General features: G+C 26.6%; 1 protein-coding gene across 9 annotated transcripts; it reads left to right on the top strand.

Moving 5' to 3' along the window:
• Positions 1-13,942: 13,942 nt before the first annotated feature.
• On the top strand, positions 13,943-119,338 carry how (protein held out wings). Of its 9 annotated transcripts, none has more exons than XM_065498044.1 (8): positions 13,943-14,402; positions 68,562-68,695; positions 93,446-93,562; positions 102,113-102,253; positions 103,893-104,004; positions 104,337-104,651; positions 111,063-111,639; positions 119,275-119,338. In XM_065498044.1, the coding sequence occupies exons 1-7, from the start codon at positions 14,177-14,179 to the stop codon at positions 111,161-111,163; spliced, it is 1,146 nt and encodes a 381-aa protein (XP_065354116.1). In that variant the 5' UTR covers positions 13,943-14,176; the 3' UTR covers positions 111,164-111,639; positions 119,275-119,338. The 9 variants fall into 9 exon arrangements, with proteins under 9 accessions (XP_065354116.1, XP_065354115.1, XP_065354122.1 ...); XM_065498043.1 differs by having other exon boundaries at positions 119,271-119,338; XM_065498045.1 differs by having other exon boundaries at positions 13,952-14,402; positions 111,066-111,639; positions 119,271-119,338.
• The last annotated feature ends 13,722 nt before the right edge of the window (positions 119,339-133,060 follow it).

Raw genomic sequence — 133,060 nt, 5'->3', positions numbered from 1 at the left:
AAAGTAAATAATTAATTTTGAATATCTGTAGAACTATTTATAATTCTAAAAGAATTTAAACTCTTTATCAATCAATTTATTCATTCTACGGAGGTTAGCTTAAAACGAATTTATTCCCTGTTCCCTGTTCGAAGTTTAGCTAAGCTTGATATTTACATAAAAGGTTTAAAAATCGGTGCGATCAGAGCAGTGGAGTGGTATCTCCCATACAAAATTAGTTAGTTAGTGAACTGTAATTGAGAGATTCTTATTTTCGTATTTCCATTCATATTTTTTTTAATTTTACTAGGTTAGGGGTAGCGAAGTGCACCGGGTTATGCTAGTACTTTGAAGTTTGCAATTGTGTCATTATTTTGTTTGTTTGTAGTGTCTGTAACAACAAAAGAATCATGTATGTAAGTAATTCTTAGATATAAAACGAGAAAATAATCATAAAATATCCCACCAAACACATATCATTTATATCTAAAGACCATGTTTTGAAAAAACAAACAGTGAAATTTTTAAAAATTTTTAGCTTTTATTTTGAAATATTTGTTTGTACAATATAAATTTATTCAAAGTATTGGTCATTGATAGCTATGACCATAGGGTAACATAGAGACGAGACATAATTATCAAATCGGAGTGTCTCGTCTCTATGGCTATGACCTTTTCCCATCTCTCTGGAAATATATGGATTCCGAGCCAAAATAACTGCTCATCTTTTAAGGCTCATGTTCCACAGTGAAGCTCATCTTAGAGAGAGCGTTCTGCATCGATCGAAACAAATAATAGTCGGCTATGAAGCGGGTGAGGCAAAACATCCCAACCACTTCATTCTAAATTCTTTTTAACAGGTATTGCATAATGTGGCCGAGCGTTGCCATGATGGAGTAATACGGTTTCATGTATGGCCTCATATTCTGGGTGTTTTTCGGCCAATGCTCGCTTCTAACGGATCGGTTGCGTTTGTTACAGGTTCCCTGTGATGGTCTGGCCAGACTTCAGCAGCTCAAAATAGATATGACCCTTTTGATCCCACCAAATACAGAGCATTACATTAGCTCCATTGATATTTGGCTTTGGTGTTCATTCGGCTGGTTGGCCGGGCTTCACATACGATCTCTTACGCTTTGGGTTATCGTAATTGATCCATTTTTCATCTCAAGTAATTATTCGGTGCAAAAATGATTTTCTTTTATAACGTTCAAACAGCATTTCAGACATACAAAATCGTCTTTTGGATGAATCCTGCTGCTTGCAAACGTTTTGAAATTGCTGCTTGAGTAGCTCCCAATGTTTTGGCAAGCTCTTGTTGAGTTTTACAACAATCTTCATGGAGTAATGCCTCCAATTTTTGGTCTTCAAACTTAGTTGGCTGTCCTGTGCGTTCTTTGTCTTTCGTGTAAAAAATCTCCACATCTGAACCGCACAAACCATATCTCGCATGTTGAAACCGATGGAACACATACCATAAAGGTTGCCAATTTAGCCATTTTCCTGCTAGATCTGTCGATTTTATTTTCATTTAGCAGCCGGAGGATCTAGCCATTTTATTTTGTCCTATTTTAAACTTTTCTTGAACATTTTTGGAATTTTTTAAAAATAAAACAAAATTTTTCATCAAATCAATTTTGAATTTCTGTAATGGATCCGATTCCGATTCCTATTCAGTTATTTTCGCTTTTAGCCATTTCTAGTCAATTTTAATTCTAAATCTAGCCATTTTCTGAGCTGAAGAGTTTTCAACCTTGCATGCCATTAGGAAGTAAAGCAAAACTTCCCGCATATGACGCTTTGTTGGCACAAAATTCGACATTTTCGAAGCAAAGAAAAACTTTGTTTTTTACACTATAATGTTCAATAACTAAGTTAGAATAAATGACAGATGTGTACCCTTCAAAATGACATTTAAGTTATTAAAAACCTAAGCCGCGTTCAAAAAAATGCCATCTATTGTAAATCCCGCATTTTTAAGTCATACATCCAATAGTATCAAAATTTTTGTAGTGTTTTTTTATTATTATTTTTATATTAGCCATTTATGGACTGAATTCCTAAATTATTATTACAAATATTTTAATACTCGAATAATTCGATAAAGCATAATTTTTAAAAACCGGTTTTCAGTTTTAAATTGTTGGACCAAGGATAAGTTCTGACTGGAATAGAGTGTGACTCACCCTTTAGTAAATACCAAATGTCAGAATTTTAGAAAACCTAATTGAAAATAGCTGTCACTTTTTCAATATTTGTGTTTGATGGGTTACAGACGAAATAATCTTACTGTTGTTTTGCGAAAAATGTTTTTTATTCGTACGAGTAGTATGTTTTTAAAATTATGGCCAAAAATAGCAAATCGCAAGTTTTACTACTAACACAGCCAATACATACTTTAATTACAGCCAAAAATAAAAACAAAAACAGACAAAATGACGTTATAAGAAACAATGTATGAATACTTTTGTATGACACATTGTTAGCACCAATTCACATGTGCTGTTTGCTGCTGTCTCATATTCATTCTAACACACAATTAAAAACAATTTCAAATTTGTTTTCAAAATTAAAAGAAAAATAAACGAAAAAAATACAACAGTGTGTTGTTTTCCATCGTTAAGTTGTTTTACAAAAAGTGTGTAACAACTTGTTGAGTGAATTATCCGAATTCTTAACAAATGTTACATATTTTATATGTTTTTAATAGAGAAAGTCTGGTAATGTAACCCACACACTAATTAAAACAACAGACTCCCTAAATAACTTGGGGTACATGTACCAGACTGTCTTGGGTACGGACTTAAATATAAAATCAAGTTCAAAACATTGGTAAGAACTATACACTCACTCACTCAAAATAAATAAATAAATATGTAAAATAAAAAAGTTAAAATAGTCAGTCAACCAGTCTGTCTGTCATTTAGGTAGGTGTTAGATCTCGCATTAGACCACAGACACACACATGTAAATACAACCCACTTGCATTTTTTTCCTTAGAATATCTTTTATACGACATCTATATCTAAATACATTTGTATCTATAAAACTACCCAGACACAGAGAGCAACAGAGATAGACATATTGATGTCATGACATATTTCTAACTATAAATCTTGTACGATTAACGAGAAAACAATACAACAGATGATTATATTTTCAAAATTGTTCATTCACTTCTTCCATTTTTTTTTTAACTTGTCTTTAATTTTCATGCATCTAAACTTTATATTTTTTATAAATTTTTCATGTGGGCTTTCCTTTTGTGTTGTTACAATTATCACAAAACCTTTATAAACAACATATTTTTTTATCAGTTAAAATTGTTTAACTTAGGAAAAAAAATTCAATTTAAACATACTTGTACCCACTTTCACATGCATTGTTGGCTATTTTTTTTTTAATTTTTTAAATTTATTTTTATGTTTGAACATATCTAAGTACTCGTACATATATTTAATAATGTAAGTTGTCTCAGTCTCAGTTTTGTGATTATATCCATTCCTGATTAGATGAACTGTGTGGAGACAACTAACATGACGATATGCCATAATAAATAGGCTTTAATGAAATTCCAATGGGGGTGTTTTATGGTCACAAAACTTCACAATCCAGTTGTGGTATGTTTGCAATATGTTGCCAATCATATCAAATATAAATTACACGGAGAAAAAAATATAGATTTTCAAATATTTCATTACCGGTATATAATTGTTATGCCATGTTTCCACGGCAGTCTGAATTACTTAATTCTCGTTTTGAATTACGATTGCGAATCAACCTGTTTACACGACAACATTCGTAATTCAATTTGACATTTATTTATTTCTTCTTCTTGTTTTTTTCTTCTGTTTATATGTTTTCTTTTTTTGTTTCTTTTGTTTGTTTGGTGCGAATTTGGCAATGGATAAAAAAGGTAAGTAAAAACATAAAATTGTAGCATTATTAATTAAACAAATATAATTTAATTATTATTTTCATTATTAGAAAAAAGAAAAAGTTCAATCAAGTGGGATCAGGGCAGCGAGCGGGCTTTATTAGAGGTGTGGGCTGAAAGAATGGCAGTGCTGCTACTTCTACAAATGAATTTAACTTTAATCAGACTTTTTATTTCTTTTAATTTATTTATTTAATACAAAAATCTTTTTCTTTATTTTGTTTTGTTTTGACAGCTGATTTTGATACATAAATAATCGATAAAAATTAGAGATGACAGTCATTCGTTCGTAATTCATAAGGTAATTCAAACTGAATTACGTACGAACAAGGTAATTCGCACTTGAAATTTTGTATGGCGAATCATGTAATTCAGTTCGTAATTGGGGGTTGAATGACGAATGAGAGCGTGAATGACGAATAATGCCGTCGTGTGTCCAAAAAACCGGTTACCGGTTTAACCGAAAAAGTGTGTTTTTGAAAAACCGGTTTCGATTATTGTCTTTTAAAAAAACCGGTTTGACGGTTTTGGATTTTGTTTTTAAAAAAAACCGGTTTATATTAAATTTGTATTTAATGGAAATGTTGCATTTTTGAAATCTTTATGCAATTATTTTATATCTTTTACGAAATGTTGTCAAATGCTACAATTTTCTATAATATAAATCAATATTTTTAAAAATGGTATCAAAGTTTTTCATAAATATGTTTCAATGAGCTTTAGAAAATATATGTCATTAAAACCGGTTAACCGTCTTACAAAAAGCGGTTTGTCAAAAAACCGAAACCAATGGAGTTTACAAAGATGAAAAAACCGGTTGACTGGTTTTCGGTTTTGGATACTCTAATAATTGTACTTCTGAACTTATAATTAACACAATTGTTTCTCTCGCTCAATAACCTCAAAAAAAAAACAATTCGCGAATGGTTATATGAAATGAATGGCAGACAGTTTAATTCCCAATTAAGATTTTAGTGAATTACGCTTAAATTTAACGAAATAATTCGAAACTCTACATATTGTTACGAAATTGTACTTGAATTCAAATATAACGATTTTAAGGGCTGATTTAAAAGTAGCATAATGCTTTCAAATAACATTGCTGTAATAGCAAACTGTAACATATCTGTGGGCATTATTAAATAAATGCTTTCAGTTGACCATTGCTCGTAGGTTGGCAACGCTGTTTAAATTCGAATATTCAGTTAAAGAACATTGTAGAAAGTACACCACAGATGGCGTATGATCTAGAATATTCAAACTTTGACAGTTAAGGAGCAATCTAGAGTGCAGTTGGCAGTGTTATAAATAGTGACAGAGGTTGCAGTCGTTAGTCAGTTTATCAGAGACGCTTTTCGAATAAACATCAACTGAGTGCCTTAAAGTGTGTTGTGTTTTTCAAGTAAATTCGTGTACATTATAAATTGTGTCTGTATTTCTGAGAATTTATAAACGTGTTTAAAAAACATTGAGTGGCTATTTAATTCTGTGATTGTTGTACATATTGAATAAACAAAGAGTTGTTACAATTTTTAAACTACTAAACGGCTTTTATTTGCAATCAAAAGTATCCGGTTTATTTAAAGGAAATAAACCAGCGTTTTGAAAAGGTTAAAACGTAACAATATTAAGACTCTGCTGCATAATTATACCCTTCACTATGAGTGGCAAGGGTATATATAAGTTTGTAATTCCGTTTGTAATTTCTACTGGATGCAGAATATGCAGCCAGTTTCATGTTTGCTGCATATTCTGCGCGTTTTTTAGCTAATGCTCGCTTCAAACGAATCAGTTACGTTCGATACAGGTTCCCTGTGAGGATCTGGTCACACTTCAGCAGCTAATAATTGATAGTACCCTTTAGCTCCCACCAAATACAGAGAATTACCTTAGCGCCATGGATATTTGGCTTTTGTGTCCAATCGGCTGGTTTGACGGGCTTCACATACGACATCTTACGCTTCAGGTTATCGTAATGGATCCATTTTTCATCGCAAGTAAAAAATGATTTTCTTTTATAGCGTTCAGCTTCATTTCGGACATGCAAAATCGCCAAGGTCTCTCGGGTTCAATTCGTATGGTATCCAATTTCCCTGCTTTTAGATCAATCCTGCTGCTCTTTGTCTTCCGTGTCAAAATCACCATCTCGAAACCGTGCAAACCACTTCTCGCACATTGAAACACATTCATCATAAGCAAAACTTCCCGCATATGACGATTCGTTGGTACAAAATTCCTTTGATGGTCTACGAGGTTCAGAAGTGGCTGGCCAAAAAGTTTGAAGACCAGGAACTGAAGGCATTACTTCATGAAGATTGTTGTAAAATTCAACAAGATCTTGCAAAATCAAAGGGAGCTACTCAAGCAGCAATTTCGAAATGGTTGCGAGCAGCAGGATTCATCCAAAATCAGGGAAATACGAATTGAAGCCAAAAGAGCTTGAAAGACGATTTTGCATGTCCGAAATGATGCTTGAACGCTGTAAAAGATAATAGTTTTAGCACCGAATCAGTACTTGCGATGAAAAATTTATCCATTACGATAACCCGAAGCATAAGAGATCATATGTGAATCGACACCAAATATCCATGGCGCTAAGGTAATTCTATATATTTGGTGGGAGCAAAAGGGTCCTATCTATTATGAGCTTCTGAAATCTTACCAGACCATCACAGCGAACTTGTACCGAACGCAACTGATTTGTTTGAAGCGAGCATTGGTCGAAAATCGCACAGAATATGCGGCCAGACATGAAACCTGTTAAAAAGTATTTAGAATGAAGTGGTTGGGATGTTTTGCTTCACTTCACTTTCGAATATATTATCCAATATTGGCTTGATTCGTTTTTGGCCTCAAAAGATGAGCAGCTTTTGGATCGGAATCCATATGTTTCCAGATAGATGGGAAAAAGGTCATAGATAACAACGGCTAATACTTTGAATAAATTTATATTGTACAAATGTTCCAAAATTAAAGCTAAAAATTTGTCATAAAGTCATTTAAAGTCATACACCCAATAAATGAAAGGCGGTGGATGAAGCTTTCCTTCACCATTCACAGCCTTTCATACGGCAAAAACAGGAGTATATACCAACAATTATTAGAATTCAATGAAGATTTAACTACATACTTAAACGATCAACTGAACTTTGAATCACCTTAATTTCTCTCAGTGCCCTTTACCGCATTACTTGCTTTTTTTTTGTCCACTTTGCCATTTCAAAGAAGAAACACAAATAAATAAAAAGTAAAAGTTGATCGAACATTTTTGGCATAATGAGTGTTGGTAATCATTTGTAAACGAAAACAAAATTATTTGTTGAAAACTTAATGAAACACCAACAACAGTAGCAACTAACAACCTCATCAGTAGCAACATAAAAACAAAATTATTAAATTAAATGGAAATAGACAACAATTTTTCCCACATACATTTCAACAACTTCAGCATAATGGCAAATGTTTTGGAATAAAAAAACAAACAACGAACGAACGAACAAACAAATAATAAATATGTTTGGTATTTTCATTAAATATTGAAAAACAAACCTACAAAAAAATCTAATATTTTACACATGCTGGCGACGCACGCACGCATTGTATGCGAGGGTACAAACAGGAGAGCAACTGGAAAGAAATAACGATGAAAAATATTTGAAAATTTACTCAACATGGTTGCAATTTTCTAACAATGCGTTGACAAACGTTGAGGAAAAATAAACTTTTTTTATATTAAAAATTAAAAAAAAGAAATAGACAGATAAAAATATATAAAATTTCAAGTTAACACCTTATTTTATTCCAGCATAACAAAATATTTGTGCTACAGATATGATCATATTTGTACAATTTATATTTCACTAGTACCTCGTACTTGTGTGTTTTTCGTTCAGTATTTCATTTAAGTTTGAAATAAAACTGAATTTTTTTTTTTCCGAAATATTTCAAATGTTGTGTGTTGGTGGTGGTGGTGGCTCAAGTGCTGACAAACTATCAATTTCCTTTGATGGCATTACAATGACAACCACATTTAATACGAGCACAGCAACAGCACAAACAAATGGAACTCTGATGGGGAGTATAGTATATATTGTATTCTTGACTGGCTTTGGGCCGGTCTGTTGTGGCTGTCTGTTTACAGTTGGGGCTGAGAAAAGAAGGTTGAAAGTTAAGACAGCCAGCAGGATCGTTTTTATACATAACAGGCGTTATTGTTATTTCCACTTAAACATGCGTTTGTATGCAAATTTAGTTTTATTGCAAATTCGTTTATTATTTTATTCATAAATTTCCTTTTTAAAACAATAAACAAACAAATCTCTCTTCATTCGTTTATTGAAATTGATTTATGGCAACAAATTCGCATGCAATTGGGTTAAACAGTATTTATTCACATGATGCTCTCACTTACCACCATTCAGTTTACATATTTCCTGTGTAAGGTGGCGGTATGTTGTTGTTTGTGTCAGGTATGGAACATTTGGAATATGCATTCAAAAACACTTTATAGTACGTTCACACTACATAAAATATGTAATTAGCAGCGTTCACACTACTGTTGCTACATTTAAGTTAAAAAAAATTTCAATATAAATCTAGGTGTTGAAGGAATTCCTAGAATGCTTGCCAGTACCATTTAAATATTCCGTCGCTGTTTTGTACAATATACAGAATTAATATGAGTTCAAATCAAAGTTTCGAAAAAATAATTAATTCAATTTTTTAGAATTTGAATTTTATATCTTAACCAATCCATTACATAATTCATTACGAATTAATTCATAGCTTGAATTCCCTATTACTTTAAACTTATTGAATTAATTCCTTTATAAAATCCGAGACCATCCTCTTTCTGTTGCCAGAAAGATGGGAACATATGGATTGCCAATATTTTAAATAAATTTATATTGTACAAATGTTCAGAAATTTTAAGTCATAAACCCAATAATAGATATGAATTGCATAAAAATTAAAGAAAATGTGAACGCTGCTAATTACATATTTTATGTAGTGTGAACGTACTATAAAGTGCTTTTGATCCCAAAGAACTGCTTTTCTTTTGAGGTCAAGTACGAATCAAGCCAATTTAGGATACTCTGTTCCAAAGTGAAGCGTATCTCAGAGAGAACGTTCTGCATCGATCGAAACAAATAGTAGTCGGACGGGGCACGGTCTGAACTATAACCACTTTTGTTAAATAGTTTTTTACAGGTATTGCTACATGTGGCCATGTAGCGATTTTATGTCTGGCCGCATATTCTGGGCATTTTTCGGCAAATACTCTCTTCAAACAAATCATTTGCGTTCGGTACAGATTACATGTGATGTTCTCCAGATTTGGTATCGATTCGGCTGGTTGACGATCTCTTACGCTTCGGGTTATCTCGTAATGGATCCATTTTTCTTCGCAAGTAATGATTCGGTGCAAAAATTATTTTCTTTTATAGCATTCAAGCTGAATTTCAGACATACAAAATCGTCTTTCAAGATCTCTCAGCTACAATTCGTATGGTACCCAATTCCCCTGCTTTTGGATGAATCCTGCTGCTCGCAAACGTCATGAAACTGCGGCTTGATTAGCTCCCAATGATTTTGTAAGCTCTTTCTTTTTTGGTTATGTCGAATAGCGGCTTCTGTATTGACGGGAATTTATTTTCAGTTTATATCTGCACAGATAAAACAGATTCGTTATCATATCCTGCCAATCGAATGATCAGTTCTCAACGAAGAATTACGATTTAAATAACCGAATTTCTTTCACCGCATCTACAATTTTTTTCAGCCCCATCAGATGTCATTTAAACTAAATCATTTGATTAACGATAAATTCAGTTATCGCAACCAAAACTATTTGCACTGTGTGCCAAAATATACATATATATTTTTTTAATTTAAGTTCTTAATGGCTGATATATAAGGAAAAAAACAGGATAACCTCGATTTTTTTACCTATTTTTGATCTATATCAGGATTACTAATGATATATATTTCAAAGACCTTTGCAACGGCTTATATAAGGCCATAATAAGTCGGACCTACAGTGGATTAAAATCGGGAAAAATATTTTTCAATCCGAATATTTACCGAAAAAAATTGTTTAAAAAATTTTATTTTTTTTTAATTAAAAAAAATTTACAGTGGATTAAAATCGGGAAAAATATTTTTCAATCCGAATATTTACCGAAAAAAATTGTTTAAAAAATTTAAAGAAAAAAAATTAATGAAATTTTAAAACTTTTTTTTTTAATTCTTTTCTTTTTCACTAATACTATAAATTCAAAAATTAAATTTAAAAAAAGTTTTGAAAAAATTAAATTTTTTTTGAAAATATTTAAAATTTGTATTTTAAAGAATAATTTGGTGAAGTGTATATAAGATTCGGCACAGTCGAATATAGCTCTCTTACTTATTTAATAGGAAATGAAAAAAATTCCTCCTGGGAGAAAACCCTGTAGAAAACAATGAAAAATTGTGATATATGAAATATTTACTAAGCGAAGCTGCTTTTCGACATACCCAGAAGAGAAAATTCTTGCGGGCTTTGTACACTTTAAAATATTTGGGATGTGAAACCGCTGTTGACATACATATATGTTATATACTACATATTTTCTTCATTGTATCTCAAATTTCATTCATAATTAAAATATGACAAAATTTCCATAAATAGATGTTTAATTCTCTTTGAAAAAATGAACAACAAATATTTCTAGGAACGCTTTTTTAAAGAGATTGGAATATTTAACATTTAATTTTTCAAATGCGTGAGAAAAACTGCAAATAAAATTTAAAAAAATATTTAAAACAAAAAAATAGTATCCATTGAAGCATTACCTTTTATAACAAAAAAGAAAATACTTATAAATACACGAGTATAAATAACCTCTTAATTTAATTTTATTAAGTTACTTTATTTTTTCTTCGAGAAAGTAGTAAAACTTTACGGTGTGTGACAAATCATTTTCCTTATTGGGTGATTTTGTTTTTGTGCAGCTTTTTGATTTGATTTGTTCATTGTTTTTTGCCTAAGTACAATTAACATAAATTTTAGGTAAAACATCTAATGAATCTCAGTCAATACAGTTCGAAGTATGGCGATTATTTTATGGTCTGGTTTTTTTTGTTCAACAATGTGTAAGTGTCGTTTGGTGATCCAACCATCCTACACATTAATTAAGAAAAAACAACGTTAAATAACAATATAACTTATGTACAATACTAAATATTAAATGAAATTGAAATCATATGTCAGCTGATTTGGATCATTTTTATATCCTTGGCGATTTTTACAGCCTTGATAACCGTTAGGATAATTTTACTGTTAAATTTGATTTTATTAGCACTGCTTTGCCTTTGAAACTATGTTACCATCTGCTGTAGTTTAACATAGCAGTAATGTCAACTATTTAAGAGCAATTATTAAAAATGGCGTTTTTTAATAGAGAAAATAAATCCAGCTAAATTTATTTTAAAAACTTATTCCAATGCGTTTTTTTAATTTTAATACAGTGTTAATAAACTACTTTGTATGACAATTTTGCTTAATTCACTTTAATAAGGAGAAGAAAATTTTGCATTGTGTTTTGTTGTTGGGCAAGAGACTTGCGCAACTAAATTGCCTAGTGTGAAAGGGGTCTAAGTGGATTCATAAGATATCCTATCATGTGTTCTAATACTTCACTATTCGGCAGCTCGGCTCTTAGGCGTTCGACGCATGTTTCTGCTGTTTGGTTATGTTAGCACAATAAATATAGCATACAGAGTAGTATTATTTATTTTAAAGTATTATTTATTATAAACCGCATTATGACCGCCCCCAAAAAGGCTAGCATTTATAACGACAATTCTAAAATTAATATAAAACCCTTTTTTATCTCAATTATACAAATTAATTATTTTGCAGTTTTAGAAAAGTTTTATAAATATTAATTTTTATTTTTTTAATTTTTGACTAAAATAAATTTTTAAAAAAATATAACAATTATTTTTAAATGTGGGAAAAATATGTTTAACTTTTCTTTTACTCAATTTCTAATCTGATAAAATATTTTTATTTCGTTGTTTTTATACTAATAGTCTAAACGCAGAAAAATCAAATAAATTGTTTATGCATTTTCATTATATTTTTCACTTAAAACATGAAAGCAACAATTCAAAAAAATGTTTTCGTTTTTAACTTTAAATCAATCGTAATCAATCATTTATTTACGCTACATTGACACCACTGCTAGTAACACTCTATTAAATTTAGTCGGTTCTTTCTAACCCTTAATTTCAGTCGGAGTGAAAGAGACAACACTACTGCACTTACGAAATACAAGAAGCAAAGCATATGACGAAGAAAAAAAAAACTGATCGTACATGAAAGCGAAATTTTTAGCTCACATCTTTTCAGTTTTATTTTTCAACTCTCTGGGATCGGTTATCATAACGTGAATACAAATAAAAGTAGAAAAATCATATCAAAACTAATTTAACTAAAAAGGAATGAATTAAAGAAATATACAAAAAAACAATTTATGGATTTTAAATACACAATAATTAAAAAAGAATTTTAAATAAATATTGAATGTAAGAAATAATGTGATGGATAAATATAGAGAAAGAAAAGAAGACAAAGTTTTTTATTTTTTTGTTAAATGGAAAAAATACAGCAACAACATTAAAAGTAGTACAACTAAAAATATGAAATTAGAAGAAAGAACAATATAAAAAACACCCACAAAGTGCAAAAATCATAAAAAAAGAAAAGTTTCTACAGCAAACACACCTTTAAGAATTTTAATTTTAAAAATACTTTATGTTTTTGTTGTTGGAGTATTAAAAATATATAAAAAAATAAACTAGTGAAATTCTTTTGACAAATTTTTTTCTCGGTTGCTTTTTGTACCTATTTCACTTTCTTAATCCGTTTTGGGCTTGTTGTTTGTATTCGTAGTAATACGTACCGTATCGTACCGCACAGTGTGTATGTAAAATACTGAAAAATGTACTCATGCCTGATATGCAGCAATGATGAATTTTTAAGATGATTTGAATACAAATTCTATGGAATATTTTGAGAAAATGTCCTTTGTATTATTATTTTTACAAAAATAGATGTCATGTTAATGTAATAAGTTCAACAAATGTTTTTTAATTTGGGAAAAAAATAGCATCCTTTTTTCGGTTTTTTTCATTCCTTTTTTGCTTTCAATTCGTTGTTACAGCAAGAATTTTGTTTTGATTCTTTTTTTTTTTTACATGCACATCTTATTTTCTCTTTCTTTTCACACACTCTCTCTTTCTCATTTATTACTTGTTCTCTTTTTCTCAACCGTTCTGATACATATTCTTGTGGTATTTTCTGTTGTTGCTGCTGCTGGGTGTGTGTGTGTTTATGTAGATTTTTTCATCTTGTTTTTGTTGTTGTTTTCTGTGTGTGTATTTATAAAGTGGATTAATCATTTATTTTACAATTTATTTTCTTCAATATTAAATCAATTTTTATTTTTAGATCGCGTTTCTTTCTTATTTATTTTCTCTTTTAAATTTTCTTCTTGTTTCTGAATATAATTTAAAGAAATCCCTTAGAAAAATTCCAATTTAATTTTAATGTTTTACTTGTTGTTGTTGCGTTAGAAAAAATGATCTTTGTTGTTGTTGGAAATAGTGTGTGCTTAGTAGAAAGGTAGTGTGTTTATGCAGTGGGTGTATTATTACTAGTTTGTTGCTCAGTTGCTGTGTTGGTTTCATTTACAAAATATTAAAACAACTTTGTATTTTATTTTATTACTGATTCTTTCTTCTCTCTCTATACAAGTCTATAATAAATTTAATTATTAAAAACAATTTCTGTAAGAAAACCCTTAGCTACTTACATACTAATTATTAAATTATTTAAAATTCCAGAATTTAAAAATCAAATAACTACAACAAGAAATTATTATATACTTCAAGAAGGAAAAACAAGTGAAATTAATAATAAATTATTTCAAGGAATTCTCATCTTTTATCCTAAAACATAAATTAATAAATAAATAACTATAATTGTGCAATAAATAACTACAAAATCAAAAATAATTTGTTAATCAACAACCTAAGGAAAACGAAACTAAACTTTAGTTTCTTAAATTTTTCTTCATAAATTAAACAAAAAATTCAAAAAGAAATCTCAACTTTTCGCTACTAAATCGTGTAACGATATTTAAAGAATAACAAAAACATATAATTTTCTTTTGCAAAGCGGTTAATAAAAACAAAATCAAAATTTTTGTCACAATGAGTGTGTGTGATAATAACAACTCGGTTGTTCAACAACATCAGCAGCAAATTCCGCCACAGCATCTGCAAGCGGTTCCACAACATCAGCTCCAACAACAGCAGCAAACCCAACAGCAAAGTACACAAAGTATTGCTGATTATTTGGCTCAGCTACTTAAGGATCGTAAACAGTTGGCTGCATTCCCAAATGTTTTCAATCATGTCGAACGTTTACTTGACGAAGGTAAGTTGTTGACTCAAAATATTTAAATTTAATGTTGAAGAAAAAAAAAAAAATAATAAAAATATAAGAAAGAAATCATGGCAAATCGCCAGATCTGTATGAAAATTTGTGCTTGATTTGGAAGCCATTTGGAAGATTATTCCAAATATGTAGGTTGCTAACAGAAAATCACTAAGGTTTAAATAAAGTAAGCTGATTTTATTTGTATATCATCCGAAAGCCAATAGAATCAAAATATATTTCTCGTTCACTCCAGAAATCTATAGTAACTTTTTTAATTTTCTGGGGAACTGTTAAGAGTAGACAATTTATTTTAAATAAACTATTATTTAATTGTTCTTAAAAATTTTAAGAGATCACAAGGTTTGTGAATGTCCTGAAGAAATGAAAAATTGTCCGCCATTGATTTCATAAATCCATTCCCAACATTTAATGCATTAGCTTCATTTAAAGGCTTTTATTTAAATAATTGATAAATGAATTGATTCATAATATAATTAAATCATAATAGAATTCATTAAACCTTTGAAAGATTCAAATTGTGTTAAATCAAATCTAATACAAAATGAATTAAAATATTTTTACTTCCTTCTGTTAAATTTACAAAACTAATTGAAAACAATTATTTAATCCTTTTGGTAATAGATTCGAATTGAAGAAAAATTAAATCATTCAATACATTTTCAAAGCTGTTTTGTAATGGATTTGAATTCAAGAAAATTTTAATGATTCAATAAGCAATTAATGCTATAAAAAACGAATTCTCAGGTGAATGATTTCAGTACATTCCTTTGTACGAATTAAGCCTATGAATTAATTCATAATGGATTCTTCATTAACGGAATGGTTAAGAGATAAAATTTATTTTGATTTCGAAAATGGAATTGAGAATTGATTCTTTCGAACCTTTGATGTATAGGTACAAGTATTTAGTATTATTGAAAAACTTAGCACTAGATTAACACTTTATAGAAAAAATGGGTAAAATTAAAAAAAAAAAATATCTTTCTAACTAAAAGAGATAACGCACTCATGTAGCTTTTTATAAGTTTTTTTATATATTTCTTGACATTAGAATAAGATCTGAATTTAAAAACATTTTGGAAACATAAACATACAGCGTTTAACTTGATGTTTATTTTCTAAAATATAAAGTTGATCATTGAGAATTTTATGCCTTTTAAAAGATCTTAACATTTTATGACTATTTTTTTTTATTCTTTAAAACCTATGTTTATGTTTAACAAAATTATAAAAAGAAGATTTACGATGTAATCATTAAATACAAATAGTACAAGTTTTAACAAAATTAAATTAAACTCAACTATTTTTTATGGGTTTTCAATGAGCTGCAAGCTTTACTTGACAAAGGTCTGTGGCAATATTAAATGTTGTTTATTAATTTTCTAAAGATTGTTAATTTTTAGTTTACAAACAATTCCAGTAGCATTATTACTAAGTTTATCTGGGTATTTAATAAATATAAACATGTTTGCTTATTGTTTAACAACAATTTTTTTTAAATAATATCTGTAAACATAAATGTTTATGACACTTTTGCTCAATATCTGGTTTACGATATACTTCCAATTAATAAAATTTTTGTAGAAAAACTGATAGTATATCGCCACGATAAAATATAACTAGAGTTTGAGAAAATGGGGCTTAAACTTTTAAAGTTTTATGTTGGGAATTTTGACAGTATTTAAAGGAGTCCTTACCAAATTAGAGGCAATAAAGTTATTTGTTATAAAATTTAAAAGAAACCTTAATTTTGTGTATAAAAGTTAAGGAATGTGGCTACTTACCATTTTGTTGAATAACAATTATTTAGCAGTTCATTAGCGGTTTTTTATTGAAATTGTTTTTGTGTCAGAATTTCAAAATTGATTGTAATGCAATTTATAAACTTCGCCACCATATTTATTGTAGGTACCTACGGCTGGCTATATTTCTTTTTGAATAGAAATTTTTGTTTTAATATTGTTTTATTTCAATATCAATTACTTATCAATTACTAATTAGTATGCAAGACCATTGTAGAAAACCATATTGTAGTCGTATGCTACGTTAATAATACTAATAAAAAGAAATATTAAAAAATATAAATAAATAAAAAAAAGAAATAATAAAATAATAACAATAACAATAAAAAAAAGAACATCATTTACCATTTAGTATAAATATTTGTACATCATATATGTAGGTACTTATATAGTCACACACTTATTTGTGGATTCTACTGCCTGCCGCCTCCTAACTACTCATTACACTCAACTATACATTGTCTTGTGTATATATCTGTACATATCCACACATATTGAATATTTATTAAAGGCATAGCATGAGATATATATAAAGAATTTAATACACCCATACACACTTTGTCTAGATGCATCCCAGCAGTTTACAGCAAGTCAATGTATCCATTATAGACAGTAATTTTCACTAATGCCTGATAATTTGGCTGACTCCAATTTATATATTTTGGATCATTTGCAACGTATGTGCTTTTTGTACTGCAGAGAGAATTCAATTGGGTTCTTTATACCCCACAGGTAATCTAGCGCAAAGTCAATTGGCACTTAAGTGTCTCTAATAGTGCATTTATACCGAAGCGAAATCTAGTACATATGAGATTTCGAGCCAAATCTAGTTATTTTGACGAGATTTCCCATACAAAATGAAATCTACTTCGCGACTAGATTTTGGGGAAATCTCCTCAAATCTACTCAGTACCAAGTGATGCAACCGTGAATTTCTTCATAACGGACTAAAAAATACAGCACTGTACAAGTAAAATTTGACAGATACAAATAAAAAAAATAATATAAAAAGTGCGGAACAATTTTAGCGTTTGATAAATATTTTCAATGGATGCAAATATGAATAAAAGTTAAATTTATAAATTATAATACTAAAAATTTACTTATTTACTGCGGGTTTGTTAGTCAGCTGTTTTTGTTATTAAATGAAATCTTGCTAAATGTCAGAAAACAGCGGTGTAAACGATATAGATTTTGAACAAGATTTCAATTAAAATCCACTAGATTTCGCCTCGGTGTAAATGCACTATAAGTAATCTAGAGTGTAGTCTTTTCTGTGAATAATTAGTACAAAAATTGTTTTCATACAAAAGATGTTTATATAATTTCCATCAGTTTATTTTCATTTAGAGTAAGCATACTGACAAGCGTAAAGTCAATTGTCACTTATGTGTCTCTAAGTAATCTAGAGTGTAGACATTTTGAACATTTATTTTGTACTTCACTTTACAAAATAGTTATTTTAACCACCAGAAGTAATCTATTGGATAGTAGTCGTAGGCAAGTTTGTTTACAAGCAATCAGTTATTGGACTGTCTAGGACATTGCTTCTTAACCGGCTATTTGAGGTCAATTAGCTTCCGCTTAGCACACACGTAGTGTGTAGTAGTTAATCAAGTAACCAGTAAGCTAACTGACTCTATGTAAACGGTTTTTGAATTCCATGCGTTGACTACTTTAGACCAGCTATCAGACAGTCTCCTTGTAATCTAAGTAGTGACAATTGAGCCCCCTGCTTAGGACACTCACATGTTAAAATAACCAGTCATGTAGCTATTTATGTAACTCCAGTAACCCAGAACTGCTGGGATATAAATTTCTATAGCCAGAATGCATGGATGTGTGAAATACCTATATTCAAATTAAATATCTTACACGACATCATACGAAAATGAACAACAACAATAAGATACGAATAGTAAGTAATATTATTATTATAAAAAATGCTTAAACAGCTAAAAAAAGAAAAACACGGTTTTTCTTTTTCTGTTATTGTTGTATGTATGTCGGTCGGTCGTTTTGTTTGTCTGTAATTCATGACGATCACAATGAAAACAAAAATTTTCAGTTCATTCCACCTTCTTTTAAGGTAGAGAGAGAGCGAGAGAATTGTAAATATAAGTTAATAAGTTGTGCGTATGTTTTTCAAATTCTTTTCTATATTTATATTCCTTTATAGAACTTTAAGAGAGTTTATTGTTTTAGAAGAAGTTTACATACATTGTATATCTGGTTATATGTCAGCCATTACCAAACTACTTCTAAGTAATGGAAGTAGTTATTGAAAAGTAAGTTTGTTCAGTAATTGCAAGTTTTTACTGGGGCATTCTAACGAAGTCCATTAAAATTTATCGTATTTTTCTTACTTGTAAAGAAATTTAGTACATTTTATTATAATTTCGATACGATAGCTCTTTCGTTAATTCGGCCCCTTCGTACTTTTTTCCATTTGCTATTAATTTTAAAACATAAGATGTAATTCCTTTAAATTCCTATGCTTTGTTGAATATTTGCTTGAAACTAATCGAGTAATCTACTTAGTTCATTATTACTTTATTTTCATCTAAAAACAACTTCTGCTGATGATATTTTTTATACTCTGCTTTATAATATAAGACGAATACACCTTAGGTTCTATTCTGGAATATGAAAACTTTGTTGATTCTTCTTGTTTAACTTTGTTTCAATGAATTCTGTATTTTCTAGCTCTTGTGTAAATATTTTTATATTAGGTTCTGTGTTTTTGTTATAAAAAAATTAAATTTTGTTTATTTTTCTGTACTCCCTCCAAATATTTTAAAAAATATATGATGATGATGATGATAATAATGATTTCCCTAAAATCTCTGAGCATGGGGTAGAATGTGAAATAAAATGTTTTTATTTTTCTTCTACACATTTTTCCGGCTGTTGTAGGTTTTGTTTCGTATTGTAGGTATTTAATTTTTTTTTATCTTAAATTTTTTTTATTTTTTGTTTATTTTACGATAAATAAATGAAAACGTCTTGAAACAATTGAACAGCAGCAACAACATTGTGTGTGTGTAACTGTGCTGTGCTATTTAAAGAGCAGGGTGTGGGGGCCACAAATTAACTGGAGGGATATTTCTTTGGTCTAAGATGTCTACTATTACCAGACTAAAGACTGAAAATAGAATTATTCAATTATACGGCAGCAACAGCCGCTGTATACAGCAACAATCTTATTAAGTACTCGAGAACAGTGCGCGAGTACGTTCTTACGTAGGTAACCAGAGTATTAAGTGGATGATGCTGATCTGATGCTGGCTGGCTGGTTGGCTTTTTGCTGGCAGGCTTTTTTGTATAGACATGAACGGTATCTTCTTTTGTTTTTTGTATAAAAGTATCACATTTTTTATATAAATATTTATATTTTGATAATCTTTTAATGGTATTTAAAGTGCCTCAGAATTTCGTTGTTGTATTAAATGAAACGTGTTTTTCTTGGTTTTTTCTAATTTTATTAGGGTCTATTATATTGAATAAATGTGATCCACATTGAAATAATAATATTTTCATAAGGATTTTTATGATTAATGAATATTATGTTTTAATTAAACTTTATAGTCGACTCATTTTGATCGTTTCAGTATTCTGTTTGTATTCTTGCACTTTTTTTTTTAGAAAACTATAAAAAAAACTTTAAAAGTCATTTAAAGTTAAAAAAAAACTAAATAAATGTATCTAGTAAAGCAAGTTTCTAATATTTGCAAAAAAATAAAAAAAATCACTTTAAAAACTTAAAAGTTAAAAAACTGGATTTGTTTTTTTTTTGTTGTTGTTTCATTTTGGTTTGTTCAAAAACTTATTAATGACATTTATATAACACAAAATTGTGAATAATATAAAAAAAGAGTTTAAATCACGTTTAAATTGGTTTCAAATTAAATTTAATTATTCTAAATCTTTATTTTCTATAACAAAATTAAATAAAATATCAAATAAATTAAGCAACAAAATACATTTTCAATCTGTTTTTTTATAAATTTATTTTTGGCAAAAATAAAACTGCATATGACAAACAGATGTGTTGTTATTTGAATCTTTGAACTACTTACATTTGGTATTTATAAAATATTTAAGTATCTATCGTATTTATGTTTAAAAAAAGACTCAGGTAGTAATTTCCTTTATGGTATTTCAAAGATTTTTGGTGTTTTGAGCCGAGCCTGCCGCCCTATTGTTTGAGTTCTCATATACCTACAAATATTCCGGCGCCTTTGTGTGTCTTTTGTTTTTGTTTCCAATATTTTTTTGTAATTTTTCAAAACAATAAGTGTTTATTTGTGCACGCCTCTTGACAAAATGCTGTGTTTTTTAATGTCGTGTCTAAATGGTCGGTCAGTCAAATGAGATGATACAAAAAACGATGATTTTAGAATGTTAAATGAGTATAAAACTTTATGATTAAAAACAAATATAAAAAAGTATTTCAATTGTCGTTTGGTGTTTTCCAAAGTGACTCGATTTTTTTTTGGAATTTCCACTAACTGCTGGCAATATTTGTTTATATAATTCAGAAAATTTGTTAGTATTTCAGGGATCTGTAACATGTAAACAAAACTGAATATTGCAAATTAATTTTAAATATCATTATCGTGGATTTTATAATATATGGAATCCATAATATGTTTAAGGATTACATACGATCGTAATATGATTCAAACGAAAATGCATTGTTCTTTGTATATTTTTCAATATAATTATTGCTAAATTAGACGATACAAGTATTTCTAGCCATATTAAGAATCAATGGTATTTCTGCAAAAAGTTTATATATTCTGAATCCTTTAAGATATCGGTTGGACATGTCTGTTCGTGTTTATTGGAACAGGATAACGTACTCAAATTCGGCCTAAGATATACGCAAAAACCCACTACCACGAACGCGACATTTGTACACTAAAATCTGTCTTAAATATTTATGAAAATTTCCACGATCCCGAACGCGACATTGGTACTCCTTTGAAGTGAACAAATAAAAAAAATTAGAAAAATGTAAATATTTTTAGATATCCAGGGTCCCGAACGCTACATTCGTACACTACACGGCATTTACAACACTAAAATATGTATTTAAGACTATATTTTTTAACCTATAGAAATTTACACGATCCCGAACGCGACATTATTACGCCTTTGAAGTGAACAAATAAAAAAATGTAAATATTTTTCGATTTCCACGTTCCCGAACGCGACATTAGTACTCCTTTGAAGTGAACAAATAAAAAATCTGAAAAATGTTAATATTTTTCGATTTTCACGGAAAATTCCTCGATCCCGAACGTGACATTAGTACGCTTTTGAAGTGGAAAAATAAAAAATCGGAAAAAATTTAAATATTTATCAATTTCCACGGTCCCGAACGCGACATTCGTACACTACACGATATTTATAACACTAAAATCTGTCATTAAGATTATATTTTTTAACTTATGTAAATTTTCACGATCCCGAACGCGACATTAGTACGCCTTTGAAGTGAACAAATAAAAAAATTTAAAAATCTTTAGATTTCCACGTTCCCTATAGAAATTTCCACGATCCCGAACGCAACATTAGTACACCTTTGAAATGAACAAATAAAAAAATCTGAAAAATGTAAATATTTTTCCATTTCCACGGTCCCGAACGCGACATTCGTACACTACACGATAGTTATAACACTAAAATCTGTCATTAAGACTATATTTTTTAACTTATGGAAATTATCACGATCCCGAACGCGATATTAGTACTCCTTTGAAGTGAACAAATAAAAAAATCCAGGGTCCCGAACGCTACATTCGTACACTACACGATATTTATAACACTAAAATCTGTCATTAAGACTATATTTTTTAACCTATAGAAATTTCCACGATGCCGAACGCGACATTAGTACACCTTTGAAGTGAACAAATAAAAAAATCTGAAAAATATAAATATTTTTTGATTTTCACGGTCCTGAACGCGACATTCGTACACTACACGATATTTATAACACTAAAATCTGTCATTAAGACTATATTTTTTAACTTATGGAAATTATCACGATCCCGAACGCGACATTAGTACTCCTTTGAAGTGAACAAATGAAAAAATCCAGGGTCCCGAACGCTACATTTGTACTCTACACGACATTTATAACACTAAAATCTATCATTAAGACTATATATTTTAACCTATAGAAATTTCCACGATCCCGAACGCGACATTAGTACTCTTTTGACGTGAAAATATAAAGAAATCTGACAATTTGTTTTGCGAATTGGAATATATTTTATTAAAATGGAATGTAATGTACCTATCAATTGCAAGTTGTATTGTTGAAATATTTGTTTTTGTTATACATTCTTAATTATGCCTTCAGAATTTCCACAAACTTTTGGTTACAAATAATCGATTTCAAAAACCATTTAAACCATTTCAAATATATGTTTCTAAAATCTTATTTGTTTTATTTATTTAATGGCGGAACCAACACAAACATACATATTTCAACGACCGGTTCTTAAATTTTTATTTGAAATCTTTGCCATATAATATCTCAATCAATCAGTTTAGTCAGTCAGTTGGTCACTCAGCCATCAATAAAACAACTAAAACAACTGGTTTAGCTTAAAATTTATTACTTTCAGCACAATATTTTTATTTATTGTTTTATTTAAGTTAACAATTGCTTATTTCCTACAATTTCTTTTTGTTGTTTCCCATTTGGAGTTTGTCAAGACTTCATTCAGACATTCTTCATTCCTCGCCAACGATTAAAAGACATAGAAACTTTTGTTTCTTCAACAAAAACTTTCTCTTTTCAATTGTTGGAGTTTCTGGTGGCGGCGGATGATAATGTTGATGGCTGATTGTTGGCAAAACGATTTTGTTACTTGTTTTTTTTTCTTGGTTACATTTTTTTTGGTTTTTGCCGATAGTTGTTTTAGAGATCTAATGGGTTTTTGTGTTTTGTTTTACTTAAGAAAATAGCAAAAAATATAAATAAAATTTTTAACAAAAAATCTTTGTTAAATATTGACCATGATATAATTTGTGTGTGTTTTTTTTTAAATATTTCTTTCTTTTGCTCTCAACAACTCCTTTGTTGTTGTTGGTTGGTTTGTTTTATTATTTATTTATAATTTAGTTATTTTTTGTTTCTTTTGTTGTTTTCTAACTTTAAATACTGACACATAAAACCAATGGCTGGCTTCTTCTTAAGAAGAGAAAAAGAGCGTCGCGACGTCAATGGTGTTGGCGATCACTACTACCTTCACTACTGATCTACATAATTTATCATTAACCCTTAAGGAAACGAAACGTTAGTGGGGAGTAAAATTAAGTAAAATTTCATTATCGATCTAAATTTGAAAGGTTTTTAGAGACGGTTTTCTTAAAATGTCCAATTTTCGGATAACCGATAAACCGACTTTTTATAAACTTTTTTAAAGAGGCCTTTGAAATACCTTTCGTTTGTTATACATACCTAATGTATGTATAGAACAGTAGCATCCGAATATAGTTAAAAATATGTGAACAAATCGAGTTAATCAACGTTTATGCTTATATCTCAGCCATTTATGGACCGATTTAGCTGGAAAAAAATCCAAAATTCGCTTGAATATATCAGATATATTGATGGTCCTTAAAATATCTGGGGGCTTCGGAAAACGTATTAGAGTTTGCCAGACATTTCTTGCAAATTTAAGTGTGTTTGTGTTAGCTGTTGCTGCCTTGAAATTTGAACGGTACAGATATCTGAAGAAACTTCTAACATTTTCAAATATCAGTAACGGGTTAATCTGACTCATTAGATTTCGCACAGACGACAGAGGCGACGCATACAACTCGCATACTTTAGCGAAATGTTTGTTATTTTTTGGAAACATTATTTTTTTGTATTGTACATATTATATTAATCGCATTTCTGTTATACTTCTTACCTTTCATGAATATAAACAAATAAATAAAATTAAAAAAAAAAAACTGATATAAAAATCAAAACTTGAAATACACAAACATTTAATCACGTTACATCACGAACAAAACTTAACATTATAATATTTCTAAAAGTTAAATTGTTTATACTTCTTTTGGTTATTTTGGGATAAAAGAGTTTTATCCCTTATTCACTTTCAATCTCATTTATTATCCTATTAAAATTCAATTCAGATGGTTCTATAAATTCCCCCAATAAATACTTAATCACCCCTATCGCGAATCAATATTTCACATGAAATATGTTCCCTTTCCCCTTTTTTCGTTCATAAACTTTATTCACGTGAAAAAATTACCCATGTTGTGAAATTATTAGATGGAATTTTGTTAACAATAAACAGCTGTTACGAACAAAATCAACTATTGTGAATGAAAAGTTCAGGGAAATATCACGATAGCAATTTTCATGGGAACATAAATTTCACATGTTCTTCACGATATTTAAAAATTTTAAATTTGACCCTGTTTTTGAAAGTGTTCACATTTCCAGATTTAAATCCATATGTAATATACCTATACTGAAGTTTTTATTCTGAATAATCTGCAGAAAAAATTTGTTCATTATTATCCAACTCTAGAACAAAACGTACTTGATTTACTGCAAATGATTGTGGTCATTCACAATATAGGAATTAAGCGAAGACACAGTTTAATTGCTATTGTGACTTGGCTAAATGTCTTTGAATATAAAATGGCGTGACATCAATAGATAACAAAAAGACAACAGCATCAAATTTACAAAACAAAATGTCAGTTGCTTGGTTTTTTGAATAAAATCTTAAAACACTTCATATAGATTTTGAAAATTCGAATAAAAACATAAATAAAAAAATAGAGGAAATAATTGTGGACTTTTTATTACGTGTTGGCAAATGGTGTCCAAAATCCATCTGAGCCACTAACAAAACTGCATTACCCCTCGAGCATCCTTAAGAGCAGGCTGTTACAATATGTATTGAAGGTAATGTAAAGAATAATAAGTACGTAATACATATTTGTACGCCATTGATATTGAAATGAAAACTAAATATTTGGCTGTTAACATTGACTAATTTCATACTAATTTCTTAAAACTTTCATTTCCTCACTTGTCATCACAGGCATTTACTGATTTAAAATAATATTTTACAAATTATGAAAACGACCTATAAAACAACTTGTAATAAATACTAAAGAAATACAGCTAAAGAAAACCCAAATATGCAGGAAATAATAAATCTTCGTTAAAAATTAGCGTTTCCAAAAATGTTTTCATTTCAAACACATGTAATTTAAAATAATTATTAATCTCTTGCTCTCTTCTCTCTCTTTTTAAACAACATATTTATACAAATCATGTGTAATTTAAAGAAAATACGCAAATTCACACAAAAAATATGTAGCAAGATGTGTTTAAACAACATCCAAAGTACACTAGAACAACAAATTTTCATTATATTGTATTAAAATAAAACGAATTAAGAAAAATAACATTAACAATTAATGAAAAATTTAAATATAAAATGAAATGAAAATGATTTTTCTTTAAAAATTTTCTGACACACCACAGATTTTTTTACGATCTTGAAGACGACAATACTCATATGGATGGGATTTGAAAATAATAAAACCGGCAAAAAACAAAAACTACATGCATACAACCAGCTAAATAAAATAAATAAAAACAAATGAAATTTTGAAAATAAAAATGAATTTTAAAAGCAAAATGAATCAATTTAAAAAAAAATATTTTAACTCCCCCATGACCCCCCTTGCCTTTTTTACCTCTCACACATTTTACTCGAAAAATGTAAATTGTTTACGAGTTAAATCAAATATGTGTTGAGTGAACAGAAAAGTTTTGAAAATTCTAAAGATTTTTTTTAAACAATTTTGTTTAAATTGTGTTTACCATGTTGGGAATTGATGAAATAGTTTTGGATTGAAAATGCTTTAAAGAAAATACAACTAATAAAGATTTGTTGTATTTGAATTTAGCTGGTTGTTTTATTTTAGTTTTTTATGGACATTGTATTTAATACAAGATTTTTTGTTTGCTTTGTAATTTTTAAGGAATGTTTTATTGTTAAAATCTTTGGTTATAAAACAAATATTTTAACCCTCTAACCGGCCAATTTTATTTCGAGGTAAAATAATATACCAGGTTATTTTTTGAAAAAAAAGAAATACGTTGGAATAAAAACAAACAAAAGACAAGTGCACGTTCTTGTTTATCGCAATAAGTCAATTGTTTGTCTCTTTACTCATATTTACCGTTATAACGGGAAAAATAACATACATTTAACATAACCGCCTAAAGGCAGACTTGCCGGTTAGAGGGTTAAACAAATTTGTTAAACATTCACCCCTATCGCGAATCAACATTTCACATGAAATATTTTCCCTTTTCCTTTTTTCGTTCATCAACTTTGTTCACGTGAAAAAAATTCCCCTTGTTGTGAAATTTTTAGATGGAATTTTGTAAACAATAAACAGCTGTTACAAACAAAATCAACTATTGTGAATGTAAAGTTCATCATGATATTCCCGATAGCAATTTTCCCTTCGAGGGAAATGGATATTTCATGGGAACAAAATTTCACATGTTATTGCCGAAGGGGTGATTGTTTAACAAATTTAAGGCCTGTTGCAGGAAACTAATTTTCAAACTTTTGTATTAAAACACTCATACATTCTTTAAAAATTCAGTGATTGTGTTTCTGAATCAGGCCCTGCAAGAACAACTGGATATAGAGGCCAGCAGTGACCAAATTTTAAGCCGGCGGCGGACTTTAAAATTCACTCCTATCGTGAAAAACATGTGCAATTTATGTTCCCATAAAATATCCATTTCTCTCGAGGAAAAATTGTTATCGTGATATTATCATTCACAATAGTTATTTTTGTTCGTAACAGCTGTTTATTGTTTACAAAATTCCATCTAAAAATTTCACAACGTGGGGAATTTTTTCACGTGAACAATGAACATGAAAGAAAAATGGGAAAAGGGAACATATTTCATATGAAATATTGATTCGCGATAGGGGTGATTACATTTCTACTATAATCAAAGTGTCTCCATTATAGTGAATGGTAAATCGATTATGATTATGGTCGAAAATCGATTTTCTAAAACGTTCTAAAAACGATTATTTCGTGATTGATTATATACTCCGATTTGTATGCTGAAATCGATTTTTGATAACGATTAATCGAAATAGAAATAAAATTCCGGAATTTTTAGTATTGTCTACGTTTTTTGCTATCATTAAAATTTGCAATATATTAATTTTCAGCTGACATCGGAAAATTTTCACGGAGTACCTCATTTTTTAATGCGAAATTTTTTTAACCTTAAGAAATTTTAATAAAAAGTGTTACGAAATTTTTCCCATACATTTTTGTCAAATGTTTGCCGTTACGGTTTATAAAATGAGCACCTCAACATAAAAGAGTTATAATACTCTTCCAAATAGTTCCCAAAAATGCAGGTAGATTATTAAAAAATCGAAATGAAAATGGTTGATCGAAAAGTCGAAAATCGATTATTAGCTTTTCATACCATTCACTACTCCATTATATTCCAAGTTTTGTTAACAGAAATTTTTTTGTAAAGTGACGTTTAACTGTCAAATATGCTTGCCTATATCTCGGATACTAGGTTCAATTGGGCGTGGCTTTATTTTAATCCTGCATTTTTAATGAAATCTTAAAAAAATTCTCTTTATTAAAAAATTTAAACCCGACAGATTTTAAAATCTAATAGAGGTTGGTTAAACCGATCCTGTCTGCAATTGTATAAACATTTTCTCTTTAAACCTTTTTAGCCATTTACTTGATATTTTACTGTACACTAAAATTTTGTTGTTAAATTTTATTTAAAAAAAAATGTGCATATTTGTTCTACATATTTATATTTTAAGACGAACTGAAATGAGAAAAAAAAACATAAAAACATTTCATGTCTTCGTTTTGAGTGGACTTTTTCTGTTTGTTTTTTTTCAAAATTTTTCCTAAAATGCTAGCTACTTATGCGTGGGTGTATATTTTTAAAATATTTCTTTTAAATCTCGTATTTTATGTTCATATGTATGTATCTGGCTGGCTGTGTCTCTCCTACAATGTTTTAAAAGATTCTTTTATGCTCAAGTTGCAAACGTTTGTATATTTTTGTTTAATTTTGTAGGATTTAAAAAATTTCTTTATAAATGTTTGTAGATTTCCCTAAACAAATTCAAATACTGTTTAGAGAGAGCAAGAGTATAGAAAAAAAAAACATGTTCATTTTCTTTAAATTTATGTGATTATTTGACATTAATTTAATATGCATCAAGGGGGTCGTTCTTAGTTCTTCTTCAATCATCGCTTTTCTTTTATGATCTTTCTCCATCATTATGATGGTTGGTCTTTCTAATTAACAAAGATCTTAAAATTCAAATTTTTGAAATGTGTGTAGGTAGAAAATTTTGTCAATTTTCAATAATACTTGTATTTTATTGAAAATTATTTTATATGATGTGTGTGTTTGGTGGGCTGTCTACAATGTTGTTTTCAAGTTAATTTTGTTGAAACCTTTTAAAAAGAATCAATAAATAAATAAATGTGTTTGTTTCTTTTTTAGGTTTTGTGTTGAGTATACATGAAATAAATCTTAAAATTTAAATTATAATTGACATTTTTTGTATTTAATAAGCGGGAAATACATTTTTAATGGCCAAGGGGAAATTTTGAAAATTCAAAAAATAAAAAAAAATATTTCAAAATAAAATGTTGTATACATTGTATTTTATAAGAGTTTAAAAGAAATATTTAAATAAAAATATGGTCCTTCACTTCGATATGGTTGGAAACATAGTTTTTATTTCATTTATATTTCAAAATCACCATGAATGTGCTATTTATTTGAGATCTAATGATAATGACCTTTGACCCTTCTTCATTAAAAATAAGCAAAGAAAATCTCAATTAATTTTTAGAAATGAAAAAATATACTTGTTTTCATATTTTAATTCAATTTTATTTTAACATAAAGTTTCATATAATTGTCAATCGTTTAATCTAGGTTTTTCATGTAACTGTTTCCAAGCCAAGTTTATTTGACAGATTTAACATTACAAATGTATTTCTATATTTCTTTATTTATTTGAATAATAAATAGTCTAAAGGAATTTTCAATATCTTTGAAATGCATTATTACACTTGATTATTATGCCATGAATAGAATTTATTTGTTTAATTAAATATTTTTTTGCAGGAATAATAAAATTTATTGAACAAATAACATATTAAATACCAATACTAATTGTAAAACACTGGATTGGAATTATAATTACAAACAAATCTAATAAAATAAATGTTATTTTTTTAGTTTGGAAAGTTTTCAGAAAATTTATTTTTTATTTGTATTTGAAATATTTTTGAACTTTTTGGAACCATTCTTAATTATCTTTTGACAAACATTTAAAGAACAGAGTTAAATTAATTATTATAGACATTTTCAAATTCCGACTTGTTTCTGAAAGATTTTTTTCTGTGAAACAATTTTACATTATAAATTTATAAATAAAGCAACCACAATATCTACAATATAATTAATTATAAATGTATCGTAGTTTTATTTACAATTATTTCAAGACATTAAACTACTACTATTATTTACATCCCTGTGATGGTGTAATGTTGCCATATGCATTTAAGTGAAACAGGGCTGCTATTTAAAGTAGTTATGTTTATATCATAACAATTCCTTGAATTAGTGGGTAATAAAACTAAATACATATTACTAATTCATTATAAATAATCTTAAATTTGTTTTATTTGTAACTCAAGTGGTCATCACAATTGAGTAAATGAAAATCTATCTATATAAAAGTGTGTAAATATATTTAAAAGAATTGAATTTAAGAAAAAAAAATAAAGCAATTGACATAAAGCAGACATAAATTGTTTTGCCACTTTTACGATCAATGGCCTTTTTTTGTTCTTGTTTATTTTTATACAAATTCTAAAATAAAATTTCTGTAAGTTTATTTGATGTTTTTTTTTTAATCAAAAATTAGTTAATGATCAATTTCAATGCATGATCGCTTGATTGCAGTTAAATACAAACTTTTTTATTATTGGTTTAGGAAGAGGGTGGGTTTTTATTTTGTTATCCAAATGTGGAAATATGTATAACCTTTTAGGGAATTTTGTTATTTTTTTTGTGTTATAAAGTGGGTGGAGATTGTTACCAAATACAAAATACAATAAAATATATAAATCCCAAAACCAATTCAAGCTTATGACGCGTATCATAAATTTATTTCCCCCCTTTTTTTGGCGTATTATTCTCATTGTTTGATGTTGTCATTGTTTTTTCGATTTTTTCGATTTTGTTTGCCTCAAAACCACATCAATTGAATTTCAAAATTCATTACAAATTTAATACAAATGCGGCAAAATGTGAAACACACACATACTATATAGATTTTGTAGCCATTAAATACTAAATTTATGTTCAATTTGTTCTTTTTTTTTTGCTATTGTTTTTTTAAATAGTAAATCTTTTTTTGATATAGAGAGGAAGACAGGAAGGAGTGTAAAGAAAAAAAAAAAAAAACAAAATCCATCAAATAATCATCGCTCTATTAATCGATCAATGATCGTGGTAAAGTTTTCATTGTAGTTCAAATTTAGACAAAAACAGATGAACACATAGATTGAAATTTAACAAACTAAAGTAGATTTTTAAACACAGGGTATTTCATTGAAAGGTGTAATTGTTGCAAAAATTAAGATGTTCCTTCTGAGAACACATGAAATATGTTCCCTTTTCCCATTTTTCGCTCATAAACTTTGTTCACGTGAAAAAATTCGCCATGTGAGATTTTTCGATGGAATTTTGTAAACAATAAACTGCTGTTACGAACAAAGTCAACTATTGTGAATGAAAAGTTCATGGAAATATCACGATAGCAATTTTCACTTTGAGGGAAATTGATATTTCATGGGAACATAAATTTCACATGTTTTTCACGATAGGGGTGAATATCTATTAGTTTTCTGGGAAATTTTGGAATAAATGTCCTTGGCTTTCATTTATCTACACAGAGAAAATGCAGATTCATTATAGCAACCGAATTTCTTGTTAATCGAATGATTCTGTCTTAGTAACTCAATTTTATAGTGGATTTTGAAATGTCAAATGTTTTTTTTTTTCGAAACACCCTTTTATTTGCTTACTTGTTGCTATTGTTGTTGCACATTTATTTATTGTATGCAGTTTTGTGCCCCATATTGCATATAAAGAGGGTTTCTGGCGTTGGTCTCAAAACCATCTCTCAACATTCCCTAGTTTGTAATCACTCAGGCATGTAATTGCGTCATGTCAAGTTTGTGTTAACAATTTATTGTTGTACGACCACGATAAACAAAATGCGCTCACTGGGTCCCCCAACAAACAGTTTGATTTATATTGCTTCCTTAATAGAAACCATTTGAAAACTAGTACATATTTTGAAAAATAAAATACAATATTTTTGTGAAAAATCGACAAATATATGGATGTGTCAGAAGCTAAAAGTCCTAACTGCACAAAATAAAAAGTAGAGTAAATTAAACCAATGGGTTTAATTAAAGTGGGGTGAATTGGAATAGCTTCTGACAAAAATCAAATAAAATTCAAACTCTATACAGATTTTCCATATTTTTTTATTGGAAAAATATTTAAAAAAACACAAGAACAAAATAATTTTCAAAGAGTTCACAAGTAATTAGAAGTAATATAAATTTAGAAATTTTCGAAAATTGGAGTTAGGCATTTTAGCTTTTGACACATCCATATCCAAAATTAGTTTTGCTTTTATAGAATTTCATCAAAAAATCTACTTAATTATTCCCTAAATTGGCCCATTGTCGATCCAAATGCATTCGTTGGACATTTCAAGTAAATCCTGGTGGAGAGTAATGAAAAGCCTAAAAACATATTCACCCCTATCGCGAATTAATATATCACATGAAATATATTCCCTTTTCTAATTTTTCGTACATCAACTTTGTTCGCGTGAAAAAATTTCCCATGTTGTGGCATTTTTAGATGGAATTTGGTAAACAATAAACAGCTGTTATAAGCACAGTCAACTATTGTGAATGAAAATTTCATGGGAGTATCATGATAGCAATAAACATAAATTTCACATGTTATTGCTGATAAGGGGCGATTGTACATATATCAAATGTTTACTGGGTTCTCCGCATAGTTATACAAAATGTATGTTTATTAGTTTGCATGTTGCTCCCATAATAATTTGATATACATTTTGTGTCTCAGTTTGTATTTGCATTGTTGTTGTTTTTCTTATGATGATTCCATTCTTTGCATTTTTGCAAATGATTGTTGTTGTTGTTTCTGCTGCTGCAAAATGTATCAATTGCAAACGTAATCCGAATGATATGATACTATCAAAATACTTGTTTTTTTTTGCTGTAGTTGTTGTTGCTGCTGCTTTTATTCTAGTTTAAAATAGTAAAGTGTAGTAAATGTAAGTAAGTTTGTTTGTGTATTAATATTTGATTACACAATAAATGAACAATGTGTGTGTTTGTATATTGCTCGACTACTGCAGCTACTACTACTATTTTATACAACCATATGTTTTGTTTATTTATAATAATAACAACAACAAAAAAAAACATAATACAAACATTGCATACAACTGTGTTTACTGCAGCATGCACTCATTTATGGCTTTAGTGGGAGAGTGTGTATATGTGTGTTGTTGTTTCGTACTCCCCCCTTCTAAGTAGAATTTGTTATTTTTTTTTTGTCAATTATCTTTCTCCACTCTCACTGTTCATACATACATAATAATAAAGATGCTTGTTCTTTTCCTTTTTTGATATCCTACAATTCCTTTCATATTTTTCATTACACTTGGAGCAATTTTTGGCTACATTTTAATTTGAAATATTTGCAAGCAATAATGGAAAGTATTTGGTGGGATTTCTTTATTTAAATATATTATCAATTTATTTAACTAATTAAAAAATTTAACTAGTTTAACCCCAAGATTTTCGCTATGTCTAGTTATTTTTAACATAAATTTTTACAGACATTTTTCACACAAAAAATAATACTCTAGGATAAATAGGGCTAAATTATTTGTTTAAGAATTGTTTGTATCACAAATATTAAAAAATTATAACTAGGTCAAAAATACAATAAAATATCATATTTTCTATAGGTATAAAGGTGCAAACTTTAAAAATTTCCTAAATGTTTAAATATAAATTAAGAAATATGTATATGTTGAAATATTTTAGTGATAGATAAATCATTAAGAAAATTTGTGTTTAAACATTATTTGTTTTTGAAAGAAAAAAATCTTATAAACAAATCTTAATAATAATTTTGTTTACTTTTGCCATGACACATTTAAATATACATTTTAAAGAAAAATAAAACAATGACTAATAAACAAAAGGTTTATAAATAAATAAATAACAATTTATTTTTCTTTAAAATTAAAATAAAAAACGCGGTGGAGGCAATAAAAAATACCCGCATTTCTCAGAGCTATTAATATAAAAACCGCTATAGAAAATTACCACTGTTTAATTATACAATTTGTTAAGAATTACAAACAACTAAGCATCCCCTTAATACTGCCTGCCGCCATCAACACCCTTTATAAATCATACATACAAATAACTCCTGTCAATTTTAATAATTAAAGTTTTCAAATAAAAATAATTAAGAAGAATTGCTACACAACGCACACGTTTTACCCGATTAAAATTGTAGTGCATTTTGGTGGTGTGAAAATTGATGCATATTTTAAGTGTGCCTTGTTACAAATTGCTGGCTGAAATCAACAGAAACGGAATTCTTTATTAATAAAATTAGCAGTAGTCAAAATTTACCCTGCACCGCCTGTCTGTCCGTCCCTAAGATTTTATTTCGAACAGTAAAAATGATTCAATATAAAAGCAATAAAAATACAACACATCACATCTGAGGATGATGCCATAACAAAACTTTCAAAAAAAAAATAAAATTGAAAAATAAACAAAACATATGGCAGAGTCTACTGGTTGTAGTTTGAGAAGTTTTTGTTTGTTTCATTTATTGGTTGCTTAGTACAGGCCTCATCATCCATCTTCCTACAATATCAATTGAATTTTTTTTCTTAAACTTTAGACTCAATTTTTTAATTAAACTTAAGCAAAAATAAACACAAACCCAGCAGTAAGAACAACAGAACTAAAATTGCTTAGAGTAAACATTAAAAATTTTAAAGAAATAGAAAAATTTAGTACATACACTGTAAAAATGCAGTTTAAAAAAAATGGCTTTAAATTAAGTTTCTTCATGTTGTACACTATTTCAAATGTAGACATGAAAATTTTGGTATTGAAAATAAGCAATTTCCTCGTTTGTTTACCCAAAATTTATACACCGAAATTGGAAGTTTCCAGATGACGCAAAGAACTATTAGAAATACTTAAATCAGCCAGAAATACTTTAGGAATTGTCTAAGTTGAAGGAATCATCTTAAGCGATTCATAAATGTCTGAGATATAAGAAAACCGGCTAAAAAAATTTTCGTAGACTAATTTTGAGTGGGCGTGGCTTTAAATTTTAAAATATTTCAGCCTATAACTCTGATACTTAGTTCTGTACATAGACAATATCTTTATCAAATTTTAAAGCTTTTTTTAATTTCAAATTCCATAAATTTCAAAAAAAAATTTTTCATAAAAAACAATATTAATAAAACTGATTGCTTTAAAAATATGTCTCTTAACAAGCAGATTTTTTAAACAATCTATCTTGTTTTAGAAACATGAAATATTTCTTTATATTTTAATTGCTTTAAAAATATGTCTCTTAACAAGCAGATTTTTGAAACAATCTATCTTGTTTTAGAAACATGAAATATTTGTTTATATTTTAATTTAAATTTTTTCAAATGATTAATAATTTTTTCTCTTTTCCTTTTAGGTAAGAATCTATAATTGGTGTATTTTTATTATTACATAAAATCGTCTTGGACTGGGTAAAGTACAATATTGTTTAAAAGTATTATTCAACATTGAGCGTTTACATAAAATTTAAATAAATGTTAGACAAAAAATCACAAGTAGGTGTTAAATCGTTTAAAAAAATGTGTGATTTATTAATGAAAACATAATTTAAATTTAAACTGTTGTATCAATAAAACAATGTAAAAGAATATGAAGCAAGAGTATATGATTGCTATTGAGATATTAAATAAATAATGTTTTGTTAGGTATTTTTTATTCAATCAAATCGTTCGAATATGTAGTGCTACCTCCTTAATTTTCTATATAATGTTCCAAGAACCTGGGGCCGAATTACCGCTTTCGTGATCGATTGAACTATCGTATCGAAAAATAATATAATAAAATGTACTAAATTTCATGCTCGATATCGAATGGCGTAATCTCAAATAAGAAAATTACAATCGAATTTACTCGATACTGAATGGGGTAATTCGGCCCCTGAATCAATTTAAACAATGTAATTTATATGTTTAGAACTTCAGAATCAAATTTATATAAATCAGTGATCGGCACACATTGCCCCGTGATAAAACTTAATCGTTTATTTACGTATGTCAATGATGTTCATAAATATTTACTTTCCAATAATAAGAAATGTAGGTTAATTTCAATATTTCTGTCTGAAATTTAAAGTTTTTACTTTATTTAGATATATTAAACATACATTTTTAACAAATTTTCACTTAAAATGTTTTAATTTCATTGCATTGTGCCCATCTTAAACCTTTTTGGCTACAATTTCTACCCCCTTTAACCTGCACTACTATAATAATTCAATACTTGTATTTTTATTGATTTCATTAGTTGGCTCTCCTCACTCTTTTGCGAATTTCTCTCATTCACAATCAACATGTGAGTGTAAGTGCGTTTGTGAGAATTTTTGGGGGGCTTTTGTATTGCTGTTGTTGTTTTTTTTTTTGTTAATTTTTGCAAAATCAATCGAGTAGTGGGTTGTTAAGTCTTGTTGTTGTTATTAGTTTTATATTTTATTTTACTTTGCTGCTACTGTTGCTGCTAATGTTGTTGTTGTTGCTGTATTGAAATATATGTATTTATGACACACTGGCAAACACACAAATGTACATACCGACATTTATACATTTAATTAAGTCCCGTTTTACAGTGTGTGCTTTTTTGTTCATACATAAATAATAATAATAATAACAACAACAACAACAAGAGTATTATAAACAAACTTATAAAGAATTAAAAAGAGTATGAGTAGTGTAATTTGAAGGAGGAAGGGGGACAGAGAATTACTTTGAACGACGACCACCCGTTTATGTTTAGATAAATATTCCCTAAATTTCGTTGACCATTTGACTTGGTTTTTTATATTTTAAGTTGTTTATTATAAAATAATTCAACAAGTTAAGTTCTTTATGGAGATTTTCTAATGAAAACCACTCAAATTAACGAACATAAATACAGATGGGACACATTTCTTCAAGTTTTGGCTTGATTCATGTGGGGAGTATACTTAAAAAAAAGTATACAGAGATACAGAAACACATACACCTTTTCTACAGTTTAGTTGTTATTTTTATGAAAAAAAAAACTAAGTACGATTTCTTAAAGCTAAAAAAGGTTTTGATTTTTTCATTTTAAATTTCTTAAGAACACTTCATTTTTAAACTTGATTTTGGCTTTATTTGTTTGTTGGTTTAAAAGGGTAACACATGCTTATTGGGGGTTAGGGTGAATTTACTGTTATGGGTTTGATTCTCAAAATACTGGGATAATTTTAATGTAGGTCAGGTGTTATTGTATTACTGAAAGAATAAGGCATGGATAAATCTTTATAAGCGAGTACTATGGTTAAATGTAGCAGTGGTATTAAGATTAGTTTGAAGGACTTTTCGGTTTAGGAATAACATCCTGTCAATATTATTAAAATTATGTACTTTCAGACAGTGTTGCTATAGGTCATGTTAAACTAAAAATAACTTTCAAGTGTTAGGATCTTCATAATTATTTTATGGATTTAATATGGCTTTGTAAAATTATTTGTGTATACTTGAAAACAATTGACAATTCTCTTGTATTTTTTTTTTTAAATATCCATAGAGCCCTTGAAAGTTCAAATCACAAAGGACTTTGTTACTTTGAAAACCATTGAAAAGGAAAATAAATATGTATATAAACCTAAAATATCTTACAAAGAAGAATAAATAATATTTTAAGAAGAAGGAATAAATAGAAAAAATAACAAAAAAAAGGTTGCAAAGCCTCTTGACTTTTAGGAAAAAAGGAAAGAATCAAACAAATTTAAACCCCTAAACAAATGGTAGTAAACAATATCCAATATGTTTATTTTATTATGAAAATATAAACATTTATGCTAACAAAATTTATTTATGTATCTTTTTATGTAGTTAAGGTTGACCCGATTTAAATTTAAATTGAAATTAGGTATAAATCTTAAAAAAAGATGTTCTAAAACGAACCCAAAGTTAAGAATTATTATTTAATTTATAATTATGCATATTATTATCAAATTAGCTAAACTTTTGAGTTCAGCTAAATAAAGTTTATTGGTTAACTAATTTGTGAAATATGTTAATGTTAATTTTTATTTTACAATATTAAAAGAGATTGTAAAATTTCTTATTAATTGCCTAGATTTGAATGGAATTTGTTAGCTTTATTTGATTATAATTTTTATGAAAATCACAAAAAATGTAAAAACTTACGAAGAATTTTGAATACTTAACGAAACTTTTTTTTCCTGCAATTTAACAAGTTTGTCATACTCTAAATAGTATAGTTATTTAAATTATTGATTAATTTTTTTTACAAAAAATTATATAAAAGCTTTTTAGTATTTAATTTATAAATATGAATTTAAATTGGAAAAACTTAACAAAACTTTAGTTCTTAAACCCATAACTTTTAAATAAGACGCTTGCTATCTAATTAATAAAAAAAATTTTAATCAAGATTTTTTCTTAATTTTTGACGATTAAAAAAAAAATTAACGAAACTTTCTTTCTAAAACCAAAATTATTTAAATAAAAGTTTTCCTATGTTTCTTTGAAATAGAACACGTAGTATTTAACTCAAAAAAAATTTCTTATTTTATACAATTTTTAAAACATAACGAAACTTTATTTCTTAAACTGAAAACATTTAAATAAAACTTTTTATATGTTTATTTAATTATAAAGTCTATTATATTATTTGAAAATATTTTTCTTATTTTTGATGATTTTTAAAACTTAACGAAACTTTTTTTTTTAAACCAAAAACATTTTAATAAAACTATAGCTATATTTATTTAACTTATAGAAAATACTATTTAAATCAAGATTTATTTATAATTTTTGCAAGGTTTTAAAAACTTAACGAAACATTATTTCTTAAACCAAAAACATTTAAATACAAAATTTGCTATATTCGTTTAAATAATACATGATACTATTTACATAAAGATTTTTTCTTAGAATTTGATGATTTAAAAAAACTTAACGAAACTTTATTTCCTAAACCAAAAAGATTCAAATAAAAATTTTGTTATATTCGTTTAAATAATACAAAATACTATTTAAATAAGGATTATTTCTTATTTTTGCAAGATTTGAAAAACTTAACGAAACTTTATTTCCTAAACCAAAAACATTTACATAAAAATTTTGCTATATTCGTTTAAATAATACAAGATACTATTTAAATAAAGACTTTATCTTAGTTTTATATGATTTAAAAAACTTAACGAAACTTTATTTCCTAAACCAAAAAGATTTAAATAAAAATTTTGCTATATTCGTTTAAATAATAACAAATACTTTTTAAATAAAGACTTTATCTTAGTTTTATATGATTTGAAAAACTTAACGAAACTTTAATTTCATAAACCAAAAAGATTTAAATAAAAATTTAGCTATATTCGTTTAAAATATTTAAGCTAGTATTTAAATCAAGAAATTAAATTTCATTTGCAACGTTTATAGAACTTAACGAAACTTTATTACTCAAACCGAAAACATGTAAATAATAGTGTTGCTATATTCGTTTAACACAGAGAAGCTGGTATTTAAATGTAAAACAATTTCATATTTTTGACGATTTTTCAAACTTAACGAAACTTGATTTATTATCTCGAACTAACATATTATAACATTTAGTATAATTTTGCCATATTTGTTTAGCTTTAATAAAAACTTTTTAATTTTAAAGAAATTTGAAACAAATTTGTTTCTATATTTCTCATTTTCCATCTCTGTTTTGTTGACTTGATGTTTTCGTACTCTTTCTTAATTTTTTTTTATTTAAAATGTTCTAACAATTTAAAAAATTAAATTAATTTTGTTTATATTCTTATTTTCAATACCTGGCTTGAGCATTTCTTGCTTTGGTTGCTCTTTTTGTAATGGTTTTATGCCTTAATTTAATTAAAAAATCTTAACGAATTAATATTTGTTTCTGTAATTTACATTTTCCATCCCTGGTTTGAGCACTTGTGTTTTGGTTGCTCTTTTCTTTCGTTTTTCTTTAAGGTAGTTATTTAACGATAAGAATAATTGTTCTCTAAAACACACAATGGCCTAAATTATAACAACAAAATTAAACATTTTGTAAACATTCTAACAATTTTGTTGTGTGTTTATTTATAGCAACAACAATACATAGCAAATGACGAGTAAAACAATGTTTACTTAAACTACCGAAATCTTGTCTTTAACTTCCGCTCTCTCACTGTCACACTTACACCTCCCACCCTCTTTTGACAACATTAAAACTGTAATTTGGTTGGTGATAATGATGTTGTTGGAGGAGGTGAGTATTGAAAAGGAAATGTTTGTTTGTTTGTTTCCAACTCAACAGAGCAGGCAGGATCTATATTTGCCTTTATTTTGTTTATTTAGTTTAGAAATCATTGATGTGTTTTTTTGCGCCCAATTGTTGCCATATTGATGATGATGACTGCTTCAAATTTATTTTAAAATTTTTGTTTATAAAATTTATAAACAACAATTTTCCCTCGTTATGGTTATTTTGTGCTGCTGTCTTGTTTTTATTTAAATTTAATTTCTTCTAGAGTTTGAATTCATACGAAATTGGGTCAAATAAACACAATGTTTTTTAATGCTGTGTGTTGAAGGAGAGTTTTTGTTGAAAAATTGCATTTTGGCTGCTGTTTAAATCATAATGGTTACTGGAATTGTTTATATAATTTTTGATTTCTGGCAGATTTATTATTTATTTTTTTTTGAGGAAAATATACGAGGGTATGTTGAAAAGTCTAGTTGGGAAATAAAAGTAAAATTTTTAATTTGCCGGAAGAGATATTTCTTCTTAAAGAAGAATATGTAATTAAAAAGTTTTCTTTTTGTCATTTAACTTTCATATTTTAAACGGATATAGCTAACGGTTTTTTTTGTAATTCCCTTGATTAAAAATTTTCTTTAGAAATTTTTGATTTTTAAACAATATGTTTGGGTTTCTGTCGAAAGCCGAAACTTTTACGTGACTACATTTCTACAACAAATACAATTTACAATAAAAAACCAAAACTAATTTCTTCATTTGATAATTTTCATAAGTTGTTGGGGTAATGAAAACAAACTTTTTAAAAATAAAAAATTACTGGCATGAACATGAACGTGTCCGTAATGGTTTATGACAAATTATGAAGGTATTTTATTACACAATTGAAAATTCACCAAAAGCAAAACAAAACAAATAAAAAATAAGAAGTCAGTATAGGAAGCTAAAGTGTAAGCACGGAATTAATAATATTTTGGGCATAAATTTTAAACATTTAAAAAAGTAGTATTTTTAATACTATTTTTAAAATTATTGAAATATACATTTTCAAATTCAGTTAATCTTCTGTAACATATGTATAATAAAAATATTGCTTATTTTTTAAATATTTTGTAAAAAAGTAGCAAATAATTTACTACTTAATAGAAAATGAATACAATTTTTTTTATTTTCTTAATGTAAATTTTGAGCACAACAATAATCTGTATGTAAAATTAATAAATTTTAAACATTTAGAAAAAAGTAGTATTTCTACTACTATTTTTAAAATGATTAAAATTTATATTTTAAAATTGAGTTAATTTTTTTAACATATTGCAATAAAAGTTGTTCATATTCTAACATTTTTTGTAAAAAAGTAGCAAATAATTTAGTACTTAACAGTAAATGAATATATTTTTTTTTAATTTTCTTAACGTAAATTTTGTGCACAATGATAATCTCTATGTAAACTTAATAGATTTTAAACATTTAAAAAAAGTAGTATTTCTACTACTATTTTTAAAATGATTAAAATTTATATTTTCAAATTTAGTTAATTTTGTTTAACACATTGCAATAAAAATTGTTCATATTCTAACATATTTTGTAAAAAAGTAGCAAATAATTTAGTACTTAACGGCAAATGAATATAATTTTTTTAATTTTCTTAACGTAAATTTTGTGCACAATAATAATCTGTATGTAAAATTAATAAATTTTAACATTTAAAAAAGTAGTATTTCTACTACTATTTTTAAAATTATTGAAATTTACATTTTTAAATTCAGTTAATCTTCTTTAACATATTATAATAAAATTTTGGCTTATTTTTAAACATTTTGTAAAAAAAGTAGCAAATAATTTACTACTTAATGGAAAATTAATACAGGTTTTCTTAATAATAATTTACATGAAAAAGTAATAAAAGTAAAAATTCTTTAATTCGTGTACCTACTGTAAGAGTCGTCTTTATGTTTTATTGTTGCATAATTATTTACCTTTTTAAGGTTTAAATTATCAAAATATTTCCTTTGATATTTTCATTATTATACAAATTTAATAATAAACATATGCATACATATAGAAAGAAATTGATTATGTTTTTTAAAGTTTCTCTTCAATATTGTTTTGAGATTAACTTTAAACCCACGTTAATTTTTTTTTTTATTTTTTTGAAATATTTATTTATATTGTTTTGTTGATGTTTTGGTTTAAAGTACTTTTAACTTAAAATAATTTCGTATAAAATAAATCAAGTGGTTTGTGTTACACCTACCTACTGTTTCATTTTGGCGTTTTAAAGCGAAAAATCTCTCCACTTTGGTTATAAATATTTATTACTAGAAATTTCAATAATTTTTTTTTTAACCACGCAAGTTTATTTTTTTTCCTCTTTTGTTTAATATATATTTAGAATTATTTAGAGGTGTTTGCTTATGAAAAAAGGCAGGTTTTTTAAATCAAGACCTTAAAAAAAATCTTAAGAAATACTCCCAGTTTTATTGTCACTAATCAACATGATGTTTGTTGGCTTTAAGTATTTTTTAAAATTAAAAATATTTTATTGGCGCCTACTTAAAATTTATTTATTAAAAAAAAAATCATTCATTGTATTTCCAATCCACTGGTCAATTGCTATTTTTGTGGTTTATTTCATGAAAATTGAAACCATTTTGGTTTTTTTTTTTTTGTATTTTACAGTGGGCTGCCATATAATGTAAATAGTTTTCAATGCCATCTATATACTTGTAATCATGTTTTAAGAATGTCTTTTTAATGATAACGAAATTATTTAAACATTGAGCAAATCCCACTGGAAACCCAAACCATTTTCTTTATTTGTTTTTTACTTTTTAACAACGACCTTAACTCTTATTTAAGTTTTAGCCAACACAATATGTATTAAGGCTGAAGTAGTTTTGTTAAGGCACTTGTCTTGTCTTTGCAATGGTATTGAAAGTAAAATAGATTTTTTGGAATTTTTCATATTGAGACAGATATAATATGGTTTGTAACACTTTAAATAATATGAAAGACATAAAACATGTCTTTAAAATGTGACAGATTTGAGTAGCAATTAAACTTAAAAAATAAAACAAGTCTTTTTAAAAAAGTAGTATTTCTACTACTATTTTTAAAATGATAAAAATTTATATTTTTAAATTAATTTATTCTTCATTAACATATTGTAATACACATTTTGCATTTTTAACACATTTTGGAAAAAAAGTAGCAAATAATTTACTACTTAATGGAAAATTAATAAAATTTTTTTTTAATTTTTTTAATATAAATTTTTAGCACAATGATAATCTGTATGTAAAATTTATAAATTTAAAACATTAGGAAAAAGTAGTATTTCTACTACTATTTTTAAAATTATTGAAATTTGCAATTTCAAATTCAGTTAATTTTGTTTAACATATTGTAATACAAATTTGTCATATTTTAGCACTTTTTGTAAAAAAGTAGCAAATAATTTACTACTTAATGGAAACTTAACTCTGTATGTAAAATTAATAAATTTGAAGCATTTTAAAAAAGTAGTATTTCTACTACTATTTTTAAAATTATTGAAATTTGCATTTTCAAATTCAGTTAATCTATTTTAACATATTGTAATACAAATTTTTCATATTTTTTGTAAAAAAGTAGCAAATAATATACTACTTAATGGAAAATAAATACATACATACTACTTTTTTTATTTTCTTGATGTTATTCTTGAGCACAATGATAATCTGTATGTAAAATTAATAAATTTGAAGCTTTTTAAAAAAGTAGTATTTCTACTACTATTTTTAAAATTATTGAAATTTGCAATTTCAAATTCAATTAATTTTCTTTAACATATTGTAATACACATTTTGCATTTTTAACACATTTTGTAAAAAAGTAGCAAATAATTTACTACTTAATGGAAAATTAATACACATTTTTTTTATATTTTTAATGAAAATTTTTAGCTCAATCATAATCTGTATGTAAAATTAATAAATTTGAAGCATTTTAAAAAAGTAGTATTTCTACTACTATTTTTAAAATTGTTGAAATTTGCATTTTCAAATTCAGTTAATCTATTTTAACATATTGTAATACAAATGTTTAATATTTTTTGTAAAAAAGTAGCAAATAATTTACTACTTAATGGAAAATAAATACATACATACTATTTTTTTTATTTTCTTGATGTTATTCTTGAGCACAATGATAATCTGTATGTAAAATTAATAAATTTGAAGCATTTTAAAAAAGTAGTATTTCTACTACTATTTTAAAAATTATTGAAATTTACATTTTCATATTCAGTTAATCTATTTCAACATATTGTTATACAAATTTTGCATATTTTTACACACTTTGTAAAAAAGTAGCAAATAATTTACTACTTAATGGAAATTTAATACACATTTTGTAATTTACATAAAGTAAATTTTGTGCACAATGATAATCTGTATATAAAGTTTATAAATTTTAAAAATTTTAAAAAGGTAGTATTTCTACTACTATTTTTAAAAATATTGAAATTTACATTTTCATCATCATTTAATTTTCTTTAACATATTATAATACAAATTTTGTATATTTTAACACATTTTGTAAAAAAGTAGCAAATAATGTACTACTTAATGGAAAATAAATGTTTGGTCCCAGCTAAAAATATTTAGAACTTGTCATGTGAAGTTGCCACACATTGAAGACATAACAACAAATTAATTGAACAACACGATTTTTATTTAATTTCATACCATTAATAAATTTAGTTCCTTTTTTTACAAAATTCTTTAGCATAAATCTGCTAGTTCCTTTTTAAAATTATTATTTCATTTCATTAATCACGTTTTATTTTATTTCACATTTAACATTTAATTTTAGCACGATTTTTGTTTAGTATTTTTTTTTTTTTGGAACAATTGTATAAAAAACGCATTTTTCAAAAGAAGAAATGAAACATGTACAACATGTTTATAAAAAAAAGCAATTTGGTCTTAAAATAGACTTTTTTTGTTGTTGTTGTTAATGTTGTTAAAGTAAATAAATAAAATAATTCGTCTGTTGGTTTAATGTACAATAATGGCGGACCTAAAGACGCCATTTAATATTGTGTTTTTTCTTTATTATTTTTGGTTGTTGTTGTTGCTGTTGCCACAATTACAATGAGATATTTAATGGCCGCCAACACCATCCAGATTATGAGGAAATTGTGCTAGTGAGAGTAGAGTGTATTCTCACAATATTTGCAACAACAACAATTATTTTCAACTCTCCCACAATTTTTGGGGAAAAGTACCAAAATCTTTGTATTTTTAGAGAGCTTAACTGAATTATTAGAAAAATATGAAAAAAAAATCTCTAGAATTCAGAAATAAGTGTGAAAAATATAGATATTTTTAATTAAAAAGTTCCATAATTGTTTATTTTAAAAGAAAAAAAATACTAGCAGAGTTTCTCATTTCTTTTGAAACTCACTGTCTATCGAAGTTATAAAATGGTTAAAAGACACCAAAAAATGCACTGCAAGCGCAGTCATCAATTAATAAAGATTCATTGATTCATGGTTTCGTGGGATTTAATTGTAAATTGTTGTCACTGTCTCCAGCCAATAGTGCCTGCCTGCCTGCAGACCAACGAGTCAGTCAAAAGAGTGAAAGTCGTTTATGCCATTTATAGAATCGACAACTGCCAACAAATAAAGTGCTACAAATTTGTGGTAATTATTTGTTGGTTGCTATTGCTGTCTTTTAATGTCATTTTATTACGTGTATTAAAAAATCGCTTAATATTTGAAACAGTGAAAAGTCATAAAACTTCATTCCTTTAAGTTTTCATAATCTTTTGAAATAGACACAAAAATTCAAAATATTTTTACTTATGCAGGTAGGCAGGCCTTAAAAGGCGCAAATTATTTAAATAGGAATTGACAAAATAAAAATATAAATTTTGAAATTAAATGAGTGGCAAGCTGGATAATAGTGTTATTATTTGTTGCTTATTTAGTTGAGATGTCACATATGTATTTGTTTTTTTTTTATTATTATATTGGGTGTATCACTTAAAAATATGGGATTTACAATAGATGACATTTTGAAGGGTACATATTTGTCATTTATTCTCACATAGTTATTGAGCTGCGAAAATGTCGAATATTGTGACAACAAAGCGATATGCTGGAATATAACATTAATTTTGTGCACAATGATAATCTGTATGTAAAATTAATCAATTTGAAACATTTTAAAAAAGGTAGTATTTCTACTACTATTTTTAAAATATTTGAAATTTACATTTTCAAATTCAGTTAATTTTCTGTAACATATTGCAATACATATTTTGCATATTTTTGCATTTTTTTGTTAAAAAAGTACTGATTAATGGAAAATGAATACACATTTTTTTTATTTTCTTAATATAAATTTTGTGCACAATGATAATTTATAAGTAAAATTAATAAATTTGAAACATTTAAAAAAAGTAGTATTTCTACTACTATTTTTAAAATGATTGAATTTTACATTTTCAACTTTAGTTAATTTTCTGTAACATAGTGTTATAAATATTTTGCATATTTTGTAAAAAAGTAGCAAATAATTTACTACTTAATGGAAATTAAATAAACCTTTTTTATTTTCTTAACATACATTTTGTGCACAATGATGATCTGTATATAAAATTAATAAATTTTAAACATTTTTAAAAAGGTAGTATTTCTACTACTATTTTTAAAATATTTGAAATTTACATTTTCAAATTCAGTTAATTTTCTGTAACATATTGCAATACATACATATTTTGCATTTTTTTATACACATTTTTTTTATTTTCTTAATATTAGCATAATGATAATTTGTGCATAATGACAATTTGTATAAAAAATTAATAAATTTTAAACATTTTAAAAAAGGTAGTATTTCTACTACTATTTTTAAAATAATTGAAATTTACATTTTCAACTTCAGTTAATTTTCTGCAACATATTGTAATACACATTTTGCATATTTTAAAACATTTTGTAAAAAAGTAGCAAATAATTTACTACTTAATGGAAATTGAATACACATTTTTTTATTTTCTTAACATAAATTTTGTGCACAATGATAATTTGTAAGTAAAATTAATATTTTAAACATTTTTAAAAAAGTAGTATTTCTACTACTATTTTTAAAATGATTGAAATTTATATTTTCGACTTTAGTTAAATTTATGTAACATATTGTAATACACATTTTGCATATTTTTGCATATTTTGTAAAAAAGTATCAAATAATTTACTACTTAATGGAAATTAAATACACATTTTTTTTATTTTCTTAACATAAATTTTGTGCACAATGATAATTTGTATGTAAAATTAATAAATTTGTAACATTTTAAAAAAGGTAGTATACTACTATTTTAAAAATGATTGGCTCGGAATCCATATGTTGCCAGAAAGATGTTAAAATATCATAGCTAACAATGGCCAATACTTTGAATAAATTTATATTGTACAAATGTTTCAAAATAAAAGCTAAAAATTTTAAAAATATTCCGCATTTTCAAGTCATACATGCAATATACAGTGGTGGCCACCAATTTAAGACAAATACTTGAATTTTTTTCATCAACTGAATTTTAAGTGCGATTGAGCCAAAATAAAAGGACCTCTAAGGTATGAAATTTATTATTAATGTTTCTAGTTTCTGAAAAATGTTTGGAAAAATCGGTAAAACATATATGGACAAAGATATGTGGAAATAGTTGACCCACCTCAGCGAACATCCGCTGTTAATAACATGATATGACCGAAACTAATGGAACTAAAAATACGAAATTTGGTCCGAATATTTTATAATAATAAAATTATAATGATATAAATGTGAGAAAATACGTTTATTTAAAAAAAAAATTTTTTGGTCAAGTTGTAGAAAAATTTTATATGTTCGTGCTGAATATTTGTGAATTGACACAGTCGAATAAAACACACTTGTGTGTTAAAACAGTCCTCATGCATACATATTTGTGGAAATATTTGAAAAAATAATTGACAATCACGTAGAATTTAGCAAACAATTTTTGTCTTAAATTCCTGGCCACCACTGTATAATTTATTTAAGAGTTTAATATTTGGAATATATAACAATTTATATTTAATGCTTTTTTATATCATAATTTAACAAATGTTTTTTCTCTGTTTCTCTTTCCAGGTAAGAATGATTGATGGTCACCATTGTAATTTTCTTAATTATCTAATCAGAATTGGAAGGCGTACAAACAAAACTTTCCTGATTGGTTAAGTACAAACAAAAATTTAATTGTGATTAAAAATTAAACAGAAATTTATCACTCTGCTTGCACACAATCATACACATACAATATTTATAATCTAATCGGGGTAATAATTCATCTACTTGTAGTTTTATGAATTTTTAACTCAACTACTACTGGTTGCAATAAAACAACACACAAAAACTCAACTAAAAAAGTAGACAAACACTTTATTTTAATTGTAATTTGTTTGATTTTACTTATATTTTACATTGTCTACATTGTCGAGTATAAATTGTTTACCTACTGTGCATGTAAACATACATATCTACATACATATGTATTTACATGTATAAATGAGTAACTATCAGTGAGCGAGAGTGAGTAACTAACTGTGTGATTTAATGATAATTATTTGAAGTGATAATAAATAAATACAAGCTGATTTTTATTGGCGCAATAAATATGCAGTAAATTTTATTAAACAAAGAAAATAATTAAACAAAATGTGAAAAAAACGGCAACAGCAACAATAAGAGAATTTCTAAACAAATTAAGCCCTGCAGTCAGTTGTTTATTTACATGCTTACATTCGCATAACCGTATAAGGAATTACAAAAAAGGTTTTGTTTTCATTAGAATCATTAAGAGTGTTAGGGAAAGAGAGAAGAAGGGGAGAAGGAGGAGGCCAAGATTTTTATCGAATTTCTCAGATGATGTTTTTTTCCCCTACATGCTTCACGTTCATTTTGTGCTCTTAAATATGTGGTTTTCTAAACAGCCGCCTCTGAGTATGACAACATGTTGTCGTTAATAAATAAATAAATTCAATTCAGTTTATTTCATTTTAGAAATAAAATTAAATGCCTCAATAACAATTTAAATTAAAAACAAACAAAAAAAATACTAAATTATAATAAAAAGGTTTAGCTGCGAATACAAAAGCGAGGGTGTGGTTTCCTTAACTTTATTGTTGTTATTTTTTATTTTTTTTAATACAACTATGATTTCTTTTGTTTTAAATTCTTTTCAAAAAGCAACAATTTGTTTATTTTAGTTTTTAATTCATCAGTTTAGTGCAAACATTAAGAAAAAACGTTAAATGTTAATTGCTAAGTTTTAATAGAAACCTTAATGTATTTAAAAACCTCAAAAACGAATTAACTTGTGGTTATGTATAGCAGCTCTTGAAAGGAGTGAATAAAACAATTTCGGTGATATTAGCCGAAGAACTGGATTCGGCATAGTGGGACAATAACAAACATTCTGGCTGAAAGTCTTTTATTTCGGTGTCATATTTTGGATGGGAGCTTAGGGAGAGTTTCGTTAGGAAGCTGAATATTTCTAGGTTTTCTACATAAAGAAAATCTTTAGATCTAAGCTATCTCTACTCAATTTGGAAGTAAAAAAATGAATTAGTTCTTTAACATTCTTGTTAAACGCCAAATATCAATTTTCTTGCATATTTGTTTTATTTTTTTTTGCCTCTCTCACATCGCAAATCTTTTTACACTCACACACACTCTTCATATCTATTTATATAAAAATGAAATGGTCCATGTATGTAATGTCATCACGTGAGAACGGCTGGAGCGATTTGGCTGATTTTTTTTATTCGAATCGAAATTTTCAGGAGATGGTTTGTAAAGAAAAAAAATCCAAAATTCCGGTTAAAACTCGGAAATTCTTTTTTTTTGTGAGTCCAGTCAACTGTAATAAAAAAGCTTCCTAAAGTATGCAGTACAAATTTAGATATTTTATTTTCAGAGAAACTTGAAGGTTGGAGAAACTTGAAGAACTAACATTAGTAAATGCTACCGGGCGAAGCCGGGGCGATCAACTAATACAATATAAAAATGAATTATTTACAGGCCTGTCACATGATTTGTAGAGGATTTTGTAAGTAGAAGTGGTGAAACACCAAATAAATAAATATCGCGTAACTTGTTTATGTTTATTATTGGGTGTATGACTTTAAAATGTGAGATCTGTTCAAGTTCCCAACTTTCTGGCAACGTATGTATTCAGAGCCAAAAGAACTGCTCATTTTTGGAGACCAGGAATCAAGCTAATTTCAGATACTCTGTTCTGAAGTGAAGCGTATACCAGATAATGCGTTCTGCATCGATCGAAACAATTAATAGTGGCGCGGCCCAAGGTCTGGAGTATATGGCGGGTCAGCCAAAACTTCCCACTTCATTCTAAATAGTTTTTAACATGTGGCTTGGTGTTGTCATGATGGACTATTACGGTTTCATGTCTGGCCGCATATTCTAAGCGTTTTTCGGTCAATGCTCGCTTCAAACCAATCTGTTGCGTTCGCTACAGGTTTCCTATGATGGTCTGCTCAGATTTTAGCAGCTCATAATAGATCGGATCCTTTTGATACCACCAAATACAGAGCATTACTTTGGCGCAATTGATATTTGGGTTTGGTATCGATTCGGCTGGCTGGCTGGGCTTCACACACGATCTCTTAAGCATCGAGTTATCGCAATCGATTAATTTTTCATTGCAAGTAATCTTTATATATATAATTCTTCTGTACGTGTGTTAGTAACTGAACTCCTCCTTAACGGCTGGGCCGATTTCGATGAAATTTTTTGTGTGTGTTTGAGTGGGTCCCTGGATGGTTTAGATTCACAATTGACCTATATAGGTACAATGGGCGTGGTACCTCCCATACGAAATAAACATTTATTATTGAATATCTGGAGTACTATTATAGTGGGAGTCTTCAAACTTTGTGTGAGCTATGACAGAACAACGTTTGTCGGGACAGCTAGTATATTTATATATTAATTCCTTTAGTTCCTATAAAGAGCATAGGGCCCCATGAGGTTTCGGTAATCAGTTGGTTTAAGATGAGTAGATGATTGGGCTTCTGCATACGTGATGAAACTGGGGCTGCCAGCATGGCCCCCAGGCGGACTGGCTTAGAAGCTTTACATCTCGTTTATATAGCAAGCCGCTTGTTACAAGATGTGAGGCCCGCTTCCAGTCGCCTCTAACATGAGGGACAGTCGCTGGTAGTTGTTGGCTATTGGTTATTTGAAGGCGACAATCACTCGCCTTGACGTTCCAAGTATCATAGGCACTCATAACTTGCTAGGAGTCCGGCGCCACCCTGAAATCCTTTGAGACTCTCCACTAGGAACCGCTGGTTGTCCACGACTGCCATGCCAGCTGCTCCGCATATCTACGGAACTTTCCATTATCTGCAACCTGTAGGACGCGCCCGGTAGCATTCAGCTATGCTTACTTAGGTCGTGGAACGAGCACACTTGACCATCCGAACAAGAAATAAATCCCGACGGCGGGTTATGAGTCGGTGCAAAAATGATTTACAGGCAACATTTCGGACATGCAAAGTCGTCTTTAAAGCTCGGCTTCAATTCGTATGATATCCAATTTCCCTGCTTTTGAATGAATCTTGCAAACGGGGGGAGCTACTCCCAGTGACTTTTGAAGCTCTTGTTGAGTTTGAAAACAATCTTCATGGAGGAATAAGTCCAATTCTTGGTCATGAAATTTTTTTGGCTGGCCTAAGCGATCTTTGTCTTCCTTATACAAATGGAAGGCTGGCAGCAGAGACCTGCGCCGATAAAATTTCACAGCGGCGGCGGCTGACTTAAAAAATGTTGGCGGCGGCGGCTAGCCGGCTATCAGCCGACTAAAGAATAACTACTCAAATTCTAAATAATTAAAAATTTGAAATTAGAAAAAAGTGAAATTCTGAAAATTTTATGAAATTACTAAGGAACTTTTATCAAAAACGGCGGCTATTTTCAAGCCGTCTTAAGCCGAAAAAAAATACGGCGGCGGCGGCATTGAAAATTTATCGGCGGCTCGGCTCAGCCGGCTTACAGCCGTTCGGCATAGGTCTCTGGCTGGCAGCCCTCCATATAACTCGATGACCACATGTATGAAGACAGAAAAACCATCCATATTTCAAATATTTGAGCTGCATTCATACATGTCAGCCATTTATTAAATGTTTTTCGTTTTTCGAACTTGTTCAATACAAGTATCTACATAATTATTCAACAATTGTTGTTATTTCGCTGTCTTTATTTGTTGCACACCATATGTTGTTTCTATTTTTATTTATTCTATTTTTAGGGTCATTTGAGTTTTTGGTTGTTTTTGCTCCAAACAAAAATTATTATAGTTGTTTGAGCAAAATGTTTTCAACTAGAAACGAGTGTTGTGTGTGTAAACATTATTAAAACATGATTTAGTTTCATCTAAACTTTTGATTTCTATATTTATTTATTTATGAGTCTGTTTTTTTTTAGCTTTATAAGGAAATACACTTTAAAATTATTTATTAATACGATTGTGTAAGATATTGCTGTTGGAGAGAAACTAAAAATAAACTAAATTTAGAAATATGCTTCATGATAAAGAGTACAATTATGATTTGATTGAATATTTACGTGTTTTTTATCATTATAAATGTATTGTGTGTAGGAATATGAAAATATACTTAAAGAAATCATAATTAAATCAAACCAAATGCATTTAATTTAAAACTCAAGGTTTTTATTATTTACAGTTTTCATACAAAATTTATTTTAACAGACACCATAACTTTAAGTTAAGTAATAATCAGTTTAATTTGGGTTAAAATTACTGCTAGTCGATACAATAGAGTTTCGTTAACTTTTGAGAAATTTTTTAAATAAATTTCGGACTCTAAATAGACTAATTTTTTGCAATTTCTACTCAAGTCTCGAGGTAGTAGTGGGATAAGAGTACATTTGGAGAAATTATCAAACTCATTTCAAATCTTTAATTCTTTCTTTTCAGTGTATAAAGGTGCAAAATTTTTGATTTATTTTTTTCATTTTATTTTGACATTGCGTGACGTCTCGATTTTTTTTCTGTTTGCTTTGATTTGGGGCGTCGTATTTTTTTATTCAGATTTCCTTTGTTTGTCTTTAAGACAATAATTTAGATCTAAATAAATAAAATCTAAAGAAAATTTTGCTGTAATGCGGTATTGTTGTCAACACGTCATGAACTGAAACTTATGTATAAATAATTGTATTTGTGGCTGGTTAAGAAACATTATTATTTTTTTTTTGGAACCTACATGCTAAACAACTGATAATATTCAGGGTTTTTGCTGATTTTATAAATAAAATAATTTAAAACAACTTTAAAAAAAATGTCTATAGTTAGGGAGAACTAACAATGTGTGGTTGGAATTGAAAACCAAGCCGCGCCGCGCCGCCCACTTGAAACTGTTAGACAAAAGCAACAATTTGTTTATGCATAATTATTGTATGTATGATACAACATGCAAAATTTTAACTTTAAAGTTAAAGTAGTTAGTTTTATTTAATAGTTTAAAAGTAAAGAGCAAAATTATAGAATACTAGAGCAAAATCAAGAAATTTTTTTAAAATTTGACATGATTTGTTGGAGGAATACTATAAACAAGCAATCAAATACTTTGAATATTCCAAGGTTGCCCACCGTTACCGCGAATAAATTTAAAAATATCTTTTTCAGTTTAATTGCCGTTACCGAAATAATCCAAATTAGCGTTCTAATCATATCACTTCATGGCAAGAGAGTACATACCATAAAATGCAACTGTTAAAATGCTTTATTTTTGGGCTTTACTGTTTATTGTTTACTTTACTTGCTTAAAGTTTTTCTTTATAAAGCAGACTTAAAAAAAAACTATGTTTCATTTATTTAAATAAAAATCATAATTTGTTGTCATTTGTTTAAGTTTCAAAAATGTTGCAACAGAAAAAAACCAACTGGGTTTATATGAAAGTGTTTAGTTTAAATAAAACACGCAAAGGCAACAAAAAAAAAATCTTCTTTCAATTAAGTTTTTCCATTATAATTTGCATATAAAAGAGATCTAATCACACACATGCACTCACACTCTAGCTCTCTCAGACATAAATTTCATGTGTAAACTTTTGTCATGTTTTTAAGGTTTTTCCTATTGTGTTGTTATTGTTGTTGTTGTTATATGTATTGTTGTATTGTTTTTAATCTTTGTTGTTTACTTTCTTTTTCTTTTAATCTTTCTGCTCATTAATGTTAGTGAAAATTAAGAGTAAATCTCTAACTGCTCTTTTCATCTCTCCATTTCCCCCCTCCTTTAGGGATACATGTAAAAAATCTCGCAGAGTTTTTGTTGTCATTGTCATACCTCATTGTTGTCTTGTTTTGTTTGTGTTTTTGTTATGGTGGGGGATTATTTTGGTGTGTTTGTATGTGATTAGTAGTTGTGAAACCTTCATTATTTGAGCCAAAGTACTATAAATAATATGTTGAAGATCGTGTCTGTCTGTCTGTATGTCTGTTGTTGTCTCAGTTAACCTTGCGTGACTATGATTTTATTATTTTCTGCCTTGTTTCCTCTGGGTTATTTTTTTTTTGAAGAAAATTTATTTCCATAACAATTTTCTTTAGATTTTGAAACCCATTTCATTTTGCTTTTCTTTTTTTTCCATGCGGCTTAAAGCCACTCATTTCATTCAATTTTATTTAAATAAATTTGTTCTTTAATATAGGTACAATTTTTTTACAATAGTTTTAATGCGGGAACCAGCTATAAAAATTAAATGTAGGTTAATTAATGAACGGCATGAATTAAAAAGAAAGAAAAAGTACATAGTTGTTTTTAAACAAATTCACTTTTAATTGTGTTAAATAAAGTCAGGTTTTTCAGTTCTTTGTTGCTTTTTCACATTAAAACAATTTTCCAGTTTAAGTTCTCATGCAGAGAATTAACACACAAACACACTCTACTTACATGGACTCACACAATACAACTCTGGCGTATGAGGTTCTCATGTTAGGTTGCCAGATGGTATTTAATAAAAATCTAAAATTTTTCTTCAAAATAAAAATCAAGCAAAAATAGCGGAAAATTTTGGTAATTATGATGTAATTTAGTAAAGAAAAATAAATAAAAACGCTTGTAAAATCTTCTTTTCTATATTTTTTTATTATTCACTGGATTTTAGTTCTTTTCTTCTACTTTTTTAATAAAAAATCCCCATTAGGCTGTTTGCAAAAAATCGTTTATATCTGGCATGTTTACATTTAAACATACATTAATTATTTTACTTTAGTTTGGTTTTTATCATTAGGAAACTTGTTTTGTTTTTGTTTTTTTTTTTTGGTTTTAAAGTGTTTTTGGCATTAAAATAGATTAAAACAATTTTGTATGTTTATTTTATAGGCCAAATACTGTTTTAACTTGGCAAATTTTAAAATTATGCCATAATTAAGAACGATTTAGGTATTAGGGTTAATATTTGGCAAAAATGTGCTGAATAAAATCAATGTAACTTTAAGGCCTAAGAATAAATTCTTATTTTGATTGTTTTCTATTCTTTTGTGAGTTTTTAAAAATCAAAAATTTTGTTTTCGCCAAAAACTTTTCTAAATATCTTTTTAAAACATTGAGCAGTTTTAAAAATAATATTAGTTTAATAAGGAATTTGAATAATAAACCCACTGTGCAGTGTTTACAATAATGGCAAAACAAAATAAACAAATAATCAGATTAAAATCATAAAATGCATAAATTTTGCGCTCAAAATTTAAAGAATTAATTAATTTATTTTAAAACAAATAAACGTACATTTTATTTATGCTTGAGAAATAGTGCAATAAAATATTGTTTTTTTTTAAAAAAAATAAACAATGGATTTTGGTTTTTAATAATGATTTTTTTCCTAAAGTATTAAAATAAGAAGAGACTAAAATAAAAACTACAGTAAAATTAAATTTTATTTCAAATAATTAAATTAAGGAGCTTATTTTCTTGGTTACTTTAAATAAAATTAAAACAAATCAACGTTTTACGCCTGTGGTCATTAATGTGCTTTTAAAAGTTCTCAAGAGAACTCTAGGACTCTCTCTCCATAGTTGCCATCTTCATGAGGAATAAGAGATTAAGGAAAATGTAAACAAAACAAATAAATCGAAAGTAAAATGGCCATATGTTTAAACTAAACTCTATTAATATAGAGGAAAATATTGCCAAAACAATAAATTGTAAAATAATTTTGAATTTTTGAAAATAAATTGTTTGTTTAAGATTTAAATTAGTTTTTGTTTTAGGATGAATGACTTAATATTTAGAGTTTTTGTTTTGTTCAATTTCAATAATTCATTTGCATTGTAAATTGAATTTTATTTCATTTGTTTATTTTTAAAATCTGATAAGATTTTCTAGCTGCTAATAATGTGTCACCTTAAAAAAAATTACAAAACAAATTAAATACAACAAATAAATAAAAATGGCTAAAGAAGAAGCTTCATTTAAATGAAATAATAGTATTATTATTAGATTTATACAAATATTGTGAATATTTTAACACCAAAAACAAACAATTTCATTGTTCAATACTATTTTGTTTTAAATCCTTCTTAAACTTGTTGATAAGCATCATTAAATTTTGTTTTCAAATAAAGATTTTTGTTTCATTTTTAGTTTTTCTTTCATTTCATTTCATTTCATTATTATTATTAACATGTTTATTAGATGATGTCAAGCATATTGATTTATGTCATAGTCAATAAATCATTTTAATTGGAAGGGCGTAAGTTTAACAAATTTTTGTATTCATTTGTTTATTGTCGAAATAAGCTTTTGGAGGAAGTGTTAGGAAAACTAATTATTATTATTATGAAATATAAGTACTTAAAATGTTTATTTGTCCGGGTTACATTAAATTTGTAAGATTTTATTTTTATTTAAAAAAAATTATTTTAATTTTGGAGAATGATTTTAATTTGTTAAATAAACAAAAAAGAAATTGGTTTATTATAAATTCTCATTCAGCATACCATTAATTTTCATTAGTTCTCTTTCATATTTTAGACGTTTTGTCCTTCGAAACTCGAATTTCTAAGAAACTTGTATGTTTTGGAAGAACAATTTGTATGCGAAGCCGGTTTCCGAACGGCTTTTTAATTTAAAACTAATTTGTCATTTTAAAATGCAGCATTTTGCAATAGTGCAAAAACTCCTGCTGCAATATGGCAACACCAAACTGAGAAAATTCTCTTCTGAGCAACAATTTTGAAACAATGATGCCAACTAAGCCATTTTTCCTTTATTTACTAAATATTACGCTATTAAATACCTAATCGTCAAATGAGTTTGATCATCTTCTAATGGCGCCTTTTATAAATACCTCCTAGCACATCAATGTCTACTTAAATGTTTAACAAATTTTTTCTATTTTTCTATTAAGTTGTGTTTATTTTTATGATTAACGCTGCTCTAAACTTAAAATAAAACTATAGCTGTCTTTATATAAATAAATATTCACACAAAACTCTGACACAATTTGTAAACTGTCGAAAATAGTTTTGTTACCAATTTGCATAAATAAATTGATTTTCAATCATTGTGAATTTGTTAAATAAACTGAATGTTAAATAATAATAATAAAAAAAAACAAAACGGAAAAAAATAATGCAAAATATATTTAGGAGGGTTATTCCCTAGATTTTAGATTTTTTTTTTTCAAAATTTTCTATTAAAAAAATTTTAAATTGCTCAAATTTTTTTTAAAATCCTTTAAAAAATAACTAATACCGTAATTGAAACATACAATTTTCTATTATTTGATTACGGAATTTATTTGTCAATTTTGTTACAAAAGCCTATAAATTACATTTGTTCGGGATAAACCTTTACAACATGAATTTGATAATAATCCTAATATGAAATTTGTTAAATCGTGTGCAGTGTATACAACATTCGTATTTGCCCTTTTATTACCTTGGCTAGCACTCAATTTAAATTCAAGAAATACAAATTTTTTAAATTTTTTTTTTACATTTTATTAAGATTTATGACCAAACAAACGTATGAACAAACATAAATTTACAATGAATAAAAGAAATTTGTAATTTGCGTTTGTTGAGCGAGTATTTTTGGCAAATGTTTTATTGGCATAAATTTGACAATTTATTGACAGCAATATGCTAATTTTAAATATTTTTAAGAGCTCACAGTTTTTTTTTCTTTATATATTTTCGTTGTTTATAAGCAATAGCCACAAAATCAAATAAACTAATTTCTGTTCGATCATAAGTTGATGATTCAGAGAATTGTAAAACATAAACACACACAAAACACATGAAACCCTTTATTTCTGACTCAATTGAAATATATCGAAATAGCATTGCTAGAAAATTAGTATTAAAATTGCTTTACAATGTGTGAAAATTTCAAAATTATTTGATTTTACTTCCTTTTTATTATAGAATTTAATTAGTATTGAAAAGTATTTGTGTGATTTGATTTGAAATTTTTCCCCAAAAATCTGTTGTATAAATAACGTCATCTTCGGTTTTAAAAGAAGACAAAAATATGCGTCATGCTTTTCAGTAAAATTGAAAAAAATTCAATTGAAATTCATTTGAAAAAAAATCAACATTTAAGCCTACACAATATTCCAGAGAAGCTGAATTATAATAAGGGGAGCCTTATTTGGTATGCCTTGCCAAAATAGGGCCTGAGACACAATGACAATGATTCAATTTAATTGTACGGCCATCACTATAAACAACTTTTAATTTGTTATTGTTAAGTTTTCGCAAAATATAAAAAACTAATGAATTTTAACTTAAGCCTCCGCATAAAAAACTATATTTGTATTGTTTTAATTGGAAATTATTGAGATTTAAAAAAAAACTCAATTAACAATAAAATCAAATATAAAAAATACCTGACAAAATTATGAAATTTTATTTATTTATCAAAATTTACATTATAAATCACATAACTACAATATTTTTTAGTATTTTTTTTTGAGTTCAATTTATTGAAGAAAAATCGCTAAATTGCTAACACTAAAGGATTCTCTTTCTGTTAAGTTCTCTCACATAAGGTTGCCATATTAATACTAAACTGTTGTTTTTGATGTATTTTTTTAAAAATACATGGCCTATATTCCTCATACACTTTAATTAACTTCTAATCTGTTAAAATTTTTCAATTACAATCTTGTTTGTTTAGTGGTGGCAAAAAAAAAACTATATAACAGTATTTTCTATTGACATTTTTGTGTATAACACTGATTTATATAGAGAATTTTGTGTTTAACACTAATTTCTATACAACATTTGTTGTTTTTCTATAGAAAATTTTCGTATAACATTGTTTTCTGTAGAGAAGTATGGGTATAACTGTGATTTCTATAAAAAATATATACAACATTATGTGTATTACAGTTTTTTTCCACAGAAAATTTTGTGTATAACAGTTTTTTCTATAGAAAATTTTGTGTATATTATTGTTTTCTGTTATATACAACATTTTCTGTAGGAAAATTTTCTGTATAACAGTTTTTTTTTAAAGAATATTTTCTGTATAACAGTTTTTTCTATAAAAAATTTTGTATATATCATTGTTTTCAGTAGAAAAGTTTTGGTATAACTGTGTTTTCTATAGAAAATGTTGTATATAACAGTTTTTCTCTAGAAAATTTTCTGTATAACAGTTTTTTTATAAAGAAAATTTTCTGTATAACAGTTTTTCTATAGAAAATTTTGGGTATAACAGTTTTGCTATATACAATTTCTATACAAAATTTTGTGTATAACAGTTTTTTTCTGTATAACAGTTTTTTTTAAAGAAAATTTTCTGTATAACAGTTTTTCTACAGAATATTTTGTGTATGTCATTGTTTTCTGTAAAAAAAGTTTGGGTATAAATGTGTTTTCTATAGAAAATTTTCTGTATAACAGTTTTTCTATAGAAAATTTTGGGTATAACAGTTTTGCTATAGACAATTTCTATACAAAATTTTGTGTATAACAGTTTTTTTCTATAGACAATTTTGTGTATAACAGTTTTTCCTTAGACAATCTTGGGTATAACAGTTTCTTCTATAGAACATTTTGTGTATAAGAGTTTTTTTATATAGAACATTTTGTATTTAACATTGTTTTCCGTAGAAAAATATGGGTATAACTGTGTTTTCTTTAGAAAATGTTGTGTATAATAGTTTTTCTATATAAAATTGTCTGTATAACAGTTTTTTCTATAGAGAATTTTGTGTAAAACAGAAATTTCTAATGGAAATAATTAAGAATTTATTTTTTAATGCTAATATAAACTCAACTTTAAACGGCAACCTTTTTGAAGCAAACATTTAAAACACCCACATAATTTCTACAATGATCAAAAGAAAACAAATCTATTTCAAACGTATGAAACGTATTGCCCTAAAAGGCAATTTCAATAATAAAATCAACAACTTAAAGGCGGGCTGGAAAGAGGTTGGCATCGGTAGGTTCACAAGAAAAATGTAATTGAGGAAATTTTTTGCCACACGTTTAATTAATTACAAAAGCTTAAAAGCTACTTTTTTTTTAATTAATTGCAAGCATGTCTTTTTTTGTAGAGGGAAAATAATAAAAAAAATTAAATATGCTAACTACTATAAATTTTAAAAACAAAAAAAAAACGAGTAGCCTACTCGGACATTAAACACATTTGAAATGATTAAGTGTCAGTAGTTAAATCACGTACGGTATAAATTTAATAGATTCTTTTTTTATATCTGTCATCAAAAGATGCTGTGCTGATTTTAATTAGAAAGAAAATAATTATAAATTAAAATCAAAATTTTAACAGTCACTGTAAACCTAACAATCTATACAAAACATTTAACGCTAACACACAAACTGACCGATCATTTGGTAAAATAAATCCCAACCAAATCAAAACAATCTATACTGTTTTCACATGTACACAAAATAATTTTCAATATTTTTAGTAGCCACATGTTCAAGGTTTATATGACACACTCTTTGCCCATATGTCATAATTTAAGCATGAATTGTTTTTATGACTTTGACAATTGGCATTAACTGAAAATAACAATATTTTTTTGTATTGCTATTAAATAAACATAAATATTTAAAAGAAATAGCAACAACAAATTATCACTAAAATCATTTAATCTGAGAGTTAAACAGGATTAAAGAAAAAAAATAAATAATAAAATAAAATAAACAGTATCATGTGTCAAATAAATCGCTTACACACAGTGTAAAGAGTTAAGCGCCACTGTAACCCAGTAAATCAAATGTTTATAGGAGGATTCCAAAGATGAATTGGCATGGAAAGCGAAAAGAATACTAGAGTGGTTCATGTTTAAAAAAATAACTCTTAAAAATGCAAAATGTCATAGGTTTTTTTGCAATACAACAAAATATTCGGATTGTAATTGTCACAACATTGGGCCTTTTTTAACACTTAAAATAGTTTAGCTGTTTTTTGCAATGTGTGTTGCGTTAGCAGCACTCTTCCTCTCTCCTCTTTCAATATGGCGAAGTTACCACAACAGAGAAAGTGAAACAAGGAAGAAACTTAAGATGTTGCCATATTTTGTGTATTTTCACTCCCACTCTCTTTTAATTAGAAAATAATGTTGTTGTCATATTTTGTGTATTACAGTATTTTCATTCCTTCTATATCTCCCTTTCAATATGGCGACATTTCAATAACAGAGAAAGTCAAAGACATATTTTCTGTATTACAGTATTTTCCGTAGAGAATTATGTGTATTACAGTGTTTTCTATAGAAAATTTTCTATAAAAAACAGTATTTTCTTTAGAATATTTTTTATTTTGTGTATAACAGTTTTTTCTATAGACAAATTTGTATATAACTGCATTTTCTTTTGAATATTTTCTGTATAACACATATTTCTGTAGAATGTATTGTGTATAACAGTATTTTATATAGAAAATATTTTGTATAACGGTATTTTCTATAGAAAATTTTGTGTATAACAGTATTTTCTATAGAAAATTTTCTATAGAAAATTTTGTGCATAACAGTATTTTCTATAGAAAATTTTGTGTATAACAGTATTTTCTATAGAAAATTTTGTGTATAACAGTATTTTTCTATAGAAAATCTTGTGTATAACAGTATTTTCTATAGAAAATTTTTTGTATAACAGTATTTTCTATAGAAAAGTTTTTGTATAACAGTATTTTCTATAGAAAAGTTTTTGTATAACAGTATTTTCTATAGAAAATTTTGTGTATAACAGTATTTTCTATAGAAAATTTTGTGTATAACAGTATTTTCTATAGAAAATTTTGTGTATAACAGTATTTTCTATAGAAAATTTTGTGTATAACAGTATTTTCTATAGAAAATTTTGTGTATAACAGTATTTTCTATAGAAAATTTTGTGTATAACAGTATTTTCTATAGAAAATTTTGTGTATAACAGTATTTTCTATAGAAAATTTTGTGTATAACAGTATTTTCTATAGAAAATTTTGTGTATAACAGTATTTTCTATAGAAAATCTTGTATATAACAGTTATTTCTATAGAAAATCTTGTGTATAACAGTATTTTCTATAGAAAATCTTGTGTATAACAGTATTTTCTATAGAAAATCTTGTGTATAACAGTATTTTCTATAGAAAATCTTGTGTATAACAGTATTTTCTATAGAAAATTTTGTGTATAACAGTATTTTCTATAGAAAATTTTGTGTATAACAGTATTTTCTATAGAAAATTTTGTGTATAACAGTATTTTCTATAGAAAATTTTGTGTATAACATTTATACCAGTATTCTTTATAGAACATTTTGTGTATAACACATATTTCTTTAGTATTTTCTATAGAAAATCTTGTGTATAACAGTTATTTCTATAGAAATTTTTTTGTATAACAGTATTTTTTATAGAAAATTATTTATAACACACATTTTGTTTAGAATATATTATGTATAATAGTATTTTCTTCAGAATTGTTTTGAGTATAGTTACTTAAACATTGTGATATTGGTCATATATGTATGTATTTGTTCATTGGGTTACAGTTGCGAAACAAACCAGCCACCATATGGGCAACAACGAAGCTAAACTCAAAATAGAGATTTAACCCAAACAACACTATTCGCTCCTTAAAAGTCTGCACTCGGCAAGAGATTAGTGTCAATGTCAAAATGTTTATGTTATAAAAACAAAACAAGACTTCAAACAAATAAATGTCAAGACATGATTCAATAGCGTCAAGATAAATTGAGTATTAAATGAGCAATTTTCTAAAAAAAAAAATATAAAAATAAATGACAACAACAAAGGCAATTTATAGCAAAATTATTTATCACTTTGAAACAAACATTTTGTACAACAAATTTAACCTAAAAATCTTTAGCGACTTATGAATAGTAGCAGTTAGTGTAGTGTCCTTCTAGTAGGAAATAATTACAAAGATTTTTATCTTAAAGATTTACATAAAAACTAGTTGTTGTTTTTGATAATTTTTAACAAAACCATAAAGACGGCGTCTAATAAGTATCATTCAGTTTGTAACACCCACCATAGAAAATTTATTAAATAAATAAACAAATAAATAGCAACAAGAAAAATAAAATAAATTGCTACTACAGAGTTACATTAACTGCCAGTAAAATACAATATGGGGGAATATGGCTGGTTGAATAGAACTGATCATGAATGACACTAACCTGAGTACAAAGCCTCAAGAGAATGTTGAGTGAGTGATCTAATGACAATTATTTGTATGACTCCCTCATATTTGTCAGCCAAGGCATGATGATATTCAAATTGTAATGTTTTTTTTTTATTGTGGTTTAAAAATAACAATGATAATTATTTAAATGATCAATGTTTTGATTTATTAATTGAAACTCTTTTGTATTGAGAAATAGTTGAAAATATTTGTAAGGTGTGAAATATGTCACTAAATTAAACAATAAAATTAAATTAATTTCATGATATGTACGAGTATAACGCTGTAACAAATTAAATATTTTAATGATGTTTTTTTTTTAATTTAAATTAATTATTTTATATAGTTTGTTAATAAATTGTTTAAATTGAATAGGAATTTTAATTTAATTGCTAAAGCATGATATTTATTAAATAATATTTAATTTAGCTAAACGATATTTTAAGGTTTTCAGCCATTAGCATATTTAGGTTTTATCGGAGATGGTAGCTCTGCTATAAAGTAAACAATTTGTGAGCTCTAATTAAAAGAAAGTATGAAGCAGAGATGGAAATTTCTTGTTCTTATTTTTCCATTCCTGCTCTTTTTATTATTAAATTTCTGTCTCTCGCTTTAGTGATGCCACTTTAAGTGCTGACAAGTTTGTGTATTTCTTCGCACTAAAATTACAGTTATTTTGTCTTGGATCATTACAATTTCAATACATATAATACAAATATTTTGCTCCTTTTACAATATGCTAATTTTTATACTGTAAAATGGAATCTTTAACTAACAATACTGATCTGGTTGTCACATTAATTGTATTGGAACCACTACCCTGTTTTCAAATTAAACTTACAAACAATTTAAATGATTTGCATCTAAATCTTACAGATTTAAATTACCAACTTCAAAACAGCAACATAAATTCAAAATTTATACATATTCTATGCATGAACTTATACAACTAAAACCTCATCAGATTTCTACAAAAACATGAAAAAATAAAAATAATAAATTTTATAAAAAATCGATATTATCTCGCACAATAAAGTGTCATGTTGTCCATATTGGAATTAATTATGAAAACTTGGTGGTGTTCTGTTGTACTTTACTGCAACAACTCATTTGTCAATTAAACTATAAATAAAAACAAACAATGGACACTGAAAACTTAAACCAAAAGTAAAGTAAATGGAGTGTGAGTAAAATGGGCGATTGAGGGTGAATGAGGTAATTCCATTCTATACTATTGAATTCAAATTTATTCATTTAATGTTTCAATATCAGAACAGCCACAGCCAGCAAGTGTGAGCGAGCGCTCAATCGTATGTCTGAGGTCAAATGTGCGGGTGATCATTAATCTAAAACATATTGAACATTTGTACTTTATTACTTCATTTTGTTGTTTAACATAAAATAATTCAATTAATTTGCAACTTGAAGTTTTTTATTTTTCTAAAACTTTCAAAGAAATTCTTCTAGATTGAAATCATTTTCCTAATAATTTGTATTTTTATCATGTTAGAGATTTTATTATAACCCTCCGAAAAGAAAACACAAACACACTGAAAAACGTATTTAATATATGGCCACAGAGTTTGTTTAATTAAAATAATAAAATTATACAAGAAATATTTGGTTGTTTGTACATGCATGATATTATGCAGATGTTTGAAAGAACAAAAGAAATTCAAAAATATTTCATATGGTTGTATCACATACTATTTTCTTCAATTTGCTTATTTATACCGATTTTTTTCTTGTTTTTTCTCATTACTAATTGCAAATTTAATTAAAAGCTTATTTGAAAGTGTTATACATATGTATGTTTATGAATGTGACCTACATAGAAAATGAAAATGAGTTGCAGATTTTGTTTGAAGTTGTAAACCGCGCCCATAATAGGCATTGCTTTGAAACATATAACTTAGCAGAGCCCTGAAGTGATTAATAGCCTACAAAATAAGGAAAATGTTTAAATATTAATTAGAAAAAAGAAATATTTCATATAATATTATATTAAAATTATAATAATTTGTAAATGATTGATAATTTTCTATTCCAAAACAAAATAGCTGTTATTATACAGCAAAAGAAAAACACAAACTTGTCATCACTTAAAGTGGCATCACTAATGAGAGAGAGATGAATTTAATAAAAGAGAGAGAGAGAGAGCAGGAATGGAAAATTAAATTTTGGTGCAATATCAAAATAATGTTAGATATAAATCTGACCTCAAGCTCTATATATTGTAATTAAAATCAATAAAAAAATGTAGTATAAATTAGACTGAGAATTAAAATAAATTATATTTCAAAACTTTTAAACACAAACTTTTCTATAGAAATAACTGTTATACTCAAATTTATACTGTTATACATAAAATTGTATATAAATAATGCTTTTATTCACAACATTTTCTATACAAAAACTCTTATACCGAAAATGTTCTATATGAAAACTGTTATACAAAATATTTCCTATAGAAGAAACTGTTATACGCAAAATTTTATATAAAAAACTGTTATGCTCGAAATTAGATATAGAAATAACTGTTATACACACTATTTTCTATTAAAAAAGTTTTATACAAAACATTTTCTATAGAAGAAACTGTTATACAGAGAATTTTCTATATGAAAACTGTTATACAAAATATTATTTATAGAAAAAACTGTTACACAAAAATTGTTGTGCAAAAAAACAGTTATGCACAATAGAAAAACTGTTATACATTAAATTTTCTATTGAAAAACTGTTATACAGACAATTTTCTATATAAAAATTGTTGTGCATAATATTTTCAATAGAAAAACTGTTATACACAAACATTTCTATGCAAAAAAAAACTGTTATACTCAATAGATAAACTGTTATACACAAAATTGTCTGTAAAAAAACAGTTATACACTAAATATTCTATTGAAAAACTGTTGCATACAAAAATGTCTGTGAAAAAAAACTGTTATACACAAAATTAGCTATAGAAATAACTGTTATACAAACAATTTTCTATAAAAAAATACATTTATACACAACATTTTCTATAGAAGAAACTGTTATACAGAAAATTTTCTATATGAAAACTGTTATACAAAATATTTTTTATAGAAAAAACTGTTATACACAAACAATTCTATGCAAAAAATACTGTTATTCATAATAGAAAAAGTGTTATACACTAAATTTTCTATTGAAAAACTGTTATGCACAAAATTAGCTAAAGACATAAGTGTTATACACAAAATTTTATATAAAAATACTTTTATACACAACATTTTCTATAGAAGAAACTGTTATACAGAATATCTTCTACAGAAAAACTGTTATACACAGACATGTCTATGCATTAAAAACTGTTATACACAGTAGATAAACTGTTATACACTAAATGTTCTATAAAAAAAATTGTTATATACTAAATTTTCTATTGAAAAACTGTTACGTACAAAAATGTATATGAAAAAAACTGTTATACACAAAATAAGCTATAGAAATAACTGTTATACACACAAATGTTTCAAAATAAAAGCAAACTATTTGAAAAAATCCCCCATTTCTAAGTCATACAGCCAATATATTCATTCTGAGTTTGTAGAAATAATGATAATTGTTTCAAAGTACATAGTATCAAATATGTCGTGGGTTTGAATATTGAATTGTATGCTACCAGATGTTATTTATTAATAAAATTTGAGATTTAATTTGTTTAAAATTTGTTTACATAAATATTTGCACAGTGTTTATTGCTACTGTGGAGCTTCTTTCAATTAAAACACATTAACTGTCAAACATAAATAATAATTATGATCTTTTGATGCGATAATTAATAAAAATCATATACTTATTAACATTATAACCTTTAACTGACCAAGAAAAAAAATAATACAAAACCGGTACAAATTATTGATCACATTACATGTGGACTTAAAGTCTTGTCGTTGACCATATAAATATTTTGTCTCTAATGTCATATTCACCATTTTGCTAAATTGTTTACAATAAAACACCTCATCTATCTGCTAAACTAGTAATTAAAACGCCGGTTTTATTTTGCCAATGTTTTCATTAGCAAAACTCATTTAATTACAATAATTAATGCATAAATTGTATGAATTAAGCCATTTAGAGGGGTGTATAGAAAACAATATCAAAAACTATGACCATAATAGATGATTTAAACTGTTTAATTATATACCAAAAAATAAAAAAAAACAAAACAAATAAACTGACTGACTGAAATATTCTTAATACACTTGTTGTAATGTAAGCGGTATTACAACAAGTTTCCATCCAAATGACTCATATAATGTCATGTCTAGTTAATTGTTTTAATTTTGCATACAGACTCGTTTAGTGGTATTAAATCAGAATTATTAAAAGAACAAAAACTATAAATACAATACAATAAATCTGAAATTAATTACCGACACTTACAACAACATTACAAATGCAAATTTTCATTTAAATATGGTAAATTATCTTAATGTTTTAGTTTCAAGATTTAAAGATTATTTTAGTATTTAACATTGAATTTGTTGCTGCCATAAATGGTCAATATTTCAAGTGTTTTTTAAACTTCAGCTATATAATATATAAAAGCTTATCTTAAGTTTTCTTTATTTGCAAAAAATGTTGCCCTTTTTCTGCCCTCAAAACGATACGCCATCTATTGCATCTTTATGGGAATTTCTATCTATCTTTATAATTTGGGAATTACTTTACATTGTTTTTATTAAATAAAATATTTTTCTTTATTACAAATTATTAACTTGTGTTTTTTAATTCTTCTATTTCCAGAAATTGCCCGTGTTCGTGCCTCACTATTTCAAATAAATGGCGTTAAAAAAGAACCATTAATGTTGCCAGAACCAGAAGGAACACCGGTTACATTAAATGAAAAAGTCTATGTACCTGTCAGAGAACACCCAGATGTAAGTTTTTTCCCCATCATTATTAAGTATTTTATAAGATTTATATTGAAAAATAGGTCACTAAAAAATTATTTATTTAAAAAATTATTGAAGTTTCAAAGAGAGTTCAACAATTGTACAAACCATCAAAGGTGAAACACTGCAAAATATTAATCTAAAAGCCAAAATATATCATTGATCCTTATGATTTTACCGTTTTAGCTATGTCCGTGTGTCTGTGTAAAACACGCTCTCGTCCAAAATACCCAATCAAACTTAATGAGATTCACCTAAAAATGTTTATCATTGTCCTAATTAGTTTGGTATTGAAAATTATCAAAATCGCTGCAATAGAAAAGAAATTATGGACCAAAATGTGAGACAAAATCGAAAAAAAATGTTATGAATTTTAACAAAACAATTTGCGAGTGCAATTTTTGGAATTCTTCATTTAACTGGAGAGAATTTAGGATGACATTCCAACTTGTTTTCTATTAAATGTCTAAATTTGTTAAGAACAAGATGCCATCCTTAAAAGAGAATGAAAAGCCAATTGAAAATCTCTGATACACATCAATAGTTTTCTAAAACATTTCTTAACTAAAAATGTGTATTTTATAATTGTTAAAACATTCTTTAGAATTTGTTTACATGTCTAAACATTAATTTAAAACAATAGTTTTATACTGGTGTATAATGAATTGTTGCTGTTATTGTCTCTATTGTACTCAATAATCACATTTTCGATTAATTTCCGTTAATTTAAATTGACACAACTTGTGACCGACCACCGTCTCTTGGTAATTCGGTGTGTAAGAGAGTCAGTCCCAGTCCGTCTGAAATGTTTCATTTGTTGTTTTTTTCTATTTGTCTACATTTCAAATTGAGTAGCTGTGAATAATTGTTGACTGAAGTTTTGTGTCTCTTACATTTTTTTAATAATAATTTATTTTTAATGTATTTTTTTTTTCTATTTTGTCTATATTTTTGTTTGTTTTTGTATTAAGCTCAGTGAGTATCTAGTACACCGGAAATCACTTTAAGGTGTGTCTTCGTCGTTAGTTTTTTTTCTATTTTTTTGGTTTTATTTCTTCTTATTGTTGCTGTTTTTGTTGCGCTTTTTAACACAACTGATATAAGTGATTCTTCTCTTTGTACAATAACTTTTTTTTGGTCTTGTACAATTTTGAAGTAAATTTATGCATCCAGTTAGTTTGTCACTGTATATTTTCTATGTTTTTGCTTTAAGTTTTTTAACAGAAATTTGTCAAGGTGCTAAAAAAACGGTTTTAATTGTTTGTGCAAAACATCATTAATCTTTTTATTTAAAGTTTAGAAGTTAAAGGCGATTTGTTAGTTGGTTGTTTGTTACCAGAGCAGTACCTGACAGTTTTAACAAATTTATATAAAATTTTGTTAAAATTGATGCTTATTTCTAAGACAATCAAATGTTTCTTTGATTTAAACAATTTTTGAAATTCTTTATATTTACAATATTGACTTTATGTCAATAAAATATTTTTATTTGATGTAAACAATTAAACAAATTACACAAATGTTTTAAAATTTAAGGTAAAATAACTTGATTTATATTAAAAATAATGCGTTCTTTAGTTTTCTTAAATTTTTTACACATTTTACTTTATATTTACCATATTTTTGCAATTCTTTACATTGTTTACATGATGTCAACAATTAAAAATAAAACAATTTTGTTTTAAAATGTTACGTTGTTTAAAAAAATACATAAAAAATATATTTTTTTGGAAAATTTACATTATGTAAACAATTAAAAAAATTACACAAATGCTATAAAATTTAAGGTAAAATAACTTGATTTTTATTAATAATAAATCATTCTTTTGTTTTCTTAAATTTTTTAAACATTTTATTTTGTATTTACCTTATTTTTGCAATTATTTACATGATGTCAACAATGTAAACAATTAAAAATATACTAAAATGTATTAGAATTTAAGTTAAAATAACTTGATTTTTATTAATAATAAAGCTTTCTTTTGTTTTCTTAAATTTTTTATACATTTTACTTTGTATTTACCTAAAATTCACCTAAAATTTGCTGATTAATCAACTATCAATTATGTAAAATTGTTTCTTTAATATTGTCTCCAAATAGTAGGAAATTAAACTTTAAAATAGCGTGTCTTTTCAAATCATGACTGCCTTCTTCATCTTAAACAATTACTTACTTATGTGTTTAATTTATATTTTTCATCTACCCAGTTTAGTTGACATTTTGTATTGAAGTTTATAGCAGCTAGCACCACTAAAGCCATTCATCCATCCATTCATCCATTATTGTGTCCATTGGTGTGGAGAGATAAATCTTTGTTTAACTTCTCTTGGAAATCATTAATTTGTTTACATTGTTTTTACAAAATTCAGTGTTTTTGTCTGTCTCATTATGCTTGATTTAATACTTGAAGACAATTAATCAATTTGATAATGAAAAAGAAAAAAATGTAAGAAATAGTAGTAAAAAATTACTTAAAGTCAGTCATCCAGCCAAGACAGACACTAGCCATGTAAATCAAATGCTAATTAACATATTTATTAGTTTTTTTTTACTTATTTTTACATTTATATTTTATTATTTAATTTGTAACATTTTAATGGTTTTATATAGGAAATAACTAAATAAATATGTTATTTATAAATTGTATATTTCACAGCTATAAATAAAGAATTTAGAATTTACAGTGTAAATGAAAAGTAAATAGAAAATTCAATTAAAAAATATTAAAAACCAAGTTTAATTTGTTCTATAAATACGTTTCAATTTCAATAAAATTTTTCAATTTTAATTTTTTACTCATAGTTTTTTCCACCCACTGTAAGTTTGGTACTCTCTCCCTCACACATTCTCATGTTTATTTTAAGATTATGTGTGAAAATTTCATGAAAATTCCATATTTCAACAAAATTTGTTTTTATTATTGTATGACTGCCTATGTGCCACATGTTTTCCTCGTAGTATAATAATAATTTATAAAGAAAATAAATAAAACAAATTTATAGTTGTATTGTATGCAGAGTACTACCCAGCAGTTCTAGGAGACAGTCCCGAACTAGTGATTTTACCCATCATTTAGGGTGGGAACTAGTTACATAACTAGCAACGTGACTAGTTATTTTAACACGTGCCCTATGTCCTAAGCAGGGGGTCAATTGAGCCTTTTTGATTGCCATGAGACTCTCTAATAGCTGGTCCAAAGTAGTCTAGGCATTGGATTCATGTACTGGTTAAATAGCGTCAGTTAATAAAACGTCTACAGTGGCTACACTCTAGATTACTTAGAGACAATTAAGTGGCAATTGTCTTCACGCTTGATTACCTGGGATGTATAAAGTAACCAATTGTCTTATCGCTGCACTACAAATAGCAAATACGTGTCAAAGTACCCAAAATATATAAATTGGTAACAGTCAAATGATCAGATATTAGTGACAATAACTGTCAATTAGAGATACATTGACTACTTGCTTAACTGCTGGGTATTTATTGTGTACCAAATGAGAGTGTGTTTACATTATAGCAACAACACATTTGTACGTTTCATTTGGATTCAATTTCATTTTTAAAATTTAAAAATTATGTATTCTGTTTTCTCAATTGCACACAGAGATACAAGAATACATACGTACATACAATTAAACATTTTCAAATTCCATCCAACTGTCAGTATGGTTTTCATTTAACAAAAATGCTCCAGTTTTTCTTTACAACAAGAATAGAATGCAAATACACTTGGAGAAAACTTATGATAAATTCCAAATATTGTGTAAATTAGGTTTTTATTTAATTTTTTTATACAAATTTTGAAAATATTTTATGGTGTCCACCTTTGGTTGCTTTTGACCACATTCATTATACATTCATTCGTTTTTCCAATTGCTTTATTAATTGATTTGTTTATAATTAATTAGTTTATTTTTGCTGATTTTTAAACATTTGATTTTGGCCAGCTGCTGTTTGTCAGCACAAAAATTATTAATCAAGATTGAAAAACATGAAATATTAAAAGCGATTATTTTTATACAGACATTTGTACATATGTACATATTTAACTATATATTCAAAAATTATTAGAATGTGTCAAATAAAAACCTGATAAATTTCGTTTTAAAGAAATATTTAAAAATATATAGTAGTATGGCATCGAAAAGAACGCTGGATTATTAATAAAAATCAAGTAAAATAACTTAAATTTTAAACATTTTCTTATTTTTTTTAATTGTTTACATTGTTGACATCATGTAAACAATGTAAATAATTGCAAAAATAAGGTAAATACAAAGTAAAATGTGTAAAAAATATAAGAAAACAAAAGAATGCTTTATTATTAATTCAAATCGAGTTATTTTACCTTAAATTTTAAAAGATTTGTGTAATTTTTTTAATTGTTTACATAATGTCAAATTTCCAAAAAAATATATTTTTTTTCTTATTTATTTTTTTATAAACCACCGTAACATTTTAAAACAAAATTGTGTTATTTTTAATTGTTGACATCATGTAAACAATGTAAAGAATTGCAAAAATGAGGTAAATACAATGTAAAATGTGTAAACAATTTATGAAAACAAAAGAATGATTTATTATTAATTAAAATCAAAATATTTTACCTTAAATTTTATGATATTTGTGTAATTTTTTTAATTGTTTACATAATTTACATAAGGTAAATTTCAAAAAAAAAAATATTTTTCTCTCAAGTATTTTTTTTTTAAACAACGTAACATTTTAAAACAAAATTGTCTTATTTTTAATTGTTGACATCATGTAAACAATGTAAAGAATTGCTAAAATAAGGTAAATATATAGTAAAATGTATAAAAAATTTATGAAAACAAAATAATGCTTTATTATTAATTAAAATCAAGTTATGTTACCTTAAATTTTAAGATATTTTTATAATTTTTTTAATTGTTTACATAATTTACATAATGTAAATTTCCAAAAAAAAAATTTTTTTTTCTTATGTATTTTTTATAAAACACCGTAACAATTTAAAACAAAATTGTGTTATTTTTAAATGTAAACAATGTAAATAATTGCTAAAATAAGGTAAATACAAAGTAAAATGTGTAAAAAATTTATGGAAACTAAAGAACTGCAGTTATTTTCTAGTTATCGATATCGGAAATTTTCTTTAGAATCACCCCTATCGTGAAAAACATGTGAAATGTATGTTCCCATGAAATATCCATTTCCCTCGAAGGGAAAATAGCTATCGTGATATTCCCCTAAACTTTTCATTCACAATAGTTTATTTTGTTCGTAACAGCTGTTTATTGTTTACAAAATTCCATATAAAAATTTCACAACATGTTCAACTTTTTCACGTGAACAAAGTTTATGAACGAAAAATGGGAAAAGGGAACATATTTCATGTGAAATATTGATTCGCGATAAGGGTGAATATTATAAAGTTAAATTTACCAGTAATCAACAACTGAAATTTTTCTTTATTCTTTCTTGCGAATTATTCCTTTACTATTTTGCTCTTCTCAATGCTGAAACTATTCTAAATTGAAAATAAATGAATATTAAGACTAAAAATACTTAATAAAATAATATTAACAGCTGCAGTTCTTTATTTATCAAACCATTTGAAACACAATTGACATTTAAAATTATTTCAATCAATTCAATCTAAAGAAAGGTAAATGTGTGACAAAAAATAACTAATGCTAAACTAAAGAACATGCTAAAGACCTTTTTTTAAAATAAAAACTTCAAAGAAAATAAAAACAAAGCAGATTATTAAAAATGTTCAAAAAAAAAAAAAAGATTTATAAAGAATCTTTTTACTCAAATGTGAAACATTCATAACATAAAAAAAGTCACAAAAAAAATATTAAATTCTAATTAAGACACTTGTTCTAAATTACACAAAAATATATATATTTTAGAGAAGAAACACTCAACTCATCTTCATTATGGCCCCCACCAAGTGCTGACAAATTTATGAAGTAAATTTGTTTTCAACATTTTATTTTTTAATGTCGTCTTTAAGACATTTCTTTGTTGCTTTTTTTGTGTCACAAAAAAAAAAAACAATATGGAATTTGATTTATTTAATAATTTTATATAAAAAAGATTTTTTTTTTTAAAAAAAATACAAAATTCCACCAAAAAAATATCAAAGTCATTTTTCTGTTATTTAATTTTTAGTAGCTGCATTATTTTTTTTTTGTACATTTCTTATTTTTGTGCCATTTCAAAGGATGATTTAATAGATTTAGTCAGTAAATTAAAGGTTTTGACTAAATAACAGAATTAACAATGCAAAACACTAATTAAGTTAAAGTGTAAAATTAGCAGGTATTTTTGTCTGTCTCTCTTAATGACTAATAAAAATCTGATTTATTTTTATTTTAACATTTTGCATTGCCAGTTGTTGAGAATTTTGTGAATTCTTAAATACAGTAATTAATGAAAATGTAGCAGTAAACAGCGAAAAAGATTATCAAAATTTTACTATTACAGATTTTGTATTGCAATGAAATGCTTAATTTTTGTTTTTAATTGATTTTCATTGATTTTCTGTTTTTAATCACAGTTGTTACTACATTTTTCATCTCAACTGTATATTGAATTAGTGAGTTTTCTTCATGATTTAATTTAGTTTTTTTGTTAATACCACCACCCACATGCCCCAAATGACACATACACCCCAGTCATTTGACAAGCTAAATCATAAGATGTTAGTAAATCACTGTGTGAGTAGTGACCAACTAACCAACTCACTAAAAACTAAATTATGACAATTTTAAATTAAATTATTTTTACACTTGGCACAAGTTGTATTAAAAACATAAACTTACTCAGCATAGTCAGTTGGAAATTGAGCATAGACATGTTATTGTTACTGCATGTCAGTTACATTTGAGGACAAATCCTTACATAGAATGGATACTCTGCTGTCAAAGACCTAACTCAGTTGTCAAAAAACTAGGTGGAAAAAACAGCACTCTTATATAAGATTCAACACTAATTACCGACTTAGTTATTTAAACTTCCTCCATGATAATGCCAATAGACTCTAAATAGATTACAAGTTGATAGTTATTGAACTTACTTGATTTCTTATTTAGCAGCTCCTCCGAGCTATCAAGTCCGTTGGAATCACTTGTCCCTATTAACTATGCCATGGATTAAATTAGTGAAATATTATAAAATTTAACTGACTACCCCCTAGACTACTTAGAGACACTAAATTGTCAATTAACTCTACTTTAGATTACCTGGGATGTATGAAATATCCAATCGACTTCTCTTGGCATTACAAAGGTCATATAAGTGTCAAATGAAACAAAAAAATATAAATTTAAGAATAATACTGTTTGAAAAGGATTAAGGGAAGCTGCTAATTTTTTACTGCTGACATTAAACTATTAGGTGTATGACTTAAAAAAGTGGGATTTCAATAGATGTCGTATCATTTTGAAGGGTACATATCTGTCAGTTATTGAACATTGTAGTATAAACAACAAAGTTTTTTTTGTGCCAACAAAGCGTCATATGCGGGAAGTTTTGCTTTGCTTCTTTAATTTGAAAAAAAAGTGCCGCTGAAGCACACCGATTGCTCACCCAAGCTTATGGTGGATGTTTTCCATCGGTTTCAACGTAAGAAATATTGTTTGTGCCATTCAGAAGTGGTGATTTTGATACAGAAGACAAATATCGTCCAAGCCAGAAATAAAATGTTGGAAGACCAAGATTTGGAAACATTACTCCATGAAGATTGTTATAAAACTCAACAGGATCTTGCTAAATCATTGGGAGCTACTTAAGTAGCAATTTCAAAATGTTTGCGAGCAGGAGGATTCATCCAAAAGCAGGAAAATTGGATGCCATACGAATTGAAGCCGAGAGACCTCAAAGACGTTTTTGCATGTCCGAAATAATGCTTGAACGCTAGAATAGAAACAAATTTTTGTACCCAATCATTACTTGCGATGAAAAATGGATCCATTACGATAACCCGAAGTGTAAGTGATGGTATGTGAAGCCCGGCCAACCAGCCGAATCGACACCAAAGCCAAATATCCATGGCTCTAGGGTAATGCTCGGTATTTGGGGGGGACTAAATTCGGGAAGCTGTACCGAATTCAACTGATTCTTTTTGAAACGAGCATTGACCATTGATGCAGCCAGACATGACACCATAATATTGCATCATGACAACGTTAGGCCACATGTTGCAATAGCTATTAAAAAGTATATAGAATGAAGAGGCCTTGTAGGCCAGACATGCCCTGTTCGACTACTATTTGTTTCGATCGATGCAGAACGCTCTCTCTGGGATATGCTTCACTTTGAAACAGAGTATTCGAAATTGGCTTGATTCGCTCTTGGCCTCAAAAGATGAGCAGTTCTTTTGGCAAGGATTTTATCAGCGCAATTAGGAAAAAAATTTCACCGGGATTTTTTCCTTTTCCCATTTTTCCTATTAAAATTCAATGTTAAAAATAAGAAAATGGAAAAAAACTCCCGGGGAATTTTTTTCATAATTGGGCTGTTTATGTATGTTGGCAGAAAGATGGAAAAGATCGTGTCTAACAATAGTAAATACTTTGAATAAATTTATATTGTACAAATGTTTCAAAATAAATGCTAAAACTTTGAAATAATCCGGCATTTTGAAATCACAATAATTTTTATAAATTTTGTACTGTTACAAAATAACAGAAAAACCCGTTACCGCCAAAATATTATACCGTTAAATTACCTTTTGAATTGCTAGCCAGCCTTACAAGTAAACAATTATTCTTGCAGGGTAAATAATAAAAATTACTATGAATAAAATCTTCAACAATTTTGAATTATTTTTCTAAATGTGCCATAAACTTTTTATATTAATTTTAGTAGCAAATAATTTCTAATTATTTTTTATAGTTTTTGCTTTTTAAATAATTTTATATAATTAAGAAAAATTAAAGAGTTGACACAATGTTTGAGAATTTGTCACCAATCCAACCAAGTAAACCAAACAAGCAACCACCACCAGAAAACAAAACATTTCTCGACGACATATTGCTCGCTGTCTAATTTGTCATGTTAATAAAAAATAAAGAAAAAAAAACAATAACGACGACATACCGCATCCCCACCAGAATCTTAAACAAACTAAAATTGTATCTATTAATTCATTAATTACACACGAATTATGAAAACAATACAATACAAACACACAATTTTAGTAAAAATATACTCTGGGTATATATTAGATACACATGTATCTCTAAAGAAATTCATTAGATGCAAATGTTTTTAAGTGTGCAAGCAAATCTTTCTCTCTTTGTAATTGTAATTGTAGTAGAAGTAGTAGTGGTTGTTTTAATAATTTTTTTTTGTTGAAACTTATTGTATTGTAGTCAATTGTCAACGTGTCTAGAGTATTTAACGGCTCAATTAAATTGAAAAATTCTTATAATAAGTATAAATATGTAGATATGTATATCCATCCGTTCAGCCAGCCAGCCAGCCAGCCAGCCATCCATACACATGTATGTATGTCTGTCTATCTATCAAAACATCGCATCTGTTTATATTAATACACATATCTACACGTATGAATATGAATATGAGTATCTAGTATAACTATCTGTATCTATCTGTATCTGTTCCTCTTAGAGATATTTAAAAATATCTAGTCTAAAACATTTGCAGTATTTGTGTGTGTTACGAATTGTTTATAGTCATACTCTTATGATTCATAATTTCATTGCTGTTGTATTTACTAGTATTTTCTCTTTTTTTTCAAATCAAATCTGTTTGAAATACAAAAATTACTGTGTTGAAATTTATTTATCACGCAGCTACTGATTTGATATGACATGATGATGCCTGTCTAATGATAATGTGTGTATGATGTCAAAAAATATTGTTTAATTATTGCACGTAAACAAATTGTTTATAGTTAATACTCTATAAAAAAATATATACAATGTAATTTTAAAAGCTCTTTAACGATGTATAATACTTTATGACTGGATACAATATTTAAGTTCCTGAAAGAAATCTGAAAATTTTGAAAAATTTTGTTTTTTAACCAGCATTTTGGGGCCTTTCTATTGTCTTAAGCTCTCTACTGTCCAGTATTATTTTTCATATTTAGTTAAATATTCTTAAAAACACTTTGACAAAGATGTGGTAATATCCTGAAGTTCCACATATGCACAACTGACAATCTCCAGAGAAAAGATAAACAAACCACAGCTGAGTTGTTTAAAAAGGTAGTATTATGCTACTACTTTTAGGAACAACTAATTAGCAAACAAAGTAATGGGAAACCCGTACAAAACCAAAGTTAGGATCGTAACTTTACTTATAATTTAACTATTTTAAGTAATTGGGGTAAAATTTGTCAGAAACCCAGTTGCATTTCATATATTGATTTAATCACAACTATCGCGAATCAATATTTCACATGAAATATTTTCACTTTTCCTTTTCTTTGTTCATCAACTTTGTTCACGTGAAAAAATTGACCTTGTTGTGAAATTTTTAGATGAAATTTTGTAAACAATAAACAGCTGTTACGAACAAAATCAACTATTGTGAATGAAAAGTTCATGGGAATATCACGATAGCAATTTTCCCTTCGAGGGAAATGGATATTTCATGGGAACAAAATTTCTCATGTTATTGCTGATAGGGGAGAATGTTTTTCAAACCATTTCATAAAATCAATTTGACATATTTATAGAAAAATCCCAACTATGAGTTTTAACCGCATGAATAAAATACCTACAGTTGACCGTTAGTGATTAAATTTTCAGTTAAGATTGATTTTTAGTTATAAATTCTTCAATGACTACCAACCACATACCGTAATTTTTAGCTTTTATTTTGAAAAATTTGTTCAATACATACAAATTTATTCAAAATATTGACATTTTCCCATCTTTCTGGCAACATATGCACCCCTATCGACAATAACATGTGAAATTTTGTTCCCACATTTCCCTCGAAGGGAAAATTGCTATCGTGATCATAACCCGAAGCCTAATAGACCATATTTGAAGCCCGCCCAATCAGCTGAATCGACACCAAAGCCAAATACCCATGGCGTTAAGGTAATGCTCTTTATTTGGTGGTATAACAAAAGGGTCTAATCTATTATGAGCTGCTGAAATCTGGCCAGTTAGCTTGTACCGAACACAACTGATTCGTTTGAAGGGAGCATTTGCCGAAATATGCGGCCAAAAATGAAACTTTAATATTCCATCATGACAACACTCAGCCGCATGTTGTTAAAAACTATTTTTAATGATGTGGTTGGGATGATTTGCCTCACCCGATTTATAGTCCAGACCTTGTCCCGTCCAACTACTATTTGTTTCGAACGGAGCAGAACGCTCTGCCTATGATACGCATCCGAAATTGGCTTGATTCGTTCTTGGCCTCAAAAGATGAGAAGTTCTTTTGGAGCAGAATCAATATTTCACATAAAATATGTTCCCTTTTCCCATTTCTCGTTCAACAACTTTGTTCACGTGAAAAAATTGCCCATGTTGTGAAATTTTTAGATGGAATTTTGTAAACAATAAACAGCTGTTACGAACAAAATTAACTATTGTGAATGAAAAGTTCCCATGTGAATGAAAAGTTCCCACCAAATAAAGAGCATTACCTTAACGCCATGGGTATTTGGCTTTGGTGTGGATTCAGCTGGTTGGGCGGGCTTCAAATACGGTCTCTTAGGCTTCGGGTTATTGTAATAGATCCATTTTTCAATGCAATTAATGATTCTTGTATAGCGTCCAAGCATCATTTCGAACATGTAAAACCGTTTTTCAAGGTCTCTCGGCTTCAATTGGTTTGGTACTCAATTTTCCTGCTTTTGGATAAATCCAGCTGCTAGCAAACGTTTTGAAATTACTGCTTGATTAGCTCCCAATGATTTGCAAACTCTTGTTGAGTTTTACAACAATATTAATAGAGTAATGCTTTTACTTTAAACATTTTTGGCTGGCCTGGACCTGGATCTTTGTCTTCCCTGTAAAAATCAGTACTTCTGAACCACACAAATCATCTCTAGCGTTGAAACCGGTGGAACACATTCACCATAAGCTTTGGTGAGCAATCGGTGTAATTCAGCGGCACTTTTTTTTCAAATTAAAGAAGTAAAGCTAAACATCCCGCATATGATGCTTTGTTGGCACTAAATTCGATACAGATTTTCAAAGTAAAAAAAAAAACTAAGTGAGAATAAACATTCACCAAATTATAGTCTATATATATAAAAATGAAATGGTCCATGTATGTAATGTCATCACGTGAGAACGGCTGGAGCGATTTGGCTGATTTTTTTTTTATTCGATTCGAAATTTTCAGGAGATGGTGTGTAAAGAAAAAAAATTCAAAAATTCCGGGTAAAACTCGGAAATTCTTTTTTTTTGTGAGTCCAGTCAACTGTAATAAAAAAGCTCCCTAAAGTATGCAGTACAAATTTAAATATTTTATTTGCAAATAAATGTGTGTGCAAACTTGAAACTTGAAGAACTATTAGTAAATGCTATCGGGCGAAGCCCGATCAACTAGTTTAAAATAAATTTTGAATATTTTTATGCAACAAAATTATTTTTTTTTTAATTTTAATTTTTTTTAAATTTATTAGTGAAAAAAAATGTATTAAAAAAAATTTTTTTTGGCGAAAAAATCGGGTTAATTTTTTTTCCTGATTTTGACCCAACTTACTATTATAGCCTTATGTACATCGTTGCAATGGACTTTGAAATAACTATCATTAGATAACCATATTGTCTATATATTAATGACTTAGTAATCGAGATATAGATCAAAAATAGGCCAAAAATCGAGGTTTTCCTGGTTAATTTCTACATACAGACATGGACATGGCTATATCAACTCCACTATCTATAACGATCCAGAATTCCATTAAACCATTCAGCAAGAATTAATTCTTACCGTCTTAAGTCCTAAGTCTTTCCGCATTAGTACTCCAAACGTACTGAATTACTATCTTTAAGAATTCATTCTTTATAAAATCAATTCCTTATTGAAACATTCCAAGTTTTTTTCTAATTCAAATCTAATGCAAAATAGCTTAATAAAATATATTGAATGATGAAATTTTTCAACAATTCAAATCTGTAACAAATCTAAATGATTGAAAACAAATTCAAGTTTTATTAGATTTGAATTAACACAAATTTAATTATTCAAATATTGAATGAATTCTGTTATGAAAGAAATAAATAAAAGTATTTGAATGAAGCTAATGGATTAATTTTAGGGACTGGATTTATGGAATGAATGGTTAACATATTTTAATTCCGTATTAAGATTTTAGTGAATTTAGCTAAAGATTAATTAATTCATTCGATTCTGTGGTTACAAACATAAGGATATTTAATTGTTTAAATTATTATTGTAGGCAAAAGTTTGTTTAATTTAATTTCTTATGCTGTCATCTTTAAAGAATAGTTCGTTTTATTTAACAAGTCTTAAGTAAATTATAACAATTCATTACAACTAATAAACGTGTATAAAGAATTCACATTTGTTATGTGAATTTTAATTTGATGATGCTGTTTCAACTAAATATTTTTTTTTTAAGCAAATGAATTGAAAGAATAAAGAAAGAAAACAACCTGCTAACAATGTTGTGCTAATCTTGGCAAAGTCTTTTCTGTTGAATAAATATTAGAACAAAAAAAGAAAAAAAAACACAATAATACTACAAACGAAAACACAGATGAAATAAAAGAAATTATTTTATAATACATAGAAATACAAATAGCATAGATTCATGCTGCAGCATTTGGTTGCATGTTCTTTAAATTTTTTTTTTTTTATTTGTTGGTTTAGTTAAGAAGGTGGTGGGAGGGATTTGACACTTTTACTTGACTCACGTTTTAGTTGTATAAAGTTTGTTGTTTTTATTGTTGCAGTGATTATTATTGTTAAACAATGTGATCTATTAATACAAAAACAAACTTAAGCTGACGTTGTTATGGCAGCAAGCAGCTCAGTTCTGCTGCAACTACGTTTGCTGTTGTCAGTGATATGAGTGTTTCAATCTAATGAATGAATGAATGAATAAATAAGAACAATTAAAAATGACCAATGCAACGTTTTTATTTTTGTTTTTCACTGTTAAGCAAACAAACAATAAAATTATTTAGTCGAGGTGGCCCTGTGGTTGAAGCGGGTAGGGCAGGACAGGTTTTTCTATAACTTACTGGTTCAGTGTAGTGTAGGAGGGGGGCGAGTTAATTAATTTGTATTTAAGGTGGTGTCATGTTATATTCTAAGTAATTCATTAAATTAAATTTATGGCGGCATAAACACTTTAATCTAAGTGCTTTGTTTAATATCTAAGGGATATTTTTTAAATATTTTTGAGATATAAATTTTTCACTTTTAATTAGAAACATTTTGTTTGACTCTTTAACTGGAATTATCGCAAATACTTCAAAACCCCAAAAATAAAACGTCTACCGATTTGAGCGATTGTGATTAAATGTTGGGGATTTACAATAGATGGCGTACCTTTTGAACTCGGTTTTTCTTAAATGTCATTTTGAAAGGTACATATCTGTAATTTATTCTCACTTAATTACACTGTGTGTAATTTTTTGTGTCAAGGAAATATAACCATATTCGGACAAAACTACGTGATAAAAAACCCAACAAAAAGACCCTTGTCTTCCAGTTTTGATCAAAGTCATGCACTTTTTTATGGGCCCCCAAAGATTTGGGACCTCAGTGTTATTATCAAAAAAATGATAATTTTCTCATGCTCATATCTTGCAAACAGTTCGGAATTTTGATTTACTCTCTGAGGCAAAGTTGTAGCCCTTGACATAAAGAACAAAAATTGTGAAAAAAAAATTTCATCTTCAAGATCAAAGTCGCAAAAAAAACTTTTAATAAATTTAGACATAAATTTTTTTAAAGCTGCCTAAAAGTATGCTTTACTTTATAATAATTTAATAGTTTATGGTCCAAAACAATTAATTCCTAATTCCTTTAGTTTTTTCTTACTAACTTATATTGACCTACCTAAACGGAGTTAAGAATCATTCCAAGGAAGTTCATATGTTCTAGAAAGTGGTTTATTGAGATCTTAGGTACATTTTTGTAGTTGATTGTTTCCTTGAATTTTGAACGGTTTGCTACCTATGGACCTGAACAAGGGAAAATGTAGAAATGTAGAATTTTGTACCAACTAAGCGTCATATGCGGGAAGTTTTGCTTTACTTCTTTAATTTGAAAAAAAGAAATGCCGCTAAAGCACACTTATTGCTCATCGTAGCTTATGTTCCAGCGGTTTCAAGGTTCAGAAGTGGTGATTTTGACACGGAAGACCACGAATTGCAGGCATTACTCTATGAAGCAGTAATTTCAAAATGTTTGCGAGCAGCAGGATTCATCCAAAAGCTGCTTGAACGCTATAAAAGAAAATCAGTTTTGAAGCGAATCAATACTTGCGATGAAAAATGTATCCAAACTTTTTTAAGGTTTTTTGCGATTTTGATATTGAAGATGAAGTTTTTTTGATTTTATATGTTCAAAGTGTTTGTTCTTTATGACAAGGGCTACAACTATGCCTCATAGAGTAAATCAAAATTTCGAACTGTTTGCAAGATATGAGCCTGAGAAAATTATCACTTTTTGCAAAAATTACACCGAGGCACCAAATCTTTGGGAGCCCATAAAAAAAAGGAGCATGACTTTGGACAAAGCTGGGAAACACGGATCTTTTTTTTTGGTCTTTTATCCGTATATGGTTATATTTCCATGACTCAAAAAATCACACACAGTGATATTTAACTATTGGTTTAGGTTCTCAAGACTAAACCAATTTTTAATTTGCTAATTCTTAATCTAAATTCTTCTCTTAAAAAGTCTGAATATATTTAATGAATATTGTTACTGCTCCACTCTTAGGGCGATTAAAATTTTGGAGAGAAATTTAATGGATTTATTGTAGGTTTTTGAGCAGTTTTTTTTATGATGTTTTTTTTTAAACTAACAAAACTTTAATCATTTGCGCGTCTTAAGATTCATTTGTATCTATTATATCTGTTATTTGTTGAAACATTTTAGATTTTGAAATTTAATATCTTCAGCATGAAAAGAGCTTCTTTTCACACATAAAGTAATAATTTATCATATTAAGGTGTTAATTATTTCTTAATTTTGTAAATTCTTATATAAAATTTAAATTTTATATCTTGAGCGACTAACCAACCAGTTTTCTGTTTCAAAATATTTAAACAACAGTGCAAATATTTATGATTTATTTTTGTGGCTAAATTGATTCTTTGTGTAAATTTTTATATCTCTTGCGAGAAAACAAATACATCATTTTAGTTTTATTTGACATTTGTTCGTGTTTCTGGTTTTTGATCTAAACCGCATTTTTCTGTGAACTTCAAATGCATTTAACACAATCTCTGGCTTGTTTTATTTTAGTTTTAGTGTTATTGGTGTTTTTTTTTTATTTTTTATTTTTATATATATTTTGAATAATACAGTATGTATCTCTAAGATAATATCTATTGTTCACACGTTCGTAGTGGATTTTTAACTGTTGTTTGTATGCAAAAACTTGGTTTTTTTCTATAGACAATTGAAGTACTTTGTATGCAAAATTGAGTTTTAGTTTTGAATGGGAAGTATTTTACATTTAATATCCTGCTTTAATGTTAATAATAACAATATACATAAATATTATTTTATTATTCTGTATGTTAAGCAGATTTATGGAAATTTTTGGTCGCCGCGGCGTATAAATGTCAAAATCATATTAAAACAAAGTCATCATGACATTTCAGCGGTTTAGATAAATTTATATATTCTTTGCATTTTTAAGTATTACTCACTTTTTATTTAAAAATAGATTAATAAAATCTTGAAATTTTGAGAATTTTAAATTTTTTATTTAAATTGATTTCCATATCGAGCCCTAACAGCCAAAATATCTTAACCAGCAATATATTTTTTTATGTAAATCGCTTCTCCTGTAAAGTTTCTTCTTAGGGCTTGATATATATCAAGGTTAAACTGTAATAGTTTCTAAAATAAAATTAAAGAATCAGGCAAAAATGTTCTGCTTGACCCCATGACATAATTACAAACCAAAAAACAAAACGAATCCAAAAACTTGATACTAAAAAAGTAAAACGCGTTAATAATTTAACAACATTCTGTAGAGTTTTTTTTATGGCCTGGGCACGTAGCCATATTTGAATAATAATTCAGCCAAATTGCCATATTTTCATGCATTTTTGCTTTAGTTGTTGTTTGTTGCCTTAAGCAACAACAGCAACAACACTATAATGCCACCAGCATTAAGCCGCCGTGTGTTTTCTTCGGTGTTAAAGGGGCGCGTGCTTAGTTTAAGGTTGGATTAACTACACTCATATCATCAACTCTATTACCAGCTAGCCAACCATGATTTACAACCATGACTTCATTCATAACAGTTTCGTTGGCCAAAAAAAAAAAAATTAACGATACAACAAGAAAAAAAACTATAAAAAAAACACGAAAATTATTTGTAAACAGCAAACAAATGTAAACGGAAGAATTCAAAAATCAATTAGTTACGTTTACAAGCTTTTCTTTCTTGCAACCTAGTAAACAAACACAACAGGAGATAATTATAGCACCAGGAATATATAAATTTACACAAGAAAATTACTTCAATTACTACCACATACCCTCTGCATTACTTGGAAGTAGTCAAGTAATTACTTATTTATTAGCTTTTTATGTCCTTGCAATCAATGAGTTATTATAGCCGTTACTATAAAAAGTTCATAAAATCATATTAATAAGAAATCAATAAGAATATCTATTATTTGAAAACCGTAGTAAAATACTACTTTTCTAAAAATTCAAATTTTAATATTGTTTTTATATATTTAGCCCCATTAACACGAAGCCTGGTTAAGTGTTAACTAATAGTTATACTGACAGTTTTCATACAAAAATAATTTTAAACGACAGTATAACTATTAGTTAGCACCTAACCAGACTTCGTGTTAATGGGGGTTAGACATATAAATACAAAAAAGTATGAAAAAATAATATTTGAAAATAGTAGTAAAATGCTACTTTTTTGAAAATGTTAACAATTTATAATAAAATACCACATATCTCAATATTTCAATTTAAATATGTTTTTTTTACACATTTTTAATAATATTAATATTAAATGAGATAAAATACAACTATTTAAAAATAGTAGTAAAATACTACTTTTTAAAAACTCAATTTTTAATATTATTTTCATATATTTAGACATATCAATACAAATTAAATATGAATAACTAATATTTAAAAATAGTAGTAAAATACTACTATTTTTAAAATGATACCAATTTATAATTAAATACCACATATTTCAATTTAAATATGCTATTTGATTGATTTCAATATTAAATAACATAAAATACAACTATTTGAAAATAGTAGTAAAATACTACTTTTTTCAAAATGATACCAATTTATAATAAAATACTACATATCTTAATATTTCAATTTAAATATGTTTTTGGTTCACATTTTAAATGATATTAATATTAAATGACATAAAAGACAACTATTTGATAATAGTAGTAAAATACTACTTTTTTAAAAACACAATTTTTCTTTTTACTTTTTTATAATTAGACATATAAATACAAAATAAATATGAAAAACTAATTTTTAAAATAGTAGTAAAATACTCCTATTTTTAAATTAATAATAAAATACCTTATATACCAATATTGCAATTTAAATATAGTTTTTTTTCACATTTTTAATGATATTAATATTAAATGACATAAAAGACATAAAAGACAACTGCATACATATTTGAAAATAGTAGTAAAAAATTACTTTTTTTAAAACTTCAATTTTAATATTCTTTTCATATATTTAGACATATCAATACAAAATAAATATGAAAAACTAATTTTTGAAAATAGTAGTAAAATATTCCTTGTATTCCTAACTTTAATGATACCAATTTATAATAAAACCCAACATGTGTATCTCAAAATTTCAATTTAAATATTTTTTTTTACATTTTTAATGATATGAATATTAAAAAAATAAGTATTTGGGAATAGTAGTAAAATACTACCATTTTAAAAATAGTAATTAAATATCTTAATAAAAATTTTTAAAATTAACGAACATTCTTTAATAGTTTTGGTGAAATTAACAATAAATTTCTAAAAGAAACCCATTATTAAAAAATAGTAGTAAAATACTACTTTTCTTAAAACTTGAATTTTATTATTATTTTCATATATTTAAAAATACTACTGCGAAATAATTAAGAAAAACTACTATTTGAAAATAGTAGTAAAATACTGCTATTTTTTAAAAAAATGTAACAATTTATGATTTGGCTTTTAGCTTTATTTAACTACCTATTTTTAAGTAATTGTGTTAAATTCTTGCTTGCAATGACTTCATTGTGCTAAAATATTGAGTTGAAAATTCATTATATTAGCATTTTAACCCATTACTTGGTAATGGACGTTACCTAAGTACCTTTTCTAAATAGAAACACCTTGTTAATTGTAAAAAAAAAATAAGTTTTTGAAAGATTGTAAAGATTATATAAATATTCATGTGTTTGTGTTAATTTCCGGCTAAATTTTGTAGAAAAATGAAAAAGCAACAATTTTGTTTACGCCCTAAAGTCTCATAAGTAACCAAGCGTATTTGTTAGATACTTGTACTGACATGAGCATTATATGTATAATTAGATGATCGTGTTCTTTTTTGTTTTGTCTTTTTAATTCTTAATGACAAATATCGTTTGAGGCATTGAACCGAACTTCCTTTTTCAATAAACAATATAGTTAAATCTAATTTGATTAGTTTTGTTTTTTTTTTTGCTCTTGGCTTATTAATAAATAAAACAAAATAACTTATAAAGCGATTACAATTGAGAAGTAATCGATTTAAAGGCGGGCTTAAGATGTAATTATTTGATTTTCAAAAAGGTAGTATTTTACTAATATTTTCTAATAAATATATATTTAATTAATATTAATATGATTAAAATCATGAAAAAAAATATTGCAATTGAAATTTTGAGAAATTGTGAATTTAATTAAAATTTTTAACTTTTCAAAAAAGTAGTATTTTACTACATTTTTCAAATAGTAGTTTTTCTTATTTATCTTTTATTAATATGTTTACATATATGAACGGAATATTAAAATTTAAGTTTTTAAAAAAGTAGTATTTTACTACTATTTTTAAATTATCAAGTTTAATTATTAAAATTTCAATAATGTCAAAATAAATAAATAAAAAATTAAAGCAATTATCAAAATAAAATTCATAATTTTTGTAAAAGGTAGTATTTTACTACTATTTTCAAATTAAGGGTTTCTTATTAAATTCATATTAATATCATTAATTATCATAGTTTTTTTAAGAAATTATAGATTTTATTTGGAATTTGTAGCTTTCTAAAAAGTAGTATTTTAATACTTTTTTTAATTAGTAGTTTTTCTTATTTTTTCTATTAATTTAAAAATGTAGTATTTTACTACTATTTTTAAATTATCAAGTTTTGTAATTAATAATGTTAAAAAAAACATTAAAGCAATTATCAAATCAAAAACAATTTTTTATAAAAAGTAGTATTTTACTACTATTTTCAAATTAAGGTTTTTTTTATTTAATTCATATTGAAATCATTAAATATGTTAAACGATATTAAAAAAATCATACTTTTTTTAGAAATTATAGATTTTATTTGGAATTTGTAGTAGTATTTACTACTATTTTTTTTTTTTTTTTAAATTTCAAAACATTTTTTTTTATAAATCATTCATTTGTTAACCCTCAATTTGTAACAAACACTGCAATTGTTCATCTAATATCATCATAATCATCGTTGTCATGATCATCATGAATTCATTAAAACAACAAACACTTTGATTGAAATACGTTAGAATGTGTGGTTTATAATGTTTAAATTGATTTGATCTTTGGCGCTTAAACTCGAACGTACAACGTATCAAAAAAAAAAAATGTATATAGTAAATGTTACGAAGCAGCAGCATCTTGATCATCTCTCTCAGGCACAGACACTCTAACATTTTGAAATTTTTGTAATGTTTTGTCATGGTATTGAATTGTATTGAATTTGAAAAAAACAAAAACAACAGGTTTATTTGTTGCTAAATAAACTACTATAGTGCATAATTATTAAATTAAACAAATGAGTAAAAATGATTTGTTTTAAAATGTTTGGCCTGGTGGGTGGTTTGTACTTGGCTTTAAATAAATTTATTTCAGTTCGAAATTAATTTGAAATAATGTTAACTTGATAATGATGATGTCGGTAATTTATGTTGTATGAAATTTGTTTTGTTTTAGTTGCTAAAAAAAAGTTTAAATTATACATTATAATGATAGCAGTAATAAAGTTTATACGTTCAGTAGCTTTGTTTTTTTTAATTTTTTATTAAGGTTTTAAATAATTTAAACACCCCACCCACATTCATTAATCATGATGATTTAATTATTTTTTTTTTCAAATTGTAATCGCCTTTAAATCACACACATTCAATAAAACCAAATGCCGCCATGTCAAGTGTGGAATATTTTATGTAAATGCTTTTTTAAAATAGAGTTAAGTGATTGATTGTAAGAAAAAAAAGCCATAATAATTGTTAAATTGGCTGCAAACAATCCACATCTATTCAATATTGTTGCTCTTCTCACATCTATATTCATGCTTTAACATGATGATGGCATGCACCGCCAGCCAGCTGGACACAAGTAGTGTTGGATTGAAGAATGGCATGCTTGAAGTGTTCACAAAATAATCAAAACAACTGTCATGCAACATCTTTTTTTTTGTGGAGAATGAAAATGAATGGTTCATTGTTGTAATGTTTAAAAGAGTTTTAAAGGAACTATTTCCAAAAACTAAAGTAGTCTATTTGAAAGTTTGACCAAATTAAAAAATGCCAATACTATTTTTCAATATGTAACCGATATATTAAAACAATTGGTCAATTCACAAGGTCTCTTATCAGTCATATTGTCATAATGTCTTAATATATCTCGACTCGGCAGCTCGGCTTAACCGACACTTAGGCATTCGGCGAAGGTCTCTACTGGACATTATGACAATATGACATGATAAGAGACCTTGTGAATTGACCAAATATTTATAAATTTTTTTACTACTATTTTCATATACATATTACGATTTTTGTATTATTTAACATTAACAGTGTAAAAAAATATTAAAATTGCTTGTTTTTAGAAAAAGTAGTATTTTACTACTATTTCTAAATAATAATTTTTTAATTAACTTGTTAAAAAAAATTATGCAATAAGCCACTTATCAAAACAATATTTAAAAAAAAATTTTAAAAAAGTAGTATTTTCCTACTACATATTTTTAAATTTTAAATATTTTGCTTTAAATAATATAAATATTTTTAACAGTTTAAAAAAATATTAAAATTAGTTTGTTTTGAAAAAGTAGTATTTTACTACTATTTTGAAATTATAGTTTTTTTTTATTAATTTTATAATAATTTTACAAAAAATATTATGGATATTTGTAAAAATTTTAAATTAAATTTTAGGATACTTAATTAAACCAAATTTAGTAATTTTCAAAAAAGTAGTATTTTACTACTATTTTCAAATATTAAAAATTTTGTCTTAAATTATATTAATAAAATTAAGAGTGTTAAAAAATATTAAAATTTAAGTATTTTAAAAAGTAGTATTTTACTACTATTTGTAAGTAACAGATTTTTTTTTATTAATTTGATTAAAATTTCTCGAAATTATTGTAGAAATTATCAAAACAATATTTATAAATTTTTAAAAAAGTAGTATTTTAATACTATTTTAAAATTTGAGGGTTTTGGCATTAAATCATATTAATATCATTAGCAATGTAAAAATAATATAAACATTTATTTGTTTTAAAAAAAATAGTATTTTTAAATAACAGATTTTTTTTGTTAAATTCATAAATTTCAAAAAAAAAAAAATGCAAAAATATTAAAATCAGATTGTTTTGGAAAAGTAATATTTTACTACTATTTTTAAATAACAAATATCTGTTAATTTCATAATAATTTCACAAAAAATATCATTAAAGACACTTATCAAAACAAAATTTATATATTTTTTTTTAAAAAAAAACTAGTTTTTTACTACTATTTTAAGAATTGAAGTATTTTGTATTAAACAATGTAAAATATTAAAATAAATTTATTTTGGAAAACGTTAAAAATTAAAAATATATTAAAGCTCTTATCAAAATAATATTTAAACATTTTTTTTTAAAAAAGTAGTATTTTACTACCATTTTAAAATATTATGATTTTTGTGTTAAATAATATTAATATCATTAGCAGTGTAAAAAAATATTAAAATCAGATTGTTTTGGAAAAAGTAGTATTTTACTACTATTTTAAAATAACAGATATTTTGTTAATTTCATAATAGTTTCACAAAAAATATCATTAAAGACACTTATCAAAACAAAATTTATGTTTTTTTTTTTCAAAAAAAAGTAGTTTTTACTACCATGTATTTGAAAATTTTAAGATATTAAAACTAATTTGTTTTAGAAAAAGTAGTATTTTCTACTACTATTTTGAAATATTCGATTTTCTGTTAATTTGATAATTTAGGACTTAAGAATCAATTCCTTTCTATAACTGATTATATGACTGCCAGTTATTTATTGTGAATTTGCATTTATTTAATGATGTAAATCTTTCCTTCTGTGTGTATTTTGCAGAGTATGTATCAAATAAATGCGTGTTTCGTATCAAAAAGGTTAAATAATTACTAGGAATTCATTTAGCAGCATAATTCGTAAGGGGGGTTTGTTTATTGGTTTTGTTTTGTTTTTTCACAATTCAAAAATTTTATTAAATTTTTAATATATTTTCAATGACTTCACCACTCAACAGCAGCGGCAGCAGCACTCGGTCTGAGTAATTGATGTGTGGCAAACGATTACAATTTGATTTGTAGTCATCGATATTTGTTTTGTTGTTAGATAATTTTTGTTCGTGTAGGTGGTTTGTTAAACTCATTCAGACACGATGTTGTAGTATATCGTGTCAATTTGTAGCATTTGGCCTCAGGTCACATTATGATTGGTTTTTTTCCCCAATGAATATTATATTTTCGTCACTGATTTTTGTTTAAACTAAAGGGGTCTACACTGAGAGAAAAAAACGTATTTCTTTGTTTTGTACAGATTTCTTTAAGTGTAATTCATTTAATGCTGCTGTTTGCTTCACCAGCCAATTATTAATTTCGACTTTGAAATATGTTTTATGTTTTCTCAGGTTCTTTTTCTTGTGACAGGTTAATTTGACAATTTTCGCTTTAACAGCTGAAACTAAATATTTTGCATATTGAAATTTGTTCGCATAGTTTATTATTATGAACTTGTTGAAAAACCTTGAATTTCCTATGGAATGTTGGTTGGTTGGTCTGCAATTATTTCAATTGCTGTTTAGACAGTTTTGAGATAATCTTTGTTATTTTGTGCTGCTGCTGTCTAAATGAAAAAGTCTCAAATCTAATGTCGACTTATAAATCATTTGCTTAAAAAGCTCATGACATTTAAATTATGGCAACAAATCTATCTATAAATCTATAAGTTAAATATTATTTATTAAGTTTTTTTTTATATTGTATTTCCAATTTACTAATTTATTTGTGTTTATTTTTTTTAAATTTATTTTTAGTTTAATTTCGTGGGTAGAATTTTAGGCCCTCGTGGCATGACCGCCAAACAGTTGGAACAAGAAACAGGCTGTAAAATTATGGTCAGAGGCAAAGGATCAATGAGAGATAAAAAGAAGGTAAGTTGTAAACTGTTTTCATATTTTGTTTCAAACTAAATAGCGAATTTAGTGTAATAAACGTAAAGGTCCTAAAGGTCAGCAAAAGGGCAACATTTTCCTTTTTCTGTTGTTTCATTTTATTAATAACTTTTTTATTACTTTATTTTAATCTTTGTTAAACAAAACAAATTTTAATTTCCTCTAATTTTTAAACTTAATTTATTTTATTAATTAAGAATTTTTCTTACGTTTTGCAAAATTTTGCTTTATTTAATTAATGATGCTGAAACACAAACCAAAAACGTCTGAAATGTTTTGCTAGAATTTTTTTCTATTTGTTGCTAAGAGTTTGCTTATTCATATTTTTTTAATATAGCAAAAAAGTTTGACATTAATTATAATTCTACGTGCTAAATAGAAAGTAGACTGAAATTGTTAAATATAAAATCAATATTTAATACTAAAAATATAACTGAGTGTAATAAATATGTCGGACTTATTTGAAAGATCATGTTGGAGAATTCTTTCAAAATCAAGGTCACAAATTAAGATTTACTAGATTCACTTCTATATTTCATATGGTCTTTTTTAACTGAGCCATTTTGGTTGAACTCTTTCAATGTAAAATATCTGTTTTAAAGTTCATTAATATTCATCTCAGCCTTGTGTGGGAAATCACACAAATTGAATCTGAATGATGTTTATAGAATTTCTTGACTTCCTGCTGCATTAATTTAGCACAGAAACACTTTAATTGATTCAAAAATATTTTTTCATAATGATGTACATATGTATTTAAAAAGTTACATTGTTTATCTTGCTGTGTGGTTTTCCACACATAAGTAATTTCTATGTATTTTAAAATAAAAGTTTGTATGATTTGATAAAAGCTTTCAATATAAGAGTTATGTATGTGGTAAATTTCATTTACATTCATCTCAACCTTGTGTGGGAAATCACACAAATTGAATCTGAATGATGTTCATGAAATTTCTTGACTTTTTCTGCTGAATCAACTTAGCACATAAACACTTTAATTTATTCAAAAATATTTTGATAATGATGTATTTAACAAGTTACGTTGTTTACCCTGGTGTGTTGTTTTCCACACATCTATAATTTCTATGTATTTTTCACTAGGAACAATTTTTTTCGTCAAATTTTTGTTTTCTGCCAAAAAAAAAACAGATGTATTATGTAAACGTACTCAGATATTGAAAATGACAAATCTAAAAATAAAAATGATCTGTTAGTTTTTTTATTGAATTCTTCCATTTTTAAATATTTTGACATTTAGTCATATTACTTTACATCATCATAATTTAATAGAATATCAAATCATAGTATATCGAATTCAATTCGAAACACAATTTTAAATTACAATGTTACGAAATAAGCTTGGAACCAGGAAGCCTCTCCATTGGTAGGTTTATATCAAACCTAAATATGTATTATATTTAGCATTGGCCAGGAAATGCATCACCTATTTTTCTCATTAAAATTCTTTTTCAAATCTCTTTTGTTACATAAATTTACAATTTGAAATGTGGATTTCTTTTAAAACTTTCTCATTTCCTTTTTAATGTGTCAATTTTCATTAAAATTTTTTCAAAATTATCATTATGACAATTTTTATTACAGCAAAACCAAAAATATTTAAAAATTATGTTTTTATCAACAAATTTTCTCTAAAATATTCACTGACACTCAGTCAGCAACCCGTACCAAATTGAATAAGACATCGTAAACTAAAATAAAAAAAAAACCAAAAAAAATTCATTAAAATATTTAAACATCAAAATGTTCTTAATTCATGACTATTTATGAATCATTTGATTTAATTTCTTTTTTTTGTTGTTGTATTTTTTCAGTCATCATATTCAAAATATTCATTTAACTTTGAACAGCTTTAGAATCAAAAAAAAATAATCTAATTTGGCCAGCAATAAAAAAAAAATTGCGAAAAATTTTTGCCAAATCTTCCAAGTAACACTAAATAGAATGGATGAATGCATTTAAAGACTTTGAGTTATTAAATTGAAAATGTATTTCAAGCAAAAAAAAAAAAGTACAGAAAATTAAATTTTAAATTTTGGTTGCCATTTCTGTTTTTGCACCCACTCAAAGTCATAAAAAAAATGTCTTTTACTTTCTTTAATTTTTAATTTTTCTATTTGGATTTTTAGTTTGTCAACTGTGTGAATGAGTGGTCATAAATGGGTCGTTCTTTTAGTCGCTGTTTTAATACAAAAATTTTTATAGAATTTTTCTCATATTGCTCAGGAAAAGTTTACTTGAAATTGTAACAAAGTTGTTGGTTTTTAATTAATTATTTAAACTCTCCCCTGTCCTCTTTAATGCAACTCTGTAAATACTCTCTTCCTACTTTCCTTTTCTCCTCTATTTCTTTGCATATAAGTAAGTGTTGCCAGGAGTTTATTACCTTCTTTAAACATAAAATGTCAGCATAAATGACACCCATATAATTTGACAAACTGTCTTCAAATGGCAACACTATTTTTCTTTTAATGCATTATTTTGCAAACAAGAGGAAAAACAACAAAATATTAAAAACATTTTCAATTGGTAGTAAAATATTTAGTTTATGTTCAGCATGAGAATATATATTCATGTACAATGTGTTTTGTTTTGTATTTTGTTTTGCAGCTTTTAGTTCTTTATGGTTTTTTGAAATACACAGAAGTCGTAAGATTAATATTCGCCATTAAATTATTTTATTATTTAAAAAATTAGAAAAATACATCATAAATTTGTAAGAAATTAAAAATGTTTATAATCATCTTGTTAGTAAAATTAGAAATTATATTTAGCACGTTTTACCCACAAATGAGGTAATTGGGGAAGAATTTTTCAAAAATTTAATGAAATTATTGAAATATTTACATCTTTAGACTGTGTAATTTTTCCATTTTGAAAATATTGAAATTTTTTTAGCAATAAAACTGTCTTTTATATATTTTATTATCTTATTTTGTTTAAAATTATTGTCTTAATTTCTTTTAAAAATGTTTAAAATTTCCGGCCCTCAACTTTTCCTTTTATTGTTTTAAACTGTTGAAATGAAATGTGACATATTTTTGTAATATTGCCAATAACTTTTACTTGAATTTCTTTTTTATAATTATATTGTACTATGTTGCAAGTTAACAAGTGGAAAAGTGCTGCAAACAATGTTGAACATTTTGATATTTGAAATAATGCATTCATTTCTTAGCTTAAAAGCTATAAAATTCTTAAACTAGAGTTTAGTCAATTTAGTACAGTGGGAGAAAACTTCAAGTGAAGTCCAGTAAATTGCTGCACATCTAGTCTTTTTTGTACTCCATTAACCCTTTTGTGAGCATATGGCTTCCACAAAGCATCTTCATCTTACACGATTTGTTGCAGTGGTTTTCGCTACTGTCCATGTAAGATTACACTGTCCTAGTTCTTGGAGTATCGTGTGTCTTCATGTATTATTTGGCCGACCACGGACTCTTGAGGCTTCCACTCTAGCGCCATCAAGATTCTTTCATCTCCATTTCCTGCGTTTTATTTGTGTTGGTATGGGTTCCTCGTAAGGTAAGGTTCCAGAAATCCGAGATTTTGATGTTTTTGAGGCCAGAATATTCAACATATAATTCAGAGGCACTTAGCTTTTGCGTGATGGTGTTCGATACTAACCAGGTTTCACTTCCGTACAACAGAGTAGACTTTACAGATGCATTGAATATTCTAAGCTTGGTTTCCTGGATATTTGTGAGCTTCTCCATACTGATTGTAGTCTTCCGAATGACACTCTCGCTTTATTGAGCCTGTTATTTACACTGTACTGCCTAGAAAGCAGAAGCTTTGCTTGCTTTGTTTGATTTTCTTGATATTTATCTCAAGTCCATCAAGAGTAGACAAAAATCATCCACATAATCCAACTCCCCGAGTTGGAGTGAGAGACTCCATATTGATTCCTCTTCTCTTTGAACAGACTGCGCTCATGCACAGAGAAAACTGATTTGTGATAGCAACCGAATTTGTTGCCAATCGAATGATTCTGACTTAGGACCGAATTTTACAGTTGCGGCTACAATGTTTTGGAAGAGGCAACTAAAGTTTGGTTGCCTCAACTGAAATTCTTCTTTATCAACTGACTTTCTGTTGTTAGAACTGAGAAATTCTATGTGTGCAACCGAATCATTCGATTGGCAACAAATTCGGTTGCTATCACGAAACTGTTTTCTCTGTGTGATGTCTCTACTCCAGCGTTTGTGTGGAATGGTTGACTTTGTATATCCTCGTTATGAAGAACTGATATGGATTGACCGGGAAATACATAACCTATTTTTCACCTAAAATATATTCACTTTTCTTCTTTGCATTAAAATTCCACTTTTAAAAGACTGCTTTAGTTTACAGTTATGTGTCACTGCTAAATAAAATATAACGGTTAACAAGTGCATGACAGCAACAATAACAAACTAGAGTCCAACCGAATATCCGGAACACAAAAATGTATTTTTCATTGTACATATAATGTCTAAGCATTGTGTAAAAAATGTTCTCTCTAAAAAACGTTTCAGTTCAAGATGGAAAAACAAGATCAATGGAGTCCACAATGTAAAGTGGGTGGGTGATGTAGGGCTCCTAAAAATTACCTGAAACATGCTCTAAAATTACTAATTTTGTTTGAAAATCAATAAATAGTACATTTGAAAAGTTTCGGTTAGTTTCGTATTATGCCGAATAACGATTTTATGGTCGAATATTAGGTTCGGTTTTGACTTAAAACAAAATTGGCTTCGTCCACAACTCTACAAACAACATCACAGCATAATGTTACGAATGTTAACGATACATACAAGTGCAATATTGTTTTTATTGTTGTTGTTGTTTTACCAATAAATTCAAATTGCATTTTTAACTATTAAAACAACTGTTATTTACTTACACTCTCATACAAAGACTTACTCTACTCACGCATTTTGTTGTGAGAGAAAAAGAAATACATCGGCCAAATAAACAGCAATGAAATATATACATGTGTGTGTACATATGCATTTGTAATAAAAATAATAATACTCGTATTTACTCGTTCAATTGTTATTGTTGTTGATACTCCTATTACCCCAAATATACAGTGGGTGGCAAAATTAATGGGAATTTTATAGCTAGAGTATTCTTTAAAAAATTGCATATAATTCAATTTTCTATAATTTGTTATTTAATACGTTTAATAAATTGAACGGAATTTGTATTACTGAATTACACCCTGTAACAATTTTAATATTTTTTCTATACACCTAGAAAAATACTGCATAGGTACTCAGTTTTTCTTCATCGGGTCCGATGTCCTTTTAAATTGATTGTTAGACTCGTTTTATATTAGGCAATATACAGAGCAACAACAGACCAACTTGCCGATTACCAGCAAGTCTGTACTGAAATTTTAAAAATATTCTTCTCCTTGACCCGACCTTCTGACATCTAAAAAAAAGCACAAAAAGTGAGCACGCGACTTGCAGAACTCGAAAACGGGTCATATTAAATCAATGCTTATGTTTATTTGACTACATCGGGGTATCTTCTTAAATTCTATTACGTTATCCAATATTGGAATGAAGTTAAGTCCAGCAATTTTAATAACACCCACTGTACACATACATAACTAAACATGTATCAGATTTTGTTTACTCACCTGCATATATACATATGTTTGTACACATGTATTCCTATAAAGTTCTTAATCTTTTCTATGATATTTGCCTTGTAAAACGTGTCGCACCAAAAGAGGAAATGACAAAAACGGATGTTTGTACACACTTTTCAACATTTGTATGGGTTTCTATACCTCTGCTACTTCTTTGTTTTTCTTTTTCTTGAACTTTTATTTAAAAATTAAAAATATCTGCCAGCCATCGTGATTTTCGTGTGTTTTTCATAAACACCTTTATTTATAAAATAATGCATTTTTTTGTTTGTTAATTTCAAAAATTGTATGGTGAATGACAGGTCTATAAAAATTATATATACAAGAAATTTGAATATAATTTTAACAAAATTATTACAATTAAAACTGCAACAGCCTCTAAAATGTACTAATAATAACAATAAAAACAACAACAACAAACTGTCAGCAAGTTGTTTGTTGTTGAATCATAAAGAGAAAATCTTGTCAAATGTTTTTTTTTTAATTCGCTTTATTTACACACCTACTCGTGTGCTCAATTTGTATGCGTGAGTGTGATTGTTTATAAGCAGACATTTCTTCTCATAAAATAACTGTCAACTACAACAACCACATGATTTTACAATATTTTCTCCTTCCTTCCTCCCCTTTACTAGCTGCTGTTTTTATTGTTGTGATTTATTTTATTTTGTAAAGTGTTGTCGTGTAAAAAATAGTGTCAAAAATTGTGTTTTGTGTAAGGAAAATTCCCAAAATTTAATATAGAAATGTAATTTACTAAATATTGTTTTCATTTCAAAAGTGTTGCCAAAAAAATTTTTTACTTTTTACTGCCTCAAAAACATTCATTCACACAACAACACTTTACTTACATCCAACTGCACAGATGTATAAAACTTAATTATTATTTTCTTTATAGCATTTATTCTTGTTGTTAATTCCCTATCCTGTGTGTATTTTAATCATAAAACTTAATTTTCTTCATAAAGTTTTTATATTTTTGTCAGCACTAAACGGTTGGGAGGTGTTTCACAACATTTATAATTTATTTCTTTTTATTTAACCACCAAAAAAATGTAATTTCATTTTATAAAAAGAAACTGTTTTCTTTGTAGTGATTTAATTAAAGATTATTTTTGAAAATGTGACACCAAATTTCCAAAATACAATTTAATGTTACAAGTACAATGACGGCCATTGAAAATTCTAGAAAAAAATATTTGGGAAACTGCAAAAAATTGAATTTTGTTTGTGTTAAATTTTTAAAAATATTTAAGGAGTGATTCAAAAACACGACCGGATAACAATTTTTTTAAATTTAAAACCAAGCACTCAAACATTATTTGAAACTTTTGTCAAACATTTTTTTCACTAATAAAATAAAAAAAAAATTATTTTTAAAAAATTAAAATTTTTTTTTTTAAATTTGAAAAAAAAAATCAGTCGGACTCTATTCAAGTTGTTTTTTGTATAGGATTGTAATGTTTTTTTTTATAGGAATTTCAAAACTTCTATTTAAAATTGTTTAACAAATTCTAAAAACGAATGAATTGCTTATAGGCTTTGGTTAAATATACATACATACATATGTATGTATATTGAACGTACTTGAAATTTGAACATTATGGAAAGACGCCATTTTTGGTCAGTGATGTCGATGTTTGACAATATAAATTCAGATTATCGTTACACAGTGCAACATCGTTATGGGCCCTCGGTTTCATTTTTGCAAAAAAGTGATCATTTTCTCAGGCTCATATTTTGCAAGCCGTTTGGAATTTTGATTTACTCTCTGAGATAAAGTTTTAGCTCTTGTCATAAAGAACAAAAATTGTAAATTTTTTTTTTTCAAAAAAACTTCATCTTCAGATTAAAATCGCAAAAAACTTACAATTTTTTTTACCTTTTTTCCCCTGTTCTGGTCCATAGGTAGCAAACCGTTCAAAATTCAAAGAAACAATCAACTACAAAAATGTACCTAAGATCTCAATAAACAACTTTCTAGAACAAATGAACTTCCTAGGAATGATTCTTAACACCGTTTATGTAGGTCAATATAAGTTAGTAAGAAAAAACTAAAGGAATTAAATGTTTTGGGCCATAAACTATTAAATTATTATAAACTAAAGCATACTTTTAGGCTGCTTAAAAAAATTATTTCAATTTTTTTAAAGTTTTTTGAGACTTTGATCTTGAAGATGAAGTTTTTTTGATTTTATATGTTCACAATTTTTGTTCTTTATGACAAGAGCTACAATTTTGCCACAGAGAGTAAATCAAAATTTCGAACTGTTTGCAAGATATGAGCATGAGAAAATTATCACTTTTTTGACACCGAGGCCCCAAATCTTTGGGGCCCATAAAAAAGAGTGCATGACTTTGGATATATTTCCATGACTCAAAAAATTATACACAGTGTTATTTAATTCATAGGAAATATAGTTCTACAATAAGTTCATAATAATACATCAATATCTGTTTGCGAAAAGTTTAATTAATTTCGAAATCACAAAACCACTTAATTTGAAATAAATCTGAAGGACGAATTTTAACATACATAATCAAAATGCATGTAAAACAGTTTTAAAATCAAAAACGAAATAAATGAAATATAATGAAGACTTAAAAGTATCCTTTCACAGAAATGTTTCGCTTTAAAGGAACAAAGTAATTTACTTCAAAGAAAAACAGCAGATTTTTTTGGTTTCTTTTATGCTGGCAATTGACAAGCGATTAATTGGTGGTGGGTGGGTGTATTTAACCCATCGTTTAACAGGTGGTTTATTAACTGTAGTGAAGAAATGTAATACAAAAGAAACATATAAAAAAATCCTTTACTCTTGAACAATTTTATTAATTAATTTATATTTTCTTTTCTCCGCTAACAGGAAGATGCTAACAGAGGCAAACCCAATTGGGAACATTTATCAGATGAATTACACGTCTTGATTACCGTCGAAGATACAGAAAACCGTGCCAAACTCAAATTAAGTCAAGCCGTTGGCGAAGTACAAAAACTACTCATACCGGTAAGTGTTGAAATTTTCAATTTCAATTATGTTTTATTATTATGAAATTTAACTGAAACTCATTAAACTTTAACCAAAGTAATATAACAACAATTAAATTCTTTTTGTGATTTTTGTTCTTTTTTCTACTATTGTTTTTAAACAACTCTTTTTTAAACAAATTAATTTTTTTTAATGCTAATAACTGTGGAATACTTCTTGTTGCAAGAAGGCATAAGACAAAAATGCAAGCCAAAAAAAAAGTCAGTATTAATAAAGAATTTGTATGTAATACTTAAGGAGAACTTTTTAAATATTAAAGAGCAAATTTTGTTAAATAACATGTTGCTCTTTGGTGTTATAGAGTTCCGAAAAGAGTGAGTATCTACAGAGTTAAATGGTTAAAGTTGTGTTTATATAAATCTTTAAAATTATACAGGCATTAGTTTGAGAACATATTTCAAGGAGTTTATGTAAAGATCAGTCTTCAAGATCCTTTGGTAGTTTAGAGAGGTTAGGGTACAATGTTTACAGACTCTCAGAGATGCCTAGAGTTCATTGCAGTTCAGTTCGAAAAGAGTAAGAAAGTAAATTGCGTTAAAGATAAGAAAGAAGAAAGAAAATTCAGAAGTAAAGAAGAAGTAGGAAACAAGTGATTCTCTAATCCCACTCTTCCATATTGAAGCCATCTGATCCTCCCTAAAGAAACAACCTTCATCCACTAACTAAAAGGATATCTTAGAATATCTTGCTCAGCTATGTAATCCCATGTTTGTTGTCCTTAGTCTAAATCTCATCGAAATTCTTACACTTGCTACACAAATGAGGAGTGCTTGTCCCAATTACTAATCCTGCAGTACATACAGCTTTCCCAGAATCGAATGTTATCACTCAAGTACCTATCAGATCAGATTCTCGATTTCCCCACTTTGAAATCAAGTCCAGAACCTTGTCTCGCATGTTCATCTACAATCCTGGGTACCGGATTGCATATTCGAACATTCTACAGACTCATTATATAACGTAGAGCTGTTTAATACTGCCCCACTTTCTTAGAGATAACTAATTCACTTCTATATGACAGCCGAGACATTGCAATTAATTGAAGTGTCGTCATGATCATATTTTTATCCTCGTTTTATTGTTAATCTCTAACTATTAGTGTAACGTTTAAGGATCAGTTGATGATCGGTTATTATTTACAATTTAGAATCATTCAGGATTTTTAATTTCCTTCTGTATTTTCCATTGAGGATCAATTGTTAGATGAGCTTTTGAGGATCATTTGTCATAAATATAAAGATCAGCTGTTGAAACAATTGCAGATCTTCTAGTTATTGGCTAAACTGAAGAAATATCAATATAATTATAACCATATTTACTCCCGCTAGATGTCACTACTACAAAACACATTAAGAAACCCCCGCTCTGTTGATTATGTTCCTTTTTTATTCTTAATCTTATTAAAACAAACTCTTAATTCAAATAACCCTCTTTATTAATTGACAAATTTTATTTTCATTTTATTTTTCTGACCCAAAAAACAAAACAAAATTAATGTTTTTAACCATAAAACAAAACAAAAAAAACGAAAACAAAATTTTTAAAATCAAAAATTAAAATTCAAACTCAAACTCAAAACTGATACTGATACTAACAGCAAGCGGAAGGCGAAGATGAGCTTAAGAAACGTCAACTGATGGAATTAGCAATAATTAATGGCACTTATAGGGATACTACAGCCGTCAAAAATGCAGCTCAAGGTATGTTGTGTATGTATTGAAACCAGGAGAAGGAACTCCTAACAAAACAAACAAACAAAACAATGCTAAATAATTAAAACAATTACATACATATAATTAATTAAATTAATTAAATTAATTTCTTAAAACCAAAAGAAAAAGTTAATTTTCTTAACAAAACTTGTTAATAAAACCAAACAAACAAACAACCAACCACAGCAACAACAATAATATTAAACGGTTGATTAACTTTTTTTTTTTTTTTTTCATTAATGTTATTAAAAATTTGCTTTGATTTGATCAGTCTTAATGAAAATAATTAATATTTTATATCAATATTCTCTATCTAATCACTCTCTTAGTTTGTGATGAAGATTGGCGTCGTGTTGTAGCCGCCGCCTCGGCCGATAATCGTCTCTTGAATCCTGCCGGTATTCCTGGTTTAGCTCAACAGATGCGCGCCCCCACATCCGCCCCTCTGGGCGCTCCTTTAATACTGTCACAGCGCATGACGGTGCCCACATCAGCGGCGAGCATATTATCGGGTACTGCGACACCTGCTAACGCATTTGAAAATCAGGCTCATGGCATGATTTTCGCTCCATACGCCGATTACAATCTCTACAACACCGCTCTCACTGGAAATCCTTTGCTGACGGAATACGCAGATCATAGCGGTGGGTTGTTTGCTAGATAAATTCATTTATTTATTTATTCTTTTTTTTTTCATAATTAAATATTATTATTTTTATAATCTACATACATACAAACAAACAATCAAACATATATAATTTTTCTCACATTTTCTTTTATGTATTTGTTGTCATATTTATATATTTTTTTAAAAAAAAAAACTAAAATAATTTATTTATTGTAGTTTAATATTTAATACATTTTACAACAAATGCCTTAAAACATTTAAACATTTATTTGTTTGTTTATATGGTATTTTTGAAATAACCCAGAATAATTGATTAATAATTTAATGGACGAATGAATACAACTTATTCTAAACATAAATATTAAAAAAAAAAAAACAATCAAACAAAGATTATTAATTATATATTAAATGCGAGCAATAATTTTGAAAGCTAATAATGCATACAAACACACATCACTAATGTTTTAAGAAATCATTTTTTTCTAAACAAAAAAAAAATCTTAAATTAAAATTAACCTTAAAAACACAGTGAAATTTTGAAATTATAAATTTAGTTGAGCTAAATTTTCCTTATAAATATAAAAAAAAAATCTTGTCTCAGTTTTAAAATACTTTCACTGTGTTTGTTTTTAAATTATTAATAAATTTAAATGTAGGCTTTGGGTTTAGGTTTATTAATTTAGATCAATGCAATATCATTTTTAAAATTTTCAAAGAATTTTTAGTTAAACTAGTAGATTTAGTGTTAATTTTGTTGATATTTAAATGGCTTAAATAGTATTTTTTTTTTGATTTTGTATTGCATTTTTTAAATATTTAGTTTATTTTTTTTTAATTTTTATTATTTTGTTATTTATTTTTTAATTTCTTTTAGTTTTGTTAATTTTTTGTTTGCTAAACTCCACCCTTAATACAATTACATACTAGAATCTCAAACCATAGAAAAACATAGAGCGGAAACTAGAAAGAAATTCAAACTAAAAAAAAAACTCAAAATAATCACACAAACCAGTGTTGTGTTTGTTTTCTGTTCGCTAGGTAGAATTTACTAATGTTAGTTCGTCAAGTTTCTCCAACCAACATACACCTGCCTGTTCTTATTTATTTGCAAATAAAACATCTTAATTTGTACTGCATACTTTAGGGAGCTTTTTTATTACAGTTGACTGGACTCAAAAAATCCAAGTTTACCCGGAATTTTTGAAGTTTTTTCTTCACAAACCATCTCCTGAAAATTTCGAAAATTTCCCTCACTTCCTGGGAAAAATGCATGCCGTGAATTGTAAGCTCATTTGCAATCTCGATGCTCTCAATTTTCCAGTGGACCTGCTACCCAACACAGTCGTATTTAAAAGAGTTCCATGAACCCCTACAGGCTTACAGATATGTTCCAGCCTGGACTTGACCTTGTAATCCTTCAGAGCCTGACGAATACCATAGGAGGAAAATTTATTACCCCAAGGCTTTAACTTGAGATCAATAAAACCAAAAACCGAAACGGAAGAAAAAATTTTCATTCCTACACATCAATTGTAACCACAGGATAGTCTCCTATTGAGACTATCTCAAATCTGACTATTATTAGCCATAGGTTAAGTTAGGTTATCAGGTAACTGTCAAGTAGAAACAGGAAAGATATAGCTCGCTTGGATCCATACAGTAGGTTCCTTTGAGAAAATAGAGAAATAAAGAGGCACAGATAAAGATAAAAAGAGAAGAGGAAAATCAAATAGAGTAAAGGATTAGAAAAATATAGAGGAAAAGGACAGATGAGGAGAAATAAGGAGATTAGGAGAATCCAGTCATTTGACGGATACTAAGTCACCACGAGGAGATTTCCGTGTCTGATGTGAGTTCTCCTATTGCTATTCCTAATAATGCCGTTGATGCAATCTAACTTCATCCTCCTCTTCATTCTGACAACAACTACACAAGACATTGCGTAGAACAGGCCAAGCCTCCTTGCATGGTTGGCAAATTTGCAGTGTGCGTTTATCACCGGGTGTTAGGCCAAGAAAATATGTTGTCATCTCCATCTTGTCTGAGCGAGCTCGTAGTAAAAGTTACTAATTCACTGCTTGCATTTAGATATCGAAATCCCTCATAGAAAGCCTATGTCTCCGTCAATCATTATACCGCCTAAATATCTCGGTGTCCACGTACCCAAAAGAGTACGACTGTTGAAAGTCTAGCTATCCTAATAGCCAATATTTCAGCTTGAATAATAATACATTAATTTGGAATTCTAAAAGATAACTTAATACCATATTCCTGAATGTAGACACATTATTACCCATAGCCCACATACAAATGTCCTCCGGAATGGGGCATAAATATAGGACCCATTTCCGAAAAATAAACTTTAAAGCCAAATTTGTTAAATTTTCTAGAAATAAATATTTTTCTTTTACGTATTATTGGTGGAGTTTATTCTTATAATTTCGTCCTAGACAATTTAAGTATTTTTTTTTGTTTATTTAGTTTTTATATTTTATTTAATTTTTATTTTTTTCATAAAATTGATACCTGTGACTAGTGTGCCATGGCAATTGCTAAAGACGTTTTTTGTTCTACATTTTGCACCTCATACATTTTATAATTTTGCTTTTTTTTCAATAATACTTTTAACCAAAAGCTTTTGTATTTAATTTTGTTTTTGTTTAATATCTAGAAAATGCCAAATTTAAAAACTGCTTTAAAAATATCACCAGAAAACTATAAAATCAATTAACCCTTTAAATGTATTAATACATTTATGTAGCTTAACCCCTAAATTTTAGTTAAAACATTTATTTTTTTTTCTACCCCCAAAACTTTTATAAATTTGATTTGTTGATTTTATTTTATTTCTTTTATTATTTTATTAAAAACATTTTTACAGTTGGTCGATATTTGCATGCTGGCTCCGTCTTTTAAAAAAAACATTTTTTAAAACATTTCGTTTTATTTATATATATATTTTTTTTAAAAACAAAACCACAAAAAAATACACAAAAAGTAGTTTATAATTTATTTTATATAAAAAGAAAACACACAAATTTAATTATAAAACAAAAAGAAACAAACAACAATTGAAAATCCAGAAAAATATTTAATTTAATCTAAAAACAAGAGTTATTGCTCGAAAAAAGTTAAATGTATTTTATAATTTTTACTTTAAGGTTAGGTTTTCCTTTTTAAATAATTTTTCAAATTTGATTTAATTAAAAACTTCTTTAAACATTTTGACAAAACGTTGGGCATATAAATATGTTGTTAACAGAAAAGCAAAAGTGATTTTTAGTTAATTAATTTCCAATGATCTTTTTCCTTATGTGTTTTTTGTTTATTTATTTGTTTTTAATTTATATATAAATATAAATATTTTTAATTATTATTTATAATTTTATCTAATTTTTTTTCCCATAAAACAAAATGAGTATAATCTAGTTGAGAACTTTTGAATTTCTATAATAATTCTTTTTTAAACTTGTATATACATAGAAATAATTAACAATATTCTTGGTAGTTTTTGTAGAATTTTGTAGAAATTTTCTTTAGATCCCTGAACAACACAAAAGTATTTGAAAAGCTTTCATAGGTTTATTATTATTATTATTATTTTAAAATGCATTATAAGTTCGAGTTTATGTTTTATTTTTTTTTTTTTGTAATACATTTATTAATTTTAGGGGTTATAGGGTAATTTGTAAGTTTATATCAACATTAATTTAAGAAAATAGCCATCTCTAATGATACACTGGGGGAGGGGGTAAAGGAAAGAAGATAGAATTCAAGTTTTCCTATGATGTTAGCATATTTTCCCTCAGTGTTATTTAGCATCACACGAAATACCTACCGATTTTACATACAAAACCAAAACACACAGTCTTTAAAGGGACCAGAACAGTAGAAATCAGTTACAGTTGGAAGTAGGTTAATAGAAATCAATGTATTGAAATTACAATTCGAAATTTTGAATATAGTTTGATACTAATGAAATTCCAGAATTGAGCTTGTACGTTCACAAATATGTTTCAAATGCTAAATTCAAATCAAGTTAGTTTTACACAATTCATATGAGAGCTAATACTTATTCGAATGTTCGAGCCATAGAGAATTATACATGCAGCCCAATCGTGAATAAAAAATCCACGGTGTACTCAAAAAGTTTATTTACAAATTTTATTTTCTTTTTAAAAAATTCTTAGTTTAATTGTGTTTTTCTTGTGCATTTTAGTTTTGTTACTTTCGAATAAGTCGTTTGAATTTTCCATTATGTGCCATTTTTTTCCAACTTTTTTTTTTTATTTAAAACAATAGTCAGCCAAGCAGGGGTAAAACAATATAAGAATTTCATTTAATATTTTGTTTAGTTATATTTTTTTATATTAATATTTTCTAAGTTTAGTTTATTATTTAGAGTTATGTTTCGTTTAGTTCTGTTGTTACACAAAAAAAAAACACGTTAAATGTTGAATCTAAAAAGGTGCTAAATTAATTTTTAAGTTGTTTATTTATTTGTTTATTGTTTTAAGAAGTATTTCATTCTAAAATTTGCCAAATACTGATCAAAACTTAATTCAAAATGGAATATCAGGAGGAACTTTATAATCACAAATTAAAGCGTTGCAATAGGTTTCTTTTTCTAAACGAAAGAAATCAGATTTGGCTTTAATTAATTCTACTTCTATGCGATCTCTGAGAATAAGTCTAAAGAAAACCTAAACTATTTCAAATGAAAGTTTCTCTATATTGTACTATGCAAATATAAATCAGTGGTCGGCTTAAAGAGAATCTGGATTATAATGCATTTTCAATCATTAATACTTTAATTTGACCAGCTATTGATTGTGATTATTGTATCTGTTTTGATAATTTTAATGATGATGACTGATAGCCCCCTCCCTGGTGCTGACCACTGATTTAAATAAACAAATATAGATTCAGAGATTCAGAGGATGAAAAACTTTTGACTTCGTGCGACTAACTTTCCATCACTATGATTTTCTTTGGAGATCAAAAAACAGGCCCCACCTTTAAAGTTAATGTAATTTTTTTACTTAAAAATTTAAATTAACAATTTAATAAGGTCCTGAGTGAAAATATTTGTAGAGTTTTAATATTCCAATTGAATTTTATTTTAACAATTTAATAAGGTATTTCCTCAGTTAAAAAATGTCTAGAGTTTTAATATTCTAATTGAATTTTAAAATTTTTTATATGTACTGTCATTTCATTTAAAAAATACTTTCCAAAATGTATGAATCTTGTAAAGATAAATCCCTTAATACATTGTTTAAATAGTTTTTTGTTTATTTTATATTATTATACATAAATTAATGGAATTTGAAAGAAATATAAAAAAAGCTCATACAGTTTCCGTCCATCACAAAATAAGCAATAAAATGATTAATCATCTGTTAAATAAACTAGTCAGCAATTGAAACTTAAACAAACAAAATAATAATCATATTAGAAATCATGCTTTTTTAAATATTATTAGAAATTTTTAAAATAGGTTTATTTTTTATATAAAGTTTTTATAAAACAAGTTAAAGAAAACATAAAATAAGGCACAATTTAATGACGTTCTCTTTAAAGAGAAACAATTTGACCATTTTCTGTCTTTTTTTTCGTAAAAATTTTATATAAGGCATCAAATTAAAGATCATTTTAAGAAGGTATAACTCAATAAATAATGAATAACATGCTAAAATTGTGCAGAATGTTCAACAATATTATTTGATATTTATATGTAAATATCACAAAATATTGTGGTATTTCTAAAATAAACTATATACCATTGGATAGTCCTTTTAATTACCTTTAATTTGATACCAAATTTAACTGCAATAAATATGCATTGCACAAATAAAAAGTCGTTAAAGAAAAAAAGGACAGAAAAAAAACGCCATAAGTAGTATTATAAACAAAAAAGCCTTAAGGTATGCAACACAATTTTTAAACAACCAAGCAATTTGTGTTTGACAAAAAACCAGGCCTATATTGTGGGCGTTAAGTTAGAACTCCAAATTTAACTTGTTTTTTTTTAACTTTAACTACAAATAGTTTACAAATTTATAAAAAAATATACATATATATTTAAATAAAAATCACTTTTGCTTTCTAAACAAATTAAACAATATTTATATGAATAAAACATTTCTATTATACGTTTCATTCCAAAGAAATTTATGAAACTTTTTTAAAATTTGAAAAATTTTTAAACTACAAAATCAAAATTGGCTTAATTAAGGCAACCGACTAGAATTTTGAATTTTGTTTTTACATATTATTTGTTGTATTATAAGTAGTGCGTATGTAGTAGTTGTGAAAAATATCATTATTTTATTACTTTTTATATTTTATTTTACTCTATATTTATATAAATTTAAAGAACCACAAAAATTATGAAATTTATTAATTATATACCCATGTATTTTAGTAGGAGCCATTAAACAACGACGTTTGGCGGCTAACCGTGAACATCCATATCAGAGAGCTGCTGTGGGGGTCCCAACTAAGCCAGGCTTTATAGAGATCTAATTAAATAAAACCGTGATTTCTCTGTGAAAAAACATAAGCAAACAAAAAAAAAAAAACATTAAAGTGAATTTCATTTTTATTTTTTAAATTAATTTTACCCTCTAAACATAATTATTGTTTAATTTTTCTTGGCAAACAAAACAAAAAAAAACTTAATTTTGTTTTTCTAATTGAGCTAAAGTTATTAATCTCTATTCTTTTTCATTTATAAGTTTAAAATCAAATATCAATTGTGTTATATTTTATAGTTTAACAAAAAACGAACAAATCTTTTATTTTCTTTTAAAATTTCATTTAAACTAAATAATTCAATTCAAATAAAAGCCTGTCTTTAGAAGGGGCCCCCTTTGGGGCATATTGCTTGTTGAATCCAAATAGTTAAATATCTCTGATGTGTTGTAATGACTTTGTATGCATTAAAAACAAACAAACTATTTAACAATTTTCTTAAAAATACATTTTACAGCTTAAAACAGGTTAGTTGTGTTTAATTATTACTATTTTTTATATTTATTTTATTATTATATTTTTTCTGTTTAATTTATCATATAACAAAAGAGACAATACCAGGCAATTTTACACAGTTTGTCAGTTATCTTGGAATAATCTATTCAAATATGTTTAAATATTTTAAAAAATTTATATATTTTAAGGTTTTCAATTTTTTTAAAACGTTGAATTTAGGTTTTTAATTGATTTTAAACATTTGATGTTGTTTCCTTCAATACAAATATTTTATTTAAACAATTTGAAACTTTTTCAAACAAATTTTATAAATTCGAAATTGATAACAAAAGTTTTTAGAAAAAAGTTCAAAGCTATTAAAAAATGTGAATAGTTTTCCTTTCAATACTACAATTTATAAATTTAAAACTTTCGATTTGTTTACAAATTTGAAAAATTATTTTAAATATTTTCATTAAAAGTTTTTAAGTATTAATAAATTTTAACTAGTTTCCATTTTAATGTTAGAATTTGAAAATTTTAATTTAAAAAATTTTGAAATTTTCCAAAAAATTATTTAAAAAAGTTAAAATTTTCCTAAAATTTAAATATTTTGAATTTAAATAAACAATTTTTAATTTTGAAGTTTTTATAAAGGCAACATTTTCAATATTTTATTTTAAAAATTTGAAACTTTTTCAAAAAACTTAAAAATTCAAAATCGATTTAAAAATTTTTGTAAACAAAATTAAAAAATATTATGGAATTTAAAATAGTTTAATTTTTTAATATTGAAATTTTAATATTACAACTTAAAAATTTTCAAAATTTTGCAAAAATTTATACATTTGTATAAAAAAATTTGAAAATCTTATTAAGGAAACATTTTCATTACTAAAAATTTTAGAAAAAATTCCAAAACTTTTCAAATATTTCATTCAATACTACGAATGAAACAATTTAAACTTTGATTCGTTTTCAAAACCGAATGATTTTCAAATCTTAGTTACTATTTTGTAGTTAAAAGCATTACACGAATTCAGTTTACAGAACAGAACCAAATGATTCGCCTGACAAATAAGCACGGAAATAATCGAAATATTGAAAAATTATTTATTTTGAAAAGTTATAACTCATTTTCTTTTACACATTTTAGACATTCTGTTTGTTATATTTTTACGGTGTATTGTCCTTTTTGTTATATGACATTTATTTATATATATTTTTATGGCAATTAAGAAAAAAAATTCAACAACACTTATATTTCTTCTTTGAGAAAACAAAAACAAACGATACCAGTTTAAAATTTAAAAGAAAAAATTAAAATTTTAGAATCTTTTTTTTTAATTAAACAAATAATTGTTTCTAAGTTGACTTGAGCCTTTGCAGAACTTTAAAAGAAAGAAACACAGAATTTATATAAAGAAAAATTAAAAAAAAAAAATGTTAAGAAAATCAAATTCTAGTTTTAATTACAATTTAGTTTTAAATTAGTTTTAAAAAGTATTTTTTATAAACACTCTATATAATATAATAAAATTTTGTAAATGTCTCGTTTAGTGGAAATCTCTATATGAATATTTTGTTAAAAAAACATCTCTTTTTTATATATAAAATGTACACTTAGGTTTTAAAAGAAAACAAGAAAAATAAAGGTCAATGATTTAAACAACAGACGAAAAACAAACAACAAACCAACTTTTCTTTTAAATTGAAATAAAAAAGAATTTATTAAAAAAAAACTAACCCCCTTTACAAAAAAATTAAAAAAAAAAAGAAATATTGATTTTACTAATTTGAAAACAAAACAAAAAAGAAAAATCCTAAAACAACGTTGGAATCTACGCTGGCATTTAAAATATTTTCTCTTCGTTCCCTTTTTTTGAAAATATAAAAATCCCTAAAATTTTTAAAGTTATCTACCTTTTGAGCCAAAATCCAAAAAAGGCTTACTTTTAAAGCCAACAATTAAACAAACTTTTAATAATTGATTAACCCTAGAAAAAAATTAAAACCAATTAGCTCATTTTCATAACTAATTAACTTGACAAAATAATCAACAATAATTATAACAACAAACTAGGCTAAATTAATAACGTAAACTTAAAACATTTTTAATTAATCTAATCTTATTTAATTAATTATTAATATTTGGTTGTGGTTTTTCTATATATCTAATTTAAGTCATTAAAAACCTTTTAGTTTATAAGTTGTATATGTAAAAAAATAATAATTTAAAAAAAAATATATATTTATCAAACTTGCATTTGCATTGCTTAAAATGTTTATAATCCACCAGACATTTTCCTACATTTACATAAGGCACTCTTTAAATGTCACTTTATTCATTTACATTTACCCCACAATAAATCACATGTCTTACTTTACATTCACCAATTTTAATACAATAATTTTTAATTTCTCATTTAAAAACACATTTAAATTTAAAAACAAATTTCAATATTATTGAAAAATTAACTATTCGAATAATGACAATTTTCATTATTGTGGACAAATTAAGAATTCAAAGCTTTCTCATAAAACTGATAGTGACAAAATCAAGACAAATATCATAGTTTTAGTAACAATGACCAAGGCCATGACAGTGACAACCTTAAGACAATTGTAGCATTTGAGAGAAATAAGAAAACAAATATCAAAGTTTTAGTAATTGTTGTCCATGTGACAATGACAGCTGTCATAAATGACAAAATCTAATTCTAAAAACATAACTAAAGAAAAAAAAACTGAATGTTTTCCAGTTTTAATAATTTTTGTCACTGACATGGCAAAAACATGACTAAAGGAAAAATTTACTATTTAAAGACAGAAACATAAAACTTAGAATTTGCATCATATGTGGCATGATAAAAAAATTGAACAATATATTTGTTCCAAACTTGTCTAGATCACTGTGACAATGACAACTGAGATACATGTCATATTAGTGTCCGTTTTTGACAGAACAAGAAAAGTGTACATTTGTTCCAAACTTGTTGATATCATTGGGACGATGACACATGATAAAACCAAGACTAAATAGAAAACTAAACACAAAACTTTACATTTCGTTCTGTCATTTTAATGACAATTTGTGACATGATAAGAAAATTTTATAAATTTCACTAAATGTTGACTGTGATAAAATTTTGTCATTGTGGCAATGACAAATTTCTAGTACGATAAAATCAATCTTGTAAAAAAATTAAATTTTCACTTTTAATTCAGAAAAATTTCAAAAATATTGATTTGAAAACCAAAAAAAGAAGTGTTTTTCCATTAAATAAAATTGTTATAATGACAATGACAAATGTTTGTCATTAAAATTAGAGACATGAGAGAAAAAGTGTTTAATGTATTATTTGGAAACTTAAAAAGTCATAGATTTGCAATTAAAAAAAAATAAAATGTGACAATGACAAAAGTTTGTCATCAAATTTATGACATGAATGAAACAATTTATAAAAACAATTGATGAACAGACGACAAATGACAAATTTAATAAACATATTTAGCTATAAAGTTCTTTATTGTTTTTCACACAATACTGACCATTTTCATTATGACTAACTGTGTAAAGTAGTGACTGACATGACACATTTTTGTCATACAAATTTATGACATGATAAAAACAATTTATAAAGGCCTTATTCATAATAAATTTTGTTTTATAAATTAATAAATTGATTTTGAATAGCGAATTTGAATTTCAAAAACGACAAGTAAAAAATTTTGTAAACATATTTAGCAACAAAATTCTTTATTGTTTTTTACTTAATACTGACTATTGTCAATATGACTTACTTTGTAAAGATGCTTCTGAATTTCAAAGCCTACTTAAACCAGCTTGCAAGTACAATTTTCCTTTCCTACAACACTTAAATATTGAAAATTTGCCCCTTGTCATCACCCCCATTTATTTCAATCAAATGCACAAATGCAAATGTTTTTATTTTATACAATTTCAATAATAATATTAATACTTTTTTTCTTTTACAAACATTTAAACATAAATAATCTAATGTTATTAATAATAATAATAATAATTTTTTAACTGTTCTTATTCGAAACTTTTACTTTCTTAATTTTAATTTTTTTTGTATGTTTTTTTTTCTCTCATAGCCAACAGTATTTTATTTAATAATTAATAATAATTACATTTAATATTAAACAACAACAACTATTTTTATATATATATAATAATTTGTTTATAATTTTACTTTTTTTTTATTTGCTAAATGAAATAAAAACTAACCAAAGGCCAAGTTAACTAAAAAAACAATTTATATTAAATAATATTTAATTAAAAAAAACCAATAATATTTAAAAAAAAATCTATTAATTTTTTTATCTATAATTCATGTTTTTGTAAATTACTTTTTTTAAAAAAAAAATATTTGTCATTAAACTGAAAAAAACTTAATTAACTTTCTTTACATTTTGCACAAAAATTCAAAAAAAAAAGTATTTTAATAATTAATCTAATCGAAGAAATATGAATGTTTATTAATTAATAATCATGTGTATGTATGTGTATGTTTTTCTTTATGATAATTAAAACCAAAATTAGTAATATTTAAGAATTTTTTAGTTTTGTATGTGTGTGTGTAAATAACTTTTGTTTTTAACCAACCAAAATCACATGTTCGAAATTCGAATATTAACCTACCTACATACATGTTTGTGTATATATGTGTCTTGTTTTTTCGTACTATGTGTTTTTAACTGATATTTGAAATTTGTATTGTATAGACTGGCGGCATTTAAATTTCGAAATTTTAGCTTTTTTGTATAGAAACCATTTTTTTTTGTTGTTTAGCTCCTAAACCTTTTGAGCTTTAATGAGTATTATTCAACATATTTGTATTAAACAGTTTTCACTTACAAAGTCTTGTAGTCTAATACTTTTCCAGTTTCAAATATCAGTTGAGTTTGGTATTGGGTTTTACACACAAAACTAATGAAAATTAATAGTTCTTAAAGCAAATGATTCATATCAATCATTGCTATTATCAGCTCTTATAAATTTAAACATTTAAAAAAAAGTAATGCCTACATTAAGGCTTTAAATACTTAAACATTTTCAAAACTATAAAGCCTACATTAAGGCTTTAAATACTTTGCATTTGTCTACAAAAAAAATCTTTATGGCAATAACATGTGAAATTTATGTTGCCATGAAATATCCATTTCCCTCGAAGGGAAAATTGCAATCGTGATATTTCCATGAACTTTTCATAACAGTTGATTTTCTTCGTTGCAGCTGTTTATTGTTTACAAAATTCCATCTAAAACGATGAACGAAAAAGTGAATATAATATTTCATGTGAAATATTGATTCGCGATAAGGGTGAATGATACTGCAAGATTTTCTCATGCATGTGTTAGCAGGTCGACAGGACATTGCTAATATTAAACTGAAATACTTAAGATATTTCTGTACTACAAGATTTTAGTACCATTGTCCTGCTGACACTTTGAACTTGTTTATGATAACGCCAGGGAATATCATAGGGCTTTAGAAATGGCTAGAGTCGATTTACAATCTATTGAATAAATACAGTTGTATATGTTAAATAGTAGTATGTTTGCCTGAAAGTATGCTTTATTATTTAACATGTTATTAAGAGTTGATATAGATGCAGCCACATCTGTTTCTGGAATAAATGTTGCTTAATTTATGAAAAATTTGCTAATTTAACCAAATTGTCACAATGTTAAATAGTTCAATTATATTTAATTAATATAATTTAGACAATCAGCATAAAACAGGTTTGCTTATACCTTTTCCGATAATATTTACAAGCAGAGCTTGGAATTTATAATTCAATTTGAGCTTAACTCACTTAATTTTTAATTCAGAATTCAAAGATGTCGGCCATTCTGTCCATAAATCCATTCCCAACATCTAATTCTTTAGCTTTATTGAAAGGCTTTTATTTAAATAGAATTTATTCATCGTTGAATTAATTCATAACAGAATTCATTCTACCTTTCAATGATTTAAGTTTTGTTAATTTAAATCTAATACAAATTGAATTAAAATATTATTTTATTATTTTTTCATTTACAAAATGAATGGAAACAAAAGTCTTTTTGTAATAGATTTGAATTGAAGAAGAATTAAATCATTCATTGCATTTTTAAAGCTATTATAATTTTGAATAATTCAATGAGTAATTAATTCTATAAAAAATTAATTCTTCAAGGAACAACGAATTAATTCGTCCTTTATGGAATTGTTAAGAGAATATATTTAATTTGATTTTGAAAATTGAATTAAGAATTCATTCTTTTGGATTATGACTTTCTGCACATGTATCTCTTGCAAACTACCATAATCTAAGTCTCTAAACCGAATGAGTGAAATGTTTTCGTTTTTATTACAAATTCACATCTTTTATCGAAGTTCTTTAAATCGAATCCTCATGATTTAATTGTTTTACTTTCGTGTAAACATATCTGATTCAATGTACAAAATCGTTCGATTTTGCAGAACATCAATTTGCCAATTCTCTTCTCTCTTCTGTTCAAAACTGTCAGATACCAGTTTGGTAAATATAGACCCCTATCATGAAAGACATGTGAAATTTATGTTCCCATGAAATATCAATTTCCCTCGAAGGGAAAATTGCTATCGTTATATTCCCCTGAACTTTTCATTCACAATAGTTGATTTTGTTCGTAACAGCTGTTTATTGTTTACAAAATTCCATGTAAAAATGTCACAACATGTGGAATTTTTTCATGTGAACAAAGTTTATGAACGAAAAAAGGAAAAGGGAAAATATTTCATGTGTAATATTGATTCGAGATGGAGGTGATAGTGATTTCGATCGAGTGCGCATGATTTACACGATTTACTTTCAAGTAAATTAATGATGCGTGGAATATAACATCATTCAAATGTCCGTTTGGGCTTGGTACGATAGGATGAATAATTCTTATCCGAGTGAATTTGAGCGATGGTCTCTGCTATGTTGACTTTGAGGTTATCGGTCGATTGCGACTAATATAGAAGTATAAAACCCTCATAAGACAACCTCACAAGTCTAGTAGGATTGAATCTCACGATCTTGGGGCAATTACAATTATTCTACAAATTGACATTCGGCAAATCTCACGATGTTGTACAATGAAACAAAAACCTTTCTCGTATTCAGTTTCACTAATGAAAGTTTACATGTAATTCAGAAGCATAAACAGCCAATTTATATGAAAATCACTCAGTTTTCAAATAAATTTTGAGTGTTTTTCATAGAAAATTTTTAAAATTGTTTTCCGTTCATGTTTCTGAATAAGGGGAATTAATTTTTTTAAAGTCTGGCATAAATTGCAATTGTTTTATTAATAAAAATTAAAGCAACATTTATTTTAAATACAAATACAAATTAATTAATTATAATCTCTTTGAAATACATACATACACATAATTATTTAAACGTAATTTTTTTTTCTAATACAAACTTAATTGCATCAAATTATCAAACAAATTCATTTAATAATAACAATTAATATTTACTAACTCTTAACCATTTTTTTTCTTCTTTTGCTCCTCTCTTCAACATGCTCTAACCAAACTCCCACCAAAAATAAAAAAAATAATAAAACTAAAAAAATAACGAATAATTCAAAATAAAATAAACAACTGGGGCGTCTAAAGGTAGATGACTAAAAGTAATAAAGAAAAAAATCCTGTTTAAGCTGCAACTTCTCTAAATTTCTCAAACAAAATCAACTTTAAGTGACTACTACAGGATTTTAACAACACACAAAAAATCTTTTAAAAACATAAAGATAAATACAAAGGAAAGAAGAGTCTCATCCAAAAACCAACATGTAAAATGTGGAAAACACTCAAAAATATGAATCTCAACATAAAAACTTCTGCGCTAAATCTATTCTTTTACATATAAAATCTTTCTGCTGATATTTGCAAAAAACAAAAACGAACAAAACATTTAAGAATCTAATCATGTAAAACTCTACTTTAATTTCATATTTTTTTAAATAACTTTTCTCTTTTTTTTTGATATAATTATTAATTTTTACAAAACAAACAAAAAATTAATCAATACAATTGTTTTTTTACAATAATAATAATCATAATAATATGATGTGAATATTATTATTATTATTATATATTATTTTTTTTCATCTTGTGTGTAATATTTACTTAATACTTTAATATCAATTTAATATTTAATAAGTTTTAAAGAAAACAAATTTAAAACAGAAAAGTTTATATATTTTAAGTAAAATATATATAAACATTTACTTTACTACCCCCTTATTCATAATTAATTTTTAATGTTATTAAGTTATAAATTGTTTTATAAACCTTTGATAAATTTAAAAATTTATTGTGAATAAGGAATTTAAAAGTTAAAAATTGTGTACCTAGTTTTTAGGTTATAAAGAAAACCAACAAAAAAAAAAACAAAAACTGTTTAATTTTATTTTCATGAAGTGATTATTTCAAATTCTTTAGTTAATATAATCATTGGAGCATATCTTAACCTAAAAAAATATAAAAAACAAAAAAAAATCAAATAAAAATTTAAAGAAATTATTAAAAATTAAATTTTGTTTAACAAAACGCCATATTTAGTTGTTAATATTGAGAAAAATAATTAAACTAAACAATTAATTACATAAATCTAAATAATATTTTATACCTTAAAAATAAATAATAAAAATATCTAATATATATATTTTGTATATTAAAAACCAACAATTTTAAATTTTAAATAAAACAAAATCATCATTAAATTTAAGTAAAAAATTTTAAACAAATTTTGCACTCATTTTTCATTAAGCACAAATTTTATTTACAAAACTAAACAAAAAAAAAGAATTTCTTCGGTCATTAAACAAAAAAATAATATTAAAAAAACACATTTTCTTTCATTATTGCATTTATGGAGAGGTACAAAAATTATAACAACCACAACACAAAAGAAATTTTAAAATTAAATTAGACGGAATTGAAAAATTAATTGAATTTAAATGTGTTTTTTTTTAATTTAAAAATTCTTAATTTGTTAAAAAAATAATATATTAGAGGTTTTCACAGTTAAAATAGGTATGAAAAGTGAATAAATAATTTGAAAAAAAAACAAAACTTGGAAACAAAATACACTCCCTCCCACCTTGTTTTATGTAATTAATCAGTTCTGCATTAAAGAATACACTTGTTACTGTTCCTAAGATCGAGTCGTTTTGAAAATAAAATAAATTATACTTTGTAGTAAAAATTGCACGATTATTCTCATCACATTGAAAGTGGTTCTAAGAACGAATACTTTTCCCGGATTAGGGTTACAGATTAGGCGTACGTATAAACCCCACTGTTCTATAAATCGAGTGATTTCAAAAACCAACGAATAAAAAAACAAAACGAATATTTGACAAATTGATGTTCGGAAAATCGCACGATTTTGTACATCGAAACTGGTTTGTGGACTTGAAAATAAAACGAGTAGTAAATCATGTGGATTAATTTTACAGAACACTGAAATATGTAAATTCGTTTTAAAATCGAAAACGTTACTGGGATTCGATTTACAGAATAAGTGCATTCGGTTTAAAAACGGAAACGTTACTCTAATTCTGGGGGGTTACTGCGTAACTCAGTCCGAAAACAAAAATGTTCGATAATGTGTGCTAAATACTTTATAATTCGAAAAGATTTCCTTTCGAATCGAAATATGTGTATTAGTTTTAACAACGAAAACGTTGCTCGGTTTAGGTTTACATAACAAATTTGATTATCAACTCTATACGAGAAAATGTTAAAGGCGTTTTTTTGATATGATTAAATCTCTTAATAATCTTTAAAATAAATTAGAAATAATCGGCTCTGTTCTGTAAATCGAATCCAGTAAATCGTTTCCACATACATACATGTTGGGGTTCTGAAAATCGAAACCTATTACGAGTAACGTTTTCGTTGTGAAAAAATTAATTTACATATTTTGGTGTTCTGTTAATTGAATTCCCATAATTTAGTCTTTTTACTTTCGAGTAAACACCTGTTTCAAAGTATTAAATCGTACGATTTGCAGGAAATCAATTTGTAAATTTTTCGTTTTTGAAAGCTCTCTATCGATCTATGCCCCCTTTTAAACCGAATCCAAGTAACTATTTCGTGTTTAAAAAAAATCAACATGATTTACTCGTTTTACTTTTGAGTAAAGAAACCAGTTTCAATGTACAAAATCGTGAAAATCTCTCTTTTTGAAATCATTCGATTGCGTTCTCTTAATCGCATGCTTTATTACAAAGTAACAAATTTTCCTACTCGTTTGTAGAAGGAGTAAATCACGATAAGGCTCCAGCACCGAAACCGACCAAAGATTTCCGTTTTAAAACGAATTCATAGATTTTGGTGTTTTGTAAATCGAATCCACATGAATTACTTGTTTTAGTTTTGAATAGCCAACTTGTTTCAATGTACAAAATGTTTCGATTTGCCGACCATTAATCTGTCAATTATGCTCGGATTCGATTTATAGTACAATAGTAGTAAGATTTACAAGTTTCAATTGTAATTAATTGGATAAATAATAAAAATTTTAATATATTTTGTTATTTTTCCAATTAATTCCAACTGTAAATCGAATCTTTGTAACGATTTTTTAAAAGAATTAACATATTCTGGGGCGAGATCTTAGTTAGTCAGGTTCTTTCCTTCCGATAGGAAAATAAAAAATCTTATCATTGCCCGGAATTTTATGGTATTTTTTTTTAATAATAAAAAATTAAACCCAAAATTAGTAAAGGTTTTTCGAATAACTATATTTGGTTGTACAATGTGTTCGACTATTTTAAATCTGGAAAATCTGGTTAGTTCCAAATTTCAAAACGAATTACACAAGTTATGAGAAAGAATATGTTCAAATAAGATTGTATATAAACAAATTAAAACTACTAAGCGAACCGAAAAAATCAATGGATATTCTATAATGTCAATAAACAACGACTCCGAATAGTCTAACTTTAAGAATAAAAAATATAAAGATGTTCCCGACAATTTCTAAAAAAATATTCCCGGGAAAATTACCCACGTAGGAACCCCACTCGGAAGTCCCAGAAAAAGCTTTCATTCATCTAACAAGAACAGACAGTTATCAAATAAATATAGCTGCATGTGTGCCATTTCCTATTTAATAATAAATAGGAAATGTTAAAATTCTTTAGTTATTATTCCGATCAACTTCGTTTTAGATTGAGAAAAGCGAAACGAACAAAAAAATTACTCAAAATCAGCACACCTACCAGTGTTGTTTTTGTTTTCATATAGTTTTTTTTTACTAAGTCTTACTACTTAGGTTTCGGAAAACTGAGTTAGGTCTTTGACAGGAGATTTTCCGATCTATGTGTATTTAGATTCTTTTTTAATAATTCTGTTTTTCTGATTATAATTTGACAACGTTTTGAGTATTAAAACAAAAATTCAATTCCACTTAGAAATCTGAAAGAGGTTTAATTTCGTTTTACTTTGTCTGAAGAATTTCACTTTTGATCGGAATCGAATTCTGTGATAGGCGGGTTAGTTCCAGATTTCAATATATGCAGTTTTGAAATATTCGGAATGTTTTCCATTCCTTAGTTTTTTCCGATTGTTTTCGTTTTAGGTTCTTCAGATTCTGTTTAATTTATTAATTAAAAAATATTTAATAATTCTCAATTTCTGATATTAATTTGACAGTGTTTTTTATATTCAAACAAAAATAAAGTTTTTGGTACAGAAATTGATACATAAAATTTTAGAAAAACAAAAAACAAAAAATTACAATGAAATATCAATTTCACTTTGAAAACTGAAAGTGGTTTCAATCCGAAAGAATTTTTCGTTTTACTTTTTCGAAATGGAATTCTGTGACAGGCCTGATTATTCTAGTTTTAAAAAATCATCTATCCCATTTGAAATGTGTCACTTATAAATGGCAACCGAACTTCAGTTGCGTTGTCAGAGGGCAATCACAAAATTTCTGGTTGACAATTTGGCAACAGTAAATGATAGCTGCCAGTTGCCATCTGTAATACCATTTTCGGATCGGATTTCCTTATCCAAGTTAGAAATTTCACATTGCTTTCAAATATCATTGAATTTAAATCATTGGTCTCCAGCAGTACGCCCGCGGACACCGTCTATGTGTGAGTTTCTTATATATGTGAAACAGAAATTAAAAAACGAACATGAGTTATTTACAAGTGTTGCCAGTGAAGGATATTTTCATAAGAAATTTGGTTCAGTGTACACACATCGTAACACTAGAATACGAAGCAAATCTATTGTTGTGAGAGTTTGGTTAACAATGATTTAAATTAATCTCAAACCAAACGTTTGACTCACAGCCTGTTTTTTTATAAAATGAATGAAATACATACAAACCATAGATAAATACTCTTTTGTAAAACACCTAACTCAGTTGTAAAAAAAACTATTCAACACAAAAACAATATTCGTATGTGTGATTTTTTTGTTTAAGTTTTTTCTAGTTTCCGCTCTGTGTTTTTCTCTATGATAGTAACCCCATGTAAATGAACGAATCGAATACAAAAATTTCTCAAAGAATTTCGTTTGAAAACTAATTTTCAATATTTTTACTGAAAATTGTTTTTCAGTGATCTTCGTTTCTCAAGAGTTAGGGTTGCTCACTACTCGCAATTGAGATACTTTGAAAATTTCAAACTATCTATAAAAAAGTCCAATAGAAGTTTAATTAAATAATTGTTAGTTACAAATAAAACAGTTGAAAATCAAAATTATTGAGGACAAATTGAAACCTTTTGACTTAGTTCCGAAAATCGTGCACAAAAATTTATAAAATCTTTTAAAAATACAGAATTTTAATTCGCAAAATTTTAGATAGACATTATGTAATTGTAACTAAAAAAGCTAGAAAAATTTTATAACACGAACTGAATATTATCAAATTCCTATTGTGAACACCTCTATATATTTTTGTAACAAAATGTTTATAGTAAATAAAAAAATAAATCAATTTATATTTGTAATACTTTAAGAAATTCTTTTTTTTTCTCTCATTAACATTATTTAATTAATACATTAATAACTGAAAGATTAAAAATACTGTGCCTTTTATAATATTGAAATTATAAAGAAATGTTTAAGCAATAAATAAATTAGAAATAATTAACTGCAAAGAGAATTTAGGCGGCCTTTTTAAGTATTGAAATGCGAAATGAAATGTTTTCAAACTAAAATCAAATTTTTCAGATCGTTTCAAATTGAAAAGCACTTGGAATTGTTGCGGTCTGTGCAAATTAAAACCAAAAAGAAAAGCAGGCATTTTGTTTGTGTAAAACTATACTGAGCTTGTCAAAAACAGCTGACTACAATAACTAACAGATGATGTTGTTAAAACAGCTGGTTATTATGTTCTTCACTATTTTAGAGGTTCGAGCTATCAAATTTGACAGCCCCAGTATTGTAGTGTTATCATAGAGAAATATACATAGAGCGAAAACAACAAAAAAACTCATTCTAATAAATTATTAACAAAAATTACACCTGCGAGGATTGTTTTTGTTTTCACATTGTTTTTTTACTAATACATTTTTACCACTTAGGTTTTTGACAATTGAGTTAGGTCTTTGACAGGTGAGTTTTCGATCTATATGTATTTATCTAAGAGTGTAAATCTAAAAGGCATCAAGCATGGAGATGAAAAACTCTACTTTCAAAGACCTAACTCAGTTGTCAAAAACCTGTATGTGTGCTTTTTTTGAGTAGTTTCCGCTCTATTGTATCAAGTATTTGAAAAATTTTCAAACTAAAATACATTGCGACAATCAATTTGATTTTGTATTATAGACAATGAAATCCAAAGAAATAATAATACAAAGTATAGCAGTGTAAAACCCCTTTTTCAAAATCAATATTACTGAAATGTTTTAGTAAATGTCAACGATTTGTCAATACTATCTACAATTTGGAACGAAAATATTCAATATGAAGTCACAATTGGCAATCGATTTATGATTATTGAAAATTGAGTCAACTACATATGTGATGAAAATCTAACGATTTCAAAATGATCGATTTGTAAAGATGTGATGCTTTTCGATAGATTTCCAGACAAGTTTTTAAACCAATGTCTTATTATTTCCTAATTAAAGTTTGAATAATTTATAAAACGAAATTATTTAATACATCCCATCTTTTTTCGTTTTCAAAACATTTCGTTTTCGTAAATGAATTCCATTATAAACCTGATTGAATGGCTTAATCAAAATAAATTAAAATACTTGATTATGAAATCATTGCAAAAACGAAAATAACTCTTAACAAAAGCTTTGTTTTTAAAATGAATTTTAAAAATGTTCCCTTACAAATTGAGGTAACGCCAAACTATTCTCTTATTTAGTTAAGATCATTTCAAAAAATTAAAATGAAAAATAAAAAATCATTATAATGTATTAAATTTTACAAAAATCTCACTATTTTTTTACATAAAAAAAATTAAACAAAAACTAAAAAAAAAAAATATAACGTTTAGCCCATTTAATTTTCATTTGTCTGAAAAAGGCTACATTTTTTATTATTATTTTTGTAATTAAATATAAAAAATATATAAACAACAACATTAAATTAACATTTATTTACTTACTTACTCATACTCATATTATGTGCAATTATTATCTAATTTTACATATTTTCTTAAGGCAAAAGAAAATATTCATTATTTTTGTTTTTTGTCTAAATAATTTTCATTTAATTTTAAATCATTTCAGATTTTTTCTTTTTTTCTATTTAAGTGAAATTGTAATGAATTTTAAAACACAAACAAAAATTTCATTCAAAAGATTATCTATCTACTTTAGGTTAAGCTTGCAAATTTATACAAACAAAAATATGTTGCTGTCTGGGCAAGAAAATATGTACTACATTCATCAAATGACAGCATGAAATTACAACTATAAAAAATACATATTCTTTGATTTTATTATTATTATTATTATTTTGTTCATTTTCATTTATTTTATAATTATAAATTGATATGATGTTGTATTGTTTTATATTAAAAGGATTTTTATATATAATAAACCCCCACCCCCCTCTCATAAACAAAAATATAAAAATTAATAGAAAGAAGTTACAATTAAACTTGAAATAATGAAGATTATAATCATTAACTAAATAAATAATACAATTTTAAGAGAATTATTAAAAAAAATCGTAATATTTATGTAATGAAAATATTTAAACATTAAAAAATAATAAAAACAAGAGTTTCTTAAATAAATGTTTATAAAAAAAATAAATAAGTGTTTTATTAAAAAAATATGTATAGAAAATGGTTTTGTATAATGCAAAGTAAACAGATATTTTGAACGCGATTTTTTTTAATAACTTTTACTTACACTGTGTGTAATTTTTTGAGTCATGGAAATATAACCATATACGGACACCAAAATCGCAAAAAATTTAAAAAAAAAATCGATTTTTTTACCTTTTTTCCCCATATGTAACAAACCGTTCAAAATTCAAGGAAACAATTAACTACAAAAATGTACCAAGATCTCAATCAACATCTTTCTAGAACATATGAACTTCCTAGGAATGATTCTAAACACTGTTTAGGTAGGTCAATATAAGTTAGTAAGAAAAAACTAAAGGAATTAAGACATAAACATTAAATTATTATAAACTAAAGCATACTTTTAGGCAGCTTTTATGACAAGGGCTACAAATATAAAGAATTATATATAGAAACGAGACACTCCGATTTGTCAAACAAAAATACAACAAATCATATGTCTGATACAAAATACATTGACTAGCATGTATTTTGTTGTTGCCACAGATAGGTTTTTGACAACAGACTTAGGTTTCTGATAATTACGTCTCGTCTCTATGTTGCCCTATGGCTACAACTTTGCCTCAGAGAGTAAATCAAAATTCCGAATTGTTTGCAAGATATGAGCCTGAGAACATGATCACTTTTTTTCGAGTTGCACTGTGTTATTGAACATTATAGTGTAAACCATAGAGAATAGACATAGAGCAGAAACTCTCCTGTCAAAGACCTAACTCAGTTGTCAGAAACTTAAGTGGTGACAATGTATTAGAAGAAAAAACTATGTGAAAACAAAAACAACAACACTCGTATGTGTGATTATTTTGAGTAATTTTTTTGTTTGAGTTTTTTTCTAGTTTCCGCTCTATGACACCTTTCACACTAGGCAATTTAGTTGCGCAAGTCTCTTGTGTTTGTAGATGCCAGAGGTAATGTCGGGTTAAGGAGAAGAAAATTTTACATGCTGTTTTGTTGTTGGGCAAGAGACTTGCGCAACTAAATTGCCTAGTGTGAAAGGGGTCTATGTTTCTCTATGGTGTAAACAACAAAGTTTTTTTTTGCTTCGAAAATTTCGAATTTTGTGTCAACAATAGTCATATGTTTTGTTTTACTTTTTTAATTTGAAAAAAAATGCCGCTGAAATTATTAAAATGTAAACTGCATAGAGAACACATAGAGCGGAAACTCTGCTGTCAAAGACCTAACTCAGTTGTCAAAAACCTAAGTGGTGAGAATGTATTAGTAAAAAAAACTATGTGAAAACAAAAACAACACTCGTATATGTAACTTTTTTGAGTAATTTTTTGTTTGAGTTTTTTTCTAGTTTCCGCTCTATGTATATTTTCTCTATGGTAAGCTGTTTTGACGATCTTGCTTTATACACAAACTTTTTTTTTTTAAATAGAACCAAAAAGTAAAATAACATGGAAATATAAAAGCAAAAAATAAGATAATAAATTGTATAACTGAAATACATTCTTTATATGTATTTCATTCTTACTTTTTATGTACATACATACAATCCCACGGAATTTTCAATATTTTTACATGATGCTTAAAATATAAACTCAATTCAAACTCATTCACACAAACACATGCGATTCTTAAGCGCTTAAACGCTAATCTTCAAGCACGTATGACAATTTAACATTGGGCCCTTGACAGCCGACTTTCAAGCAGATTATTTTTTGATCTGCCACGGAAAAAAATGGTTTTGCTCATCTGAGCAGTTTTATTATTTTTGTTATCTTAAAAACTGTAACATACTTTTTGGCATACAAATAAACAACTATATGAATCACCCCATGCTAATGTTCACATACAGGCTAACTCAAATAAAATGTAGCGCCCTAAAGTATGTAATAGGTTTTTTTTATTTAAAAAAACCACCGGCTAATTTTTTATATTTTTAATTTTTCTATCTTAATTTCGTTATTCGTAAGGAATATTAAATCTCTTTTTTCTACAATATAGTTTATGTAGAATGTTTAAAATTTCCCATTATCGGCTACTTTATTAAAGGTAAATACTAATTTTACATTAATAAAATATTGCGAATATGTTGATTTGATAAAAAATTATTTGAATAGAATACGAAATTAAATAAATTATACTTAACGTGCATTGAATAAACATTTATGTCCATATTTGTACAAGTTACTAGCTCTACAATGTGTGGCAAACCAGAGACTTTGACAACCCTTTTTAATTTTCTAAAAGCTTTTGTTCTCCTCTAAGTTTCGATCATACATTATTTTCCAATCCGGCAGTTTAGAAGATACAGATTTATTAACACTTCTTTTTGATCGACCTCATTGTGCAACATTTTGCAGACAAAACGTGTAACCAGTTCTCTATTTCAGTGAAGAATGAAATCTAACACTCAAATGTATTAAACACAATGTCTCTGTTAAATTCACCCCAAATTAAAATGTACTAGTACAAAAACAGTTCAATGACTTTTTGTTTCAATAACAAATTATGTCTAGTTATTTGGCACTTTAAAATAAATATTTAAATTAATTAAACGAAATCAATTAAAAAATTCAATTTTAAAAAAAACATATTTTTTCATTTGTTCCCACTTCAGTGCGCACAATGGAGTAGGTCAATTACATTTCAATTAATTAAAATATTTCGGTTTAAAAAAAGTATAATTTCATTTGTTTGCCTGATGGTGTCGTAAACAATGGAATCATTGAGGCAATAATTTCTTGTTTCACAGTGTAATTGAACAATTAAATTTAGCAACGGAATACAAGTAAATGCTTTGTATATAAACAACTTAAGCTTCAGTTCGTTTGAAATAGATTTTTAACAATTTGTTGCTTTTTTACAATGGTTAAATGTTACGACTCCTTGGGGAGTAATATCTATAAAACAGACTATTTACAAATATGTACGTATGTATATTTAGTATAAATATGAGTTTTTTTTATTTACACGAGTATCATTGTTTACCAGAAAAAATAAAATTAATTTTCTTAACATATTTTCAGCATTGACAAATATAATTTATGAACACAAAATTTAGTTCATAGAGAAGTATACAAAGAGCGGAAACTATGGTTTCAAAGACCTAACTCAGTTGCCAAAAACCTAAGAGGCGAAAATGTATTGATAAACAAATCTTTGTGAAAACTAAAACAATTCTCGTATGTGTGATTATTTTAAGGATTTGTTAGTTTGAGTTTTTTTCTAGTTTCCGCTCTATGTGTATTTTTCTTAGTTTTTAATTCTGAATAATCTTTGCTTCTATCTCAGCCTTTTGTGGACCGATTTCCTCAAATTTAAATCGCAACCGAACGATGGACTATAGCTGATATATTGATATACATATCAATCATGTACTTGGGGTTATTTTAGGGTTTCGGAAAGTGAATTTCAACAGACAGACGGATAGACGGACTATAACCATGGTGATACTATATCATGGTGAAGGTTATAAAAATACACAATAGTAACGCTTGAGTAGATTTGCTAAAGACATTTTAAATTAATGTGCTGTTTTTCAATAGCGAACGAGTGCTTTGAGTGGACGTTTTACATGTATTTTGTTTTTGTTACAATAACATACACATGTTCAATTTCCACTCAAACCACTCGTTCGCTATAGAAAAACATCACATAAAATTTGAACTATAACGAATTTGGATTCATTAACCAGGTTTCAAATAAATTAATTCAATTTTAATTCGGAATTAAAAATAACAAATTCAAATAAAAAAATAAATTCATTCCCAAAAAACCAATTCTTTAGCTTCATTCATTTATTTGAATAGAACTCATTCATTGTTGAATTAATTCATAACAAAATTCATTTATCCTTTGTATGATTTAATTTTTGTTAATTCAAATCTAATAAAAATTTAATTAAAATATTGTTTCTTTATTCAATTCAATTTGAATTCGTTTTATTTTTCATAATTTATAAACTGAATTGAAACAAAATGTCTAAAGCCTGTTTGTAATAGATTTAAATTGATGAACTTAATAATTCAATAAATTTTTAAAGCTATTTTGTAATGGATTTGAATTACAGAAAACTTTAATGATTCAATAAGGAATTAATTCAATAAAGAATGAAGTACTAAAGAATTATGACAATGAAGTAATTCGTGCTGAATGTATTAATGTAATGGTAAAGAGATAAAATTTAATTTGATTTTGAAAATTTAATTAGGAATTAATTCTTTCGAATCTTTGATGAATTCGTTTTATTGAACATTTATCATTTAATTTAAAAAAAAAATAAGTTTTTGTGCAAAATCATATGATGCTAAAATTGCGTATTTTCCATTGGTTAGAACAAAAATATTTAGAAACCTAACTATGCTTCCAACTTAGATGAGAAAAGTACAATACAAATGTATTGACTTTCATGCTGGAAATTATGCAGCGGGAAAAATTCCTAGGACTTCACTTTGTAGGCCTTCTAAAATAGCTGTTTACACATTCTATAAGATCCGATACTAAGAAGAAGGTCTTAGCTTCTCATTCATACACATTCAAAATTGCATTGCAAAATCAGGTTTCACAAAGCTTTATTGAAAATTCAAGCATAATTGGTTTTGCAATTATTCCTTAGTTATAGGTTTTATGCTGAATTCATCTTCTTTATATATGGGGCATTTCATGTCAAGTGAACCAACTTTTGAAATCGATGTCTTCCGATCGGGATGAAATTTGCACCAAGGTTAGCTCTATTGGATAGTAACTCACAATTTTTCAACAACATCGGTCGAGAACTCTCTGAGTTATAGGGGGTAAAATTTTGACAATTTGGTCAAACAGGGGTTTTTTCTTATCCATGTAACTTATTACCTATTGTTCTTAGCAAAATGTGTCCCAAATAGTATAGATAGCTATTTCTTCGATCTTTCAAAAAAAAATATTTAAAAAAAAAAATAAAAAATTTTTAATATTTTTTTTCCGAAATCAAAAACTTTTTTGACTTTTTTTTAAAATGCGTCCTTTTTTTTTTTTTTTTTTTCTTAAAATAAAGTTTAGATATTTTCCTTGAACACCTACTTGGTCGCTTAGTGGGATGCGAGTGGGATATCTATCAAAATAAATATTTTGTAACTCAAAACATAAAATTTTTGACTTTTTTTGCAAAATCAAAAACTTTGTTGACTTTTTTTTTCAAAATGGAACCTTTTTTAATCTTTTTTTTTAGGTCAAACAAAAGCTTAGATATTATCCTTGAAGACCCTTTTGGTCGCTTAGTGGGATGCGAGTGGGATATCTATCAAAATAAATATTTTTTAACTCAAGACTTACAATTTTTGAGTCCCATATTGGAAAAAAATTTCGATTTTGCAAAAAAAAATTAAAAAATTGTTACAAAATATTTATTTTGATAGATATCCCACTCGCATCCCACTAAGGGACTAAAAATATCTTAAAGGAATGGACCTAGGCTTTCTTTTGAGCAAAAAAAAAAATTAAAAAAGGGCCCATATTGGAAAAAAATTTTGATTTTGCAAAAAAAAATTAAAAAATTGTATGTCTTGCGTTACAAAATATTTATTTTGATAGATATCCCACTCGCATCCCACTAAGGGACTAAAAATATCTTAAAGGAATGGACCTAAGCATTTTTTTAACTACAAAAAAAGGGCCCATTTGGAAAAAAAATCGTATTTGCAAAAAAAAAAGTCAAAAATTGTAAGTCTTGAGTTAAAAAATATTTATTTTGATAGATATCCCACTCGCATCCCACTAAGCGACCAAAAGGGTCTTCAAGGATAATATCTAAGCTTTTGTTTGACCTAAAAAAAAAGATTAAAAAAGGGTCCATTTTGAAAAAAAAAGTCAACAAAGTTTTTGATTTTGCAAAAAAAGTCAAAAATTTTATGTTTTGAGTTACAAAATATTTATTTTGATAGATATCCCACTCGCATCCCACTAAGCGACCAAGTAGGTGTTCAAGGAAAATATCTAAACTTTATTTTAAGAAAAAAAAAAAAAAAAAAAAAAAAAAAGGACGCATTTTAAAAAAAAGTCAAAAAAGTTTTTGATTTCGGAAAAAAAAATATTAAAAATTTTTTATTTTTTTTTTTTAAATATTTTTTTTTGAAAGATCGAAGAAATAGCTATCTATACTATTTGGGACATA

The sequence above is a fragment of the Calliphora vicina genome, chromosome 1 (assembly GCF_958450345.1).
Source record: "Calliphora vicina chromosome 1, idCalVici1.1, whole genome shotgun sequence".
Classification (NCBI taxonomy): domain Eukaryota; kingdom Metazoa; phylum Arthropoda; class Insecta; order Diptera; family Calliphoridae; genus Calliphora; species Calliphora vicina.
Note: the sequence above shows the minus strand (reverse complement) of the source record. Positions and strands in the feature narration are given on the sequence as shown.

What these genes read in the sequence shown, in the direction of transcription:
- how (XM_065498044.1), top strand. Translation starts at nt 14,177, where the DNA reads ATGAGTGTGTGTGATAATAACAACTCGGTTGTTCAACAACATCAGCAG. An exon ending in CTGTCAGAGAACACCCAGAT is followed by an intron (nt 68,696 to 93,445) that starts GTAAGTTTTTTC and finishes ATTTATTTTTAG; the next exon opens with TTTAATTTCGTGGGTAGAAT. An exon ending in CAATGAGAGATAAAAAGAAG is followed by an intron (nt 93,563 to 102,112) that starts GTAAGTTGTAAA and finishes CTCCGCTAACAG; the next exon opens with GAAGATGCTAACAGAGGCAA.